The 143565-nt window shown below is 47.9% G+C and overlaps 4 protein-coding genes across 4 annotated transcripts in view; all 4 read right to left on the bottom strand.

The window, feature by feature from the left end:
* Ralgps1 (Ral GEF with PH domain and SH3 binding motif 1) overlaps positions 1 to 9768 on the bottom strand; it is a gene marked incomplete in the record, with an annotated part of 230742 nt that extends 220974 nt beyond the window's left edge. Inside the window, 1 exon segment of the mRNA XM_040735630.1 lies at positions 9547 to 9768.
* A 19120-nt stretch (positions 9769 to 28888) lies between these two features.
* LOC121136049 (60S ribosomal protein L21-like) lies at positions 28889 to 29218 on the bottom strand. The gene has a single exon (XM_040735589.1). It carries the CDS (start codon positions 29216 to 29218, stop codon positions 28889 to 28891), a length of 330 nt encoding a protein of 109 aa, XP_040591523.1.
* Positions 29219 to 39733: 10515 nt separating this feature from the next.
* On the bottom strand, positions 39734 to 61094 carry Zbtb34 (zinc finger and BTB domain containing 34). Its single transcript, XM_005082061.4, has 2 exons — positions 61050 to 61094; positions 39734 to 43131 (listed from the first exon to the last, which is right to left on the bottom strand). Exon 2 carries the CDS (start codon positions 43119 to 43121, stop codon positions 41607 to 41609), a length of 1515 nt encoding a protein of 504 aa, XP_005082118.1. The 5' UTR covers positions 43122 to 43131; positions 61050 to 61094; the 3' UTR covers positions 39734 to 41606.
* Positions 61095 to 79503: 18409 nt separating this feature from the next.
* On the bottom strand, positions 79504 to 97836 carry Zbtb43 (zinc finger and BTB domain containing 43). Its single transcript, XM_040735606.1, has 3 exons — positions 97712 to 97836; positions 94706 to 94826; positions 79504 to 84403 (listed from the first exon to the last, which is right to left on the bottom strand). The coding sequence occupies exon 3, from the start codon at positions 84378 to 84380 to the stop codon at positions 82974 to 82976; it is 1407 nt and encodes a 468-aa protein (XP_040591540.1). The 5' UTR covers positions 84381 to 84403; positions 94706 to 94826; positions 97712 to 97836; the 3' UTR covers positions 79504 to 82973.
* Between the last annotated feature and the right edge of the window lie 45729 nt (positions 97837 to 143565).

The raw sequence follows: 143565 nt of genomic DNA, 5'->3' as shown, positions 1-143565 counted from the left end.
CAGCTCCATTGCCTCGCCTCACCTGTGACCCCACAAGGTGAACCAGATCAGACTTTAAGGTTTCTGGGATGTGAAAAGAGGCAAAAGAGCCCAACTCTCTCTTAGCCACACCTTGGACAATCAACCCACTGAGCTTCCATTGTCTTAGGTGCGCCACACCTACCCTGCCTACCCTGTAGGTGGACTGTCACTGAGATATTCTGAGCACTGTGAAATGTTCCGATATTACAGGATGGAAGGGTCCTCTGAGCTAACAATCTTCTTGTTATATGGATTTAAATCAGTCCATTTTCTTCATCAGTTCCTTCCTCACACATTTAACTAACCACCAGATACCATTGGTGAGCCAAACAGCTATAGTTCTTGGCACTGCAGATCTTGCACCAGGGACCCAGATACCTACAACAGACACTTATCTAGAGAGCTCGTCGGCAGGCCTGGCTAGTGACTTGGTCTCCTTTCTTTAAGGAATTAAACACACAGAAGGGTTTAGGCAATGGGAATGGCATACTCAGATCCTTCTGGCTCCCCCGGCCTAGCGCCCTACCTACTGGAGTGCAGATTCACAAGTTGTCAGTGGTCACACAGAGGCATTCCATGACACCATGGCACTATGGAAGCCTAGGAGGAGAGCAATCTACAAATGCCACTGGATCTAAAGAGTCAGAGATATGGTGCCTGGAAAGAAAGGCATAAGCCAGGAGTGACTACACCTGTATCCCAACACTTGGGAGGTGGGAGTGGGAGTACCAGAGGTTCAAAGGCACCCTTGGCTACATAATAAGTTCAAAGCCAGCCTGGGACACAGGAGAGAGAGGGAGGGAAGGAAGTAGGGAGGGAGGGAAAGAGAGAGTGTGTGTGTGTGTGTGTGTTAGGGAAGGAGGGAGGGAGGGAAGAAGTTACAGAGAAGACAGAATGAAGGAAATGTCTTAAAACACTGGAAGTCACTAATTTTATTACCACAAAGAAGCAAAACAAGTTCTTCTGAATTTATTGTTTTCCATAAATATTTAATTCAAAGCTGTACTAACACATCTCCCTTGCCCTACTTACCAGTCTCCACCAGAGTGGGTGAGAATGATTGGACTCAATAATCGTGGGCTTAAAGATGCTTGTTATTGTTTCTTCTTTCCCAAATGAGGTAATTTTCAAGAAACGTGTGACTGTCAAGGCCAACCATTTATATTTCCTTCTGATTGCCAAACTCAAACCCTAGAATAAAAATATCTAAATCTGGGACTGGGAGAGATGGTTAAGAGCACTCTTCCAGAAGACCCAAGTTTAGTTCCCAGTACCCACATGGTGGCTCACAATTGCTTCTAACTACATTTCCATGGAAGATATACAAACACACAACACAAGAAGGTACGTTACATAAAAGACACATTATAGAACCATACAACAATGAAGCAGGAAGGACCAGGTCCAGGAGTTCCTGGACAGGTCCAACCCACAGGAAACTGCATGTCTCTCTAGTACCCTCCACCCTTCCAAGACCAAGACCTGCCTGCATCTGCTGCACCAGTGCAGAAAAAGGTCTGCCCACCTTTCTGGCTGCTCCCACCAGCCCCTCTGCCAGCTCATCTGAGAGTCAACACACTCTTTAAACAATGAGTCACACAGCTTCCACATGTGATCCCCCAAAGGCACTCCAGAAACCAGTAACGATGATGAAAAGAGAGTACCCACGTACAGGTGCTCTTGAGCAAGCCCTCTGCCAAGTGCTGTTTGGTACCATCTCTTGAAACTCCTTGAGGGCCATGTGGAGGGAGGCACTATCACGTCTCTGTACAAATGAGAAAACAGGTGGAGGTATTTCCTGGCGGTCAGGCGTTCATGAGCATTGCGGATTCTGTGCCTCAAGCATGGGTGTGTCAGCCTCTGATGCTCAGGAGATAAACTTCCCCCAAAGAGCAGATGAACACAGAAGTTCTGCAGACACAAAACCAAAGGATGCAAGCCCTGGGTCTGTACAACCTCTACTCTCCTCAGTGAGTGCACATGGGACATTCATCCCCACCCAGTGCCCCACTGAGAAAGCTCAGTGAATCATCAGTACTCAGGCAAGCAGGGTGCTCACCAAGACTCAGGCCTTACCACTTTAGGAGTAGCATCCTCAGGATGGCTTAGGGCTCTGTGACTTCTGGTTGGCTTCCTTTGGTCATCTGACTGGCACCATTAACACTGTGCTAAGTACCACACTGGACCCTCACTTCAAAGCCCCAATGTAGAGAATACGCATCTTACAAGGCAGGAAAGACATTTGCTGAGGTGTTGTCTGTGACAAAGTTAAAATGTCAGTCCAGGTCAGGCCACTCCAGAGCCTGAATCTGCTTGGCACTTCATTCCATGGCCTCTGAGATGGTGAATCTCCTTCGGTCATCCTCCATTTGCACTAAAGGGTAGGACAGTGTGTCCTGTAAAACACGTAGCCTGGGAGCCAACAGAGGGAAAAGTGAATGCTCACCTGCAGAAAATGATACATACTTTCCAAGATCAAGGATGCCCACAATGACAGTTAAGGAAATACATTCTGATACAACCAACTCTCTCTTGCCTATGTCAAAGTCTACGTGGGGTTGCAGAAATGGCTCAGCAACTAAGAGAACTTACTGCTCTTGCAGAGTACAGGAATTCAGCTTCTAGCACCCCCATAAAGATATACAACCACCTAGAACTCCAGATCCAGGGTACCTGACACTCTCTTCTGTACTCCATGGGCTCCTGCACATACATAGTACACAAATATTCATGTGGGCGTGGGCGCACACACGTAAAACAAACAAATAAATAAAAAGTAAATCTTTTTAAAATCTGTAAGCTACCTAGTCATCTCCCTCAGCCTCCATCCTCCAGCCCAACCACTGGCAGGCTGAGGACAGAGGGACGTGCCAGCAATATGACCAGACTATCTTTGACCTACTCTTCCCCAGCTCTGTCCACTCTAAAGATTCCATAGGACAAGTGTTGCAGCCAAACCCAAAGCCCATAGCTCACTGGGGGCACAGCACATACCTGCCTTTGGATAAACACTCAGGGATTTGGAGATTTAGGAAGAGTCCAGAGACAAGGCTGACTTACAGAAAAACTATAGGTGACCACAACTGGGACATATGACTCATCTGGACAGAGGTCTATCATGCCATCACCCAAGAAGCCTACTCTAGGCAAAGTCCTGGGAACTCAATAGCAAGCAGACTTTCTCTGAGCAGGAAAAAACACATGCATAATGCCACACATACAATAACTCAATTCATGGGTGGATCAATGTATTCACATTATAACAGTGAAAGAAGCAGAACTGGAAGGGAGTCTACAAGAACTGAACAGCTTTTTCACAAAGGAGGAAAAATGAAGCAGGGTGGTGGTGGCACACACCCTTAATCCCAGCACTCAGGAGGCAGAGGCAGGTGGATCTCTGAGTTTCAGGCCAGCCTGGTCTACAGAGCAAATTCCAGGACAGCCAGGACTACACAGAGGGACCCCGTCTGGAAAAAGAAAAGGAAAAATGAGGCCCTACGGCTGAGCCCGTCACTCTGCTCTATAACCAGCGACTGGAGTGTCTCTCAACACAGCCTGCGAACATCTCAAAAGTCCTGTCTGTATGTCTACTGTCTTAGTTAGGGCTTCTATTGCTGTGAAGAGACACATGACTACAGCAACTCTGAAGGAAAACATTTAATTGGGGTGGCTCACAGTTTTAGAGATTTAGTTCATTATCATCACAGCAGGGAGCAATGACAGCGTGCAGGCAGATGCGGTGCTGGCTACTTCTTGATCAGATGACAACAGGAAGTGTACTGAATGTTATTCTGAGTGAAGCTTGAACAAAAGACACCTCAGAGCCTGCCCCCACAGTGACACACTTCCTCCAACAAGGCCACACCTACTTCTGCAAAGTCACACCTCCTAAAAGTGCCAATCCCTTTGGGGGCCATTGTCTTTTCAACCACCACACCCACACTATGTCTCCACACTTGCCCTTAACTGCCCAGTGAGCATCTACTGGCAAGGAACAGAGTCCGCTTCAGGCTATGAGTCACAGCAGCTCACCTGCTCCAGGCATCTACATGGCCTGCATCTACACTTGCATGCTCTGCAAGCAGATTGTCCTCTCCTCTGCACAAACCCCCAAGACAGATCTGCCTATCATCATCCACCTTACAGACAAGGAAACCAAGATGCAAGACCAGTAAGTAAGCTGTCCCCTATTACACAGGCAGTAAGTGCCAGGGCTAGACTTCAAATCACAGACTCAATGGAAAATCAGTTCTTAATTGCCAGTGAACAAATCACCTTTCCTCTCTTTCAGCTCCCTGTCCCACACCCAGACACATGGACTGCCCTTTAACCTACTGTTCACTGGGACCAAAGCCATTTCATTCCTAGAGAAGAAAAAAGGGGCATCTCTTTTTCTAAATACTGCCTGCTAGCCAGGGCTGAGTAACATCATGGGGTGGGGGATAAAGACCAGTGCTTACAGTATTAGAGTACCAGCTGGAACATTCCCCACTGTTGGAACAATTTCCAAATGAGAAAGTGATACCAAGATGGAGGTGGGGAGGAGGGGTCTGCATAGACTGCTAAAGAGAAAAAACATAGAACAAAAAAAAGAAAAGAAAAGAAAAACTGGTCATAGCATCTGCCTCCAGGGAGAGGACTAGGAACTGGCAGCATGAAGCAAGACAGACACCTCACAGCTGAGCTCCTACTTACTTAAAATTATCCCTGTAAATTTTGTTTAAACTTAAGAGCTAAAAATTTTACAACACTATTTAAAAGAAATGACTATGAACAAGAAAGACTACTGAACAAACACTGCATGAGCTCAGTGTGCAGTAAGGCAGAACTGTAGGATAGCTTTGTTTTCTTTCTTTTTTTACTAGTTCTTGGAGAATTTTGTATAATGTGTTTTGATCATAGCCCCCCAACTCCTCCCAGACCCACCCTTCCCTACCTATCCAACTCTGTGCCCTCTTCGTTTTTTTTTTTTGCTTTAAACCCATCAAGTCAAATTTGTTCTGCCCATATATTCTTGAATGTGTGGCTTTCTACTGGAGCATAGAAAACGACTGCACTTAAAGAAAACTGACTCTCACCCTCCCAGCAGCTGTCAGTTGCCAATAGCTTCTTAGCCACGGGTGGCCCCTCATGCCCACTTGCCCTTTCCATGCTGGGATTTGCTCTAGCTTGGGCTTGCACAGGTCTCGAGCCCTGCCCTCATAGTCATCCACCACCTATGGGTCTTTCCATCCCCCCTTCTTCTTTAATACCCTTGAGCCTTAGGAGGATGTGATACAGATGTCCCCTCTAGTGCTGGGTACTCCACCATCTCTTATTTTCTGCACCTTGACCAGTTGTGAGTCTCCGTGTTAACTGCCATCTATCGTAACAAGCTTCCCTGAAGAGGGCCGAGGGATGTTCTACTCTGCAGGTATAACAATAAGTATTAGGAGTTGGCTTAATACTGTCTATAATAATTTTAGTAGGTTCTTACCTGGGGCATATGGCCTGTCAAGCCACAGGTTCTTGGCCCCATAACAGTCCCAGGTATTGGTTTCATCTTGTGAAGTACGCCTAAATCCAATCAGAAAATGATTGGTTACTACCATGGCATTCATGCCACTAGTACACCAGTGGCCACGTCTTGCCAGGCCAACCACTATGATTCCTAGGGTTCTTAGTTGGGTAAGGCTGAAGATTACTGTTCTCCCATGGTGGCTTGCATGGCTGGAAGGGTATACAGCACTATGGAAGCTAACCAGTAGGAATGAAGCTTCTGGGTGAGTATCAGATTTGGTTCTCAATGTTCTATGATTCAAGTATATGGCATCTTCAGCAACAGGGTCTTTTTTTGAGGGGGGGTTCAAGACAGGGTTTCTCTGTGACTTTGGAGGCTGTCCTGAAACTAGTTCTTGTAGAGCAGGCTGGTCTCGAACTTTTGGAGATTCGCCTGCCTCTGCCTCCGAGTGTTGGGATTAAAGACATGCGCCACCACCGTCCGGCTTAGCATCAAGTTCTGAAGAGTAACCAATAGTATTGGCAATAGCCTATGGCCAACAACTCCAGAAGAGGCTAACTAATGGCTGAGACTGAACTTTGCTAGTCTGCAGTGCCCACTAGCAGTGGGGCATTGGCACTCTGTTATAGGGTAACCCTATTTTAACTTTTTATACAAAAGTGTCTACAGTAGGTTTCCATAAGACTTTACCCCTCCCTGTATCCCCTCATCCTTCCTCCCATCCTCACCCCAATTTAACTCTTCCTGTTTCATAGCTTTTTGTCTTTCACATTGAAGCTCATAAATTCCACTATAACACTGCAGTTTTATTTTGCTTGAGACCAGATTTCACTATGTAGTCCTGAGGGGGCTAGAACTCACTATGTAAACCAGACTGGCCTTGAAAGCACAGAGACTTGTCTGCCTCTGCCTCATGAACGCTGCGATTAAAGATGTGCACCGCTACACCTGTCTGTGGCACTCTTCTTTAACAGACAAAACACGCTGAAGGCACAACAGACCTACAAGCAGTGGCAACAGTCAGCCAGACCACCTTCCTAGAGAACATCCTTCCTCTGCTCCTTCAGTGAAGATTTCCTAACTCCCTACCAGCTGCCAGACAGGAGCTAAATGCTCTGTTTTATTTTCTGGAACAGGCTGCTGTGAGCTGCTTGATGTGGGTGCTAGGAACTGAACTCAGGTCCTCTGGAAGATTACCAAGTGTCCTAAATACTGAGGCCACCTCTTCAGTCCCTAGACAGATATTTTTGAAAGAACTAAACCATAGGTCACAGGCTTCTGCTTTCCTGCTTTTCAGAAGCCATAGTTAACATTCCCAAGAATCCCACAGTCCAGCATTCTCCCACTCAGCTAGGAGACGTAGATCTGGAAAGGGAAGGAGACTCGTTCAAGATTACATAAGAAGCAGAGGCCTCAGAATCCCTGGTCCTCAACTCCTGCATGCCACATGCTGTTCTGAGCAATCGGTGTTGGGAGCCAGGCAGGCAGGGGACAGGGCAGGGAGAGAAAGGTCCCAAGACTGCTGTGCCAAGTAATTGAAGCACCTTCAATAGACTATTGGTTCTTCACAACAAATTTACAAGATATTCAGGCTTGTTCTTCATCTGTTAAAGAAAGCAAATCAAAGCTCTGAGAAGGTAAAAGGCTGTTGCTAGCTCACACAGCAGAAAGAATAGTGGGAGGCTTCAAGCCAATCTGCCTGCTTACCAAGTCAGAGCTGCTAAGGAGTAGGCTGAGGACAGACCACAATGGGTTTCAGAGGTAACCGTTTTCAGATTTCTTTTTTTTTCTTTCTTTCTTTTTTTTTTTTTTTTTTTTTTGGTTTTTTTGAGACAGGGTTTCTCTGTGTAGTTTTGGAGGCTGTCCTGGAACTAGCTCTGTAGACCAGGCTGGCCTAGAACTCACAGAGATCTGCCTGCCTCTGCCTCCCGAGTGCTGGGATTAAAGGTGTGCACAACCAATGCCCGGCGAGGTAACAGTTTTCTATTATGCAGTTTTTTCTCAGCTCTAAATGCTATCACCCCAATAACAAAATGAAAAGCCAATCATGGGGCCTGTGAAGTGGGGCAGAGGTTAAGGTGCCTCGACACCCAAGTGTGATACCTGGAACCCACCTGGCAGAAGCAGAGGACAGACCCCCACAAGTTATCCCCTAACCGCCACACGCACGGTTACATACACAAACACAAAACAAAAGGAGTAAAGATATGTTCAAGGAGAAAAAAGAATCATCTCATTTTCTGGTATGTGCTCTTAACGTCAGTCACCAGGCTTAGGATTTCATTTCAACACACAGGACATGAGCAGTCCTAAGTGACACTTTCACAGCTTCTGCCAAGACAGGGTGGAACAACTCAGACATACTGCTTCTAGTCCTAGTACCTGCCAACAAGAGTTCCCCCAACAAGAGCCTATCCCTGATGATGACAATGGATCACCATACCAGCTGTAGGCCAGCACCGTGGTGTTTGGTTTCCAAAAGTCCCAACCTTCTAAAATGAGGACAAATGTAAGCCACCAACAAGTCCACACAGGGAGAAAGCATTGCAAGTCAGACTGGCCAACTGCTTTGAGGGACACCGAAAGGTCACATGCAGATAAAGGATTCTTCTGGGGCACAGAGGCCCTGTCATCTCTCTCTCCTCTCTGTCTCTGTAAACACCTAATGAAGGTCTGAAGTGCTCCTCATCCTGAAGTCTTCCTTCTGGAATATGGCAGAATCAAGTTGCATGGGAGTGGGTAATCCCATAGGGCTCCATTATAAACCTAACCCATTAGCTTAGAGTCCTCACGGGGGCGGGGTCTAAAGGTCTGCCAACATTTTCTATTGACCATGGCTCTCCAGGCTGCAGTAGCCTGTTCCAAGGCCTCACAGGAAATACCATGATCTAAAACGCCACTAGTTTGGGGGGGCCGGGAGGGGGTCTCCTCACCACAAATCTTATTCCAAACTCTCAAGAAAGAGGCCTCTTGCCACCTCTTGACCAGCAATCCCCCTCTGGCTCCTGGAAAGTCACAATTAGGCACCGGGATGCTCATGTCGCAAACAACAAAACACTCAAAAACAGCAAAATAACCCCCAGGTGTCACACAACCAAAAAGCTGAATTCTTCCCCAGGTCCCTCCTCTTCACCCTCACCACGCTACGGTTTCGATCTTTTTGAGACCAGCACTGAGAAAATATGTATGAGCATCTGCTGCCAGGAGTCAACAATCCAGAACCCTTTCGAGCATCGCACCAACGACTACTCTTGAGGAGCACATTTTCCAACAGCCGATCAGCCAATGAAAGTTAACCACCCCGCAATCCACCCATGCCCCTTCAACAGCAACAGGGGAGTTAAAAAAACAGTGCGCCCCACTTTGGGGTTGGAGTGGCACAGGGAAGCGGCCGGCCTATTAACCAGGGCAGCTGCAATCCTAGTGCGACTCAGCAAAGACACAGGCAGGCCTGACCCCGCCCCTCCATGAGGCCACCGCGAACGCCTCCAGAGCCCTCAGAGCAGCCAAAGCCCGGGACGCCAGAATAGGCAGCTTTCCCTTCTTCCCAGTGGGGCCCACTCACCCTCCCGCGGCTCCTCACCTGCAGCCCCGCTTCCGGACCAGCAGAGGATCCTCAGCCCCGCCCACTGCACCTGTGCTTTTCCCCAGGCTCCCCTCACAGCCCCGTCCCACTGCTGCTCCAGGCCGCCACACCTGAGCCCTTTCCCCGCCGCTACCCCGCACACGGGTTCTAGCTCCCTCCCCTGGGCCCTGAGGCCGCCCGAGCCCCACGCACAGAGCCAAGGCCCCCGATCCCGGCCCCCTCCGGCCGCGGGCCCCGCCTCCCGCACCTGCGCCCTTTTCCCCATCGCCACCCCCCACACGCTGTCATTCGCGCCCCTGGGACCCGAGCCGGCCATGGTCCCGCCCCTCGAGCCGAGGCCCCGCCCCGGTCCCTCAGGCCTGGGGTCCCGCCCCCCGCACCTGCAGCTGCCCGAGCCCTGGGCCCCGCCCCACCCCGCCCCGCCAGCCGCTCCTCTCACCGCCTCTCTCTCCGCCGCAGTCCCGGCTGGTCACCTTGACGAGGGCCACAGTGGCTGCCGCCGCTTCCTCATGGTCCTGCGAGAGGCCCAGCAGCAGCGGCGCCTTCGTTCAGAGGCCGGGGCCGCGCCAAGCCGGGTTGAGGCTAGGCCGGGCGCAAGCTTGAAACGCGGGGCCGACGCGGGAGCCCAGCCGGTGCCCAGCCGCAGTAGGAACCGTCCGCTCCCGGGCCTGAACGGCGGGTGTCTCAGCCAATCAGAGTGCAGCACCATGCCGGGCTCCTCCAACCAGCTTGTCTCAGAGGCGGAGACACGCAAATGAACCGACTGCTAAAGCCAGTGCGCAGCCGCTGCAGCTGCGGTCCCCCACCGGCCTCGGCCTGGGCTTCAGCCTGCAAAGCTCAGGTTTGTAGGGATGCTCAGCTGCCCTATTCGGGCTAAGCCCGCCACGCCCACCCCCTGCCTAGAAATAGTGGTGTGCTTATTCTGCACATATCCTTCCAGGCCTCACACATTGTCCCACTTAAATTCCTACCTAAGAGTTTCTCGTTTTCAACAAAAAATGGCTTTGTGAGCAAGACATCATCACCTTAGTGCCCATTCTTTACAACTCATAGATAATCACAGCCCAGTCGTACACTTAGAGGTTCTTGGGATTGATCCACCTATTTCACAGCTGGTAAAAGTTAGACCTGAGGAGGATCTTGCCCAAGACCAGGCCAAATTCAAAGCTGGGGGGTGGGCCTGGAAACTGTCTCCCTACACTTTTTACGATGGGCCAGAAATATGCAGTTAACACAGGTTGAGTCATTGGTTTAAAGGCACAGATGGTAAGTTACAAAGACTGTGGAAGCCAGAGGGAGATTGTGAAGGCCTGAAGGTCGGGAGCCACAGCAAAACTCTGCCTACGGAGGTTAGATGCTTCTTGAACAGTAGACAAGATCATCGTTTTTGAATACTTTGGATTTTGTGGTGCTGTGGCATATGGAAAGATTTAGATACTGTACTATCCAAGGGGGGAGCAAAACAAGAGTCAGCAGAAATTAAACCACTTCTAAGTGTGGGGTGGTGGAATAGGGGGTGTGTAAAGCAAGCGTCTACTATGTTGCATTAAGAACACAGTAACCATCAAAGAAGAGTCTGAACTGTCTCCCTTAAATAAAACAAGAGATGCATGGTGTGCTGGTTCCTTTGGGAGACTGAGGGCAGCATTCATCTCGACCTCCTTGACTGTGGATGCAATGTGACGAGCTGCCCCTTGCCCATGCCACCACGCCTTCCCCCCATGACGGACTGAACCTTTAAACTGTGGACCAAAATAAGCCCTTCCTTTCCTGAACTGTTCTATCAGGTGTTTTGTCGCAGCAAACTCAGTAGCCAATACAGCATCCTTCATTTTGATAATGGAACTGGAGGTGTCTCTGGGCTGTGGGGTGCTACAGGAGCCCCTCCACAAAGCATCTCCCTCAGTGCTGCCCCCAGTGCCAACTCCTGCTTTCTTTGATAGTAACTAGAGTTAAATTTCACACTAACAGGCTGATGATATTACACTTAGCCAAAGAGGTGGAGGAGGTATATGCCAAGAATAATGGAAGTAGCCAGTCTGTGCTGGCAGGTGCCAGAGGGTTACCCCGAGAACTAGATTTTCAGGATGCTTCTTCAAAAATGCACGTAGGACTGGGTGAGTGGATTGGAGGATATTTCTCAGGGCAAGGAATTTTACACTCTAATAAGGATCCCAGGAACTCTGGTGGTTCTCAGAGGAATGGGGAACATGACAGTCAACTCTCAGTGAAGATGCGACTTCTACCATCTTTCCTATGCCCTGGCAGAGGGTAGACATAGGCATGCTGCAATGAAATTACAGGCAGTGCTACCGTAGATTCCAACTCTGCATCTGTCAACTAGCCTACTCAAGTTATCTCTTAACCCAAACATGGACACTTGGAGACATGTGCAGAATAACGAAGTGTAAATTCCCAGCTGAGTTCAAAATGATGGTATGCAAGGCTGGAGAGACAGCTTGGCGAGTAAGAGCACTGGGCTCCCAGCCCCTACAAAGTGGCTCATGACCATGACCATCTGTAACTCCAGTTCCAGGGATTTGACCCTCTCTTCTGGACTCCTGAACACCAAGCACACACATGATGCACATGTATACATGCAGACAAGACATACATACCATTTAAAACCTTTTCAATGGTGGTCTGCCTTCATGTCTCAGTTCTCAGCACTAAGTGCCTTTCTTCATTTGTTGCTATCTTTTGACTCTTTGTGCTTTTCTGGTGACTTCATTGTGTCAAGTGGTCCCTAAGCATAATGCTTAAATGCCATTTAGAGGGGTTTTTTGGGTTTTTTTTTTGAGACAGGGTTTCTCTGTATTGTTTTGGAGGTTGTCCTGGGACTCGCTTTGTAGACCAGGCTGGCCTCGAACTCACAGAGATCTGCCTGCCTCTGCCTCCCGAGTGCTGGGATTAAAGGTGTGTGCCACCAACACCCGGCTGCCATTTAGAGTTTCTAAGCTTTGCAGTCTGTTAGTTACCTTACTGAGAAAGTAACTGTGTTATAGAAAACATACATAGTTCTGTTGGTTGAAATAGATAGATTAATAAATATGATTGATTAGATGACTCATATATTGTGAATGATAGATAGTAGATGTGATTGATAGATGATTAATAGATGGAAATGATAGGTAGATAAATAATAGATGATAGAATGTATGGTAGATACGATTGATAGATGATAGATACAATAGACAGATAGCTAGGCATTGAAATATCAATGAAAGGGTCTTTCCCCCTCCAAAAAAAGAACACAAAAAATAAAATTATCCAAGACGCTGTTTGGCTGACAAGAGTGTATGACCAAAGATTTAAAAGAAATCCAATCATATTCTCTCTCTTGGAACAAGAGTTCAGTACTATTTTTTTTAGCATTCACAACAATAGGACATAACTACTATAAATAATGAGAAAGAACTACATTTCTCATAGGCAGATTATTAACTAGTAACCTTTCCAATAAGGAATGCTGGGAAATCTAGTTCTCAGACTAACCTTAGTTTAGTTTAGTTTAGTTTTGTTTTCTGAGATGGTTTCTCTGTGTAGCCCTGGTTGTCTTGGAATTTGCTCTGTAGACCAGGCCAGCCTTGAACTCACAGAGATCCACCTGCCTCTCTTTGCCTCCTGCATCACGACTGCCCAGCTCTCCGACTGACTTTTAAATCCTGTGTTACAGAGGAGGGTAAAAAGAAGGAACATGTTCCTGATCTGTCAGATAATTCACCAAGATAGGTGGGGCCATTTGATGCTTTAGAAAAAAACTTACTGTCCTAAAGTCCAGTCCTGTAAATGTGCTGTGCATACCCATGTGTGTAGAGGCCAGAGGTCAACATCAAACGTCTTCCTCAATCACTCTCTGCCTTTCCCTTACCTTCTGGGGCAGGCTCTCTCATCCAACCAGGAACTCACCAATTTAGCTAGACTGATTGACCAACAACCCCAGAGTGACAGGGCAAGAGAGTGCAGAGGTTCCTCCATCTCATATTCTTGCTGAAGCCATTTTTGGTTTAACAAGAATTTGATCTCCTTGATGGGAAACCCTGTGGAAAATTACCCAGCTCTATTGTAGGAACCCATGGTCAAGATACTCAGCTAACTTAGCTTCTGTTAAACTGCTTACTTACACAAAACTTGCCCCTATTGCTGCTGAGCAGAATAACAGGATGTGGGGTTTGCCTTTAAAAGCCCCTTGCTCTAAATATTTGGTGCTAAGCTTGGGTCTCAAATACCTGAGTGTAGTCTCAGGCATCTGGAATAAAGACTTTCAATTGGCTGCAAACTGTCCAAGTGGTCTTCTCTGGAGGGCTCCCTGTAACATACAGGACCCAGCTATCTCTGCTTTCACAATGTTGGGATTACAAGTGTACCATCATGCCTGGCATTTTATGTCAGGGGATAGGCCAAGCACTCATAACAAATAAGATGTCTCTGTGTCATATTTTGGGAGCTTGTTGGTGGCCCAAAAGAAAAAACCTGGCACACCTTATTGCCAGAAGAAATATGTAATAACTGAAGAGGCAACTCTGGATTTTAGGACTGACAACCCAAAGAGTCTAAACCATGAGAACCTAGAAGCTCAGAACAGAAGCCCCAGACCTTTGAGAAGAACACACTGTCCAGCTAGTGTTGGCACTAGTGTGAGGGGAGGGGCTGAATCTGGCCCTGGAAGTAGAAGAAAAGGGAGAACCAGAAACAATTGGTGTTGTCTGTGTATCAGGGATGCTGGGAGAAGCAGCAGAGTGCCCTGTTGTAGCCAGTGGCAGAGGATTTGTCTTCGAATGCTCAAGGCCCTGAATCCAGTCCTCAAATATGTCACTGTTTCTAGAGTTTTTTTTTCTTTCAGATTAACATTGTTTTTTTTTTTCAGATTAACATTGTCTTTTGTTTGGGTTTTGGTTTTTGGAGACAGGGTTTCTCTGTGTAGCCCTGACTGTCTGGGAACTCACTCTGTAGACTAGGCTGGCCTCAAACTCAGAGATCTGCCTGCCTCTGCCTCCCAAGTGCTGGGATTAAAGCCACCACACCTGGCTTTTAACATTGTATTGTAACCCTTTAGCTAGTCACATTAAGAATAACAGATGGGCCTGGAGAGATGGCTCAGCGGTTAAGAGCACTGACTGCTCCTCCAGAGGGCCAAGGTTCAATTCCCAGCACCCACGTGACAGCTCACAACCGTCTGTAACTCCACTTCCAGGGGATCTGACACTCTCACACCAGTGCACATAAAGTAAAACAAATCCTCAAAAAGGAAAACCAGTATCAGGAAAGACCAGCAAGATAGCTAGCTCACAGGGTAAAGGCATTTGCCACCACACCTGCTGATCTGAGTTCAGTCCTACAAAGAGAACTGACTACTGAAAGCTGTTCTCTGTTCCCGAAATTCCTCACCTGGGGAAGATGACAACAACATAAACCCTTTCTTCCTAAGGTCTCAATGACAAATCTTGAGGTGTGACACCACCAAAGTTCACTCTGGGAAACCAATGAGTTTACTACGCTAGCTTACAGAGCAATGAGTCTTGGGCAGAAGCAAGGGTGACCTCAAAAGCAGCCCTGCTGAAAGGCCTGTACCCAACATGAGTGATGACCTCCCTCTTGGCTGTTTAGATAGACAGCCCTCTCTGTAGGGAGTGGAGGAAGCCCAGGGTAAGTGAGGTAAGTGCATGCGCATTGCTGGCATGGGCATGAGCATGTCAAGGACACCAAGGCCTCGGACCCATGGGACTGGCAAAGCCATTTCCCATGTGGACCAGGCTCAAGAGGGATGGCAAAGCTTTCTTCAGGGGTCTGAGTGCAAATGAGTGACCAGTGTTTGCAAAGTCTAGCAACTGCAACTTCCTCCTCCCAGAGACTTCCGCCTAGGGATCTCCTAGGGAAACTAGTTTACACACACACACACACACACACACACACACACACACACACACCGCCTCCAGTACTGTACCTAATAATCACACTAAAGTTCCAGATTTCCAAGGGTAATATATGCCACTTCATCACAGTGAACACACCCACCTGACCCCACCTTCTATGTAGATGTCTGTGGGTCTGTCTTTTCTTCGTTCCCTTGCTGCCCCTAGTCAGGGATCCAGAACTCAAGCCCCAGGACACTGTTCTTCCCCTGGTTCTTCCCCACCAATACGCTCTGGCCATTCCCTGAGAAACTAAGGCAGAATTGCATACCACCCACCAGTTGGAAGGAGTGACTGGATACTCAGGTGAGGGTCCCATGACTTTCTCTTCCCCCTGCTTCTAGGAGGGGACCTCAACAGTCAACAAGCCCAGGTATGATGACTTTCTTGTAAGCAGCAATATGGTTCAGAAGACAGTCCTGTACAGTAACCTCTGACCTCCACCCATGCACAGCTGCATGTGCACACCCATACATATACACAGACACACAATAAATAAATAAACACACCTTTAAAACATTTAAAGACAGGAAGGGAAGCTGGACAGTGCTGCAGGCAGACACCTTTAATCCCAGGACTTGGGAGGCAGAGGCAGGTGGATCTCTGTGTGTGAGCCAGTCTGGTCTACAGAGTGAGTTCCAGGACAGCCAGAGCTACACAGAGAAACCCTGTCTGGAAAATACCAAAATAATAATAGTAGTAATAATGACAGAAAAGGAAATTATTTGTTTCTGAAGGTACTACTTTAACTATAATCCAACCCTTACACAGGCTTAAGGAAACATCACTGTTAGTCTAGGCTAGCAGCAAGATACCAGCATCATCTAGCACTCCACTGACGGAGCAAGACAATTAAACATAAGATCTTTAGTTGCTAAAAGCATGGGGGTACGTTTCATTTATAAGGGAAATGCTTTTATGGAAATAATACTCAAAGAACAAGAATTACTTCAGCTGTGCTTTATGGAATACGCCTTTATCTGACCTACATTATTCGGCAAAAAAAAAACTATAGAGACAAAAATTTCCCTTTACGTACAGTGAGCAAGTAAATGAGTGTGGTGCGTTGAGAGAATGAAGAAAGGACAAATAAATGAACACAGAACAGCTGGGATCAGATGGGCTGGGCTCTCTGGAGGAGAAGCAACCTGGAAGCTTGGTATGTTTTACATACAACTGAACAGGACTCGGGGTTTATGCTATACAGCTGAAGAAGGAATTGGGTTTAGCTAATCATGATAGGAGCAGTCTCCTAGGAGAGTGGTATTCAGGCTGCAAGCATGGTGTGGGGGGTGTTCCATATATGCTGTCAACATTTGCACTTGGCTTTGGCATCCCTCTGAGCCTCTGAGCCAGGGGAAAGAAAGCTTTCCCACTCTCACAGGGCCGTGGCGTGTTCGACAACACATTTTCACGCAGAACTTGCCTCGATCCTTACACACACACACACACACATTATGAAAGAGACACAAAGCAATACTGAATATTACAGGTGTCTTTGTGTAACAAAATAAGAGTATGCAAAGGCTGTTGATTATTTGTAGATACACAAGGAGACAGACTGAGCTACGGGCAGCCAATGGTTGTAATATGCTTCTGTTGCAGATGAGAAACACGCCCTCTTCAAATACGAGGGGTCCCCACCAATCACCAGCCACCATTCTTTAAATGTCACCAGTGAGGCTGCTTCCCTTTCGTGCCCCCTCCCTCCTGACACTGTTGGATTTTACTCCAGGCCTTCTCAGCTGTGCCTATGGCCCTTGTCCCGGAGACACCAGAGTCGTCACCTCAATCACCTTAGCTCTCCTTGCCATAGCCAGAAAAAATCAGGTTTCTGTTGACCTCATTTACATATCATTAGACCTAGTTTGTGCATGTCATTTTGAACAAGAAACAAAAGGCTTTTTTTAATTTTTAAAGTTGTTATTTTATTATTAAATTTAACTCAGTCATTAAAACTAAAATCAGGTGGTTTATCTGATTAACCATCATGAAGAGCAACTTTACCAGGAGATATAATGATTTGACCTAGATATTCTTTCCCCAGAAAAATAATGTTGAACACTAAGCAATGGTCCTTCCCATAGTAACTGAACTGAATTTTTAGTAACCATGGGAAAAATAACAAAATCTGTTACATTTCTTTTTTTTCTTTTTTTTTTTTTTTTTTTTTTTTTTTTGGAGGCAGGGTTTCTCCGAGGCTTTTGGAGGCTGTCCTGGAACTAGCTCTTGTAGACCAGGCTGGCCTCGAACTCACAGAGATCTGCCTGCCTCTGCCTCCCGAGTGCTGAGATTAAAGGCGTGCGCCACCAATGCCCGGCCTGTTGCATTTCTTAATTTTTGTCTTTTTTGTTTTGTTTTGTTTTGTTTTTCCAGATAGGGTTTCTCTGTATTGTTTTGGAGGTTGTCCTGGAACTCGCTCTGTAGACCAGGCTGGCCTCGAACTCACAGAGATCCGCCTGCCTCTGCCTCCAGAGTGCTGGGATTAAAGACTGAAACTCCCATCACCTCCCCCCCCATCTCCCTGGCTCCACACCCATTTACACTTTTCTATACCAAATATCCCCCTTTTGCTTCATATAATATCTTTTCTTAAAATTTGTTTTTTATGTGCACTGGCATTTTGCCTGTGTGAGGGTGTTCGATCCCCTGGAACTGGAGTTACAGGCAGTTGTGAGCTGCCATGTGGGTGCTGGAAATTGAATCTGGGTCCTCTGGCAAACAATGTTCTTAACTGCTCAACTATCTCTTTCCCCATATTAGTTATATTTTATTAGCCTACTTTTTTCCCCTCTCTCATGAGCCCTTTTCTAGTTTCCTGGCATCTACACTCACTCACTCCCACATAGATACACATATAAATTAGAAGCTAAGATCTGCATGTGAGAGAAAACATGCCATGTTTGTCGCTCCAAGCCTGGGTTAGCTCAGTTAATGTATTTTCTAGTTCCGCCCATTTTTAGATGTCACTGTTTCAGATATCCTCTTATTCTGTCTGCAAAATGTGAAAGAAAACTTGGCCTGGTGGTGCACACCTTAACTCCCAGCAGAAGCAGTCAGATGTCTGAGAGTTCTAGACCAGGCTGGTCTACATAGTGTGTTCTAGGATAGCCAGAGCTACACAGTAAGACCTTGTCTCAAAAGAAAGAAAAATGACAGATGCTCCTGAGCTGTAATAATCACTTTGATATAGAGTCACAGTCTGGGGAGAACACTCTCTCATCCATAACGTAATAGAGTACTAGCTTAGCATGTGTGATGGGGTTCATCTCCAGCACCATCTAACCACACACACACACACACACACACACACACACGATGCAATGTAAAGATGCATCTATCCGTATTGTTAAAAATAATTGAGTCAAGCGGTGGTGGACCTTTAATCCCAGCACTCGGGAGGCAGAGGCAGGTGGATCTCTGTGAGTTTGAGGCCAGCCTGGTCTACAGATCGAGTTTCAGGACAGGCTCCAAAGCAATACAGAGAAACCCTGTCTCAGAAAAAATAATAATTGAGTCTTCAGTTGGCCATTCCATCAGGACAGTTACTTCTGGCAACAGGATAGTCAGTAAAAATGTTAAATACCATCTGCATGTGTCTAATGGCCAGTTGAGTTTTTCACTGAGGACTTTTTAGTGGTGTTGTCTATGAAATTAATCCCTAGGGCAGAAGCAATATTGAATGTTCAAAATGCTTGAGAATAGGTAGCTCTAAGCACGTGGACAGTGTTGCTGAAGTAAGCGCTACAGGGAAAGGAAGTTATCCCTCCTTCTCTTCATCCCCTTCCTCTTCTTCTTTTGAAACAAGGTCTCATTCATTTAGCCCAGGCTAGCCTCAACCACCATATGTGGCACGAGTATGACTTTGAGCTTCTGACCCCCTCCAGAGTGCTGGGATTGCAAGTGTATGTCACCTCTTCCAGTTTCATGCAGTGCTGGGAACTGAACCCAGGGCTTCATGTGTGCTGGGCCAGAGCTCTACCAACTGAGTCACATCCCCACCCCTAGCTGCTCTTTCTTGTCAATCTCCCTAGCCAGTTTAGCTTTTGTGAAGTTAAGTCCGCACGGTGGAACTCATGCACAGCCTCCATCCCTGCCCCTGTGGCACTGTGGCCACCTGAGTGTGGTTCTATCAGAGAAGATATTTAGGACAGAAGACTGGTTGGCTAACATGTCCTTTGTCAACCAGTCCCTCATCTGCAGTGATGCCTTGAATAGGACATTAACATTGCTAATTATTTTCTTTTTTGTTGTTGTTGTTTTGTTTCTCTGGGAAGCCCTGGCTGTCCTGGAATTCCTTCTGTAGACCAGGCTAGCCTCAAACTCACAGAGATCTACCTGCCTCGGCATTCCAAGTGCTGGGACTGAAGGTGTGCGCTACCACCACCCGGCGCCAATTATTTTCAGAATGCTCACAATCATTCTTCCATCTTGTATGAGCAACGCTTTGCAGCCTGACTCTGATGATCCTTGAGTAGAACAGAAATAAAACAATGTGAGAAGTCCCGATCCAGACCTCATGAGACCTTGCAGCCTCCATGCTTGCCCTATCTGAAGTCTTCTCCTGCTGGGGTCAGTAGCCAGCTCTTCCTGCCAGACATAGGAGACCATCATACATCAGCCAGCCCTTCTTCAGTAGCTGCATGAGTGACGCCAACAGAAGAACTGGCCAGCTGAGTTCAACCCAAACTTCTGATCCACTGAGTAGCCAGTGCTATTAACCACTGCTGCATCTCTCCAACCCCTGAAAGAAACTTAATTAAAAAAAAAAAGATGTAAAAACGTTTTTGCATGTGTAAGCGTTTTACCTGTGCGCCATGTGCATGGCTGAGCAGCTCTGAAGAGGGCATGGGGAGTGGAGTCACAGACGGCTGTGAGCTGCGTGTGGGGGCTTAGACACCGAGCCCAGGTCCTCTGCAAGAGCAGCAAGTGCCTTTAACCACTAACCACCTTTGCAGTTCCTCTCAGAAGAAACTGAGAGTACTTGCTTTTGCAGTGCTATCTACACTTGTGTCTCCTGTTGGATTTGGGGTCTGCACAGAGCACCCCATTAGCCATTCCTAAAGTCTGCTGGATCAAAAGACCCACATGGCAAAGCGCCTTGCACAGCAGCCTAGAACCTTCTAGACCTCTTTTTGGCCCTGGGTCTCTCTCAAAAGGAGCAGCCTGACAGGAAACCCGGTAAGTACTTTAGAGCAACTCACTCAGAACATATTTTGTCTCCAGAACCCCAAAAATGGGGCAGGAGAAATAGCTTAGTGGTTGACAGCACTGGCTGCTCTTCCAAAGGACCTGAGTTTGAGCCGAGCACCCATGTGGTGGTTTGCAGCCGTCCGTCACTCTAGTTCCCCAAAGGCTTGCTGAGCATGGTGTTCTTTTTACTGAGGAGGAGTGTAAGGTAACATGCTTATTTCATATCCCAAGATTGTTCTAGATTCCTGGATTCTGGGTCACTCCATGCATGTGGAGGAATCCTGACTCTCCATGGGGTCTATACGTCACTCTCTAGTCATGTGTCTTCCTTAAGTATCTTAGGAGGACAAAGAATGTGTCCACTGAGCACAGCAGCCCTCACCACTTAGTCAGAGCAACGTGACTACCCTCAAGAGTGAGCCTGCTGATGCTCCCTCACCGCAGGGCTGACTTGAAGAGAGTCATTAGATACCCACCTGAGGTTCCAGCAGGCTTTCCTACACTCCCTCCCAGCTGAATGTTATTCAGCCCAGCTGCATGTGGTCTTGAGGTATCCCGTGTATAGCACTTGGTGGTAACTAAAGGGGAGACTCTATGCAGTTATGGGGAAGCCATCATCTATGTTGGGGTGAAAGTCTTTGGAGGTGTATCTGTTCTGGGGTTACCCATAGTCCTGTAAGTGCTCAGGCTCTGGAAATAGGTCCTGGAAACCAGCAAGCTAGACCTCTGCAGACTTGTATTCTTGCCTGTCTGTGATTGCCTACCTAGGGTTGAGAGGCATTTGCATCTCCCCAGAGAAAGTCCGTGCAGCAGCACCTACGCATCTGCCATTTCCTCTTGAACACTGTGGTTGTTGGAGAATGGCTCTTCCATGGTGCCCGGCAGCTTGCACATATTCACACAGACTGTGCCATACACTTTTGAGTGACAGCATATCTGAGACTTGGAAGAACACCCTATAATCCTTCTGGAGTGCAGGAAGATGGGAGTTTGTGGCCCTGCCTTGAGAGAAACCATCTGCCACCCTCCTCTTTCCTGGGTGCTCCATGAGGCAGTTTCTTTATCACCTCCCAGGTTCTGAGACAGTACCAATCTTCCTATCTCAGAACTAAACTACAGAATTTGCTCCACAAACAGCACAGCCATGGTCTAGACTCAGCTCCTTAGTAACAGGGGAGGAGGAGCCCCAACAGTGGTCAATGACCTCTTCCACTTGGGTGTGGCTCTTTTTGATATCTGAGATGACAGCCATGGGGAGCCAGTATCTTTGGCTACTCTTCTTTTTGCTAAAGTAATAAACTCAATCTAAACTGGTACTAACACAATTGCCAACATGATAGGCCAGTATGAGGTTTCAAGACAAGCAGGATCTCAGTGAATGATGGGTTGGAGATGGCGTTTGGTTGACAGAATGCCTAAAGCACTGCACAAATCGAACAAACTGGGTGTGGTGCAGCATGTAATCCTAGCCCCCAGGAGGCAGAGGCAGGATGGGCAGCAGTCAGCAATTCAAGGTCATCCTCAGCTACAGAGCAAGGTCAAGGACAGCTTTGGCAGAAAAAGATATCTGTGGATGAGACTATGTGAGAGAAGAGAAGTGAGAAAGTTCCAGGACAAGACCGGAAAAAAAATGTGTATGACTGACCACATGTGCGACCCCCGGGAAGGGACCCCCCGACCCGCGGGGGTGAGGTGATGAGGGTCGCTACTAATTTGGTGGGCCTTCACGAGCAGATCCGATCTGGAAAGTGAACTTCAAGAGGTTAATGGAAACAGGCTCAAGACAACGTTCGCTGATCAAGAGCCTTTATTTTTTGGGGCGCGCTGGAATTTATAGAGGAAGGACCTCAGGGGGTGGTACAAGCATGTCAATCAAGTCTCAATTCAAATATACACCAAATACGGTAAAGACAAAGCTGTAATTTTCCATCAGTCATCAGTTGCATTCCACAAATGCTTGTCAGCGTAAGTCAGGTGCAGGAATTAGGGAGGGGTAGGGAGTATACAACAGAACACTATAATCTTGTTAACAAAGACAATTACTCCGTAAGGGTATTTCCCCCTGGCTAGGCGGGTGGGCTGCCCTGTGTAAATTTAACTTTAATGGTTAGCCTTTTCCTTTGTCTCAAGGGCATGTGTGCTCGCAGTCACGTAGTCAGAAGGCCAAGAAACGGTTGACAGACTCCATTTTGTTCAAGGTTCTAGCAGTCCCCAACATCTCCCCCTTTTCTATATAGTAAAAGAAGAGAGCAATTGGGTGGAGTGCCTGTCTTAGGTTACCTGGTGGGCTTCCAGTTCTGGACATGGCGAGAGAGGATACGAATTAAGTTTTTGCCGGCAATGTTTAGAGAGCCATGTTTGCTCCCAGATTCTGGCACCAAGCTATCCCCGTCTTGAGCATCTCCACAGCCTGGAGCAGAGTGAATGTGGGCGGTTGGCCAGGTACTCAAACTCCTGAAAGCTCAAAGGCTGGAATGTAGGTTTGTCTACAGCCTCAGGTTCTTCGGGGTCTTGTTGAGAGAGCTGCTGATAGTGAACCTGAACTGAATTTTTGGTAGCCTCATCAACCTGATTTTTAACAAAACCAGTAAGGCGACGAAATGCCCAAGGGCCAAAGGAAATAAGTAACATGAAACCAATAAAAGGTCCTAACAAACTAGGCAGCAAAGTCGATAGCCAGGGGGAGGTAGAGAACCAATTTTTGTACCAAGATTCACTTTGATCCAAATTTTTTTGTTTCTTCCAGACTCTGTTCAACTCTTCTGATACTATCTCTAACTAATCCTGATTTGTCTTTGAAAAAGCAACATTCCTCTTTAAGGGCGGCACAAACTCCTCCCTCCCGCAAAAAGGCGAGGTCGAGACCTCGGCGGTTTTGTTGTACCACTTCAGCTAAGGAACCAACAGTCTGTTCTAAGTAATCTAAACCTCTTTTTAGCTCATCTACGTCTCTAATAACAGTGCGGGTTAGAGCATTAATAGAGTCCTTTGTGTGGATTAGGGAGTAAATTCCTGTGCCAGCACCTGTCGCACCCAGACCAACCAATATGGCTAGTGTGAGGGCGGTGACCGGCTCTCTTTTTTGGCGAGAGAGAGTTACAGTTGGATCACTTTGGGGCAATAAATCAGATTCAGGGCGAACAGTCAATTTGGGCACAAGTACAACAAGGACGCAGTAGTCCTTGTGCGCAAGAAAAACATCTACAATAATATGCGGGGATAACCCTGTGGAGCAAGCAAAAAGGTGAGGTTGGGGGCAATAAGGAAGGAAGCATGAGTAGCAACTTGCATGGTTTGAGTACATGCTTCTAACAGCGGGGTGGGGGGAAGCATACGTGGTCCCAAAAGGCAGAGTCCAGATCCCACGACCTATCCTAAGGTCATGCCGCGTGGTTGTGGCTGCGTGCCCCAGCGAAGCAGATTGGTGTCGTTGGTGTAGATGGGTGAGCCGAAGGCTGCAATTCCTTCGTAGAATGGAGGGATGGGCGAATAGCAAATCCAGCAGCGCTCATAGGTGGTGTTGGAGAGTGCCAGGGCTGAGGCATTGACCATCTGAAGGATGAGGTCCGCGGTGGAGACTGGACCGGCGGGCATGGTGGGTTGATAAACAGTGGTGGCGGCAGCTGGAGCTGGAGAATGGAGATTAGGAAGAGGGCGAGGGGCGGCACCCTTGGGTAGGAATGAGCCACCACCAGAGGGGTATAAAAAAGGATTGGGGCCAACAGCAATAGGGCGAAAGGAAGGGATTTCTTTCAAAAGTCTAATGGAAAAGGTGAGGCCTGGGTCCGTGCCAGAAACATATAGGCGTAGACCCCAGTAAGCGCCTCGGGAACCTTCCCAGAGGAACCTTCTTCCTGCAGCTGTAAACTGGATATGGAAGAGGTTGTACCAACTGCGTGAACAAAGGGGATTAAATGGTGGTGGGCCAGAATTAAGCTGTCTGGCCGGGGGATGTAAGGAGGGAAACTAAAATTCAAAAGGAGAAATGGAAGAAGTAGCAGGCGATGCGGCGTCATCTTCACTGGGAGTTTTGTTATCAACAGCATCTGAAAGAGAAAACAGGAGATTCCTCAGGGGCTCTTTCCCTGGGAGGGTTATAAAGCTTGACCAGTTTGTCTGGAAGCCAGCGTTTCTCCATTGCTGGTGTTATAAAAGCAAGCATGTCTTTTTCCCCAGATAAGGACTGGGTGAGGACCGAGCCATTGGCCCGTGTGCACATCCTTCCAGAGAACCTGTCGAAAGTTTTCACAGGTGGAAGGGTGCCAGAGCCGATCAGCGGCTGATCGGCCATTGTTGTCCAGAGAGAGGAAATTGAGCACAAAAAGTGCATGATTTAAAAGTAGGCGATGCTTGCCTTTGCGAGCGTACAGGGTTTCGCTTTCGGAAGAAAGCTTAAAGAGCATATTTTTTAAGGTCTGATTAGCTCGCTCTACAACTCCCTGTCCTTGAGGGTTAAAGGGAATTCCTGTTTTGTGGGTAATGCCAAATTTTTTACAAAAATCCTTAAATTTAGAACTAATGTACCCTGGGCCATTGTCAGTTTTAATGGCGATAGGGACAGGAATAATAGTAAAACAATGTAAAACATGGGCAATAACGTCTTTGGTGGCCTCTCCTGTTTGGAGAGAGGCACAAACAAAGCCACTAAAGGTATCCACCGTAACATGAATATATTTAAGATTGCCAAGAGCAGAATAATGAGTAACATCCATTTGCCAAAGCTCACCAGGCACAAGACCACGGGGATTGACTCCTGTATGAGGCTCAGGCAAAAGGGAAAGGCAAGCTTTGCATGATTTAACTATCTCTCGAGCCTGTTCTCGAGTGATGGAATATTGTAGCCTAAGTGTTTGTGTATTAAGGTGATGTAATCTATGATCTTGTTGTGCTAACTGTAAAGAGTTAGACTGATCAAACACAAACCAAAGAGAAGTCAGAGGTAGCTTTTATGCATCTATGTGAAAGGTTTTTAGAAACCACCTTCTGTAGTGATTTGGCTAAGCTGATACATTCAACTTGAGACAATAAAATGGCAGAACAAATAAAATGGCACTGACCACACACATACACACACATATACATACACACATACATACACACACATACAGCGGTTTGAGTGTAAAAGCTCCTTTAGTTTCAGACACTGGATACCCTGACCACAGACAGTTTGTATGGGGCTGAATAGAGCATGGACTTAGAACCCAGCAGGGTCACAAGGCTTCAGGTGCCCCTGCCACCCATGGATGTATCATAAACGACAGTGTGACACAGCAGTGACCTCACAGCTTTAAGTTTAGGACTGGCTAAAGAAATGCAGCAATGGCCTGGTAACACTAGCTGGGCCATTTAGATGCTGTCCAAGCTGACAAAGGCCACATGGAACTAGAATGACATACTTTTGGGGGCCTGGCCGATCACAAGAAAACTAAACAGACCAAAAGTGCCACAAAGACTCCTAACTAATGCGTTTACATTCAAGCCTTCTCTTTAGGTCTTAAAGAGCATGCTGTTTAGAGGTGGAAAACTTTTTGTTGGAAAGCCAGACGAGGCCATTCCACAGTGCCCGAGAGAGCAGAGTCTAGTCCGCACACTCTAGCATATAATACTGAAATGTGTTGGGATCGTAGAAGCAAGGCAATGTCCCAGCACAAGAGCAGTGCAATTTACAGGATCAACATGCCTGCCACAGGATGCCCATGACAGAGCTACACGTGTACTGTCTATGGTGAGCCAGCCAGCACAGTCATTTTGGGGAAGGGTTTAAAACATAAACAAAATGTTTGCATTTGCAAATGAGGCATATGAACACCAAGGGAGAGTAACATCTACTCAGGGCACACTCCTTTTTTCATAGGTGTGAAAAATGAGTTAGGGAGAGATCACAGAAAGGTTGCTTATGGCATGCCTGGGACTACTGGGATTGTCCACTGCCTGTATAGCAAAATGCCCATGAAAAATACTTGTAACAATCCAAGAGTTCAGGGCCATGCTGAGGGCCCTGAAGGTTCGTTCCTGTGACCAGCCAGCGCTACCACCACAGGGACTACCAAGAGAGGCCACCTAGCCTCTAAGGACTCCTAGACACTCAGGGGTCCCAGCTGTTAGCTGTGTGACTCTAGGCTGATCTACCTTTAACACATTGTATCAAATATAGAATTTGATTGAAAAACTGCTTGTAAAAATAAATTTTAAATCACCCTGTAGATCAACGCAAAAGCATACCACACCGATACATCATCTATAAGAAAAACAATTCATCCAGAAAAACTACATCTGTGGCTTCCAAAAGTAAAGCATCCACAAACCTGATTTCTTTTTGATAACGAAAATAGGGGTATTCCAAGGAGATGTGGAGAGTTCTATATGGCCAGCATTGAATTGCTCCTGCACAAGCTGCTGGGCTGCTTCTAATTTTTCTTTGACTAGAGGCTATTGCCCTACCCAGACAGGATCATCATTTATCCAGGTGATTTTATCTGCCGGGGCGGGGGGGGGGGGGAGGGTACAGGGAGGTAGTAACCACTACTGAAAATTTTGAGCAGGTGGGCTATAGCCAAGGCACGCTCTATCATCGGGATCAGGCGAGCCGCTTCTTCGGCTCAAGCTGCCTGTCTAGTGCGTGGTTGCCCCTGTGCCACAGGAAGAGGTCTAGCAGGGAGAGGCGGTTCAGCTCCCTACCCTTCAGGGTCAAAAAAGAGGGAACTGGAGTTTACGTGATGCTGAGGAGAGGAGCTGTGAAAACTTGTCGCTGAGAGCTTGAACGAGAGAGAGGAAGCAAGAGAATCAACAGTGGAGGAGTATTTGGGAGCAAAAGGTTGAGGAAGATCAGGGAGCTAGGAAGGATCGTAGGCAGGAGGTCTCGTGGCCAGAGAGACCTTGCGCCCGAACCCGAAGGTATGCGGCAGCCTCTTCCTCTAGCTCCTGGGCGTCCCCAGGATCGAGAGGTTCCTCAGGAGGAGCAGAGGCGAGAGCCCGTAGGGAGGGGTAGATACCGGTGGCTAGAGAGCGAACTTTAGGGGCAAATGAGGTAGGTTGATCAGAAGGAGAAGGAAGAAGCTTATCAAAGTCAGAGTTAGCAGAGGAAGAGGAACAATCTTTAGAAAGATCAGCGACAGAACTTGCCCTGGAGCTGCACTAGAACACCCTCAGGAAGCGACCTCTAGATGTTGTTGGGCATCTTTAAGAATTTGTTCATTTCAGAGGCTTTCCTCCGCGTTAACAATGATACTTTTTAAGAGATCCCAATACTGCTGCATAATCTTTTTATCGCTTTCAGAGCCTTTGGTTTCAAAATAATTAGTTAATTCGGCCCCGACCCGTTCCCAAGTACTGCAAACTATTTTTGGGCAGGTAATGACAAACCAGGGACAAACTTCATGTACAAAAAGCAAAAACTTAAGTAAATCTTTTTTTCTTAACCTCAATGTTTCTATCTCTTAATTCTTCTTGAATTCCTTTAATAAATCTAGCTTCTTTGCTGATACTAGTCCCCATTTTCGCGGGACGGATGGGACGGCGGTGTTAACCTAGGTCATTAGACTAACCCTACTCTGCGCCACCCGGATGGGGCTTACCTGACGCCTTATGAGTGGGCTCCGGACTCGTCGCGCCTCTGCCGTCCGATCGGTGGTCTGTAACTCGTGTCCCACGTGGGCGCCAGTTGCGACCCCCGGGAAGGGACCCCCGACCCGCGGGGGTGAGGTGATGAGGGTCGCTACTAATTTGGTGGGCCTTCACGAGCAGATCCGATCTGGAAAGTGAACTTCAAGAGGTTAATGGAAACAGGCTCAAGACAACGTTCGCTGATCAAGAGCCTTTATTTTTTGGGGCGCGCTGGAATTTATAGAGGAAGGACCTCAGGGGGTGGTACAAGCATGTCAATCAAGTCTCAATTCAAATATACACCAAATACGGTAAAGACAAAGCTGTAATTTTCCATCAGTCATCAGTTGCATTCCACAAATGCTTGTCAGCGTAAGTCAGGTGCAGGAATTAGGGAGGGGTAGGGAGTATACAACAGAACACTATAATCTTGTTAACAAAGACAATTACTCCGTAAGGGTATTTCCCCCTGGCTAGGCGGGTGGGCTGCCCTGTGTAAATTTAACTTTAATGGTTAGCCTTTTCCTTTGTCTCAAGGGCATGTGTGCTCGCAGTCACGTAGTCAGAAGGCCAAGAAACGGTTGACAGACTCCATTTTGTTCAAGGTTCTAGCAGTCCCCAACACACATGAGGTTGGAGCAAATTGCTTTTGGTAGCTGTCTTAGCTAGGGTTACTATTGCTATGATGAAACACCATGATCAAAAGCGAGTTGGAGAGGAAAGGGTTTATTTGGCTTACAGTTCAGCATTGCTGTTCATCATTGAAGAAAGTCAGGACAGGAACTCACACAGGGCAGGAACCTAGAGGCTGGAGCTGATGCAGAGGCCATGGACGGGTGCTGCTTACTGGCTCGAAACTCATGGCTTGCTCAGCCTGCCTGCTTAAAGAACCCAGGACAACCAGCCCACCAATCTCTAATTAAGAAAAGTCTCTACTGTCTGCATGTATACATGGTAGGCGAGGCTCACCCCTGCATCTGGAGACCAGAAGTCAACGTCAAGTGTCTTCCTCATTCACTCTCCAGCTGATTTTTTTCCTTTTTACAGTCCAGGTCTTTTATTTCTGTTTGCACATTAGACCATGAATTCATATGGGATGGGCTCCAGCAGCTCAGGCTCCTTCCGGTTAGTCTTCACAAAGTGTGCTTCTCTGAGTGGTGCAGGCTGGTGCTTCAGCTGAACCCAGGTGCCCTTCTCCTTGGCTTCCTTCTTCTTCTGGTCATTTTCCTTCACCCAATTCAGGAAGCTGTCTCTGTCCTTAGAGGGCCTGATGTGCTCAGTCTGCACATTAATTCTCTGGGCAAGAATCTTGTCCTTAACTTGCTTGTTTACAGCGATGGCCACGGCATGCTGGGTGACATTGCAGTCTCTTCCTGTTTTGTCATGGTAACACTTATGGGGCATTCCTTTTTGAACAGTGCCCATTCCCTTGATGTCTACAGTGTCACCCTGCTTGTAGATTCACATATACGTGACCAAAGGAACAACTCCACGCTTCCCAAAAGGCCTAGAGAACATAGCCAGTGGCCCTCCTCTCTCCTTTTTTTTTTTTTTTTTTTTTTTTTTTGTTTTTCGAGACAGGGTTTCTTTGTGGCTTTGGAGGCTGTCCTGGAACTAGCTCTTATAGACCAGGCTGGTCTCGAACTCACAAAGATCCGCCTGCCTCTGCCTCCCGAGTGCTGGGATTAAAGGCTGGTGCCACCAACGCCCGGCTCTCCTCTCTCCTTTTGAGTTTGTCATTTTGGCAAGTTACTGGGAGATGGCTGCCGTGGCCAAAAGGCTTCTTCAGCTTAATTTTTGAGACAGTTTCTCACTGAACCCTGAACTGTCTGACTCTGCAAGACTGACTGGCCAGGGATCCTCCTGTGTCTACTTCCCTAGCACTGGGATCAGGGTTTGAACTCAGGTCTCCATGCTTGCACAGCAAACTTTTTGTGGATGGAGCCATCTCCCCACCCCTCCTCACACATTTTCATTCTGTAAGTGCCTCCTGCATCTAGTCCTTGAAGGGGCCACAGTCACCCACGTGGTCTCCTGGACAGTGCTGTAGTAGGCATTCATCAAAACCATTGGTGGATGAGCACATACCTACTCATGATGCTGAGGCACACAATCCTAATTCTTCGCATCAGAGGTTGGTCAGCAGTGTATTCAAACTAGAACACAATCAACATCCTTCCACAACCCGCACTTTCAGAGACCAGGCAGGGTCCAGTGAGAACACAGAAATCACACTAGTTCACACTAGTTATGTCAGCAGTGAGAACTGAATATAGGCAGCAGGTTAAGCATGCATCAGAGGTCTGAGAAATAAAACATGAGCAACTAACCAGGGAAGGCAACAACGTGAAAAGAAGCTACTAGACGAAGAGGAGGAGGAGGAGGAAGAAGAAAAGAAGAGGAGGAGGAAGAAGAGGAAGAAGAAGAAGAAGAAGAGGAAGAGGAAGAAGAAGAAGAAGAAGAAGAAGAAGAAGAAGAAGAAGAAGAAGAAGAAGAAGAAGAAGAAGAAGAAGAAGAAGAAGAAGAAGAAAGAAAGAAAGAAACAACTAGCCTTGGGCTGGGAAGGGAACAGCTTGGATGCACCCAGATCTAGAAGTTTTAGAAGAGGGATTCCCCCTTAGTATTGGGAAGAATGGGTTATATTTCTATCAATATTACTGACTCATCTTTCTTTTAAAATCAGCTCTAGGGTACTCCTCCCTTGAAGTCATTTCCATCTCAGAAGTTCTTTCTCACTTTCTTTTAATAAGTCTACACTTGCTCTGGTAAAACATTAATTAATCAACTAATCAACTGTATTAGAAAGTTGTCTATAAGAAAATAACACATGCACCCATTTTAGATACACAGTTTGCTAAGTTCAGACAAAGATACAGATCCAGGAACCACCCCATCTGGTGTTATAGCCGATTCTACTAGATTCCACACAAGCCTGTGATTGAGGAAGGGGCCATGAAGACTTTAGCTCTGTGACTCAGTGCCCAGCACAGCACTGAGCTGTGTGACCAGTGAAGCTGCAGTGAGCATCTTCCAGAAACACAGCTCCAAAGGACATCTCAGACGCTGAAAATCAGCTTGAGACCCAGGTGATGGGAAAACAGAGCCAAGATTTGCAAAGCCACCTTCCCTAAACAGGCTGACTCTTCTAGGCCCAAGAAAACTTGGCTGCCCCTTGGACAAAGCTAACCAGCATGAGGAGGAGGTAGAAGCATCAGGAGGTGGCTCCATCTGGTCACTGTGGCCTTTCATCTTGATTGTCAACTTGACTGGACTGAAACAGCCTACTGGAGGGGTAAAGTGAACCTCTGGGTGTGTCTGTGGGAATGTTTGCAGAAACAGATGAGCAAAGCTGTGGTCTGCCCATCCCTCCTGCAGCATGAGTGTGAACAGCTCCACTCTCCCACAGTGCCTCTGTAAGTGAGCCATAATAAATCCCTCACCTAAGTTATTTCTGGTACAGCGGTGAGGAGGTCAAAACCAGGGTTCTCGTGGGGATGCAGGGTCCAACCCAGGACCATGCCTCCTTGCATCTCACTGATGAACCAGCTTCATTCCATGGGGTTTTTGTTGTTGTTTTGTTTGTTTGTTTCTCTGTGGAGCTGTGGCTGTCCTGGAACTCACTCTTTAGATCAGGCTGACCTCAAACTCACAGAGATCTGCCTGCCTCTGCCTCCTGAGTGCTGCCTGGCTTGACTCCACCTTAAAATCAGTAGCCATCTTGTTACAAGGTCTCTAAGTTTGTTTCTGTTTACTACTGCAAAACTTGAGTTTGACTGTGCCTTGACCCATTTCTGGTTTTTGACATGCCCCACACCCTATACAATGACCACCACACTCATAAAATAAGATATTCTGCCAAGTTCCTACCTAACCAAAATTCCCTTGGAAACCCCCTAACTTAGCAGTCTGAGGCTGTAAAACCCCACTATGTTCCAGGCTTTCTGCTCAAATCCCTGCGTTCTGGAAGAGGCAGTGGCTGGACCGGTTATATCGTGCACATAAATCAAAACCTGCTTAATTCAACTAAAACAATATTTGGGTAAGCAGTCTTTGTTCTTCTTCGATGGGATCAACGCTCTCCTCAGGCCACCTCCCCCCGTGCTTCAGCAGCCTTGGAGTTTTTCCGTCCCTTGTCTGTGCCAGGAGCTGCGCCCCCACCACCAAGTGAGTGAGTGAGTTAACTTTACAGAGAGAAAAGGTTTAAACCAGATTTGGTGGTGCACACCTTTGGTCTCAGCACTTGGGGGATGAAGGAGGAGGATCTGTAGTCCAAGGTCAGCCCAGGTTACTGGGTTTCAAGAGAGCCCGTTTCAGAGTAGGAGGTGAGGATGAATATGAGTGAGTTTGTTCATCTAAGTTTGGGAGGTCCCAAGTACAAAACCAGGAAGCCCAGTGGCTTGTCCTCTGGTGATGGGGGCACATCTTGACAGGAACATCTCAAAGCATAGCAAAGGGGAAAGGGGAGAGGTAGGGAGGGTCTCATAATCCCTGTGAGACCAAGCACCTAGTAAGTAACTTCAGAATGCCCCATTAAATCCCACCCCTTGGTCCCCCACCATCCTGGGCACCAAGCTTTGAACTTAATGTCTGAACACACTCCACCCAGCAGTTCCTCTGAGGACACAAAAAATAAAGCATGGGTGTGACCTGGAACATTGGCACCTGTTAACTGCTGCATAAGTGGCAGCTATCATTGTCAGTAACCACTTCAACCTATGTGCTGAACATGAAGGTCTTCAAATTCCAGTCATATTCTGATGCTATCAGTCTATCTTTAAATTCAGGGCCCTTACCTGGGGGAGGGGCAGGTTCCAAGTAACTTCCCCTGTACACCACTGGCAGGTTCCAAGGCTTACGGCTGAGGGCTGGCAAGCTTCCAAGGCAATCGACCCAGGGAGCCAGTGGGCTGACCTTACCTTTTGTCAACTCTTTGAAAGAGCCTTCTCAACATGGCATTCTGTAGCAGAAGCTGCCTCCATGTTGGGTGAACTGAGTTCTACTGCCTCCCCGTGGCCACAGGGTAGAACCCACATTTCTTAGCTTGAAACCAAATAAAATAAACCTAACACATGAGGTGTAGCTATTGTGAGCTGTTTTCTCATTTAATTGTTGTTCTCTGGGTTGAGCTACAGGTGTTAGAAATGCAAGAGAAGCCGGGCAGTGGTAACTCACACCTTTAATCCCAGCACTCAGGAGGTGGAGACAGGAGGATCTCTGAGAGTTTGAGACCAGCTTGGTCTACAGAGAGAGTTCCAGGACAGTTGGGCTACACATAGAGAAACAAAGATAAGGAAATATAAACAAACCTAGCATATGGCCCAAATCCCATCCTTGTTTTCTAACTAGTTATATTTACAGCTTATTGTTATCTCTTTAAATATTAAGTATTCAATAGCTGGGCAGTGGTGGCCCAAGCTTTAATCCCAGCACTCAGGAGGCAGAGGGCAGGCAGATCTCTAAATCTGAGGCCAGCCTGGTCTACAGAATGAGTTCCAGGACAGACACCAAAGCTTCAGAGAAACCCTGTCTCAAAAAAACAAAATCAAAAACAAAAAAAGGTATCTATAGGTGCTAAATATACACATGTATTACTATGTAATACATATTGCATTTATTTGTTCTGAGTTCTTGGAGATAATCTCACTATATAGTCCTGACTATCCTAGAACTCACTCTGTAGAACAGGCAGAGATCCACCTCTGCCTCCGGAGTGCTGGGGATTAAAGGTGGCACCACCACTGCCCAGCAAGGAAAACAATGTTATGGTTGGGGTCACCACAAATGAGGAACTCTATTAAAGGGTTACATCACTAAGAAGGTTGAGAACCACTGCCCTGGAGGAACCAAACTCTGCTTCTCTGGAACAGCAAGCACTCCTAACTGCTGACAGTTTTTTCCAGCCCTTTGTGTTTTGTTGTTGTTGATTTTTAGGCACAAGATTTCATGTAGCCTAGGCTCACTTCCAACTTGCTATATAGACTAGGATGACCCTGGTCCTTCTGCCTCCGCCTCCCAAGTGCTAGGACCACAGACATAAGACCCTGTACTGGATCAGAAACCCTTTCTCCTCCTCCCCCAGTGTCTCACTGTGCAGATCGCACTGCTCTGTCTCCACCACTTGCTTCCTCCCCTCTTCCTCGGTGGCCCCTCTTCCCCTGGCCTCCTGAGTAGGCCTCTGGCCACCAGGCTCTGTTGAAAGGCTTCACTTCCTGTTGTGGCATTTTGCTCATAAACATGCACACACACAGTTTGTTTCACACACACACACACACACACACACACACACACAAGACACCCATGTTCATTTGATTGTGTAGTCCTGGCTGTCCTAGAACTCTCTCTATAGACCAGGCTGACCTGGAACTCACAGATTCGAATGCCTCTACCTCCCGAGTGCTGGGACTGAAGGCGATGGCCACCACCCAGACTTTTTACAACTTTGTATTTAACGTATGAAAGTGTGTGGTGTAAGAGTGGACACAAACAAACGCCAAAGCACATGTGTAAAAGTCAGAAGACAGCAGGGTGGTGGCGCACACCTTCACCCCCAGCACTGGGGAGGCAGAGGCAGGGGGATCTCTGTGAGTTCCAGGACAGCCTCCAATGCAACACAGAAATCTTGTCTGGAAAAGCCAAAAGTCAGAAGCCAGCTTTCCGTCTGTTCTCTGCTGGGATTAAAGGCACGTGCAGCCACCACCCAGCTGCCTCTTACACTCTCAAGACGTCTCAGTCCCAGTCCATTTTTTTTAAAAATTGGGGCTACTTTTGAAGACCCTTGAGAACCTAGATCTTGCCAGAGGGAACAGGAACTAAATAACACCCAGTCTGAAAGAGGAGACTCATCATGGTGAAAAAGGGAGACCATGAAACAAGTCAGGTCAGCTAGGTGTAGTAGCCAACACCTTTGATACCAGCACTCTGGAGGCAGAGGCAGGTAGATCTCTGTGAGTTCCAGGCTAGCCTGGTCTACAGAGTGAGTTCCAGGACAGCCAGGGCTACACAGAGAAAATCTGTCTCAGGAAAAAAAAAGTATAAAATACTTGTTGCACAAGCCTGATGACAATTTGCTGGAACCCCTATGACAGTACAGAGAACAGACCAAAAGGTTGTCTTCTCACTTTTACATGTGCTGTGCCACCCATACATCACACGCTTTTATGCATTAGTTTCTAAAGCATTGATATGTCGTGTGTGTGTGTGTAGCAGCGTCTTGTGCACTGCTGTGCATGCTGCGCATGTTTATGAGCAAAATGCTACAATGGGAAGTGGAGCCTTTCAACAGAGCCTGGTGGCAAGATGCCCACTCAGGAGGCCAGGGGAAGAGGGGGCAACGAGGAAGAGAGAAGACATGGTGGTTGGTACTGCAACCTGGTAGCAGTCCCCCATCTCAGTCTAGACACGTCAGAGTAGGCAGGAAGGGCTGAGTGGGCGAGCTTCGTGCTTGTCAACATGTGCGGAAGACATGAGGGAAGACCACGGCATCAAGAAGTTGTGATTAAAGGGTAAAGAGGAAGCAGAAGAGACCTGCAAACAGCTCGGCATGTCTCCCATGTGCACAGGGAAGACAGCAATTCCTTTCCCATTTGCACAGTGCCAGAGGCACGGCTCTGTGGGGAAGGAAGCCAGGCACCCTGAGAACAGGAATTGTCCATCACAGCAACGATGCTGAGATGTGGTGAGGCCTGGAGGAGCTTCAGTGATGAAGTCTAGCCTGAGTCCAGACGTGCCAAAGTCAAAGCAATGGTGACCCTTTGATGCTCACATTAGTACTTAGAAAACTGAGGGCAGTGCACACCTTTAACCCCAGCACCCAGGAGGCAGAGGCAGGGGGATATCTGTGAGTTGTCCAGCCCTCTCTATAAAGCCAGTTCCAGGACAGCCAGGGCTATACACAGAAACTCTGTCTTGAAAATCAAAGAAAGAAAGAGAGAGAGAGAGAGAGAGAGAGAGAGAGAGAGAGAGAGAGAGAGAGAGAGAGAGAGAGAGAGAGAGAGAGAGAGAGAGATGGAAAGACCTAACAAAAAAAAAAAAAAAAAAGAAAGAGCCAGCGGTGGTGGCGCACGCCTTTAATCCCAGCACTCGGGAGACAGAGGCAGGCGGATCTCTGTGAGTTCGAGGCCAGGCTGGACCGATAGCCTCCAAAACAATACAGAGAAACCCTGTCTCGTAAAAACCAAAAAAAAAAAAAAAAAAGAAGAAAACTGAGGGAAGAAAGTGAAGGGGGGTTGAGGAAAGAAAAAAAAACATTTAGAAAATTCTCTGGAGCCAGGGACGCAGATGTGCGATGAAAGGTGACTACTTAAAAAGACAGTCACACAGAAGTAACTTGATTGCCAAAGCAGCAATCGTTCAGGTTCTGGGTTACCACCTTAATTCTACCAAGACTTTTCAAAAGTAGGTCCCGAGCTGGGAGATGGTGGTGCATACCTTTAGGGTGCTCCTATAGTTGGGTGGGGAAGCATTCATCATTAGTGTTGAGGACACCTAGTTTTGGCCACACAAGAAAGGATCAGAATACCACAGCTACTTCAGCCTTCTTTTTAGCCCTTCAGGAACCCAGTGGCTAGAAAAACAAGATGCTCATCAGAAACAGCGGTGCCCCCAGAGGCCATGGGGGGGGGGATAGAGAGACCACAGCAAGGTTGCTCTAGCAGCATCTTTATTTACAAACAGCAATTTCCATTGACTTTAGACCATAAAAAAGCCATTTACAAGCAAGAAACAATAATTCAGAACAAAATTAAGCAGCACTGAAATATTCATGTCACAAACCTAAAGCAAAATGAATACAAGAGTAAAATATCATTTGAATAAATAGTCTTCAATTCATGCTATAAAATAACCCTTAATGGCAAGTTACTAGTTGATACAGCATCCGCTTAGCTAGCTTCATTTACTTCATGTGGTGATGAAGTGTGGCATTGTGAGGTTACCAGTTTATATTGCAAGATAATGACACCATGTGAAGTCATTCAAATTGCTCAGTCATTTGTAACGGAAGACTGTGTTAGCCCTACTGCTAAAGTGGTAAGAGATGTTTCACATTGGGAAAACGGTCGTTCTCAGGGGAGGCAGGCGAGTTTACCTCAGGGCAGCAGCCTGGGACTTGATCTTCAAGTCCCGAGGCCGAGTTCACAGCATGCTTGTCACTGAAGGGCGGTGAGAGATCTGCGTGCTCAATCTGCCACTAAGCAGTGAACGAGGCTAACTCCAGTAGCTAATGAGGAGCAGCCATAGCCCTGTATGTGCCAGACCCAGGGATTGAGCACCTGGATTTGGCAAGTCCTGGCAGAACAGTGAGAACTCTGGCACTTACTGAAGACCACACATGTGACGACCATTACAAATCTGAACAGAGTGAATGACTTCGCTGAACTTCAGTTCAGCTGCACTGAGAATATGAAATCTATGATGTAAGAACTAGATAGTCTCATATAAAGAGTTTACATAATTCCCCAATACTTTCATATATAAAATTTAATAAATAACCCTGACCAGGCTAGAAGCACCATTCAAGGGGCATGAGCCCTTGGAAAATAGTTTAGATGTTGCATATTTGAGTCCCTTTCAGTGGAGGCTTCACAGGAAACCATTATAGAATTTAACAACAGTGATAACAAAAACATCACAGTAACAAGTGGAAAGCTTAAAATAAAACACATCAACCTAAAGTAGAGCTCATTCACATTGACCATTTCCCCTAGCCCTTGCTTTGTGTTCCTGCAAATTCTCCCCAGAATCTAGGCTGTTAAAAATTAAAATCACACACAAAAAATATGCAGGCTTATGGTCTGGGCTAAGGGTAAAACAAAAGAGGTGGTTATACTTGCTGTCATTAGAAGAGATGTGCACTTAAGCTCTGGAAAGATTTTTAAATTACCAATTTAGAGCTGGGTGGTGGTGGCGCACACCTTTAATCCCAGCACTTGGGAGGGAGAGGCAGGCAGATCTCAATGAATTCAAGGCCAGACTGGGTCTACAGAGTGAGTTCCAGGATAGCCAAGACTGTTACACAGAGAAACCCTGTCTCAAAAACAAAACAAAAATTACCAATTTAGTCGTACAGTATATTCTGCTTAACAGTGAACCGACAGTATCCTTTCTGCTGTTCAAAAAATAAAGAGAGGGAGAAAGAGAGGGAGGGAGGGAGGGAGGGAGGGAGGGAGGAAACCCACCAACAACAAAAAGTTGCCAAGGCGGAGCCAATTGATTGGAAGGCTTTTCCACTGAACAGGAAAATGAATTCATCTTTTTAATTGTATTTACAAATGGTTTCTAAATGTATTTACAGCTTTAGTAGAAACAAGAGGGCAGAGGACTGATGAGAAGAAACATAAGGATTGAAAACCACAAGTGTTAGCAAAAGTATAAAACGTTTTCACAGTTTGTGCAATGGGGTCAATGTCTTGGGAAGGAAGGGTGCTGTGGCTGTCTTCACATTGTCTAACACGGAAAGGTAGCTGAGAAGAGACTCAATTACGCACAGGCCTGTACGAAAGCAGGACATGTTTCACTGTAAAGGATGTCTTCACATATCGTTTATCTTAGTGGACTTCTGCATCTGCTATAGTGAGAGACCTAACCTACAACTGTACAGGGGACAGGTTTGCTGTCCACAAGGAGTCGCTCTAAGGAGTTACACAGTGAGCTTCAGGGAGAGAGGCCTGCTTGTGTGGCCAAGCTGGGTCTCCTGGTACATTCTCATGCAGTTAAGACACAACTGACCACTGCTGCCCTGTCTGCACGGAGAGCCCTGGGCAGCCATGCCCACCAGCAGGCACCTAGTGCGAGTGCGCAGACAGGCTATGCAGTGCGATGCTGGCCTGGACGCTGCCTCCCTCAAAGCCCTGTGAACTTTACAGTACTGTGTTATGGCTTGAGAATTCATTCTTAACACTGCTAGCAGTGGAGAAGGTAAAGTGTTAGCAACACGAATGGGAGCAAGCGCAACTTGCAAAATGCGGAATCATGATCATTAAAAACTCAAATTGGTTTTCTGCCCCTAACAGTCCCATTACAATGTTTGAACCTGAACTGTACAATCAAAGCAATGTATATTTTTGTCAAAGACAATTTTGGATAAGTCACTCTTTGGTAAACTCAAACCAGCTAACAAGTTGACAAACACAAGAACTACATGTACGTAAGTCAGACAGACAGTAACAAGAGCCAGGACATGGGCGTGCTGCCCGAGTGCGCCCCGCTAACCACAGAAAGCTCTGGAAGCATCTCAGAAGGCCCCAGGCCTAAGTGAAAAGGAGGCTCCTTCCCTGAGCTTGACGTCTCATGTCCTTACACTTGGGGCCTTTCTTGTCACAAACTTAATTGGCATCACGACACAAAAAAAAAGTTTTTACATTTAATTCTCAAAAAGAAAAAGCAAAACAAAATGCATTTGTGTAAGGAAAATGAAAAAAAATCACAAACATTTACCTGAAACCTCAGAACACACTTAAGTAGGTAAACACTTGGGGTCCATCTTTCCCTTGAGGCACTCAGCTTTCTCGGCTGAACAAATGCTTCAGGGACAGAAAAAACCCCGACTTAGGCAGTTTGACGAGGAAAAGGCATTCCGTATACCCGATTAGCAAGAGCTACTCCCGGGAGCAGCAGGATTAGTCATCTACAGGAGTTAACACTGAGGTGAGGCGAGCAGTTCACATATGAGCAGATCCTGTGTGCTAAGAAGGTGCCACCATGCGCACCGGGGCTGCTACACATGAGGAAAGGGAAGGGAAGGGCTGGAATCAACTTTTTCTCAAATAAAAAACAACAGAAAAAGACTCTGGTAGTGGTGTGGTGGCACATGCCTTTATCCCAGCACTAAGGAGGCAGAGGCAGGAGAATCTTTGAGTTCGAGGCCAGCCTGGTCACAGAGAGAGTTCTAGGACAGCCAGAGCTACACAGAGAAACCCTGTATCAACCACTCCAGCCAAAAACAAAACAAAACAAAACAAAAAAAAACCCCACCAACTAAACAAAACAAAAATACCTCCCCCCAAACCCATCATTCTTGGTATTTTAAGAGCCAAAAAAGCATGGCAAACCAGCAAACATCTATTTCTGTATTTCTTAGCTCCTAGCCTCTGAGGTGGTCCTCAGTTTCTGGGTTGGTTGTTTGTCTGAGTTTCAGAGCCCAGTACTCAGGCAGACTAGAGTACTGCTGTCTCTGCCGTCAGCTGCAAACCTGGCCTGTAAACTGCCTACGAAATCGCCCTCTCTGCCTGAGTCCACAGCACCAGAGCCATCTGTGAAGCCTGTTGGCGTATATGAACCTAACAGCAAACAGACATTTTCCAAAGCACTGACCAGACACCACTCAGACAGTAACCCGTTTGCCAGCACACGCTTTTGAGGTTTCTTTTCAAGCTGTGAACTTGAGAGGAAAGGAACTAAGTCATTACTACTGGTAGGTTTCACATTTTCTAGATGATACTGACCTAAAAGATACTTAACATAAAAAATAGCACCACGTGACCAAAAATGGTGAGACATACACACAAATTTGGTGACACACTGAGGATCTTTGAGGGTTTGACTTTTTTTCTTTAAGCAGGAAACACTGAGTATAGGAGCCACTGAGGCTCTCATTAGCACATACAATACTAAGATAGATATATTGCTTGCAATTCCCGTAGAGGATAGCTTTACAAAAAGTACAAATTCCAAGTTCTGCAGTTTCCCTGGGAACTGCATAGAAAAAGTTGTTGTGCACCTGAACTGGCTGTTTGAGGAGAGAGAGAAAAACCCAAAAGGAAACAAAACAACAAACCACAACACGACCTGGAGAATTCTGGAGGCAAGTGCTACACAAATTCCTGTCCTTTAGTAAGAGTACTAACTCACGGAGGAGCAATTTGATTTAGTTACCTGGTATGTATGCTTCTACAGTACGGAATGAAGGTAGATTTGTAGTAACCCTTGAAAACCACTGCTCCTTTGGGGTTGGCTAGTATAACACTACTCTGTGTAGAAAGGTCAGCACCACAGGTTGTCCAGCACACCTGGACAACGGACAAAAGTTCCAAATGGTTCCCACTACAGTTGAAGGAGTTTTATGGCATTTGGCTTATGTGTTTGTTATGAAGCAGAGCTACGAACACTGTGATTTGCTTTGCTTGCATTTGGACACAATGATTACTATACGTGAAAGTCTACTGACGTTCTTCTGTAAGGGAAACGCGGGTGGAAACTAACATAGTAGGCAGGGCTGAAACAGTCAGAGCTCTGCTCACATTGTATTAAATTATATATTCCTTACATTCACCTCAACCAGAATAAACCCAAATTTGAGAATTATATATACTATATATAATAACCACTTTATTATATATATATATAAATTGTCTAACTACCCCCTAAAAGAAGTTTTAAATATGAAAAGGTTACCCATTTCTATCAGCTGACGGCATCCAGCCTCTCTCCATGAAAACGCGCTGGGGCTAACACCCACAGTGAAAGAGTGTTTGCCTCTGGGCAGAGAACATGGGGTCAACCGGTTGGCATGGCTGAATCACTGGCAGAGTTGGGAGAGGCGTTCAGCCCAAGAGGAATACTGTCAGCCTGTGTTTCCCTGGATATGCTGCCCTTCATGCTTTGAGCTCCCTGGGGGAGGGGAGAGGGGAGGAGAGGAGAGGGGAGTAACCACAGGAGGTGCCACACCTGGAACCCTCAGAGAGACTACAAGAATCCAAGAGATTTCCAGATGGTGGGGGATCCAAAGATTACAACAAAGCAAATCTCAACTATGCATCGCCCGTGTGCTTTGCGCGGGCGCCCCTTCTCCGGCACCTCAGTCAGGCGCATCAGCTACTGTGTGGATTTCCATTCGGGAATCCAGAGCCATCTCTGAGGCTGACACGTCGCTTTCGAGTTTCTGTTCCATGTACACATCTGTTCTTTCGGGCGACTCCATGCGACTCCTGACCTCGGTGACCCCTGGGTGGTTTTTGCGCAGGTGCTGGTTGAGGGTGCCCTGGAACGGAAAGCATTTCCCGCAGACCTCACAGCGGAATGGTTTGTCGTCGGTGTGGCCCCGGATGTGGTACTCCAGCTGGTCCTTGCGTGTGTACTTCTTCCCACAGAACTTGCACACAAAGGGGGTGATCCCCATGTGCAGTCGCATGTGCCTGTCGAGGCTTCCCTTCTGGTTAAAGGACTTCCCGCAGTAAATACAGATCAGCCTCTCGTTGTATGGGTACCAGTAGCCCCTGGCACCCCTCTCCCGGGGACTGCTCTCATAACTGGGATTGTTCGTCATGGCTTCACTGTCAGACCCCTGCACCACACCCTGCGGGTCACTGTGCAGGTGAACAGACATAGCCCGCTTCTGGCGGGCACCCCGGCCTCGGAAGCAGCTCAGCATGGACCTGGATGGACTGGAATTACTCTGACCTCCAAAAGCTTCTGGCCCGCTGGAAGGCTGTGAGGCTGCCTGGAAGTAGGGATACGTGTGCTGGAGCACAGAGCCATAGGCACCCACGTTCACAGCCATAACTTGTTCCCCATCAACCATCTCTGTGTGGTAGCCGTCATCACCCAAGGAAGAGCTGTCGGAACAACTGGGTCGGTCAGACTTTTCCATCTTCACTTTCACCTCAGTGATCTGGCTCTCCCTGACCAACAAGTCCCCTTGCTCGTGGTCCCCTTCAATCTGAATCTCATACTCAGACACGCTGCCACTGCTCCCCCGATCTGAGTGCCCCTCTTCCTGTAAGCGGCTTCTAAGGGCTTTGTTGGGGGTTGTCTCCATCCGGAGATCGCTGCTTACTGGAGGCTGCCGTACCTGAGAGCAATATGGAGGGGAGATCTCAACAGGACTGGCAAAGAAGCTGCCATCTTTCACCCCATTCTGGCTTTCGGGATTCTCTTCAGCACCAATGGTGACAGAGTCAACATCTCCCACGCTGATCTTTGAGTGGATGCTCTCCAGGATCTGCGTGCACTTGTCAATGACACACTGCATCTGAAGAAAGCTGGCTGCGGTCAGAAAACTGACAACATCCTTCAGCTGCAAGGACATTCTTCCAGTGTAACAGAAGGAGAGCAACTGCTCAAACACACTGGGGTTCTTAATCACAGATATCGACAAGCCACTCATAGTGCTCAATGCTGAATGGTCCCGAAAGTATGGGGAGCTGGCAGCGAGGACGGCTTTGTGGGCTCGGAATGGCTGACCCTGAATGTGGACGATGATGTCACATAGCTTCCCTTGCAGGCGGAGCTCATTTAGTTGGCTCAGAACGGTGCTGCTGTGCTCGGGCACATCGAACTGAATGAAACTGCTGCTGTCCATTTCTACTGACATGGGGCGTAATCTGCAGAGACAAAGAGCATCCGTAATTCGCCAGAGCTCCTCAGCAAAAGCAAGCAGCGTTACATACGAGCTCACATCAACTCCACAGCTAGCACTCCTAAGGTCTGCCTTAACATTCTTCCTCTTGCTTAGCTTTTATCTTCCATTTTTCCATTAATTCACCTAAAGCCAAATAAGTGAATGATCAATCAGTCCAGTGTCATTCTTCTTGCCCAACACTCAACTTGATCACAGAAAAGCATTGCATGCACAGGAGTGCTGGCTCAGCTGACGGAAAGTGGCACCCTTCAAGAATAATTATCCCCAGATGGTCCTGGTGCACTCCAGAGGAGAGACAGGAGCATCTCTGTGAGTTCAAGGCCAGCCTGGTCTGTTGAGCAAGTTCCAAGACCAAGACAGCCTCCAAAGCTACAGAGAAACCTTGTCTCGAAAAATTTTTTAAAAAAATTAGCATTCACCTGCTGCTGAGGGTCTCTGAAGGACTCTATGAAAAATGTTCCAATTCATATACAAGACATCCTGCCTTGTATATGGTTTCTGTACACAGCGTGTGAGCAGGAACATGTGTGTGAGCACGTTCATGGAAGTCAAAGGTCAACACTGGCATCTTCCTTCTCTCTCTTATATTTTGAGAGTAGTCAATCTCTCACTGAGCTGGAAGCTCACCAAGTGGCAAGTCTTGCTGGTCAACATCTCAAAATTCATCTGTCTCCAGCCCAGAGTACTGGGATAACAGACACACGTCTCCAAGGCCAGTCTTTAAATCTTTATTGTTTGTGTGTACAGGTGTTTTGCCTGACTGTATGTCTGTGTACTATGGACATGCAGTGTAACTGAGTGTCGAATCCACTGGAACTTCAGTTATAGATGGTTGTGAGCCACCCTGTGGGTACTGGGGATCAAATCCCAGTTCTGAACTCTCTTACAGTCCCAGGGTTTTTTTTCTTCTTCCCATTTTATTTATTTATGTCTGAGGTGCCAAAGGCCATGCGGAGGCCAAAGAACAACTTTTGGGAGTTGATTCTTTCCCTCACAAGGTCTGGGAGATCAAACCCAGTTGCTGAGTTATGTCACTGCCCTCCTTGCTTTTGTTATATGAGTACTAGGGATTGGAACTCAGATCCTCAGGCTTGTACACACACACTTTACTGAATAAGCCATGTCTCCAGTGACCACTCACATACTTTAATTGGTATTTTTCAAAGTCCAACAACCCCAACACAATGAATGGAATAAACTCCTTTCCAGTGCAATCATGATTCGGGCTTTCCTCACATGCTCAGTCCTTTGCAGGGAAGAGTTATTTCAGGCAAAAGCAAGAAGAGTGGTGGGCACACTACAAGTCAGGACCTCCAATGATAGATACTCAGCACTAGCACACTTGGGACAGCTCTGCTCCCACCACTCCTGACCTGGGATCTGCAGCAAAGAACCACTCCAAACCACTGACGGGCCGGGCGGTGGTGGCGCACGCCTTTAATCCCAGCACTAGGGAGGCAGAGGCAGGTGGATCTCTGTGAGTTCGAGGCTGAGCTGGTCTACAGAGCGAGTTCCAGGATGGCCTCCAAAACAATACAGAGAAACCCTGTCTCGAAAAACCAAAAAAAAACCCAAACCACTGACGGAGCTGGTGAGATTGCTCAATGGGCAAAGGCCCTTGCCACCAAGCAAGACAGCCTGAGTTCAATTTCTCAGGACCCACACCATAGAAGGAGAGAGATCAATTCCCCAAAGCTGTCCTCTAACCTCAAGTGCACTGTGGTATACGTGTACACACATGTACACACACACACACTAGCTAAGGTAAACAAGAGACTAGAACTAGCAATTGTAATTTTGTTTTAAAATCCACCCAACAGATTTTGCTTTTTTGAGATGTCTGGCCTCCCCCTCCAGCTCTTCCCGAGTGCTTAGCCTGTAGCAGTGTACCATCACCCCCGACCAACCGACTAAGAACTGACTGGAGAACAAGTCTGTGGGTCTCCAACTTACTTGGACAGACAAATGACAAAGCAAACACAGCAAACTTAACAGTGGCACACAGTGGTCACAGGGTTACTGTGGAACCCTGTCAAGTTTTCTGCAGCTTTTCACAATAAAACATTGAGGTTCAGAAAGCATCACCTACAACAGAAAAGTACAAGGGAAGTCGGGGACTTAACAATTTTATCTTAAACAATAAATAGTGAAAATAAGTGACTCAACTAAGGAGGCTAGAAAAACAAAGACAAAAGCAAGCAAAGTAATTCAATAGCATATAACCACCAAGGGAAAAAAATAGGACTGTAAGTCTTAACTCTAAGATGCTTGCAGGAAAAGATCAGTTAATTTGACTGGATCACATCATAATTTTCAATCTTGTCAGAATGAGTTCAAACATTTTAGTCAAAGAGGAATGTTACGCTTCTATTTATCCTAGACTTCTGACTGGAGTCAATTTAAAATCTGCATGAGATGGACATATTTTTAGGATAACATAAATTGGCAGAACTAAATGAGAACGACACAGAAGTGCCAAGGCACAAACGCTCTCCAGGCCGTCCCCACTGTGTAGCCGCAGGAGGAGACATGGATGGAGGCGTCTCAGTGCACCTGGTACAAAGCTGACAGGATGGTGAGCAGCGGGAAGAAGTCTGTCTCATCTAAGGCACTGAAGGGCCTCTGCAAACGCCAACAATGAGGAACGACCAGCTAAGGTTTGAGCATTGCTAAGATTACCCATGGCATCAGAAAGTCAAAGGAGAAACACGCTCAGCTACATCAACATTACGCCAAATTCATCTCAGAAGTAAACACCCATTCAGAGTAAGAGAACAGCAGCCCAGTAAGGAAGAAATAGAACACTACTCTTAAAAACATAACAAACAGTATCTACTGCAAAGCAATGACATCATCCTTAGAAAGATTCATTCTTTTCCCAAAATATATTCAACAAAACATGTGCTAGCCCCAACATCCTTACCTCCTAAGGATTAAAAATACATTAGCATAATAACCCATCTGAAAGGGTTTTGCAGACAGCATTCTGTTTAACTCAGCAGTTTGCAAACTCATTTAACTGTGGAACTCTCCTCTCAAGGTATGACATTAGCATCCAAAGGAGCAGTGCTCCCTAGAGCACATTCTGGTAAACACTCCAGCTAAGGCATCCCATTAGGGCTTCTAGGACAGGCAAGGCTTTCTACCATCACTATCCTTTCTTTTCTCCTTCCTTTCTTTGTATTTTGAGACAGGGTCTCTCTATACAGCCCTGCTGTCCTGGAACCCACTATGCAGACCAGGCTGGCCTCAAACCCATAGAGATCCATCTTTCTCTGCCTCTTGAATACTGGAATTAAAGGTGTGCACACCTGGGTTAGTCATAACCATTCTTAACATTGTTGTGTTTGGAACCCTGAGCTAAAGCAGCAAGGGAAACTGAAGGCACACAACCATTTAAGAAAAGATGGAAGACCCAGGCGTTGGTGGCGCACACCTTTAATCCCAGCACTCGGGAGGCAGAGGCAGGCGGATCTCTGTGAGTTCGAGGACAACCTGGTCTACAGAGCGAGTTCCAGGACAGACTCCAAAGCGACACAGAGAAACCCTGTCTCAAAACAACAACAAAAACAAACAACAACCCAAATCCAAAAAAAAAAACAAAAACAAAAACAAAAAACAGAATTACTGGTTACATGCAAATATTGACTATTTAAACAAAATCCATAAGCGATCACTTGCTGTTTTGTCAGAATGAGGTACAACCAGCAATACAGCAGCAAGGAGTTATAAGAAATCTGGGGCCATAAATAAAATGGGCAAAATGAAAAAGAAGGCTTTATCTTTTTTTACAGTGTACACGAGTGAGTGTGTGTGTGTGTGTCTGGGTGTATATGTGTGTGAGTGTGTCTGGGTGTATATGTGTGTGTATGTGTGTGTGTCTGGGTGTATATGTGTGTGAGTGTGTCTGGGTGTATATGTGTGTGAGTGTGTCTGGGTGTATATGTGTGTGAGTGTGTCTGGGTGTATATGTGTCTGGGTGTATATGTGTGTGTGTGTCTGGGTGTATATGTGTGTGAGTGTGTCTGGGTGTATATGTGTGTGTGTCTGGGTGTATATGTGTGTGAGTGTGTCTGGGTGTATATGTGTGTGAGTGTATGTGTGTGTCTAGGTGTATATGTGTGTGAGTGTGTGTGTCTGGGTGTGAGTGTGTGTCTGGGGGTGTGTGTGTGTGTGTGTGTGAGTGAGTGAGTGTGGGGGTGGGGGAGAAAGAGAGAGAATGAGAGAACACGAATGTGGTAGTAAAGGACAACTTGTGGCAGACTTTTCTCTCCTTTCACCATTGGATTCCAGGTACTGAACTTAGGTCACCAGGCCTGGAACAAGCGCCCCTACTCACTGAGCCATCTCACTGGCTTACTATCTTAATAAGGATTTTTTAATAAGGGTGAATGAAGAAACACATCCTGGCTGTAAGATAATGCTACAGAGATGAATACTGTCTTCTAAAATGAATTCATAAATATAATGTAGGCCAGTGGAATTTTTTGTTAAGTTTCTTTAAAAACCAATTTAAAGCCAGGAGGCAGTAGCACACCTTTAATCCCAGTACTCCGGAAGCGGAGGCAGGTGGATCTCTGAGAGTTTGTAGCCAGCCTGGTCTGCAGAGCATTCCAGTCAGGGCTATACAGAGAAACACGGTCTTGAAAAATAAAACAAAACATAACAAAAGAAAAAAAGCTTAAAAATGCATCTATTCTAGAACATTGGTGTCCAATATAGAAACCACATGTGTTTTCTAGTGGTTACCAATCCTCCAAACAAGCCTCCCCCAACCCCCCCCCAGAGCTAGACACAGCACCCAGAGCCTTGAGCACTACTAAGTGAGTCTCCACTGCTGTACAGCTCCCTAACCCATCTAGCAGTTATGCTTGTGAGGTAAATAACAAACAACAACAAAAAACATTTGAGTTAGTCCAATAGAGCAGACGTTACCACAAGGTGGTTTTTTTCTTTTTATTATTATTTTAATTTTAAATAGCTTGTTTTACATGTCAATCCCAATTCCCTCTCCCTCCCCTCCTCCAGTACCACAAGGTGTTTTAAAGTCCTCACGATTCCACACCAAATCTTGGCTACATAGGGAGATGCTGTCGGAGGAAAAGAAAAGGAAAAATCTAACCAGACTTAATATACAACTGGGCTCTAACTCATTGGTAAGTATGAAGTGGGAGTCGGCTGAGTGCTCAGCACCAGCGGCAAGGAGAGTTATAGTCCTTTCACCGTAAGTGCTGGTAAGGCTAGGCCATCTTTACAGTGAGGGTGTGGTCAGAAAAGACCAGGGAAGCAAATGTACTTTAAAGAAGACCAAAAGGATGCATAAAGGCTATCAGGATGTGTGAGGGTGAGTCCTGCAGGAACGCTGTCTCCACGGAAGGAGGCGGGAGGAAGGACACACCGGAAGCTCTACTTCAGCAGGGAGGGCGCGGAGAAGCAGAGGAGGTCAGTGGAGAGCAGTCACTGCAGGGGCCATTTCAGGGAAGGGGAGGAGGACAGCTATTAGACAGACAGAGGTGGCGTGGGGAACGCGACAGACTTTACTGCTGAATCCTTCCTGGAAAGAAGGCATGATGATGTTCAAATGTGGAGGGCTAACTACAGAAGTAAAACCTGTTTCTTTGTCTTAAATCCATCTATTACGTATACAACATTCTGCCTCCATGTATGCCTGCAGGCCAGAAGAGGGCACCAGATCCCACTATAGATAGTTGTGAGCCACCATGGGGTTGCTGGGAATTGAACTCTGGAAGAGCAGCCAGTGCTCTTAACCTGAGCCATCTCTCCAACCCAAAGTTTTATATCTTAAGCATGCTTACAAAAGCCAGGCAGTGGTGCTGCTCACTTTTAATCCCAGCACTCAGACGGCAGAGGCAGGAGATTCTCTGTGAGTTCCAGGACAGCCAGAACTGTTACACAAAGAAACCCTGTTTCAAAAAAAAACTTAGAAAAAAGGACCAAGCCAGGTGGTGGTATGACATTCACAAATCAATAAAAGCCAAATATCACAAATGAAAACTCCACAAATATGAACAGATGCTTTTTTAAAACAAGGACTAAAAATAGCCTTTTAGACAGAGAAAAATAGTCGTTTCTTCGGTAAATAAACAAAATTTAGCAAGAGATGCACTCTTTCTCCACTTAACAAAGCTTTCAAAAGTACAGCCCTCACCTAAGAAAAGGCGATGTCGCCTGCCTCACAGCACGGCTTCAGCACGATGTGTCTAAACAGCTAACAAAGGGGGGAGGAAGGTGCGGGGAAAGCTGGGGTGGCAAAGCGTTTTAAGACGGAAGGGCTTCTAGAGGCTGCTCTCCAGGTGGCCGTGTCAGCAGGGTACAGGAAAGCAGCACACCAGGGCTGGCTGATACCTGAGGATCCCGTCTTTCTGCAAAAGGAGAAAGGGAGGCACTGTCCCGGGCCACACAGTGACACTTCCTTCTGCAGCACCAGTGAGACTTGAAGACTCCTCCCCGGAACTGCTAACAAGCCACACTCGGTAAGAAGCTGCTGGGAGGTGGCCAGGTGAGTTCACAGGTAATCTGAGTTCTAGGCACATTACCAGACTAAGGAGAACGAAAGGACTAATTTCAAGTTCCATACCCTATGGCCAGATTTATACGAGTGGTCCCAGGACAGAACTCAGAGACTGTGTCTGGATGTCAACTTCACCTATGATCCTTTGTTCCATTAGGAACAGCAGCTTGCTAATTCTTCCATGCATGGAATTTCAACAGGCCTACTTTATATTAGGTTTCTAAATAAGTTTGTCTTTAAAGTAAAAAATATATGCATATCATAGTACTTCAGAGCATGATATAGAAATATAAAAATAACAAAACTCTCCCACTCCAGTGCCCTCCTCTAAAGGAAAAGTACTGCTGGAGTTCCTCAGGGAATGCTGAACATGTACATCATATGCCCGGGTCCTAAGAAATGTAACTAGGTTTGGAGAGATGGCTCAGAAGTTAAGGGAGCTGGCTTCTGTAGCAGAGGATCCAAGTTTGGCTCCCAGCACCCACACAGCACTTCACGGTATCTGTAACTCTAGTTCCTGGGTATCTGATGCCCCCTTCTGGTCTCCTTGGGTGCCTGTATGCATATGATGCACATACAACAGTCACACATACATAAATTCTTTAAAAGAATAAATATATTTAATATACCTTAAAATATTCCTATAGAGGCACTTAACTCATCAACCTCATTTTTTCCAACTTTCACAGCTGTGACACATGTGTTTAACCAATGTCAACTGATGCCAAAACCAGGCAGCAAACTAATCACACACAGTGACACATTACAGACATCTCAGTTCTTTTGTAACTCTTTGCAGAAGAACTATGAGGCTGTCATTTCAACCTATAAAGTCAAAGCACCTTCCAAGAGGTGGTAAGTGCCTAGTGGTCCCAGATCACAGGGAAGAGCTACCCAGAACTACCAGCATCCTTCCCTTCTGATGTGCATGTGTTTTTCTGTTTCTCACACTTAATGGCAATCTGCCAAGGGCAGGGTGAAGGCAGCCAGTCTCTTAACGGCCTTTTTTATCCTCTGCCTGCAGTTGCCTTTTTACTGGATTGTCAGAACTCTTTGTAAATTAAGGAAATTAGCCTCTGTCATTTGTGCTGCACTAAGATTTAATTGCAATCAGTAAATGGCATAGTAACCAGGGACTTAAATTATTTCTCTACACTTACAGGAAATACTCAATATCCACTCCTACACACAGCAAACCACAGGGAACGCAAAGACTCACAAAAGTCCCAATCTTGCAGTTTGACATGGGCTTAATGCAGCTTTCTCCCAGCCCAAGGAGAGATGGGAATGGAATTCATTTTTGATAATGCAGAGATGTAATTTATATTCGTTTTTCATTTAGATTAAGTTTGCAGCTGCTTCAGAAAACAATAATGAATTTGATTATTCCACTCACTAAAAACATTAGGATCAGTGTTCTTTAATTTAGCAGATTAATCATGTCTTCCTTTCACTTGCACATTATAATAGGGAAAAAAAAACAAAGCCCTCATCATTTATTTACCCTGTAATATTTTAACTTTAAAAACAAGCACATATAAGCTGGATTTTTTCCTATGGTGCCATTAATAGCTATTTTGTTTTTGTCTGTGAAAGCTATGCTGAGGATAAGAGCATGAATTAACTTGCGCTGGCTGCTGCCTGGGAAGATAACCCTCCTGCTCTTTCAGCGTCGCCGGCAGGCACTCCCCTCCCTTCGCCTTCCTGGGCACCAGGAAGCTCCCGTTACTGAATGCTGGGTGCATGCTAGGCAGAATGCCAAGGCTTGCATGCCTTACTTCAAGGAGCCCCTGAGCATCCCAACGTTTTAGAGACAAGGAAAGCAAGACTTCAAGAGGCTGACTTTGCCAGCACCATTTCCATGGGCCCAGGAGAGGAAGTGAAGCCGCAGAGGCGAAGAGGAAGGAAGGTGACAGAGACAAGTGGCAAGCATCTTCCTATCGATAAGATAGTGAAGGCATTTTAGTAACAGATGCTCAAAGTACCAATGTTCAAAGTGTCCTCTTTCCAGACCAAAACCATCTCCTCCCAGCAGAGTAGCAGGAAGACAGGAGGCCAGCCTAGGCTACACATAAGTCCTTTCTGAAAGCAGCAAAACCAGACCTGTATAGGTAAGAGCTATGAGGAGGAAAAGATTGGGGGTACCCCTAGAAAAGTACATAGTCTCTCTGAAGATCAGTTTTGATGCCCTTGTATTCCTCAGGCCCCCTTTCCAGCTCCGTATACCTGCTTTAAGCAAAAGCACTCACTCTCTCTACACAAAAGCCTTAATTAGAAACCACAAAGCTGGGGCCTGGAGAGATGGCTCAGAGGATAAGAGCACTGCCTGCTCTTCCAGAGGTCCAGAGTTCAATTCCCAGCAACCACATGGTGGCTCACACCCATCTGTAATGAGATCTAGTGTACTCTCTGGCCTGCAGGTATACATGTAGGCGAACACAGTATTCATAATAATAAAATCTTAAAAAAAAAAAGAAACCACAAAGCTAGGGCTCAAGTGACTGCCCTTTGGTGACTCAAGGTGGACATCTCAGCGACCAAATGCCCAAGTTCAACAGAACGCAAAGCAGCACTGAGATTGGAGTTCAAAGAACAAGAGTAAACTCTAAGCGATGTGCAGAACTGAGTGAGCCATGAGGACACCGAGGGCGGTAGGGACTCTAAGCAGCAAGGAGGTCCAATTGACAGGGTGAGTTCAGGGCAGCAGCTCCATTAGGGAGGAGTTGGGGCACACTGAGGGAGGCCACTCAGGCAGCCTAGCACTGTGGGCATGGTCACAGTGAGAGGGGTTAGTCCATCGACTACCATTCCTCCCACAGACCAAAGGAGAATGGAGCAGAAGGCCGAAGACCAGATGGCAAGGGGTTAGTAAGTAAAGCTACTTGAAAGCTCTGCATGGTCCCATCAGGAAAAGCCCAGACACACCGCTGCCCTGCGGATGCCACACAATGCGCTGCTGGGAAATGCAAGAGAAGCTCAGTTCTAAGGCTTCCCAGCACAGTGACTTTGCTTGTTGGTTTGGTTTGTTACCTGAGGGAACTCTAGAAGAAGAGGGAAGGGAGACAGGGACACAGTCAAGCAGAAACTATACACATGCTGAGCTAAGAAGGGACACGAGTGACTAGCCCGTTCCTTCACATGGGTGTGAACAAAGGAGGCAGAAAGGCAGTGACTCTTACAGGAGATGTCACTGTAGCGCAGGATGAAACGAAAGGCCTGGCCAATACAGAGCACAACTCCTGGAGCCTTCAAAGCAGCTGCCTGCTTGCCAGTGTCCTAAAAATGAGTGAGCAATGCTCAGCTGGCTTTCCCCTGAATACCATCAATATTCTTACAATAGTGTTTTGAAGACTTGTAGTACCAAAAATAACTAAAAGAGCTGGGTAAATTCATACACAGTGGCTTAACAGCTCTCCCAGGCATGATATCAGTTCTAGAAACCATAAAGGCACAGACAGACAAATGTACAGGACGACATACTACTACCACTCTCTCTAAAGGCCACAGGTAAATGGCAGATTGAAGGGAAATTGCAACACGAATAATAAAAACCCAGAGACTGATATTGGGTTTCAAGCTTCAAGCTGAAGATCAGCAAAGCAGCCAGACATTAGTTCTTACGTCTACCTGAGGCTGAAGGTTGATCCTGTCTCCATGAGCTCTCCTCAATGTGTCTGGAAACTAACTCTCAGGATGCAGCCTGAGACACTGGGCTCCTGTCTTTTATATACCTCTCTAGGGCTGGGATTAAAGACATGAGCTCTAATTCTCTTTTACACTGATTCACTCGAATGTAGTGCTGGGTGGCGTTGAACTCACAGAGATCCATCTGCCTTTATCTCCTGAGATTAAGGATGTGTGCCACCACTGGCCAGCTTCTATGGTTAACTAGTGTGGCTGGCTTTGCATTTTGATCCTCAGTGGCTTTACTAGATCATAAACAATATGTCACCACAGGAAATGCATACAGATTTGATATTGGGCTAACACAAAATTTTTTCCTGAAGAATCAGCAAAGGCTACTGACAGCTAAAAAGAAAAAGATCTACAAAAGACAAAAACGCACAAAAACATGTTTTAACTTTATTCATGATTAAAGACATTTGAATTACAAAAAGAAAAAAAGTGACACTTTTTTAGTAGGGGCAGTACTGGGGGACTGAACCCAGGACCTTGCACATGACAGGCAAACACTCTACCACTGAGGCACACTATGATTTAAGATGCCACTTTTAAGCCATTAGATGTAAGCAAGCTTTTAAGTGCTGGCAAATATAATCCCCACGGATAATTTGGTGGTATTTATCAACATATTAAAGGCTTTTGTTATAAAGTAACTGCTAAAAACTGGGTCTAGAAGCTAGAGAGATAGCTCAGCAGGTAAAGGCACCTGCCACCAAACCTGATGACCCAAGTTGGACCTGCACTCTTGTGACACACTTGGTAGAAGAGTTGACTCTTGCAAGTTGTCCTACATGTGCACAGTGACATGCATGTGCACCCACACATAAATGAATGCAATAAAAATTATCTTTAAAAAGAATTTAAAATACAGATACAGTGCTTGAAGTGTGTATACATGCATGTTGCAGAAGTGTATATTCATGTATGTTGCAGAAATGCGTATATACACATGCTGCAGAAGTATGAATTTATATATGCATGCAACAAGATATCCACTGTGCTTTTCTTTCTTTTCCCTTTTTTCCTGCTGCAGCCACAAAAGAGGAACAACCACAAAAGAAGACTGGTTAGGAAAAAGCAGGGTACAACCGCATACACATGAAGCCCAGGCTATTTGAGAGGTTGAGGCAGGACAGCCCCTTGGGCCCTGGAGTTTGAAAGAAGCCACTGTCAAAAAAAAAAAAAAAAACCCTGTCAAAAAAAAAATCCAACTCTATAATGAAATACAAAGCAGGTGTTAAAAGGAACAGACAGATATACTGTGTATGCTTCAATACAGAAGGAGGTCTATGCTGCACTTAAAAGTAGCCAGGTCTAGAGCAACTTATACGCATGATATTTTTCTCATGTTCATTTCTATAGTTGACTCATTCTGTTCTTTGTATGTTCTGAGACAGGGTCGTACTCTATAGCCCGGGCTGGCCTCAAACTCGAGGCAATCCTCCTGCCTCTGCTCCCAAATATTCACTTAAGGTGTACACCATCATGTCCAGCTTTACAGTGTTCTCCTCAACAACATAGGGGTTAAAGGTGCTAGTTATTACACCCATGAGTAACTTGTGAAAGTCTCATCAGTAACAGTATGCTGACACACAGTCCCATGTTACAGGTAGTACACATGAGAACCACACAACAACCCCAAGAGTGCACTTTTTTTTTCCAAGACAGGGTTTCTCTGTATTGTTTTGGAGGCTGTCCTGGAATTCACTCTGTAGAGCAGAATGACCTCACTCAAACTCACAGTGGTCTGCCTGCCTCTGCCTCCCGAGTGCTGGGATTAGAGGTGTGTGACACCACCACCCAGCTCCAAGAGTGCACTTTTAGTGGGCACATCCATGTCACTGGAGCTGGGGAGTACGACAGAGGCAGCTATGGAGTTACAGCAGCAATTTATGCAGCTATGATCTAAGACTGCCTCATTTTTTTTTCCTAGACTGCTCACCTGGAATTTACCATTTGTAGCAATCCTCCTGTCTCTGACTCTAGACAACAATGCACACAAAGCTTCTTATAGCTTTGTGATAACAAATGACAAGATAGTGTACGCATGCCTATGCATTTGAGACACATCTTTTCCTTATTCTTACTGTTTCCCATCTTTTTAGGCTATGTGGTTTCTGGGATTTTTTTTTTCAAATTGTGGCCAATATTTCAAAAAAATACACATATTAAGTGGACCCATTAAGTGTTTAGGGATGTAACTCAGCAGCAGGATACTCACCTAGCAAATGTGAAGCATAGTGGCCTGGTACAAGAAGCACAGCAGGAATATCATGTGAAGAGGCTCAAACATGGGGTAGAGGTGGAAATTAACTCTGGGGCAGCCAGAGTGAACACGAGTCCAGAGGAGTCACAAGGACTCGTGGTGTGGGCTGACATCCACTCAGGGGCACAACAGAGTCCAGAAAGGACAAGCCGAGCTTAGGCTATCCAGTAGGCAGTAAGAAGTATGATGTGGGAGTGGGAGAGAGGAGGGACTGACCAACACTTCGATAACTAGAGAGGATGTGGCATTACAGCATGGGGGGGGACAATGCACTTGTTCCTCAAGAAAGAGGTCCTCTAACATAGCAGTAGCAAGTCAGAGTCAACAAACCTGATCCTCTCCTAAGCACCACTTCCACTGACTAGGCTGGAAAGTAAAATCCACCACCATAGCCGGGCGTTGGTGGCGCACACCTTTAATCCCAGCACTCGAGAGGCAGAGGCAGGAGGATCTCTGTGAGTTCGAGGCCAGCCTGGGCTACAGCAAGTTCCAGGACAGCCTCCAAAACAATACAGAGAAACCCTGTCTCGGAAAAACAAACAAACAAAAAATCCATCACCATGCCTAACATTACATGTTGAGGAAAACAAACACAAAAAGTTGCTAACACCCTTGTACACTACAACCTGTGTCACAGAAAGCCTACTAACAAGGGACTCCTAAATGTCATCTGGACAAAACAACACACGTGGGCCTAACGTCCCCTCCACAATGACCATGGGTGGAGCCTCAGAACGATCTCCCCATGACAACCAGAACAAAGCAGAGACCAAGCAATGGGAGTTGTCTCACAAGCAGATGCGCTTAGGCAGGGACCTCACAGGAGGCTTTCAGTGTGGGTCAGCTGATGTATCCTAAAGCAAGCAGGTAACTCAAGACCTCTGGACTGCCAGCACAGCTGTAGCCTCAGCACTCAGACTGTCCTGCTGAAGACCCTGGAGGTGCAGAACAGACAAGACAGGAGGCAAAATCTCCAAGGTGGCTGACTCCATTCACCTGGAACACTGTAGCCTCAGGAGACGCTATGCCTCCTTTAAAAGTGCCCAGTTACACTTCCAAGAAAAGAAAGGAAGGTGACAAATTTGGAAGCACTTGAGGTACTAGAAAGAATCATTATTCCCAGTCAAGACACTTGTGATTTCAAACCCAGGCTTGCAGCAAGCCCGATGAGCAGCAGGGCTGCAGGAAGCATTGTGATGCTGGTGAAACTCAATGCAAGGAAAAAAAACCAGGGAGGAAATGGCATTCTGTGATGGATATTCATGAAGGGCGCTTCCTAATTTAAAGGAAAACAAGTTTAGAGTTCTTACTGCATTAATTCATGTGAGAGAACATTTTTATCCGAACTGTTACATTTCTGAGCGAGGCGCTAACACTCTCCAGGTCTGCCCAGATACACTAATTTGGGGAGGGTGTGATTTGTCTTAGTCAATGCACAACACTGGAAGCCGCTTCTGAGCTTTCCAAGCAGGAGAGGAATGGTGGCTTCAACCTCACCAGCCACAGTGAGGACCGGCTGCTCTTAGCCCCTGCTGTGCACACTGAGCAGAGGGAGCTCTTCCTGGCAGCAGACACAGATGTTGCAACCATCCCCACTGTACAGATGAGGAGACACACTCCAAGAGACAAGGACCTTAAACCGCATTTGTCAGTCTCCAGAGCTAAAGTACACACCTCTCAGAAGGAAGAGGACTTTCACTTGGGCATCCTGCTGCGGCGTGTAGCTTTTCTTGGTGCTAATCTTCATGACCAACTTCAAGTGGCAAAACAAATTCCATCAAGATGTCCTCCTATACAAAGCCAGCTGGTCTGACACAGTGGCAAGGGGCCATGATGTCAAACTGGTCAAACACTTCAAATGGTTTTCAAACTCTGTGAAATGCCCATTGTTTTTATTCTGTCCGTAAAGTAAGCCCCAAAAAGTGTTTCGAAATCTTTGCTTTTTTCTAAAGATAGGGTTTTGGTCTGTTACCCAGGTTTGGATTCAAACTCGTGAGTTCAGCGACCTCCTGTCCCAGCCTCCCCAATAAGGCACCAGAGCTTTTTGCAGCACTGTCCCTGGTCAAATCTCACATTTGAGTCATGAGCTGAAAGGATGTTGCAGGCAGGAGTAAGCTTCCTTAAGGCAAGACCTCCGTCTAAACCAAGGCGCAGCAGCTTACTTACTCACGGCTGGCTTTTCCGGAGAGCTAGAAAACACACGCGTCCCACCTCTTAGAACAAACGGGTTAGAAAGGCTCACCTTGAACTGCATTCTTCCAGGGTGCTTTCCATGCCAGCAACATCAACAGAAAATAACCATTAGAAGCCTAACTGCGCTCAGTTGGTGACCTTCACTAAGCTAAATTCAGCAGTTTGTCAGCTACAAAACATTAAATGGACACAATTAATAAGTCCGAAAGCATGAAACAGAATTTCAACTAAAGTGACATGAAAATTAGTGGAACTATAAATGACGGGACTCTGGGTCTCAACACCTGACATTCTTGCTTCACCTGGACGGCAGGACAGAAACATGTCCCAGGCTAGCCCATCTCCCCTCCACTCTGACACACCACACCTGATAGCTTCAGCAGTCCCTAAGTTTTGCTGCCTCCTTTGTGTGCCATCGTCATGAAAACTCCAGAGGCTGTGGAGAGGCCTTGGCTTGTAAAGTGCTTACCATGCGAGCATGAGGGCTTGGATTCTCAGCACCATGTAAAATGCCACGCACAGAGGCTCATGCTGTGCAATCCCAGCACTGGCGAGGCAGAGACAGAAGAATCTCTGGCGCTTGCTGGCTAACCAGTTTGGCTGAAGAGTGAGAGAACCCAGCTCAAGAGATGAAAGCGGAGGTGGTGGAGAGCAGTGGAGAAGGGTCCCTGGCGCTAGTGCACGCGCACCTGTAACAACCCTACAATGCAGACTTTATTTCACATTACAAGAAGAAGAGGCAGGCTCAAGCTGGGGGTGTAACTCAGTAGTAGAGCATTTGCCTCGTATGTGTGAGGCCCTGGGCTAAGTCTTCAGCACCAGAAGAAAAGAAAAGGAGGAGAAGGAAAGAAAAGGCAGGCTCAGAGAACGTGGTAAATCATTCAGCTTTGCATGGCTACTGAGTGGCTGTGCTGAGATTCAAGTCCAGACCTGATCCCAGACCCCACTCTCTTTTCCCACAGCCTTAGACTTAAGAATTAATATTTTAGAGCTGGGCAGTGGTGGCACACACCTTTAATCTTAGCACTGGGAAGGCAGAGGCAGGAGGATCTCTGTGAGTTCGAGGCCAGCCTGGTCTACAGAGTGAGTTCCAGGACAACCAGGGTTGTTACACAGAGAAACCCTGTCTCAACACACTTTTTTTTCTTTCCCTGAGATCAGAAATAAACACTAACATTTCACAGAATTTTTTCTGTTCTTTCTGCATCTGAGAATAAAATTGAAAAATTCCACCTGGGATTTCAGTATTAAATACCAGTAGTTACAGAGGACAGAGAAAGCTTCTCCTTTAAGGAAAAAAAAAGTTGTTTACCAACAAAAATCAGGAACTATTTGAGGACCTAGTATCAAAATCCCGGTTCCAGCATCAGGTAGCAGAAGACTCTGAAAGAAGCATTCACATTCTGTGTCTTCAAACAAAACTCCTGCTTCAGCTGGGCCAAGACAAGCTCAGCAACAACCAAGGAAGCTTGCTGCAGAGTCCCAGTGCCACAAAGGCATGGGGGTAGGGCGTCGAGGGAACACCCTTTGGAGGAAGTATATCTTCAGCAGGGGCTTGAAGGAAGTGAAATGGAGAGTGTTCTCAGAGGGCTGGAACAACGGCCCAGAGGTAGCCAGAACCTGGGCAAACTCGCAGAAGCAGAGGCCAGGGAAAGTCAGGTTCGGGTAAAAGACCCTTGAACGGGGGCGGGGGGGGCAATCGAAAGACACCACAAAGCAAACTGGACACGTCAGCTGTGAACGGTGGTCTAACTGGCACAGCCCCCCCCCCCAGCCTCTTCCTTCCACCTCCTGCTCGGCACACCCTCCCCCCGTTGCTGGAATACACCTGCCTCTAGAATACTTTTAACTTTGGCCTAGTGTTCAAGACCTTTCAGGAACCAAGCCTAATCAATCTTTCCTCTTACTCCTCTCCCATCACAGCCCTCAGCCAGGCGGCAGGTCGGGTCACTAACTCCATAGTTCCTTTCTTCCCCCCGCTAATCTGAATCCTACTTGTCATCTCCCGCCCCTCGCTAAGCCCCACCGCCGCCCCTAGTCACCTCTACCTCTCTAAGGCACACAACCTTGTCTCAGGGACATTACCTCGTCACAGGCAATGTCTGGACACCCAGTGGAAAGCCTTGGTTGGGGATTAGGGTGCTTTTGACTCCTTTCGGCCACCACTCACAGCATTCTGACATTTAAGCAAGCACTCAACTATTTTTTTTTTTTTACTTCCTATACTAAGTTTGGCGTTAGCATAAAGGAAGGATGGGGGAGGGGGAAACCTCTGGAGTCAAAGACCAGCTAAGAAGCTGTTGCAATAATCCAGATGTGAAGCAAAAACAGCCTAGACTAAGGAACAAAGAGAAAATGGGCAAATACAAACGGCAAAATGCTTGCATGCAAAATGCTTCACAGGAAAACTATGGACGGCAGCAAGGAACGGCGAAAGCTATGGCCAAGAAAACGCTTCTGGGAATCATTTTAAACCTCCCTGGGACAAAGTGCACGGAGAGGTTAAAAAGTCTACATCTGGAAGTTGGGGGGGTGGGGTGTCTTCAGTCTTCAGTAAAACTGCCCCGCATGTCGAACCAGGCACAGACGTTACAATGTCAGATATTCCAGCATGAGGGGTCTGCAGCGAGTTCATCTAAACTCTATTCTCACGTGGAGAAACTGAGGCCCAGCATGGAAGAGACGTGCTGAAAACCTCAAGATGGAGCGTCCCAGATGTGAGTAACCCCAAAGCAGTCACTTGGCCTAGGCAAGCAGTGTTTTACACGCCCCCTCCCCAGCCCATCCTCAGCTGTGCCCGAGTGACCACGGAGACCTCCCCGGCCAAGCCTAACACGCGCCGCCTGTTTACCTGGCACCAGGCGGTGGCCGGGGACAGCAGTTCCAGGGCAGCCTCCGCCGACGCCCCCAGGCCGGGACTGGCTCTCGGGGGCCACGGTCACTCAGAGCCCTCCGTACAGGAGGGAGAGCGAAGCGCCCGGGAGAGGAGGCTGGAGAGGTGCAGGGCAGCTGCCCTGGCTCACCCCTCGGGGCCAAGCGCCTGGCCTCCGGTAAGTGCCCGGGCTTCAGGACCGCGCCCGGCCGGCCCCCGCACTGGCCAGGCAGCGTCTCGCCCGCCCGCCCCGCCTCACCCACGAGGAACCGGACAGCCGCCCCACGGGTCATCCAGACCCTGACACCTCCGCCCGCGACCCGCCAACCTCACCTGGGCCACGCGCCGCGCTCACATCGCCCGCCCGCGGCGCCCCCTCCGCCGCCGCCGCCCGAGCCAGGCCCTTCCCCGCCGCTCCCGCTGCCACCCCTGCCCGCGCCCCCCGCCCCCGGAAGCGCTTCCAGGCCCCGCCCCCTCGGCGCCCGCGCTTCCGGGCAGGCGCGGACCCGGGTGGTTGTGGCTGCAGCCGAGTCTCTCGTGGAGGGCTGGAGTCTGGTCCGAACCCTGGTTCCCGGCCGGAGCTGCGGGCGCACCAGTGGACGGGCAGGCGGCTGAGCGGTAACCCGGCTCTGGAGCCCGCCCGGAGTCCCGGCTCTACGGCCAGTGACCTTCCGCCCGCCTTCTCACGGGCGCCCCCTGCTGGACGGAGCCGGACTCGGGAGTGCGCTCCCCGACCCATAACTAACTCTTCTTAGTTCTTTACCTCTGTTTTTATTACTTTTGGGTTTTCTTTTGAGACAAGGTCTCAAAAACAGAATCTCCCTATGTAGATGAGGCTGACCTTGAACTCACAGAGATTCCCTAGGGTTAGGATTACAGGAATGAGCCTCCATGTCCAACTTTCCTGGGCAGGTTTTTCTCGTCATAAAACAAAAAAACTACCTGGTTTTAAAACAAGAGTTCACCGGGATGGAGAAATGGCTCAGCAGTTGGGAGCCTGACTGCTCGGGTTCAATTCCCAGCACCCACACGGCAGCTCACACCTGTCTGTGATCCAACGCCCCTTTTCAGGCATGCATGTGGTGCGAACTACACATGGCATTGAAACAACCATGCGCATACAGTAAAAAAGTGAGTAGCTTAGTCGGGTGGTGGTGGCGCACGCCTTTGATCCCAGCACTCCACTCCGGAGGCAAAGGAAGCCTGGTCTACAAAGTGAGTTCCAGGCCTGTTACACGAAGAAGCCCTGTCTCGAAAAACTAATAATAATAACTTTTCAGTTTTTTTCAAAAGTTGTTTTTACAAAGGAAGTTCCCAAGAGTAAGCTCAGCAGACCCAGAGTGTTAGGAATACTTCTTGTCAGGCCAGATTACCTCGGGACGGCCGTGCTGGTTCACAGTTGTCAACAGTGAGATTCTGTTTCCCTGTAAGCCTTGGGCCTCATCATCTTAACTGATCGTTACTAAACTTAAAGGTAACCGCCTGGATTTCCTTGACTGTGTTGCATATTGTTGAGGGCAATGGAGACTTAAACTGTTAAGTATTTGATCTTCCTGCCCATTTACTCTTTCTTACTCCCCGACCCCAGCCCACCTTGCAGTCTCATTCTGTGTGGGCAACTGTTGGAGTCCTTAGAGGGAGCACATGCCTCAGAGTCCTCTCACTTGGTCAACTCATGGACACCTGATGGGTTCCACTTGCCTCCTACCTAAAGTACTGGGCCAGCAGGGGGAGCCTGTCTCTCTTAACAGAGCCAAGATGTCCATTTCCAGAATGTCCCAGGTATGTGAGAGTTCCCTCACTAAACTTGTCTCTGCAGAAGACTTGACAGGATGGGGACGGAAACACACACACACACAGACACACACACACACACACCCCTCTGGCACCAACTGTCTGCGTGATAGTAATGAGGCTGAGGAGTGTGACCTGTAGGGTTCCCCCCTAACTCCCAGAAAAGATTGGCAGTAAAGAATGCTATAGTTAAAGAAACGGGCAGGTCCAGGACCAAAGCACCACTCAGCTACACTGGCGCTTCTGATTTCAAGGTGAGGGCCCTGGATCCTGGCCTGCTCATCTGTGTAGAGGCAGCAATAATACCAGGAAATTGAAGAACTCCACCTTATTTAAATATTCTCCCTCCCCCACCCCTACCCTGGGAGAACAGCTCACTATTGCAGCCCTGGCTAGTCTGGAACTCACCATATAAACCAGGCTGGCCTCAAACCCATATACCCACCTGAGTGCTGGGATTAAATGCATGCGTCACCACACTTGGCACTGTAAATATTCTTGTGTTTGTTTTTTCAGACAGGGTTTCTATGTAGCTTTGGAGCCTGTCCTGGATCTAGCTCTGTAGACCAGGCTGGCCTCGAACTCACAGAGATCCACCTGTCTCTACCTCCCAAGTGCTGGGATTAAAGGTGTGCGCCACCACCACCTGGCGATACTGTAAATATTCTTGATCAGCAGGAAGCAAGTTGGTAAGGATGGCTTCAGGGCCTCCAACTATTTCTACATAGCCATTTCTCACTTTCCAGAGAGATGGCTAATTCTCTCCTTTGCTCACCCTGCCCAGCTTCCAGGGAGGTACACCTTCTAAGTGGGTCTTGCCTCTCCTGGACCTGAGCCCTGTGACATACAGAGCTGCCTCTGACATTTTTCCCCACTGAATTGTCTTCTGAGTCTGCTCTCTCGTTTTCCCATTGATTCGCCAACCCTGCTCCTGGTAATTGACTCTCCAACACTGTCCTTTGTAATTGACTCTCTTGGTCCTCATAGTTCTTTGTAGTAATCACAGTGTGATTAATTAATGCCCCGTACAATTATGTGCTAATTATCTGCATTATCCACTACTTTCTTATAGTCTACATAAGGATGAAAACTCGTTTCTCTCCTATTTCTTCAGCACTTAGTACTTAATAAATATGTGTTGAAATAATAGGAATGTCTAAGTGTATGTTCCAGAGGGCAGGGACTGTTTCTGTGTGGGGGTGGGGAGATGATTGTGCAGACATGTGTGTGTGTGTGTGTGTGTGTGTGTGTGTGTGTGTGTGTACTCGTGCATGTGAGTATGAATAGTCACATGTCACAGTGCATGTGCGGTGGGCATCAGTGCTCACCTTCTACTTCATTTGTGCCAGGGTGTCTTCTTGTTCACAGCTGTGTAGCCGGGTTAGCTGGGCCGAGAGCCGCCAGTGCGTTTTCTGTCTCCACCGGCTGTCTCACCGTAGGAGTGCCGAGACTGCAGAAGCATACTCCCATCTCTGGGGAGTATTGTGTAGGTTCTGGGGATTTGAATTCAGATCCTCAAGTTTGCACAGCAGGTGTTTACTCTGAGTCATTTACCTAGCCCAAATTTCTTTTATTAAAATTTTACTAAAATTTAAAGATTCCTAGACTCCAAAGATATCCTGTGTTTTATCTGTTTTGTTGTTTGTTGTTTTGGTTTTGCTTTTGGGTTTTGATTTGTTTTTTTTTTTTTTTTTTTTTTTGGCTGAATGCAGTAATGAATGCAGGGATCAATGACAACATTCCTGAACCAGGCTTCTTAAAGTGGACTATTGTAGCTCACATACTGTATCACAAGCAGGCAGGCAGGAAAGAGAAGACATCTGCAAAGAGCTAGCCTGGTGTAAGAAGATGATGGTGGTCCCGGTGTTATGAGCAGGCAGAAACCGGCCGGCACAACCTGGATTAGAAGGCAGTAAGAAGCTGCACACAAACATTCCTGTAGTCACATGTGGTTAATGTAAGGCCAACCTCCTGTCCATCAAACATCAGACCAGGGGTGCGGCTGGCCTTCACTCAGAAGTCAGAGGGCTTTGCCAGACAGCTTTGATGACCAATGCCTTTTAAACACTCTGGAAGACAGGAACTTCTCTTTGCTCCAGGGAGATCTCCCCAAAGCAAATAGTTAACCTTAGACTGATGTGTGCACTCTCTTCAGAGTTGAAAGCTGCTTAAGAATAAAAGTCATGACACGTGATTGCTTGAGAGCCTCACTAAAAGTTTCAGACAGGCGAATGGGAGGGGGATTGTAAAATCCTCCCTCCTTATACCAGAGTCAGAATGGAGTCCCCAGGCCCTGTGGGACCATCATAGGCATTGTAGGAGAGAAAGAAGTGCCCCTCTTTGCCTTTTGATTGTGTTTTCTTCTTACCGGCTTTAATAAAGGAAGAGGGTCGACCAATGTCCACATCCGTTCATTGTTAGGACTTCTGTTTTTTCACATGTAAGCAGAGCACTTGGCTTCTGACGTCGAGCCTGCCTCCCGGGGTCCTCACACATACTTACCTGGCTTGTTTAAGCTGCAGGACAAGTACCTGAGGAGTTGTAGTAGGGAAGGCAAGGCTGCCATGCGGCAAGCAGAATCAGCTGGTGGTGGTGCCCCACAGAGCCTAGAGACCCTGTGCTAAATAAAGATCATGCCACATGCTCATTCATTCAACAGATGTTTATCGAACATCACGAAGTACCATGAATGGATGAAGATGCTGGGATCCAGAAGTTTGGACAGGGTAGGAGAAATCCAAGCCACAAAGATGCTCACACACTGCCATGCTTCCATGGGAAAGGGACATAAATATGGACACATGTCACGTGAGCGGGTGAGAAGAGCCATGGGAAAGATAAACCGGAAGGGGAGAAGTGTGTCCCAAGTGACTAAACACGAGCCAGAGTCCTTCTCTTCCTTTTAATCTTGTCCGTCCGTGCAAACAGGAAGCTCACAGATGCCGGGGGCGGCAGACACTGTATCCCTTAGCCAAAAGGCTGAGAAACAAGGAGCTGTCCACCTGATGGGCTTCCTCCCAGGACCCTACGCTGAGGCCTCCCGGAGCCCTGGGGACCAGCTGCGCTCTGATCTGCTTGCTTCTCCTGACTTCTGGCGGCATCAGTCCTCACCAGCCGCTGTACCCCATGTGTCCTGGTCTCAGTCGCGTAGCCCTGTCACTCATTGCCGGCCCTGCCACTCAGTGCTGGCCCAGAACCTTTTCTAGTTCAATGCTTCCACCATTACTGGACACTTGGACGTCTTCCTTCACGGTATCTCTGAGGCTGGGCACCTGTAATGGGAACTACTCCACCCTGTGAAAGTAAATCAGACGCCTCAATCCCTCGTTTTCTCATCTATAAAAGGGGTCCGACAACGAGCCTGCCTCACATGGCTACGAAACCGAAGGAGTGGTTCGCAGAGCCTTGTGAGTGCAGAGTCAGCAGGCACAGTTGGCCTGTGAGGGCCTGAGAGGTGGCGATGAGGGCCTGGGGGCCATGAGGGCAGTACCCCTCCCCAGGCAGGGGCGAGGGGAGTGGGGGGATGTTACACCCTGGTTGTCTCCTCCCTGCCCTTTGTCAGCCCCTACCCCCAACCCTGACAGGCTGTCCCTCTCTGCTCCCCTTTCATCACAGAGCTTAACTCCTTGGAATCTTTGCCTCTGGCCACTCAATGAGAAAATTCTTTGACTGATCTGCTCGCTCACTCTCTCTCCTACTCCAGTTCTCGTCAGCCTCACCCCCTAAAAAGCAGCCTGTTCAAAGAGACAGATGCCTCACTTGTCAGTCAGGACTAGAGAAGGCTAAGTTCGGTGATGCCTGTTCTGTGCTCTGGGAGAGCGAGTAGCCTTCTGGAAATCCCAGAAGGGTTAGCACTTGGGGTCAGAGACGTTGGGAGGTCAGTTCATCCCAGGGACTCCTCTGAACAGAACGTCAGCCGCTCTGTGACCAGTCCCGCTTCTATTGGAACCAGAGCCCACATTTTTGTCCCATCATGGAAGCCTGGGAAATGATGGAATGGTCTGTGACATGGAAAGTCTTTCTCTAATACCTACCTCCTGTACTTCCTGGACACTCAGACCTTGGGTCATCTATACTCTATCTTCCCCACAGAACTCCCAGATCTGAAGTCTTACTGGGCCTGATCAACTCCTGATGAAGCAGCAAGTTATAGCTGGGCAGTGGTGGCGCACGCCTTTGATCCCAGCAGAGGCAGGCCAGGCAGATCTCTGTGAGTTCGAGGCTAGTCTGGTCTACAGAGAGTTCCAGGGCAGCCAAGGCTGTTACACAGAAAAAACCCTGTCTGGAAAAACAAAACAAAACTCACTGCTTTTATTTTTCACAAATCCAAGGAAACTTTTTTTAAATTCCAGAATGTCTCCAGGAGTAGTATAATGGCTTGGTGACAATCAGGTGCTTCGCAAGGTGCCAGGCGCTTGATCAATGTGCAGTGGGCAGTGATTCTTGCTTCTGCTTTGGGCTGTGTTAGATCAAGCTCATTATGTCCAGCTTATATCCAGGCTACCTGGGATCCATCCCACTGAATCATCAGGGTGTCTGCTTGTTCATCTTTCAGTTGCAAGCAGTTTTTCTCCCACAGTTCGTTCGTTCGTTTGTTCTTTCTAGGAGTTATTTATTTATTATGTACATAGTGTTCTGCCTGCATGTCTCCCTGAAGGGCAGAAGAGGGCACCAGGTCTCATTACGGATGGTTGTGAGCCACCATGTGGTTGCTGGGAATTGAACCCTGGTCCTCTGGAGGAGCAACCAGTGTTCTTAACCTCTGAGCCATCTCCCCAGCCCCTCTCCCACAGTTCTTAGGGCACGTGTCTCACCACGTCCCCTGTATCGCATCCAGTGCCGAGATGGAAACGAGGCAAGTTATGATTAAGTCTTCACACGAGGACCATGGGAAAGTCGGAAGCTGGGGGACACAGGTGAGAAGGCTCAGAAATGAGGACCGGGGTTTATTCACAGGTCCCCCCTAAGAGAGCAGCCTTCCAATAGGCTAACACCCCCATGCCTGCTCTGCACCATTTTCATCCTGTTGTCCACTCAGAGCTTCTGGCTGCCCTGCCTTTCCACAGAGCTGAAAACCGGTGGCTTAATTCTTTTCCAATTTATTACTTTATGTGTAAGGGTGTTTTGTCTGCATGTATGTCGGTGCGCTAGGCACCTTCCTGGTGCCTAAGGCCAGAAGAGGCATCTGATGGAGCAAGAAATACCATGATGGGGACCATCCGATTTAAAGAGCAAATGCATTAAAAACGAAGAAGAAACGATAATCCTATGCAGCGCAGCTGAAGCTGAGGAACACGGCATGCCGTGAAAGCAGCCAGAGGCACCGGGTCTGGTCTGTGATCTGGCCTCTATGAATCAGCAAGACTGGATGGAACAGGGTCCCCCAGACTGAAACCACAGAGATCAAACTTCCCCTCATCCCTCTTTCCAGGGGGACCCTTAGGAAGACCTGTGGGCTCTTTTGTGGCTGGCAGGGAACTCTGAGGTCCTGTAGCCACTGGCAAAGACAAAGGCAGCTTCGGTGGGTATGTGTTGCTCATGTTTAAAGGGCTATAAGCACTCCCCGGAGACAGTGTTCCTCTCCTGTGAGGGGGAGAGACTTGTCCCCCAGGGCCTATTCCTTGTATTACTGTCTGAACAAGTCCTGTGTTACCAGCCTCCAGGGAGGTCAAGAGGTCAATCCCTGCAACAGTGCAGCAGCTGCTGGTGTCTTCAAAAGCTTACCTGTAAGCCTCTTGCCTGCAGCAGTTCAGGCTCACATTTAGGGAAGGGGGCTCCCAGCCTCATACTTGGAGGTTGCCCTTGCAACCCTCCGGGGACCGCGCAAGTGCCACTCTGATCACAGGACACCCTGACTTCCAGACTTTTTGTGGAGTAGCAAGTTGACTTTCATCCTAACCTAGGCTGGGGGTGGGGCCAGGGGACTCTTTGGGGTCCAAACTTCTGAAAGCAGTCTGTGGCTCAGTGAGGTCAGGGGGACAGTGAAAGAGGACTCAAAGAACAGGGCTGTGTGTCCTTTAAAACACAGCCTAGCAGCCATTTTTAAAACACAGCCTGGCAGTCATTTTTCTAAATCCAAAAGCGAAACAGGAGCTTGAGGGTGATGGAGCAAAAACAGTTCAGTTGCTCCTCGGTGGTGGCCTTTAAGCCCAGCACTCGGGAGGCAGAGGCAGGCGGATCTCTGTGAGTTCAATGCCAGTCTGGTCTGCAGAGGGAGTTCCAGGACAGGCTGCAAAGCTACAGAGAAACCCTGTCTCGGAAACAAACAAAGCCAAACGGTTCAGTCATGGGCCTGAGGGCTCTAAGCCCAGTCGCTGGGACTCTGATAGCTGGTCTCATGAGGTGGGAGAGAGCCAGGGACCCTCAGTAAATTAGGACATTTCAGAGAAGAAGCTGCATTATGGCAAAACCAAGCCTCATCACTTTGTCACTCAGTCTTTGCTGAAGCTTAGAGGTGGCTGGCCAGGAAAACTCCAAATCCACTGGTTGCCTGGACTCACAAGAGGGCACGCAAGCCCTAATGGTACAGTTTGCACGTTTTTAGCTCTCTCCAGAAGAATCTGATGTCTATCTTTGGGGAGTATTTTAGTCTCCTGTCTCTCACATTGTGGGAGCCACACCCATGCTTGCCTGAAGACTAGAGGAGACAGATACCCTACTTCAGGTGAACAAGCATTCGCTGGGTGCTCTGCCTGAACTGCAAAGTTGCAACTTCACGTATGCAAATGATGCCTGGGGGATGACCCGGCCCAAGCTTCCCAGGGATTTCTGGAGGTACAGGGATGGAAGGAAAGGGAAGGTGTCTCTCAGAGGAGGTGGTGTTAGCCGAGACTCCCAGTGGCAGGAGGGAAGGACAAAGTGCATGCATTGCCAACAGAGGGGATATTAGCAGCTCACCGGCCCGGGGAAGTTGAGGTGGAGACCCATGAAAAGAGTCCTCGGCTAGAGGAGGTTGACTGGGGAGGTAGGGGAGAAACCAACTAGAAAGTCTAAGACCCAGACTGGAGAGTCTGGAGTATGGCGTACAGAAACTGGGGCCCCATGAAGGTTTCTGAGCTGAGTGGGCTGGCGGTGGGAGGGGACAGGGAGGCCTGGGAGAGAGGGTAGGGTGAAACAGAGTGAGGAGACCAGGCCGGTGCAACAAGCTAGGTGAGGGGGCCCGGCTGGCAGCAGCTGCCTTCCAAGATGAAGAGTCAGACTTAATGGAGTTCGTGGGAGGGTGGGGTTCAAGACATTCTCTGTTAGCTGCCCTTCCTCTGGAGAGCATCGTGAAAACTGGGTATGATGGCTCACGCCGGTAATCCTGACTCTTGGGAGGCCCAGGCAAGTTTGCCACAAGATCCAAGGAAGCCTGGGCTAAGAGTGAAATCCAGTCTCGAAAACAAACAACAACCCCCCCCCCCAAACCAGCCAAACAAGAGTAAACCAATCTCCTCAAGGAAAGGCAAGTTTAGCGAGTGCTTCCGCGGCCCCTGCTCTCCAAAGCTGTAGGTTAAGGACAGCCTCCTCCGCAGCAGGCTACTTGACTGGTTGAGTTTATCACAGCTTCACCCACCTGGGCTCCTGGAGGCTCTCAGGAGACTACATCAACAAACCTGGGATTAGTCACTTGACCCATGTCAGGAATGTGGCATAAACACCATGTCCAAGGTCACAGCACTCCACCAGGTTCATCTTCCTGGTTGCTCAAGTCATCACTTACAAAATCCACTCCTCCATCTTCAACCTGCCATCTGTTTGAGGGCAAGGCCTTGCACAACTTCAGGGTGTGAGTCTCTTGAATTTGCGTTACTTTAGGATTCTGGCTCACCATGTACTTTAGGTCTCCAAGCCTCAGTTTCCCCTTGCTTTCAAACTGAGTTGTAGTAAAGGTCTACTGAGATATTATAGGTTAAGAACAGAAGGCCAGCCTTAGCTTCACAAGGGCTCAAAGACATCCTGGGCTACCTGAGCCTTTGTCTCATTTAAAAAAAGAGAGAATGGGGCTGGAGAGAAGGCTCAGGGGTTAAGAGCACTGGCTGCTCTTTCAGAGGACCCAGGTTCAATTCCCAGCACCCACATGACAGTTCACAACTGTCTGCAACTCCAGTTCCAGGTGATCCAGCATTCTCACACAGACATACATGTAGACAAAACACCAATGTAGGGGGCTGGAGAGATGGCTCAGAGGTTAAGAGCACTGACTGCTTTTCCACCCATGAGTTCAATTCCCAGCAACCACATGGTGGCTCACAACCATCTGTAATGAGATCTGGCGCCCTCTGCTGGTGTGTAGACGTACATGGGGGCAAGATGTTGTGTTCGTAATAAATAAATAAATCTTTAAAAAAAACCCACCAATGTAAATAAAAAAGTACAATTAAAAACAAACAAAACGGTGGTGTGGCAGGGGCTGCAGCGATGGCTCAGCAGTTAAGAGCACTTGATGCTCTTGCAGGGGACCTGGGTTTGGTTCCTAGCACCCATGTCGGGTCACTCATAACTGCCTGTAAATCCAGCTCCAGGGTTTGGCCTGATGGCCACTGAGGACATCTGCATGTACTTGGTGTATATTCATACATCCAGGCAGACACACATACACATACAATAAATAAATTGAGGGGGTGGGTGGGAAAATCCCAAGAGGCAGAAACTGGAATCACCATGTGAAAGTTTCATCCTTCCTATCCTGCCTGAACTGACGGCAAATGATGGGCTAACTAAAAATAAAATAATGTTTTTTAAGCAGACAAGCTGGAGGGTACCTAGATTTTTTAAAATTTATGTTATGTGCATTAATTATTTATGTGCCAGGTTTTGGAATAATTTTTATAACCCCTGAAGATACCACCCATCCCTGGGCCGAAGCAGGTGGTCAATAAATATTTGATAAACTAAGTATGTCTATAATCCCATCTACTTGGGAGGCTGAGAATGGAGGGTCCCTTTAAGACAGAAATTTAGCTGAGCATGGTAGTTTACACCTTTAATCCTAGCACTTAGGAGGCAGAGGCAGTGGATCTCAATGAGTTTTTTGTTTGTTTGTTTGTTTGTTTGTTTTCTAATGACATCCTGAATTGAAGCTAGGAAGAACACATGAATTCACTATGTGGAGTACTATTTGCTAGTTTTTTGTTGTTTTTAAAGATTTATTTATTATGTATACAGTGTTCTGGCATGTAAACATGCCATAAGAGGACAGTAAATCTCATTATAGATGGCTGTGAGGGACCATGTGGTTGTTGGGAATTGAACTCAGGTCCTCTGGAAGAGCAGCCAGTGCTCTTAACCTCAGACCCATCTCTCCAGGCCAGGATCTCTGTGAGTTTGAGGCCAGTCTGGTCTACAGAGCTAGTTCCAGGACTGGCTCCATAGCTACTGAGAAACCCTGTCTTGAAAAAAACAAAAACAAAAAAGAAATTAAAGGTTGGCCTAGGCAACATAGTGAGAACTTGTCTCAAAATGGGGTGCGGCTCAATTGGTAGAGCGCTTCCCGGGCATTGACACAGGCTCTGGGTTTGATTCCCAGTAGCAAATAAATCAGGCATAAGAGAGCACTCTTGTAATCGAAAGAGCGATGGAGGTAAAGGCAGAAGGATCGGGGGCTCCCAGTCACCCTGCTACATAGTGGAGACTGGGCTGCATGAGACCCTATCTTAAAGAAAAGAATCAGTAGTACGTAAAATGATGAATGAGTGAATGATTAAACCTCAGAATGAACCCTGGATATGGTGATACATATCACAGAGGCTTTGAAGTTTCTTCTGTGATGATATCATCAACAGTATACTTTTAAAATGGATTTTATCATTGCTGAACTCATAGCAGTGTTTTGACATTTTAAATTGTGTGTGTGTGTGTGTGTGTGTGTGTGTTTGTGCAGGTGCACATATATATGTGGGTGGAGGTCAGAGGTCAATCTTGGGTGTCATTCCTTAGGTACCATTGACCTAGATTTTTTTTTCTTTTTTCTTTTTGGTGTTTCGAGACAGGGTTTCTCTGTGAAACAGTCCTGGCTGCCCTTGAACTCACTGAGATCCACCTGCCACTGTCTCCCAGTGCTGGGATCAGAGGCATGCACCACCACTGCCTGGCTAAGATTTTTTAAAAATTTATTTCATGTATATTAGTGTTTTGCCTGCATGTATGTCTGTGTGCAGCTGTTAGATTCTCTGGAACTGGAGTTACAGACAGTTGTGAGCTGCCAAGTGGGTGCTGGGAATTGAGTCCTCTGGAAGTGCAGCCAAGTGCCCTTAACCCCTGAGCCATCTCTCCAGCCCAGAAAGGAGACCTTTTGTTTGTTTGTTTTAGCGACAGGGTTTCTCTGTGTAGCTCTCACTGTCCTGGGACTCACTCTGTAGACCAGGCTGGCCTCAAACTCAGAGATCCACCTGCCTCTGCCTCCTGAGTGCCGGGATTAAAGGTGTGCGCCACCACCACTCAGCCACCTAGTTTTTTTGTTTGTTGACACGGGGCTTGCCAATTAGATGAGGCTGGAGTGGGCCCTAGGGATGTGCCTGTCTCTACTTCCCCAGTGCTGGCTTCTGCTTTTTCCTTTTCCATGTTTTCTTTTCTTCCGTGGGCTCTGGGGATCAAACTTGTATGGCAAGCATTTTACTGACTAGGCTATCCAGCCTTCCAGACCTGCAGTGGGAGATGAGGCTTTGTAAAGTATTCTAACATCTGGAGTGGTACCTCTGCCTGGGGAGATTGGGAACGGCTGCCCTGACACTTCTCCAGCCACGCCCAGAGGAGCTGCAGAAGGCTTCCTTGGCAGGGCTCCAGAGTGAGCAAACTCTCCACAGTTGCCCTTTCTAATTTCAGGCAGTCAGAAAAAGCCCGAGCTGTGCCCCCTCCAGAGCCAATTCACAAGTACTGCAGTTTTTATTACATATACCACCCCTCCCTCACCCCCACCCCCCATCCCCCACTCCCCACCCCTGTCTTCTGGCCCAGATTCTGTACTTTCCAGTGTAAACATTCTTTCATTGCTCAAAGCACAGATTGCTAGAAAAAAAAATCACAAATTGAAAGGCATCCAAAACCAACTCTTGGTCATGATCAGTCGCCACAAGTTTTAGGGCTAAGTGAAGAACCAAATAATAGTAATACACCTGCTTCAGAGGGCACCAGTTTCCCTGGACGTATGCTTTTCTGGTCAAACTCCCAGCAGAATTTAATAGTCAGTGACTTTGTTTTTAAAACCATAGGGTTGGTGTAAGAGCAAGGGGAGCTCAGGGGATGTGGGGAGCACTACCAGCAAAGCTAGTGCTTTTCCCACTAGAAACACCTCCCCCCCCCTTTCCCTCCCTCCCTCCCTCCCTCCCTTCTCTCAGACAGTGTAGCCCTGGCTGTCCTGGAACTCACCGAGATCCTGCCCTTGCTTCCTGAGTGCCGGGATTAAAGGTGTGCACCACCAGTGCCCTGTTGGAAACCCTTTCCTTAATAGCCCCCTCTGCTTTCTTCTGCCTGATCGCACTTAAACCAGTGTCCTCGGGAACCACCAGCCTTGCTTTCAACCTCTCTCATTGACCTAGAACTTGCCAACTCGGCTAGGCTGGCTGGCCAGTGAGCCCTGGGGAGCACCTGTGTCTACCCCCTCCCCCACCCCATGTCCTGGGACTCAAACTCAGGTCCTCAAGCTTGCACTGTCAGCCTTTACTGACTGAGCATCTCCCCCGGGGCCAGTAGCAGAGTCACCTGTTCTGATACGAGATCTTTCATTTGGGTTTGTTTAGAAGGAAACTTACTGTACCTCAGAATTCTCAGCCAGCAGGAATCCCGAAGACTTCCCAAGTTTATTGGCTGCCAAATTTTCTTTTCTTTTTTGACAGGGTTTCTCTGTATTGTTTTGGAGGCTGTCGGTCCAGCCCGGCCTCGAACTCACAGAGATCCACCTGCCTCTGCCTCCCGAGTGCTGGGATTAAAGGCATGCGCCACCACCACCCAGCAGGTGCCGAATTTTCTAAGAAAGGTGTTTTGCTGTAGTGCTGGGAACTCAGATGTTCTGTCAGGAAATCACATCCTCAACCCTTCCTCATGCAAGCTTTTTTGAAACAGAGTCAACGGCAGGGGGAGGCAGGAGTGGGGGTTGGCGGGGGATGGTGGGGTGGTTCAGTGGGTAAAGCTGTGGGCACTGTGGGTTCCACTTTGATCCCCAGAGCTCACATGGTGAAAGAGGACTCTTGCAGGCTGTCCTGTGGCTTCCTTGTGCATGCACCACGGGCATGTGTGCTCTCCCAGCAGTATGCCCGAATTCCCTTAATTAAACAGAAAGTTTACGGTAGCCAGGGGTGATGGTGCTTGCTCTTTAGTCCCAGCAGAGGCAGGAGGGTCTCTGAGTTTGAGGCCAGCCTTGTGTACAGGAGAGCCAGGGCTACCCAGAGAAATCCTATTTCAAAAAACAAAAGGAACAAAACAGCTTATGGGGTAGCAACTGGTGCGTAAATAACAGATAGTTCATCTGCATTTAGAAAACGATAAATAAAAGGATATCAAGTAGCATGTATTGGCTGTGAATCAGGACTGTGCCGGCTTGGCCGCTCAAGAGATGACCACAGTGCGGCTGGCTCCTCAGGCGTGGTGGCACACTCTCTTAATCCCAGCTACTTGGGACACTGAGGCAGGATTGAAGAAAGTTCAAGGCCAGTCTGGGCAACCTGGTGAGATCCTGTTTCAAAATGTAAAGTGCTGGGGATGCTCTCTCTCAGTAGGTGCTTACCTAGAAGGCGTAAGGCCATTCCCTGCTTCTGAGGGCTGTGGGTGCAGAAGGGTGAAGGGTGGGTGGCACCTACAACAGTGACACGGGGTCACTCAAAGTGGTGTGCATTTTGGAGGCCCTTGCAGGGTAGAGTGTCATAGTCATTTTTACAGAGCCTCACTCAGAATGCAGGAAAGAAACTTCTGGAAGGACAGAGTCTAGGAAGGGTGACGGAAAAGAGAAGGGGCAGAACAAGCCACCCAAGCGCAGTCCAAGGGAAGCTGACAGGAAGCGAGGAAGGTCAAGTGCCCTGACTTGGACCCCGCGGGAGGAACTAGAGAGTCAGCTAGGGGAGGCTTGGGAAGTGACAGGGTCAGCACTGCTTAGAAGACACTCTACAGCAGTCAACACTTAAGTGTGGCTGGAGGCTCTTGGGAACACAGGGACCTTCCAGGGGCCCACCAATGCAGACATAACCAGGTTTGGTTAGTACCCACCTGGTGATAACCACACTGCTAATAACCCTGTGACTTTTTTTTTTTTTTTTTTTTTAATACAAGACAGGGTTTCTCTGTTTTGGAGGCTGTCGGTCCAGCCTGGCCTCGAACACACAGAGATCCGCCTGCCTCTGCTTCCCGAGTGCTGGGATTAAAGGCGTGCGCCACCAACGCCCGGTAACCCTGTAACTTTTGAACTCCTCTTTATACCAGCAGGCAGTGGGGTTACTAGGGACACTCTGAGCCCTTGGCTGGAAGTCACTGGATGATAGGTGACTCAGAGAGTGGGACATTGGGGCACAAGCCACAGGTTGCCTGCCTGGGTAGCAGTCGGGCTTCTTTGTGCACATATGCTAGAATGCACAGGCTTGCAGAAGCCAGAGGTCAACCTCAGATGTTCCTTAGGAGCTGTCCACCTTTCTTTACGTGTGTGTATGTGTGTGTGTGTGTGTGTGTGTGTGTGGTGTCACTACACACAGGTCAGAGGACCCCTGACAACTTGCGGTTATTGGTTGGGTCTATCCTTCCTCTACAAGGATTGAATGCAAGTCCTCAGACTTGGTGGCAAGTGCCTTTACCAACTGAGCCATCTTTCTCTGGCTCCTCCATGTTCCTCGAGGAAAGAGAGCCCCTCCCCCAATTCCTGCAATTTGTCAGTTGTCCTCCGACACTGGAGCTTGGGACTCACTGCATAGACTTGAGGCTGGCTGGTCAGCAAGCCCAGAGTTCCTGCCTCTGCGTTCCCAGTGCTAGATTACAGACACACCACCATGCCCAGCCTTTTCGCTTAGGTTCTGGGGTCAAACTCAGGTCCTCAAGCCTGCACAGCAAGCAAGCACTTTCCTGACTGGGACACCTTCCCAGTCCAGGGTCAGACTACTAAATTAGCTGGTTTTTATTCTCTTCAAGTTAGTGTCCTGCCTTGCAAGGCTGGCACAAGGGTAGAAACCCAGCCCATACAGGGTCTTTGGAACAGAATGGGGCATTGTTGGTCCTAGAAAAAAGAATGAGCTAGCGGTGATTGAGCCCTGGAAATTAAACTGAAAGGGAATGCGCTGCTGAAGTCTTAATGCTTTCCACCCACTACATCAGCACCAGGAGGCTAATTCGGCTTAGGCCACACGGCCTAGTGTTGGAGCCTGGCTTCAGTACTCTGCTAAGTGTAGATCACCTTTACAAATTTGACCTTTCATTTGGTGCTGGCTAGGCAAGTGATCTACCGCTGAATCATGTCCCTGTGTGCAGGAGAGAGAGAGGCTTAAAGGAAACCTTCTTACTTGGGGGAGACAATCCCTCCCCAACTGCATCTCAGTTATCTAATTTTGCTGCTGCCTATGGTGGCCTGGAAAGCCACTCTACCTCACCTCCCAAATGCTTTGCACATGTTAAGTATGGGGAAGGCTTGGAGCCAAGGTGGCGATGGTGTTCAGCGGGTTGATTAGCCACAAAGGAAAAAAAAATTCAAGAGCCAGGCATGGTGGCGCATATCTGTAAAGTCAGCATTCGGGAGCAAGTGGTTTTGAGAATTCAAGGCTTAGTTAGTCTCAATCCTGAGGGACCACCAGCCTGTTTACAGATCCAACATCCATCCATCATGACCGGAGTGCCCAGTGGTTGAGGGCCTTTTTTTGTGAACCCTAATAAGTGAAATTTTATCACAGCATTGCTGACCCCAAATTAACAAGATGGGCAGTTCTGGAGGGAGCTTTTAGCTTCCATACATCAAGGTTAGCTGCAGTATCTGGCAAGTCAGAATCCTCTGGGGAGAAACTACTATCTTATTAGGTTATAAATACATTTAATAGCTTTGCTACTGGCTTCTTATTTTGGAGTATTGAGGCAGAAAAAAAAATAGGACTCATAATCACTTGAGCCTAAGTGAAGAGTCACTATTTTAAAGTGTACATTTACCTATGGTATTGCTTCTGAATGCTTCCACACACAGGACAACGACACCTTTGCGCCTAGTGCAAGGCTCAGCTGGCCCATCATCTGCTTGGAAGAAATTAAGGGTGGTTCAAGATTTAAAACTCAAATTGTTCCCTTTTGACTCAAAGTAGACCAACCAGCCCAGAGCAAGCCCGAGGCGTCTCCCACGCTGTACTCCGTACTGACCTCTGTGGTTTCTCAGTAGAGGGTCAGCATGCCCACTGACCTCTGGGGTTTCTCAGTAGAGGGTCAGCATGCCCACTTTCACTCAACTTCAGACGACTTCTGTTGTTTGGTTTTACAGTGCTGACCATGGCGCCCAGACCTGTCATACTCAGCAAGCGCCCCACCACTGACGACACACACGCCTAGCAGTTTGAGAACACGTGAGTGTATTTTTCCTTCGTTTATCTACACTGAAGAAAGAACATATTCAGAGCTGGTCGCCACACCATCGCTGAGCACAGCAGGTTTGAGCTTTCCTCACTTCCAGCTGCTGACTGACCCCTGGGTCCACTGGACTATCTCGAGGAACGCTTCTGTGGCTTGGTGGGAAGCTGTCCCGGAGCCCACTGGGAAGGAAGCTAAGTAAACCCTGGCAGGTGTTGTAAACTCCATCTGGGTAACACTTCACATCCCCCTCCTGTTCCCATCTGTGCCACCCTGCCTCCTCGTGCTCACGTGTGGCTGTCATCAGCCCTGTGGCCTCCGCCCCAGGGTGAGGGTCGGGGGATGCGTGCCATGTGGTGGGCAGCTATGGCTCCAGCTGCACCGTCCGCCAGGATCTCGAGGTTGAGGGGGGTTCATCATGATGCACAGTGCTGTTTGCCTGTGCTCAGAATGGACAGGCTTCGCCTCAAAAGAAAGAAAGAAAAAAGGCTAGATGGGGTCTTCTGGGGGTTCTCCCCACCTAGGGAACATAAAACGAGTCTAGGCAATCTGGAGCTGGCTTCAAAATCGGCAACGGGGTGGGGATTCATGTCACAACAAACAGTGGTGACAGAAGGCTTGTGTGGGAAGACGGTTAAGTTTGGTCTAAAACAAGCAGTGTCTCTGGTAATGAGCTGTGTTAGGAAGTGTGTGGGGCCTCTGAAGACGGCTGCTGCCTTTCCAGGGCCGGGCTTTGGGGGGGGGGGGGGGGTGGAGGATGCAGGAGGGCAAAGCAAGGTGATACAAGGTGCTGGCCGAGGCACACGGGGCCATCCCAGGGCAGAAAAGCCTGCCAGGGCACGTGGCAGCCACACCGGCCTGCTCTGGAATCCTGGCACCTCTGGACTGTGCTGCGCAACAGCGGTTTGTGAAATGAGGCCACCTGAGGTGGTAGCAGAGGTCCTGGTGAGAAATAGACATAAGGTGGTGAAGGACCTGAGGGCTGGGAAAGGCAGGGACCAATCCTGAGCTTGAAGCAACAAGGAGAGGGTGTGGTGGTGCCCAGCCCGTTGTCTTAGAGGAGCCTGGCCATGCGGGTCTTCACCTAGAGGCACCCAGGTGTGGTGGGTGAGTCCCTCAGCCTCTCCATCAGTTCTCCCAGCTTAGCTTCTTCAATGGCTCCTGACCAGAGGCCAGTCAGACTCTTCCCAGGGGCAGGTACCCATTACTGCAACTGGTCTATTGATCTTGATATCAGACTATGTGGTCTTCTTACTTATCAAAAGGAGATGACACAACTTTTTTTTCCGAGACAGGGTTTCTCTGTGGCTTTGGAGGCTGTCCTAGAACTCCCTCTTGTAGACCAGGCTGGTCTCGAACTCACAGAGATCCGCCTGCCTCTGCCTCCCGAGTGCTGGGATTAAAGGTGTGCGCCACCACTGCCCAGTGAGATGACACAACTTTAATCTTAGGCTAAAAAGCCAGAACCAAAACACGAGAAAAACAAAACACAACTTTGTACAAAATGGACAGGTAACATTTATTAAAACGTGTCATACAAAAGGGCATGGTCTCTTCTATAAGAAGAAAATATTAAACAGTAACATTCAATTAAAACCACGCTGTACACCGAAGACAGCAATTCTAGAAAGAACTAACTTCTGCAACACAGGCAGTTCACAAGTATCCATGATATGCACCTAATGACAATCTGTTTATCATCCCATGGTTCTGAGGCCTAAGAGTCACCTGACTTGCATAAATAAAGTCATTTTCTGGAAGAAACATTGGGAACCACATAAAAGGAGGCTGCAGTCACTGACATGACATAGGCTTCAAGCAACACTTAAAAAGAAAAACAAAAATCACATTTGCAAAGGTGTTCCAGCATGTTCCCACAGGGCATGATCAGTAGAGATCTGCAATTACAAACTAGTACCTTTAAATACGTAAATACCAGAGACAAAAAAAAAAAGAAAGAAACCCAAAGCAAACCTGGACTCACTGGATAGTTAGTCACCACTCAGAGCAACCTAAATCACAGGAGGCCAAGGGCAACCCTGCCCCCATCCCAAAGTATCAAGAGTTTAGGAAGCACTACCTCATCTGTGGGACAGGCAAAGCTTTTCCACGACCTCGGGGACCCAGCTGCAGCAGCCTTTGCTCCTCACCCTCCCTTCCATAGCCGTTCAGGACGTGCCACCTGTGGCATGCGGGCATCCCCAGCAGCTACAGGCCTGCCCAGGGTCAGAGTAGTTCAGTGAAGGCCCCCCGAAATGGAGGGAATCCTTTAGGGCAGGCTCCAAGGGACCTGGCCAGGGAAGGTGAGCTCAGAACAAGGGCCAAGCGGAGCCGGACCATGCAGCTCACTGACTTGTGCAAAGACCCAAGGCATGGTGCATGCAGATTGTGAACTGCAGCCAGTGGGGCCTGGAAGCCATTTCCTCTAAGGACCAGTCAAGGCTCAAAGTAGAGAAGGAACACCTGCTGGTTGATTAAGTCCCTGGACACTGGACAATGCTGGCCATAAGTATTCAAGCTCGTCTGGAAGGGTGGGGACTTCCTCAGGCAGTGAGGAAACCAGTACTATAGCAAAGCAGGGTGCCAGGAAGGCCCTCTGTTGGGAAAGGCAGGTCAGAAGTCTTGATTCAATGCCTAGAATCTGCTTACTCCTCTGCCTCCAAGGCCTAGGACACCCACCTGTTCCTGGGGTCTGCCACATTCCAGTTCAACAAAAGTTGTCACCATGCATGACAAGGGTACGGATTCAACACAACCCAAGGACCCGGATGTTGCCAGGGTGTTTTCTTTTTCCCTCAGAGTCTTCTCCATAAGGGTCTTAGTTCTCAGATGAATAGAGACTTCAATGGGAGACCGCTCAATACGCAGAAGGCAGTCGGTGAATAGGAGGTGGACAGGATGGGAGCAGCTTCTAACTACAGAATGGTTCAACTGCCTCAAGGTAGAAATAACTAGCTTCATCCTCACACATTTTAAGGTCATCCCTAAATCCACTGACCTCTCCCGAGAGAAGACTAGGAGGCTCGTGTGACTATACAATCCTCTCCATGTGCTTCTGAGGTCCATACAGGACTGCTGCAAACTGGCAGACTTCCACACTGGGAGAGCATTTGAATGTGCCAAACCACTAGAAGGCATTATCTAGTTTCTAGGTGAAAACAAAACACTCTACATCTATACTTATAATAAAGTTTTAAATACAAAGTGCTCTTATATACCAAGATTGATACAGTGTTCATAAATAGATCCCTGTTTTGCAATCTTGATCCCAAGCATTTACTGGTGAGTCCCTATTTTCTTTCCCCTTCCCAAACAAAGGTCAAAGGTGAACTCTTGGTGTCAGAAGTCTTATGATCAGAAGCCCTTGCCAGAAATGTCAGAGAAAACAAACTTTACAAACAAAATTTCACCCCAAATCCAAGAAAAAGAATTTTTATTTTAAGGGAAAAAAGTTTCTACTTAGCAGTAACAGACTGTAAGTATATGGAAAGGCGACATAGGAGCAACACCCTGTCCTACTGTCTAGCTAGAGCTGACAATTTGACACAGCCTACAGTCATCTGAGAAGGAGCCTAAATCGAGGGACAGCTCAAATCAGACTGGCCCCTGGCCATGTCTGCGGCTGATATTCAAGTTCCTGCTGTGAGTCCCCCAGGATGAACTGTGACAGGGTAGTCTAAGCTGAATAAACCCTAGCCCCTGAGGTCAGAATGTTATCCCAGGGAAGAAAAGGAGACATACACCCACCCCAGGAAGAGCCTCAGGCCTGTCACGTGCTTATGCTTAAAAGCTTTCTGAATACAAGCCTTCTTTCCAACACTGCAGGCCTTGAAGGGCGGGTGGCTTCCTTCCCTTAGTGGGTGTGAACTACTGGGCCTTGTGAATGTGCTCTGTGCAGCTTTCTCTGCGACTGAGGAACAGGAATTGGTAGATTTCACACTTTGAACTCACACTCCGGGTCTCAAAGAGCTGACAGCACTGCTCAATGTCTCTCTAAAACAGCATTCCCCACACTGGTGTATTTGAGACCTTTCGCAAGTATAGCCTTTTGTTTTTATAAGTTACTTACTGCCTCAGCTGAGTATGGGAGTATCCCACTCACAGGCAACGCTTAGCCATGCATTCTGGCTAGGTCCCATGAGCTGTGGTCCCTGGCTGACCCTTGTTGGGAAGCACCATGATCTAAGGCAGTAGGGCCACAAGACACTACCAGTACTGTGAGGAGGCACTGCAGGTTCAATGTCTAGTCTAGATGTTACCATTAAATGAGGGAAGCTTAGGCTAACAGATCAACTAGAAACACCTACCTTTGGCACCCACACACTTTAAAGGAGACAATGGTTCAAACCCAATTAAAACTAAACACAAGCCCGCGCTTTGTCAAGAGTCTGGAGCACTCTAACAGGAGCCTAGTCATCTGTTTTGGACTCAGGTCTATGGAACATTGTCACAGTTTCAGCTAGAACTTTAGAAAGCATGAAACCAGACATGGAAGAGCTCCGTTCACATTTCAGCCCAGGAGTCTGGGCTGCTGTAGCCTTGAGGGGAGTAGCATCCAGTGACGGCTACCAAAGCAATACCCCAGAAGCCCTGCCACCAGGGGAAAAGAAAATGCGACATGACCTCAGGGCACTGAGTGACAGACAACCGCCACCACCTGAGCGAACTGGTGGGTTAGTCGGCCACCAACTCCACTGCACAGTCACTGCTGGCTGTAAGGGCTATCTTGCCAGTTGGGCACTGGGTGAACTTATCCTCATCATCCATTCTAGGCCAGAACTAGAACATACAAATTTGAGGAATTAAATTTTTTAATTGGCCTACTTAGAGCTGGTCTTTCAGAAATATCTTCCTTTTTTTTCTTAAGCTTCTCTCATAATAGCAAGTGGCACGCATCATCTGTGCCCAGATTTGCATTAATTACCATAGTTTATTTTTGTGCATGCCACTCAAGGCCAGACCCTATTTTTAGTTAGCCTCAGTTGTATTCTGCTCAGCCTTTGCAGCTTCATAAGACTTGGTACAAGAAGTCACATGCCTGTGGAAACTGTCCCTCCACATAAATCTCTTTGCACAGATATTGCACTCATAGGGCTTGATGCCTGTATGAATTTTCATGTGGCCCACGAGATGGTGCTTCATTTTGAACTTCTTACCGCAGACACCACAGCCATAAGGGCGAAGACCGAGGTGCATGCTCATGTGTCGATCTCGCTGACTCTTGTGTGTGAAACTTTTCCCACACTGACAGGGATACAGCTTGTCAGTGGCGGAGAATCCTAAGTGGGACGCCTCTTCTTTTATCCCCGTCACCATTTCAATGTTCTCACTGTAGCCTGCTGTGAGGGCAGCCTCCTGTCTGTGCCCAATTAGATTCCCATCCAACCTTTCTCCAGAAAACTCTTCCATGGAGGAGCCATAGAAGTCCACCTGCTCGTCATAGCTGCTCTCCTCTGCCTGCTCATCGAACCCTGCCTCCACTTTCTTCTCCACAATCTGGAAGTCCTCATCCACTCCTGAAGGCTGGACCAAGTGCTCCGCCTGCATGCTGTTGACGGACTCAGTGACCTGGTGCTCGTCATAGGTCGCATGGACATCCATGCCCTCACACGTCTGTTCCAGGCGCTCAGGCTTCACATGGATCCAGCGCTTGTGTGCCATTATGCTGGGTTTGCTGTACAGAGGCCGGGTGTAGTGGAACTCAGCGCTGTCACTGGCCCCCTCCTCCCCGTCCTGGCTGGCCATCTCTGTGCTCAGCCGGTCGTGCTCTGTGGACGAGTTACTGGGCAAGTACTCGTGCTCAGCGAGCTGAGACGACAGCTCGTCTTTGGTGCTCTCCTCTTCATTCTCGCCATCCCTCAGGTCCTGTGCTTTGGGGAAGTCAGTGTGCTGATTTCCGGAACCCAGTTCAAAGCTCTCCACAAGGCCGTTGTAGTTACTGCTACTGGGAGACTGGTGGTCACTGCCGTGATTCAGCTTCTGACATAGAACCGTGGGGTTCCCCTCTAGAACCTCAGTGCATTTGTCCACCACATGCCACATCTGGAGGAAACTGGCTGCTGTTAAGTAACTAACAATTTCTGGAGCAGGCATCACAAGGCGTCCTGTGTAGCTAGACAGGAGAATGTTCTCAAATACTCTTGGGTTCATCACATCAGGCAAAACAATTCTCCTACTGTTTTTCAGGAGTACTTGGTCACAAAAGTAGGGTGAACTGGCAGCAAGAACAGCTTTGTGTGCCCGGAAAATGTGGCCTTGGACAACAATGGAGACATCACATAACTGTCCTTGTTGGCGCTGCTGGTTTAGTTTCTGCAGAATGGTGCTGGAAAAATCTGGAAACTCTACTCGAAAAGAGTTTGTTCCAGGCTCCATTTCATCACCAATCTTGTTTAGTGCTGCAAGAGAAAGAAAAGTTAACGCTAACTCCATCCTCAAAGCAGCCCAGCACACCAAGACAGGTCCCGAGTTCCATCAAGCTCTCTAGCCGCTGGGCACTCATCCACTGAAGCCCGTCCCCCCGAGACAGGCTGAACACTGTGAGGATTCTTCCAGCATATAAACCCCTAAGCAAAACAATGTAACTATTTCTAACAAAAACAAACATGATTCTTATCAAAATAAGGGGGGGAGACAACAGGAACATGGGAAGGACCAGGGGAGAAACAAAAAGACCATGGGGGGGAGTGTTGGAGTATAGCTGGGGGTGGGGGTGGGGAAGATACATGTCTGTAGTGAGCTATGGGCTAAGTGAGAGACTTCGGCTCAACACACAGGTGAGTGACCAAAGAAGACAGTCCACGTCAGCTGCTGACTTCCATGTGCACACCACACACAAATGAACAGACATGCATGTACATATGCATACCCTTCCTCCACAGACACACAGAAAACACAGCAGTTTTCACTGCCTTGTGTCTCTTTGCTCTAATACTTCACTCTTTGTTAAAATTTAATTTATATGATTACTCTATAATGTGTGTGGGGAGGGGTCTTATGTGTATGTGTGCATGAAGACCAGGTCAACATTAGCCTATTTCTTTCTTTCTTTTTTTTTTTTTTTTTTTGGTTTTATGAGACAGGGTTTCTCTGTATTGTTTTGGAGGCTGTCGGTCCAGCCCATCCTCGAACTCACAGAGATCCACCTGCCTCTGCCTCCGGAGTGCTGGGATTAAAGGCGTGTGCCACCACTGCCCGGCCAACATTAGTCTATTTCTGAAGGGACTCCATTTTGTGAATTTAGGACAAACGCAGGCTGGCTGGCCACCCCAACTGCAAAGATCACCTGTCTTCTTCCCCAGTGCTGGGATTACAAGCAAGTACCACCAATCCCTGCTTTTTATTTAGGTGCTGGGTTTGAACTTGGGTCCTCATGTTTGCTGGGCAGTTTACCAACTGAGCCATTTATTAAAATAGTTCTTAAAAATCTTCCTAATAACCCTTGGGTCAGCCTTCTATTCCTCAGAAATCATTCTTGAGATGGCAAGTGAAGAAACTGAGGTGTTCTTAATAATCACTCTGCATATCAGATGGGTGGTGGTGCATGTCTTTAATCCCAACACTTGGGAGGCACAGGCAGATGGATTTCTGTGAGTTCAAGGCCAGCCTGGTCTATAGTCAGGACTGTTACAAAGAAACCCTGTCTCAAAAACAAGCAAAATAATTACTCTGTGTCATGTGGTAGTTTTTGCTTTATTGTTTTGAGACAAGGTGGCCTGGAACTCACAGAGATCAGCCTGCCCCTCTAGTGCTAAAATTAAAGGCTTGTGCCACCATTGTCCAGCTCCTGCCTCTACCTCTTGAGTGATGGTACTAAAGGTGTATACCACCACATCCGGCTCTTCCCCCAGAGCTGGCTTTGTGCTAGGTGAGTGGGCTGTCACTGAGCTCCAGGTCAGTCCCCCACTCCTAAGTATTTGGCAAATGCAGGGCTCAATGTTCTTAAGTTCAGCTATTTTAAGCAACTTTCCTAAAGTTAAAAGCTTGTTCTAACTAAGTAGAAAGCTGAATCGAGGTCAGTGTTTTTTCCCATAGGCTTTTCATGGCACCCTGACTCCTCCAAGGAAACCAGAATGCTGGACGAGTCATTAATAGTTTTTAGATAAGACAGTGTTTTTTTTGAACAAGGCATTAATTTATGGTTTTATACATCCTAAAACACTTTATAATAACAAAATGAAAACAGAGCATAAAATAAACTGTTTAGGTATGATATTCTAAGGTTTTTTTTTCTTTTTCAAGACAGGGTTTCTCTGTGTAACCCTGACTATCCTCTGTAGACCAGGCCAGTCTCTGCTACCACTGCCCAGCAGGTGTCCTAGTTTGTGAAGGAAATGCAGACTTTGCATTTGCATGGCCGATGAGGGTGTCTATGTAAATCCCAAGTGGGAGAGTCTGGTCTGAGGGCATCTGGGTGGAGAGCCTCTAGGTATTTTTCCCCAAAGTAGAATTTTGGTTTGAAAAGGAGGTGGACAGTGCTAGACTAGAAATCAGGAGTGGACTATTACAATTGCTGTGTCGTGAATGAGGAATTGCTGTTTGCAGACAGACTCCCCTCAAGATCAGTTCTGGACTCCCACCTCCCCGACAACACACGGGACTTTTTGTGACAGGGCAGTCACTGCTGCCCTCTTCTTAAGGATTAAAATGCCACAAATAAGGTAGAGGTATCAGGGCTTAGTTGAGGCTCATTAAGGAAAAGTTACTATTTCTTTTTTTCCCCCCAAAAAAGTTTCTTTCTCTGTAGCTTTGGAACCTGTCTTAGAACTGGCTCTGAAGACTAGGTTGGCCTCGAACTCAGAGATCCACCTGCCTCTGTCTCCCGAGTGCTGGGATTAAAGGCGTGCGCCACCACCGGCTGGCAACATTACCATTCTTTTTTTTTTTTTTTTTTTTTTTTTTTTTTTTTGGTTTTTTGAGACAGGGTTTCTCTGTGGCTTTGGAGGGTGTCCTGGAACTCGCTCTGTAGACCAGGCTGGCCTCGAACTCACAGAGATCCGCCTGCCTCTGCCTCCCGAGTGCTGGGATTAAAGGCATGCGCCACCAACGCCCGGCCAACATTACCATTCTTACACAGGGTTTATAATCTGTTATAGAGAACAAATATGTCCTGGCCACCAGTGGAGACAAGACATCCTAAACATTACACACTACTGTCCGCTCCTTTAACAGTCAATCCAACTGGGCTTGCCAGACCACCCCTCGGGAAAGCTGACCCACTTTAAGGAGACAGGGAGGAGTAATTATCCCCATACTGACATAATATAAAGGCTACAAACTCCTCTCAATGCGCCACAGCTTGCAGAATTTCAAACAGCCTGCCTATTCCCTATCGTCCGGTCTCTTACCACCAGGGTCTCCCACATCCAGGGAGCATAGCGTGCTGCCCTGCTCCTGAGCTTTCCTGTCTTTCCTCAAGGCCCCTCACTTCACACAGCCCCTGCTGACCTCCACTGCAGAGCCTGTCAGCCATCTTCACCTTTCCCTCATTCACCCTATCCTCCCAGTAGGCGCCAAGACCCAGTCTGCCTGCCCTGCTCTTCCTCTCTAATAAAACGTTCCTCACGCTTCCTGGATTGTCTTAAATTAAATCTACAAACGACAGCAGTGTTGGTTGCACAACACTGCCTGTATTCACGTCTCTGAACTCACAGTCAATTAAAAGCTGGAAATAGGAGAACACCTATAAACTCAGCATGGAAACCAAGGTAGGACCACTTGAGTTTGAGGCCCACTTAGGTTACATAGTGAGACTGCCTCAGATAAACAGTTAATTGAAGATGACACTTCACCAAAGGGGAAAAAAATAACTAGAAAACATGCCATGCTTCTTTAGCTGTGTCAAGGTGGTAATTGTCTAGTCTTGGTCAGAGTGGATGTGGTCTTGCTCCATAATCTCTGAATTTCTAAACACACTCAGAAGTGGCTGTCTCTACTGGCTAAAACCCCAGCACTTGGAAGGCAGAGTGTAAGTAAGGATGCAGGTATTATGCTGGCCTGCCCTGTCACCTGACAGAATGCACTCAGGCAGTACCCTGGCCAGCCTATGGCTACTATGTGACTACAGTCTGCAAGCAGGTGCAAAAGTTTCCTTAAGACGCAAACCCTGCCCACCTCCCCTCTCTTTCTGCATCTCTGAGGAAGCAGACAGATCTCTATCTGTTCTGTCTCCCCCACCTCTCTCTCCCTTCCCCACTCCTTTCCCAATAAAATGTCCTTTCCATTAAGTTCTGCCTGAGGGCTAGTTTCTCCCCTACCATGGGCTCCGCCAACATCCCACCCTGGTGCAGTATTGTATCACAGAGGCAGGAAGACCAGACCTCTGAGTTCAAGGCCAGCATTGTACATAGTGAGTTCCAGGACAGCCAGGGTTACACAGAAAAATCCAGTTCCAAAAACCAATAAAAAAATAAAATAAAATAAAAAAGTTCCAAGATTACATAAAGGATCCTGCATGCAAAGTATAGGGAACATCAAAGACCATCAAGAAACATTACCATTCTTTTTTTGTTTGTTTTCAGAGACAAGAGTTTCTCTGTGTAGTCCTGGTTGTTCTCAAACTCACAGAGATCTGCCTGCTTTAAAGGTGTGCACCACCATCACAACCATGGCCTCGAGACGGGGTTTCTCTGTAGCTTTTAGAGCCTGTCCTGGCACTATAGACCAGGCTGGCCTCAAACTCACAGAGATCTGCCTGTCTCTGCCTCCTGAGTGCTGGGATTAAAGGCGGAGTGTGCCACCACCATCTGGCACCATTGCCATTCTTACATGAGGTTTATAATCTGTCAGAGGGAACAAACATGTTCAGCATGTCATTCAAGCAAAGGCTGAAAACACCGTAAGAGGAACCCAGGGTAGGGTAGCATATAGCCACAAGGTCCTATCACTTTTTAATTTGGAATCACCAGACATGGAGACAGATTCTCATTCTTCTCACATATCATGTTGGAAATAATCCAAGTGATATGAAAAACGTGCTGAATTCCAAGATCCTAGAGAATGGTGTAAGCTGTGAGCCGCAGGCTTTAAAATCAGAGCCAAATCAGATGTGGAGGAGCTCGCCTTGAATCCCAGCACTTGGGTGGCAAAGGCAGGCAGATTTCTGTGAGTTAGAGGTTAGCCTGATCTACAGAGAGCCAGGACAGGCTTCAAAAGCTACACAGAGAAACCCTGTCTTGAGGAGAGGGAGGGAGATATGCTGCCCTGACCAGCAACCCCACTTCCTGCTCTAAGCAGCCTTGGCAGTAGCACCAGTCTCCAGAAAACACTGCCTCATCCTCCTGTCTAGGCTGGGTGTCCTAGTCAGTCTTTTTTTTTTTTTTTTTAGTTTTATTTGCAACAGTGGGACATATGAACTGTGGCCCCACATTTGTAGTCACTAGGCTAATCCAAGCTCCCATTATTTTTCAGACAATGGGGTTACATGAGTTATAACCACACATTTGTAGTCACTAGGTTAAGTCAAGACCCCATCATTACTTTTTAAAAAGATTTTATTTATTTATTACGAATACAACATCCTGCCTCCATGTAAGTCTGCACACCAGGAGAGGGCACCAGATCTCATTACAGATGGCGGATGGCTGTGAGCCACCATGTGGTTGCTGGGAATTGAACTCAGGACCTCTAGAAGAACAGTCAGTGCTCTTAACCGCTGAGCCATCTCTCCAGCCCCCCTAGTCAGTCTTAACTGTCCATACAACCTAGAGTCACCTGAGAAGAAAGTCTTGACAGGAAATACCTGAATCATATTGGCCTGTGGCCATGTGTGTGGAGAAGTGCCTCAATTATTGTTGGAAGGCCCAGCCTACTATAGGTGGCCCCATCCCTAGGCGGGAAGCCTTGGGCTGTATATGCAACTAGCAGAACATAAGTCTGATTGAGTGAACCAGTAAGCAGTTTTCCATGCTTCCTGCCCGGATTTCCCTTCACAATTAAGAGTATGACCTAGTAGTGTAAGCTGAATAAACCCCTTCCTCCTAAGTTGCATTTAGACAGAGTTTTATTTATCACAGCAACAGAATGAAATCACAACACTGGGTTTCAGCATTAAACATGAGGATTGAGTGTCAGAGTAAGGCGTTTCAAGGTTAATGTGTCCACAGACTAATGCAGGAGGGAAGTCTAGAGTTGGGAAACAGTGAATGGGATTTACAGAGTCGGTGGGCAGGAATTACAATATACAATACTGTGGGTCTTAGGTGGGAATGAAAGGTTCAGGCATTACACTGACCTGCCCTGTTACCTGGCAGAATGCACTCAGGCAACACTCTGGCCAGCCCAGAGTTCAGACAAGCAGGTGCAAAGGACCCCTCTTTAATGGACAGACCCCTGCCCACTTACGCTCTCATCATCTCTTCTCTATCATGTCTGTCCCCTCCTTTCAGTCTCGCTATAATAAACTATGATTAATATGCTCTCCATGGCTTGTGCTCTGCCTATCGTGCTGGTCCTGGTTCCCAAATTAACAAGAGGTACCATCAAGAAAATAGCGCACACATAATAGGAGACTGTATTTGCATACAACTATGAATAACCTATACTGAGTGTATACAAAGCCTACATTCAGTAGTAAACAACCCAAAAGAAAAGAATGGACAAAAGATTCCAGAAGGCATTTCTCCAAAGACAAATGCCCTCATGAATAAAGCTCAGCACAGCAGAGCAGCACCATGGGGGCTAGGATGCAGCTCAGGCGAGAATGCCTGTCTGCCACGTTCATCTTCCCCAGCCCCTAAAACAACCAAAGCTACAAGGAACCCGCTTCTCAACCACTAAGACAGCACGGAAAATAAGACGTTAACCATTGTCAGTACGTCCCACGGAGACTAGAACATACTTGCTGGTAGGCATGGAAATGGTTTAAAAGCTGCAGAAAGGAGGTTGGGAGTTTCTCAAACAGTTCTACTTTTGAGCATAAGCTCAACAGATAGAACACATGATGCCCCTATCAAAGCTCATGCATGGGCTATAGCAGCATTATTAAGTAATAAAAGTGTGTATCAAGCAATGACTGCATAAAACACAGCACATCCATCTAAAAGATATCTGGCAGTAAGAAAGAACAAGGTGTCAAGATGGGAGGGCTCAGAGACAGCCGGGAATGGGAAGTGGCTGACCCAGTAGGCCAGGAAGCACTGGGGTTGATACTCAGCATCATAAAGAACAAGAGAAAGGGGGAGGAAGGGGTTAGGGGAGGAGAGGCAGGATATGGAAAGAGAAAGGAAGGAGACAGCAGGAAGAGAGTGAGAATTTAGGAGGGAGGGAAGAGCTAGACACAAAGGAACATATTTTCATCATTTCATTATAAAAAGACACATTCAAAACAAAGTTAGAAAGTGGATTAGTGACTGTCAGAAGCTAGAGACAGAGAAAGGCCAAGTTGGACTTTGGTGGAATCGTACTTTACTCTGTCATGTCCTTGGTGACCTATCTGGGATGAATAAACATTTGTTTGCATCTCCCTAGGAAAAGTTAATGCAACACTGGGTAAGTAGGAAAATGTCATCTTTAATAGAACAGGAGCTCTTTATTAATGTGTACAAACAAGTACATGTATAAAGATGAACACAAACAATTGTCTCACAGTATCTGTGGGGGTTGGTTCTAGTACTACCCCTCAAATATGAAAACTGTGGATGCGCAATCATCTGAAGAAAATGGTTGAATATTTACAATGCCACCTACTCATGTCTTCAAGAATATTTTACGATTTAAGATCACTCAGATGAGTGGCAGTGGTGATGGCACACACGTTTAATCCCAGAACTCAGGAGGCAGAGGCAGGTGGATCTCTGTCAGTTCTTCGGGGCCAGTCTGGTCTACAGAGTGAGTTCCAGGACAGCTAGGGTTGTTATTACAGAGAAACCCTGTGTCAAAAAACAAACAAACAAAAAAAACCAGACCACCCATATCCCTGACATGCCATGTGGACAGTGTCAGACTACACCGCTTAGGGGAGGGCAAGAACATCTACACACAAGCAATACAATTGAAACCTTTAATAAGTTTTCTTCCGAGCCGGGTGTTGGTGGCGTGCACCTTTAATCCCAGCACTCGGGAGGCAGAGGCAGGCGGATCTCTGTGAGTTCGAGGCCAGCCTGGTCTACAGAGCGAGTTCCAGGACAGCCTCCAAAGCCACAGAGAAACCCTGTCTCGAACCCTCCCCCCCAAAAAAGTTTTCTTCCTTCCATTTTTTTGAGATAGGGTTTCTCTGTGTATCCCTGGTCATCCTGGAACTCCCTCTGTAGACCAGCCCGGCCTCAAACTCAGAAATCTACCTGCCTCTGCCTCCTGAGTGCTGGGATTAAAGGGATGAGCCACCACCGACCAACAATTTAATTGTATTTTTTAAAAAGGATTTATGTATTTATTACGTATACAGTGTTCTGCCTACATACCAGAAGAGGGCACCAGATTGATTTGTAGATGGTTGTGAGCCACCACGTGGTTGCTAGGAACTGAACTGAGTCAGTGCTCTTACCCTCTGAGCCATCTCTCCAGCCCCTTAATTGTATTTTAACTATGTGCAGGTTTATGCATGTGAGTACAGGTGCTTTTAGAGGCCAGAAATTAGTATTTGATCCCAGGAACTGGAGTAACAAACAGGAAGCTGGGAGCTACCTAATGTGGGAACTGAATTCTTCTCTACAAGAGAAGTATGTGTTCTTAATCACCGAACCACCTTTCCAGCCCTTCCTAAATATTTCCCATCTATGAAGGGTTGACTCCACAGACATGGAGGCTCTGCGCACAGCACCTCACATTCTCCCCCTCATTTGATAGTCACTGTGACAAGCCCAAGAGAACAACCTATTTGCCCAAGCTTGTTTATTGGGGAGTGGTGAGATTTAAACCCAAAAGCACTTATTCAGGCCAATCAGAGTCTGAGAGTCTGGTGCAGTAGATCATGAAAGAAGGTGAACATAAGCATATTTCACATACAAAGAACCTAAATAATCCTTGTTTTGAAACAAGCCTTCATTAAATTGCTCAGACTAGCTTCAGACTTGGGGCAATCCTGCCTATAGCCCCCTTGAGTGATGGGTTTATAAGCATGTGCCACCACACCAGCTCTAAGTAATCCATAATTTAGATTATGAGGAATTCATTAATAAACTCAAGCATTTGTCAACCTCAGAATTAAACTAGCAATTTTGTATGTCAAACTTGTACATAATTTAAAAACTCTAATAGCAATGGTTCTTCTAAAACAATTTATACCAATCCCAGCTTATTCCTTTCATCATTCATGGAAGCTCTATGGCTTTGTTTGTTTTTTTTTTTTTTTTGAGACAGGGTGTCTCTGTATAGCCTTGGAACTCACTCTGTAGACTAGGCTGGCCTGAACTCAAAAGCTCTACCTGTCTTTGGGGTACTGGTTTTAAGGGTATTTTTAAGGGTATGTGCCACTACTGCTTGCCTGTTTAATGGCTTTGTAAAGCAGATTAGGGCTGGTGATAGGGCTCAGTGGGTAATAGGGCCAGCTGCCAAGCCTAAGATCTGAGTTCAATCTCCAGGATCCTCATGGTGGGAGAACAGGCTTTTCCAAGTTATCCTCTGACCTCCACATGTTGCAGGCATAGGTCCACACACATACAAAGTAAATAAAAAAAGTAATAAAAGCCGGGCGTTGGTGGCGCACGCCTTTAATCCCAGCACTTGGGAGGCAGAGGCAGGCGGATCTCTGAGTTCGAGGCCAGGCTGGACCGAGAGCCTCCAAAACAATACAGAGAAACCCTGTTTCGTAAAATCAAAAAAACAAAACCAAAAAAAGCAGAAGGTAAAGGGCCTTCTATTGAAGACTCCCTGAAGTAGACTGCCGCTATCATCCCTCCCATGCTGATGAGCTGAGCAGTAGCCACTATTTATTCTCCAGCTGAGAAAACTGTGTATCAAATCCTAAACACTATTTTAACAGAGATTCAACACCCTGAAAGCACAGAAACAGCACAAACAGGGAGGCAGGCCTACCAGCGCCTATACCGAAGCCCTCCAGGGATGTCTTTAATCAGAGCATATGGTAATTTGCATGCTCACTGTAGAAGGCACATTTAAGCACAGTAAATGTTGCTTTAGGAAACTTAAAGTCTGGCACAAGTGTAGAAAAATACCAACACCCAATCCTTACCCAAAATCTTCCTGTTAGTGAAATGCTTTGCATCTACAAATTGTAGCCTGTAAACCTGGGCTCTGCAGTGAGCCCTTCACAGCATACTATGTTCAGAGAATAAAGGGAAGCTCATAAAGTCACATGACAAGACCTCCTCAGGCCACACTGCTCAGCAGGTGGCAGGCCTCACAAGTTTTTCTAAGTAAAAAATGATCATTTGGTAGTAATTTCTCTTGAAACTAAGGGCCTTATTAATGGGAAGTACTCTAGTGACTAGTCTTAAAATGTGTAGTGTTTCGTCTTCAGAGAAACCATCTGACAAGGAGTTGAGAGACAGCACTGCTACTTTTCAAAGGGCTCAGGTTTGGTTCCCAGCACACACATGCCAACCCTTTAAGCATCTCCAGTCCAAGGGGACCTGATGCCCTCTTCTGGCCTCTGTGAGCACTAGGCACACATGAAGGCAAAACATCCACACATACATAAATAATAATTTTAAAAAATTGACAAACTACATTGTTTTTGCTGATAGAAAATTATTACAATAAGTAGTCTTAAAAATTATGTTACTAGTACATTTATAGCTTACCCAGTGCAAAGCTGTATTTCTGGTGATAATGTTCCTTATGCCATGGCCATCAAAGAACAGTCTGAATTGTTCAGAGGAAATGCATTTCTCAATTTTGCTTTAAGTTGAATCAAACTGATTTCTGAAAGCAAAAAATCACACAGAAAATTGAAGATGCTCAGTTTGAGTTTGTTCAGTGGTTAAGAATTCCTGATGCTCTAGCCTGTCCTGGAACTCGCTCTTGTAGACCAGGCTGGCCTTGAACTCACAGAGAACCGCCTGCCTCTGCCTCCTGAGTGTTGGGATTAAAGGCGTGCGCCACCACTGTCTGGCTCCTATCTCTTAAATTAAAACACACAGGGACCCTCATTCTGCCACATGGGCTGGCCCACGCTCTCATCAGCCCCTGCCATACCGATGCCTGCGTTTATCTATGGCGTTAATCTGTCTTCTAGAGCACTTATTAATCTGCCCAGGAAACCCGAGGAGGCTCCACTGAAAAGGGTTTCTCTCTGGGGTCCCTCCCCCTTGTTATTGCTTTCTCTCTATCTTACTGCATTTTACACTGAGGGATTTTTCTGGTTTTCTAGGCGCTCCATCCATTTGTTGCCCTTCCCAGAAAACTCAATCATGGGTCAGAGTGGTCTTCCAGGCTTGGGTCAGGCTCTACTGCCTTTAAAGAGCCTAACTTTTCTTGGTTTACTGCTAGTGACACGTGGTGTCACACCTCTGGAAAGAAGTTCTTCTGCTAGAAAACTCAAGTCTGTAAGATCACAAGACCCATGCTGAGGGTTTGGGTGACCTAACTGGTCAGATAAACAGCCCGATAGAAGCGCCTATTTCTTTTTCTTTCTTTCTTTCTTTCTTTCTTTTTTTTTTTTTGGTTTTTAAAGGCAGAGTTTCTCTGTGGCTTTGGAGACTGCCCCGGAACTAGCTCTTGTAGACCAGGCTGGTCTCCAACTCAAAGATCCGCCTGCCTCTGCCTCCCGAGTGTTCGACACCACCTCCTGGCGCACCCATTTCTTTATCATTTAGAACTTTAGCTCATGTGTGGCAGTCCTCGCAGGAATCAAACTCTTGGGCACTGGAAGCAGGAGGATCAGGAGTTCAAGGTTATCACACTGGGAGCTTCAGGCTACTCTGGGATACAGACACTATATATTTGCAAGTTTGTTTTGAGACAGGGTTTCTCTATGCAGCTCTGGTTATTCTAGAACTCCTGTAGACACACTGGCCTAGGAACTGTTGAGTTCCAGTACTCAGGAGGCAGAGTCCAGCCTTCCAGGACAGCCAGGGCCAGAGAAACCCTGTCTTGGAAAACTAAAACCCAACAAAATAAAACAACACAAAAACCCCAAAAACAAAAACTTGAAAAATGAATTTAAAGGCAGGCAACATTTACAAAACAGGAAACAAATAGACAAGCAAAAAACCAAAGGCCTGTGAAGAAATAACAGATCATTTTCTACTCTAATAAAGGGGAACTTTTCCAGCTTTGCAAATTCTCTGCGTGCCAAAGGCAGAGTGTTTCTCAAGTTGCCACTAGGGCAAATGTCTGCATTGATTCCAAAGGGGCAAGGAGTGGGAAACTGCTGTCATTCCATTTAAAGCCTTCAGGGCCGACTCCTTTTGTAAGCTTTCAGCTGAACCTGCTGCTATTAAGAGCTTGCATCAATACAAGGGATTCAACTAAAATGTTCCAAACCAAGTTTCTAAATTGCACTCTGGACATGCTTAAAAGAGCTTCAGAAGTCTCCAGAGTACCGGCTGCTGTGTGGATACAGTATAAACAGCACAAAACTTAGCACTGCTACTTTGTGTAATGTTATGCTCACATTACATCACTCACAGTTGTGCCCAATCCATTTCTAGAATGTTCTTACGATCTCCTAAACCCCTGTGTACACCGAAAGCGGTATCTGACTCTAGCACTTGATAAATTGTTTTATGTCCTGTCTATTCCTGACACTCGAGTCCAAAAGTTTTAAACGGTATTTGTCCCTATGCCTCACTTCGTTCCGACAGTACTTTGGAAGCATGCAGGGAGTGAATTCCTATGAGGTTTCTAAATTCTTCCCTACAATGCCCCTAAAAATTCTGCTTCAGTGTTAAGGATCTCAAGGGCAGATGTCAACCTGGTCGTTCCTGAGCCTGTAGACATGCTGGCCTGGGGCAGTGTCTGACAGCCCCGGAGGCCATCTGGGGTTCCTGGAAAGAGCAAGTAACTGTGGAGAGCTGTGTAGACCACAGGGAAGAGAAGTTCAGGATTCACTAGCTGCCTAAACCCTGAGATGGGCCTTCAGTGTTGAGGGCCAGGAGCTCCCGACACTTTGTGCGGTCGGGCGACTGAGAATGTCGCCCAGGCGGGCGAGTTTCACGGGGTCATGAGTCACCTTCCATGGCTCAGAGGTCCAGGCAGGGCCCGCCCTGCCTAAACAAACCCGGTTGGGAGGGAGAGAAACAAGAACACAACACTGGCAGAGAGAGAAAAACACACAAATGGCCTAGAAGCCAGCGTGACATCCGGGCCTTAACCAGAGGAGGGGTACAAGCGGAGTCAAGAAACCCTGAAGCAAGGTGAACGGAGGCGAAGACAAGGTCCCTGGACCGCGAGCTCCAGAGACACGGAGCGGAGAGAAACTCCAGCTGACCAGAGGCCAGGTTGGGGACAGAAGCAAGTGACAAGGGAGTGACAAAGAGACGCAAACTCAGAGCGGCGAGGTCCTGCCTCACGGCGTCGGCTCGCGCGTGGGTGGCTCGACCCTGAGGTCGCCGCGCGGGCGGATCCTCCGAGTGCTCCGGCCCGCCGTGCACCTGCCGCGGGGTGACCTTGGGGACAGAAAGTCTCCCGGTGGCGCTGGAGGCTTCAGGACTCCGAGCCGGGGCGCCGGGGGCCGCGGAGTCGCCCGCGCCGTCCCCGCATCGCGGCCACCGGGGAGAGCTCTCGGTGAGCACCCGCGTCCCGGACGCCCGTGACCCCGACCATGACCTCCCGCGCCGCCGCCGGCCTCCCCAAGCCCGCCGTACCTGCCGGCGGCTCCGCGCTCGCAGCTCCAGCCTACCGGAGCTTCCAGTCGCCCGCACTCAGGCCTGATTCTCCGCCGCCACCGCGGGGACAGCTTCCGCCGGAGTCTCCCGGCCCCCGGAAATGCCTCCCGACCCCGCCCCCCGAAACTGCCAGTGCTTCCGGAGGCGCGTCCGCGACGCTGTGGTGTGCGCATGCTCCAGGAGCCCTTTCGGGGGTGGGCCTTCAGGAGAGCACGCTCAAGGCGGCCAGAGCCTGCGCAATAGGATCCCGCGCTGGTCACGTGTAGGGAGGCGGTACCAGGTCTACAAGAGTGAGCTGATTTCGAGTTCGAAGCTTGTAGGTAGGAACTGCGAGCTAGTTGAGCGGGTAAAGGCGCTCGCCGCCAGGCCAGGTGGCCTGGGTTCTATCCTTGGAACACAGGTTGTCCGCCGACCTCCACAGGCACACTGTGTGACAGCTCACCCCACTCACGCCTACCAAAAAAAAAATAAGATTTCAGGTTGGCTTTGAAGTCATGTAGGTCGCGTTTGGCCTCAGATTCACTCCTGCCTGCACCTCCTGAGTACAGGGATTGCAAGGATGTGTCCCCCCAGCTGGTGTAGGGTACATACTCCTGCTGGACTAGACATTACTGTCTGTGTCTTGGCTCCGAACTTCCGATTTCCCAGCTCTGCGTCTGTTTCGGCAGAAAGAAGGCTGGGACTTTGCAAGAGAATTGTACAGAGAAATGCTGGGGAGGGCTGGAGAGATGGCTCAGTGGTTAGGAGCACTGGCTTCTCTTCTTGAGGACCTGGGCTCAATTTCCAGCACCCACGCGGTGGCTCACAGCCTCAGTAACTCCAGTTCCAGGGGATCTTTCGCCCCCTTCCGGCCTCCACTGGCACCAGGCAGATAAACAGTGTACAGACATGTATGCAGGCAAAACACTCATACAAACAAAACAATTTGGAAAAGAAATTCTGAGAAACACAAACACCCAAATACTGAAGCACCGAACTGGGGACAGGTGCAGAACATCTTGCTAGGGGAACAGAAGTGTGGGGGTTGAGGGAATGGCTCAGTAGCTAAAATCTTTGCAAAGCATTGCAAACATACATGAGGATCAGAGTTCAGTCTCTAGACACGTGAAAACCGCAGGTGTGGTGGCAGGGTTACAATCCTGGTGCTGTGGAGGAAGGGATCGGCGACTTTGGGAACAGTGAGAGAGCCTACCGAAAAGGAGTGCATTGGTGCACACATTTTCAATCCCAGCACTCGGGAGGCAGAGGCTGGCGGATCTCTGTGAGTTCAAGACCAGCCTGGTCTACAGAGTGAGTTCCAGGACAGCCAGGCTACAAGAGAAACCCTGTCTTGAAAAATCAAAAGGAAAAACAAAAAAAGGGAGTGGATGGCATTCCGGAGAGTGACACTCGGGTTGTCCTTTGACCTTTGGCCTCCACAACCACCCATATACCCACACATAGATGAACACACAGACAAATATGCTTGCATACAAACAAAACAAAACAAAACTGGGACTGAGGAGATGCCTCAGGATAAGCTTGAATACAAAGCCAACTTGGGCTACATAGGTAGTTCCAGGTCAGCCTGAACTACACAGTGAGACCTTGTCTCAAAAAGCTTTGACAGGAAAGCAGGCAAGAGCTGGGACAGTCACTCGGTGTCATGTGAAAGCCAGACCTCTCAGGCTCCTTGTTTTGCCTGCCCGTAGTCCCTGTCATTTTATACGTGTTCACTGATGCCTGAACTTCCCCTAGTGAGGTGTGCCCCCAGACAAGAAGAAAGTTAGAGGGGTGAATCACTTAAGGAACATATTTAACTCCACACGAAAGAATGCTTTCCCTGACTCCTCCTGCAGGGACCTCTGTGAGTTTTTCACTTCTATTTACTTCTGTTTATTTGTGGCAAGAAGTTGGTCACATGTCTGTGCCTGATGCAGTACCACCAGCTAATCATGAGATGGTCAAGGCGGTTTGGGCTAAGTCCGAGTCATCTCTTCCAGCAGAGGACAGTCCGCTTTCCCCAAGTTCAAGGAACCACAGCTGGCACCTAAGCAAAGTGTTTGTTTGGCCTAATATTCTCTGTGGGAATTCTTGGAGGTGCTGGGACCTCACTAAAAAGGTGTTTTTTGTGGTAACATCACATGGCTTAGTGCATGCGTGTGCGTGCAGGGGCCGTGAGCTGTGGGGGTGGAGGTCAGACCACTACTCACTGAGAGCTGATTTTCTCCTGCCATGCAGGTCTCAGGGACAGTCGTCAAGTTTGGTGACTTTATCTGATGAGTCATCTCACTGACCCCAGAGTAGCTTACTATAGATATTTAAAAGACAGATTTTAAAGACAGAGAGGCACTCGGGAAGGAAGTAAGACACACCAAAAGCATGCTCGGGGCTGGAATCTCCTATTGTCTTTTAGATGTTGGCTTGTTACATCCGAATGGCCTGGCCACCAGGGAAAACGCCTTCTAGTTTGTGTAACAATGGACCTAGGCCCCTCACCCATCATGGGACTAGCGGGGTGTGCCTGAAGACTGGTGAGACGTGCCTCTGCCGAATGTCTGAGGACTTGCGTGCTTGCCATATCTAGGATTAAAGGAAGTGTTTCCTAGTCAGCCCTGTAAACATGATGATAGTTGTATTCTTCCAGTAACCCCCCCACACACACTTTGGAAAAAATTTAAGAGGATGCTTAAATAAACTGTGGTCCCCAGTATGGACTGAGAGCCCTCTTGAGATGACCAGGTGTGTCTAGGATTTCCCTGATCCACACTCTCCCACACAGGGTTGGACCCGAGGCTCTTTGGCTGGTTCTGAACACAGCCACAAAGACATCAGTCCGGAATAGATGGCCCCTGCAGCGTAGGACTAATACAGGCCAGGTCACAGCACTTCTCAAAGGAGACCCTCACTTTATTGTCTTATAACAACCACCTACGGGGTTTTGGTGAATATTGAAGTTGTCATCATCAAAGAATTGATTCCTAAAATATACCTGACAGTATTAAAAGTGTTTGTAGATGCCTGTGGGAAGCCAGAAGAGAGCACTGGATCACCCTAGAGCTGGAGTTCCAGGCAGTTTTGAGCCCCTTAAATTAGTTTTTGTTTGTTTGAGACAGGGTTTCTCTGTGTTCCACTGGTGTATTCTGTTTACCTAAGAGCCTCATTGTGTCTTTGGTCAGCAAGCATCAACTTGGAGTAGTTTCAGCATAAAGGGACCTCAGAGGTAAAAAGGAGGGAGCTATTGTTAAGTAACACCAATGTGCTAGATATCTATAATAAGGTGTTCATTCATTCATTCATTCATTCATTTGTGGACAGGTGCTGAGGATTGAACCCTCATGCACGTTAGGCAAGCACACTACTAGCTGAGTTACAAATACACATGTGTGTGTACATATATAAATAATATAATAAACTAACATAAATGTATATAATTATGGGGGCTGGAGAGATGGCTCAGCGGTTAAGAGCACTGACTGTTCTTCCAGAGGTCCTGAGTTCAATTCCCGGCAACCACATGGTGGCTCACAACCACCTTGAATGAGATCTGGTGGCCTCTGCTGGCATGCAGGCAGAAGACTGTATACACAATAAATAAATAAATAAAAATTTTAAAATGTATATAGCCATTATGGCTATAACTCAACTAGTTTTATATATGTCTCTGCAGGTGAGATAGGTCTGCTCCAAATGAATTCAATCAGGCAGACTAGGCTAAAGGGACAGGGACTGCTCAGGAACTGGTCTCCTCATGACCAGTCAAAGGGTCTGGTAGCACTTTAAGCTTTCACGTGTTTTCTTTGCTAATATTTTAGTGTCTAACTCGAGCCAAGATAAGTCTAAAGTCAAAGGGTGGGAGAAATCTATTCTCTTCTCCTGGAATTCACTCTGGCCTTCAACTCACAGAGATCCGCCTGCCTCTGCCTCCCGAGTGCTGGGATTAAAGGCATGTGCCACCACCGCCCTGGCTTATATTCCACTTTTACAGGGTTTAGGGTATAGTCCTGTCACAACAGGCATGGACACAAAGATGTACTGACATATTGAGACCAATACATCAAGTGGACCCCACTCTTCCATATTACGTCTATGTGAGTTTCTACTCTGTGTATGAAGTAAATAATTATAGCCTATCTTCGGTATGAGGTGCTTTTACAGTGCATCAGAACATCACAGGCAAGGAGAAGGCACCAAGCCCTGTCTTCCATAGTCGTCCTCTTATGTCTGCCTGTCTAGGTGCTTTCCATTTATCCTAGGGTTTAAGAGTCACAGGGTAGTCTACTATGTGACTGAACCTACACATCAGAAAAGGAGGGAATTTTTTTTTTTTTTTTTTTTTTTTTGGTTTTTCGAGACAGGGTTTCTCTGTGGCTTTGGAGGCTGTCCTGGAACTCACTCTTGTAGACCAGGCTGATCTCGAACTCACAGACATCTGCCTGCCTCTGCCTCCTGAGTGCTAGGATTAAAGGTATGCGCCACCACTGCCAGGCATTAAGGAGGGAATCTTGAGCCCCAGCAGATACATAAAGCTTTGCATCCCGAATCAATAGGAAGGGGACTCTGGCGTGGTGTCAGTACTGGACATGGTACCTTCCCTAAGAACTCAGCCAATGAAGAATTCAGCAGGCAGAGAAATGCTATTAGAAATGTAAAAACCTGCTTATTCTGCACCAAATCGGCACCATGGCCACCTTTGCCTATTGTCTAGACTGATGCTTTGTGGAGGTTGTGAAATACACAGCCTCACACTGGATCTCTGAGTCCTAGCGCTCTTATCCTGAAGTAGGGATCATTGTTTCTCACATCCCAGGACTCTTGAATGTATCAGACTCAAAAGCCTTGGGAAGCTCAAGGTCCGGTCTCTCTTGAACCACACAATGTCTAGATGTGCTTCAACTGGGTTCCAAGATCTGTGAACAGAAGAGAGGCAAGTGTCAGCCTCCGGTCTGGTGTCCCCACATCCCTCCACTCCCCATATGGTCCCCACGCAGTGTGATGAAGAGGAATGAGGCAATCACAACAGATGTGTGGTTGGAAGAGGGAAAAGGCGTGAGAGAGCAGAGTAGCCACTGGTCCACGGCAATCCTGAAATTCCAATGGGCAAAGGCTGCCACATGGTCTAGTTTCACTTCTGTCACCCCGATAAAATGCCCAGACAAAAGTCAGTTTAGGAGTTGGAAGGGTTCACTGTGGCCTACATTTACATGTTACAGTCCATCATTGAAAACAGCACACCCAGTCAAGAGAGAGAGAAATGGTTACGCGCACGTCACCCGCTTGCTTGTGCTCAGCTCCATTCCACTACTCTTAAACAGTTTGGGGCCCTTTCCCTAGGGAATGGTGCCGCCTACAGTGGGCTGGACCTCCTTTGGTCAACTAATCTGCTCAAGGTGACTCCTCGTAGATATGCTCTTAAGTCAGTATGCTCTAGGCAATCCCTCATTGACATTGTCTTTTTTGGTGATTCTGGATTGTGTTAAATTGACAACAGACTAATTTTCACAATTGGTAAAGGGCTTGTTATGGAAACATGAGGACCCACCTCCATGAAGAGGCAGAAATGGGCATATCCCAGGGCTTTGCTGGCTAGCCAACCTAGCCTACCTGATGAGCTCTAGGCCAAATGAAGAGACTATTTAAAGTCAACAAACAAGGTAAATGGCGCCTGAGGGTGACACAAGATTGACTTTTGCACAAAGTGCATGCACGCACCCCCTCCTACAAGAATACACACATGTGCACAGGCACGCAGACATAAAAGGTTCAATATTGGAGTATAAGGACTGTTTGCTTGGGGTGTCCGTGACCCAAACTCTCTCTCTCTCTCTCTTTCTTTCTGAGACAGGGTTTCTCTGTGTATCCTTGGCTATCCTAGAACTCACTCTATAGACCAGGCTGGTCTCGAACTCATAAAGATCCGCCTGCCTCTGCCTCCCGAGTGCTGGGATTAGAGGCATGAGCTACCGCACCCACACCTCTCTTTTTTTTAACCACCAAGCCATCTCTCCAGCCCCAACCTCTTTTTAAAACTTCTAAAAATCATGTTTAACTATGTATCTCTATGTGTATATCTGTGTGTGGGTATATGCATGTGAGCACAGATGTTCTCAGAGGTCAGAGGCACCGAATTCCCCGGAAGTGATACTACGGTGCTTGTGACACTGGTGCTGGAAACTGAATTTAGGACCTTCATGGGCTTAGTCACTCAGCCAGCTCTCCAGTCAGTCACACTGAAAGGCTCACAGACACACAGAATTTCAGGTCCAAGCAACCTGGGATCCTCTTCTGGCATACGTATGTACACACAGAGATACCTGCATATACATACACAAAAAGTCAGTAATTTTGTAAGTTATACTCTTGAGCATGGATTATTAGCTTCCCACTGACTTTGTAGTAGATGACACTTTTGCAGCGTGGATTAGGATTAGCAGTTGCCTAGGTTACTTTGTTGGCCTGCATGCTCCAGTTGGACCCCCACTTCCCAGTTTCTATTCTTTCTCAATGTTTCCATCAAATTGTAACTTGGCCAATGGCTGGGTCAGTGCTCTTGAGATTCAACCCTCCTCTTGAGCCTCACCTCTGAGCATTGAATTAGTGACCATGCCTTCATTGTATGAGCCATTGAGGATAATTCATGTCCACTCTGAAATAGTGACCAAGGTAGCCTGAACAGCAGACACTCATTCTCTTTGTTCCCAGGTTCTGGGGTTGGAGTTTGTGTACATACATATGGTAGGAGTTCTGAGTTGCATGGACCAAGATGGGTGGCACTGGGGGAAAGATTGAACTAGAGAGGTGTTAAGTAGGTCACATAGTCTTTGGGAAAACTGGGATTCAAGCTTTGTCATGATGTAGCCAAAGCTCATGACAACCAGGATATAGGACTAAAGGCATCACTATTGCTGCTGCTAACTGGACACTTATCTGTAGTCTTACTGCTTCTGCAGCTTTGGAGATACATCCTCTACAGCTGCCTCTCTGAGCTACCAGTGACTAAGTCAGAGGAGTGATGGAGTAATATGCAGGAGAGACAGGGAGCAGACATTTGTTGTTGTTGTTTGTTTTTCAAGACAGGGTTTCTCTGTGTAGCCCTGACTGTCCTGAAACTCACTCTATAGACCAGGCTGGCTTCGAACTCAGAACTCAGAGATCTGCCTGCTTCTGCCCTCTGCGTTTGAGTGTTGGGATTAAAGGCTTGTGCCACCACTGCCCAGTGGAGTAGGCATCTTTTTGTTGTTTGTTTTTCAAGACAGGGTTTCTCTGTGTAACAGTCCTGGCTGTCCTGGAACTCACTTTGTAGACCAGGCTGGCCTCGAACTCCCTGAGATCTGCCTCTGCCTCTGCCTCCCAAGTGTTGGGATTAAAGGTGTGTGCCACCATCTCCAGGCCTGGGAGCAGGCATTCTTGTATTAAGTGTTGAGGGTGCAGGGCATTAACTTGCACACGTAGCTACGCCTTCTCAAGCCTTTGTTCCTCTGTGTGCCTTTTGTCTTGTTCCCTTTGAAGGACTTGGGACATGCAGGCTGTCTTTGATCATCCTCTTCCTTCAGATCTTCTCCATCTCCCCTCTGCTAGCTATGCATGCTGGGAGGACTATGTGGGTGGACTTCTTTGTCTCCTGGCTTTGGTGTGACCGGTGGGGAGAGACTCAGAGGGAGTCTGTAGGGAGGGAGGGTTGTGCCCTAAAGGATTCTTTGGGGGGGGGCTACCTGCCTGTGCTGTGACATGAACTGGTGACAGTCTTTGACTTAGCTCAACTTAGACCTTAGTCCTCTAACTCCAGGACCCCTGCCTGTAGCCCTTTAGACTTTGGGCGGAGTCTCCAGAGATAGTAGCTTTGGGCAACCGTACAATTTACTCCCTTTTGCTTTCCCTAAGCCCTTCCTAAATATTTGTGAATAAGCCTATTCCTGATTACTCCTGAATTACCAAGCTTGAGAGGACCAGTTAATTTCCTGATGAAGCCTTGAACAAAGCAGGTAGAAGTTCCCAGCCCTGTGAATACCCTCAGTTCACAGGCACCAATACAGCAGATTTGAGTTTCAAACTCCTGAACAGGAGGGAGCAGTAGGGAATGCTGGGGGATTCCAACAAATGCAAAGGCCAGCCTTTTGTTGCCATGACAACAGTCCAGTTTGCCAGCTTTCTCTGTTTTTCAAGAGTGGAAAGACATCAGACTCTTTTCTCTAATTTTATTTCCTTACATTTATTTTATTTATTGAATTTTTGGTGGAGGGGCACATATACCATGGCACTTGGGGATTAGAGGGCAGCTTGTAGAGTCCGGTTCTCTCCTTCTGAGGTGTGGGTCCAGGTCCCAGGGATTGACCTTAGGTCTCAGGTCATCAGGCTTGGGGGTAAGTACCATTTTCTACCCAGCCATCTCACAGGAGCCCTGATATGAGATTTTTTTTTTTTTTTTTTGGTTTTTCGAGACAAGGTTTCTCTGTGGCTTTGGAGGCTGTCCTGGAACTCGCTTGGTAGTCCAGGCTGGTCTCGAACTCACAGAGATCCGCCTGCCTCTGCCTCCCGAGTGCTGGGATTAAAGGTGTGTGCCACCAACGCCCGGCTCTGATATGAGATTCTTAAATGATGTCTTCGGTTGTTAAGCGTTTGCTTAATTTTATAACTCTCAGTTTAAGCTAGACAAACAATTAGATGGTTAAAACTGACCCAGGGGTCACCGGTCTTCATTCTCTACTTTGGGTACAGAGCATTCAGTTGGGTCTCAGGTTCCGTAGGAAAGAACCTGGGCCAGCTGCTGGCAGGGGTGTCCTTTCAGGGGAACACAGAAGTCTGGTGATGCTCTCTTCTGTACAAGACCCCAGTGGTGGGACCCACAGCTGGTGTCCCCATGGTAGTGTTATGGAGCCTGGAGCCTACTGCTTGGCGATGCCTGCTTGGTCCATCGTGTCTAATATGGGTGTCAGCAGAAAGTAAATTAAATCAGAGAGGCTCTAATTTGCAAAGGAAACATGTTGCGGCAGGAACTAGATGGATCATTATGTTTGAATCGGGGCTTTAAGATGTTTTAAGAATCATCTTAGTGTGCAGATGCCGGGGGGCCTTAGCGTTATCACTTCTTAAGTAACGGTGTACTACTGCAATGCCCTTTACTCTGGATGTTTTTAATGACCAGGGCATTTGTCTGGATGCTCTTTAAAAAAAATCTATGTATGTTTTCAGAGTAAGAAAGTGACCCCCCCTTCCAGCTGCTCAAGGTGGTAACCTCTGCTGCACCTTCCTCAGGGAAGGTGTCTCTCATCTCATCCTTGAGAGAGGTACAAAATAATTAGTGCAGCCCTTATCTTGTCTGTGTTTATATGTGGGCACGCACGTGTGTGTTTATTTATTTAACAAGTGTTCACCTGTTTCTATTTAAGCAGTCTACAAACAGTTCAATGAATTTTCTTACAACCCCTCGAGGGAAATAGTATTCTCTCTCTCTCTTTTTTAATAAATATGTAAATTTAAACACACAGAGTGAAGGGACTTCATGGAGGTCACAGAGCTAGTAACTGGTTGAGAGTGTACCCTGAGTCACTTGGCTGTGTGGCCTCTGCTTCTCCTGGAGCCCACGGCTCATCTGTATCTTTGGACGTCCCTCTGTCTGTCTCTGTCATCTCCAGATATTCACATGCTCTATGACCTCTAAGCATCTACGATGCAGCAGAGAGGCCCCATTGAGCAGCTCAGTGTGTTCCCTCAGGTGGGCTCACGGTCCAGGAAAGAAAGCACCTCAGTCTACCCCTGGTGAACATCATAAGGTGAGCCTTGAGAGGTCACAGGAGGTACCACCCAAGTCTAGAAGGAGCTGTCGATGTCTAGCCAGACCTTTTTTCTTTTTCTTTTTTAAATATAGCCTCTCTGTGTGCTCAGCTATACCTGCAGGGAAGCCATCCACACACATAAAATAAGAATAAATTCTTTTTTAAAATGTAATTTATTTAAATTTTTGCTTTGAGAAATGAAAAGCCAAGTGTCTCTTTAGCTTGCATTTCCAAGGTGTGGTGTGAATGATAATATCCCCAGAGGCTCCTATGTTTGAATGCCTGGTCCCCAGTGTGGAACTCTTTGGGGAGGACTAGGAGGCGTGGCCTTGTTGTTGGAGGAGGTGTATCACTTGGTGTGGGCTTTGAGGTCTCTCTCTCTCTCTCTCTCTCTCTCTCTCTCTCTCTCTCTCTCTCTCTCTCTCTCTCTCTCTCTCTGCCTGCTGACTGCGGATCAGGCTGTAAGCTCTCAGCTACTGCCCCAGCGCCATGCCTGCCTGCTGCTACGCTCCCTGACATGACGATAATGGGTCAGTCCTCTGAAACTGAAAGCAAATTCACAACAAATTAAATGCCTTACTTTGTAAATTGCCTTGGTCATGGTGTCTCCTCTGAACACTAGGGCAGTAACTAAGATACAGGGGGAGCATCAGTAATGGCCAGGAAAGCATGATTGCAGGCAGCCTGGGCTGGGGACTGAAGATCCGATCTTCAGCTGCAATCATGAAGCAGAGAGAGCCAACTGGAAGTGGGATGAGCCTGTGAAATCCCAGAGCCCTCACCAGGTGATGGACCTCCTCTAGCAAGGCCACACCTCCCCATAACATCTCCTAACAGAGCCACCAACTAGGGACCAAGCGTCCAACTATGTGATCCCATAAGGGACATTTCTAATTTGAACCACCTCATAGGATTTGGAATCGTTGCTCAGCCCACATAAGCGTAAAAACAGTGGTTCAATATGATATGAACTTTTTATGTCAGCCGGGCAGTGGTGGCGCACGCCTTTAATCCCAGCACTCGGGAGGCAGAGGCAGGCAGATCTCTGTGAGTTCCAGGACAACCAGAGTTACACAGAGAAACCATGTCTTGAAAAAAAAAGGTACGGAGCCGGGCGTTGGTGGCGCACGCCTTTAGTCCCAGCACTCGGGAGGCAGAGGCAGGTGGATCTCTGTGAGTTCGAGGCCAGCCTGGTCTACAAAGTGAGTTCCAGGACAGCCTCCAAAGCCACAGAGAAACCCTGTCTCGAAAAACCAAAAAAAAAAAAAAAAAAGAAAGAAAAAGAAAAAAAAAGGTACATCAAATCTCTTAGTCTAGTCCCTTCCTGCGGCTTATAAAAAGGGTCCAGCCTTAGAGTAGTGCTCAGGAACTGTGGGAACCCAGGCAATGTTCTTTCTGCTTGGTCAGCTGCCGCACCCGTTGCACAGCCTGTATCTGAGAATGTGGGGAGGGTGTCGGGATTGGGGACACAGACTCGTCGGAGGCTTCCAGAAGGCTCCTCAAGAAGGCTCTCTTTTATTCCTGGTTATTATATATCCTGACACCAGAGGCTGCGGTGGGTGGGTCAGAAAGAGGCGGTTAGTCTTTGGAAAAGGTTGAGGTCAGGGTGTTCCTGTGGGCAAGCCCTTTTCAGGAACTTATTGCCTTGGACACTGTATTGTTTTTAGTAAACATGTTTTTAGTAAACATTGTCTTACAGCTGCCTGGTCCCAGGCTGATGGGGAAGTGGGTCTCTGGCCAAGGTCTGTTGTTCCCACAGTCAGCTCTTCTCTCTCACCAAGCTCCTCTCACTCTCTTGTCCTTTAAAACAATTATTCTTACTTTGTGTGAGTGTGAGTGTGTGAGTGTGTGTGTGTGCGTGAGAGAGAGAGTGTGTGTGTGTGTGAGAGAGAGAGAGAAAGAAAGAGAGAGAGAGAGAGAGAGAGAGAGGGAGAGAGGGAGAGAGAGAGAGCACGGCACAGTATCTGTGCGGAGGTCAGAGGACTGCTTGCTTGCAGGAGTTGCTTCCACTTGGTCAGATCCTCTTCTTTTTTTTTTTTTTTCCAGATTGGTTTTCTCTGCACGACAGCCCTGGCTGTCCAGGAACTCACTCTGTAGACTAAGCTGGACCTGAACTCAGAGATCCACCTGCCTCTGCCTCCGAAGTACTGGGATTAAAGGCGTGCGCCACCACCACTGCCCAACGGTCTCTATTCTTATGATGACCATAAGAGCTCCTCTGTCAATTACCCAACATCCCCTCAGGAAAAGAGCAGTTAGGAGCCTGAGGAGGGATAGCAGCCACTCACATGCTAACTCCTTCATTTCTGGACTTTGCCCATTATGAAGAATAACTCACATTGGTTGCTGTGGGCTGGGTTCTCCCTGGCGTCTGTTCTGTCTGCCCTGTGACTCTGGGTCACTCCTTTGTACTGCTCCCTCAGCCAGTGAGGGGTGGGGATGGGGGCTCCCAATCTTCCCCCACTCTCGCACTCCCAAGGTGGATGGCAGACACGACGGAACATCTGCGGAGCACATTCCTTGGGTGTTGGGGTGTTTGTTAAGGAGCAAACAGACAGAGGCCGCGATGGAAAAATCTGTGATGGGTGTGGAAGATGTCACCATGGGGCCTGCTGGCTCAGTCCTGTCATAGGGTGTGCACTGCCGAGTGGCTGCGAGACTCACGGGGCCACAAGTGAATTCAGTGCACAGGGCTCTGCAGTGCCTCAGTCCCCAAACAGCCATTCTCACAAAATTGTTTTCTCCTACCAGCAGTCAGATGGACAAATTGCGCTGTGATCGCAGGTGGGTGGGACCATGTGAGCAGCATCAATTCAATTACAAAACAAGGTCGTAGCCACGGAAAAGATGCCAGGGCATTGACAGATGACAATGGCTGTGTGACTGGGATGCCAATCAAACTAACCGGTGTGGACAGCACGGCTGCCCTTGGGTGTCTACAGGCTGCTTAAGTTCAGTGCCATCAAGAGGCACTGGATACAATGGCTGCCTTCCAGCATCCCTGTCTTCCTCCCCCTCCCTTCCTTCCTTTCATTCTTTCCTTTCCTCCTTTCTTTCTTTTTGGGACAACGTTTCATGTAGCACACCAGGTAGCCTTAAAATCACTGCATAGCTGAAATTGACCTAGATTTCCTGTTTCTCCTGCCTCTACCCTGAGTGCTGGAATTACAGATACATGCTACCAAGCCTGACTCCTGCAGTGTCGGAGAGGGAGCCCAGGGTTTTGAGTGTGGGAGGCGAGACAGGCCTCCATCTCCAGCCCAGCCTCTCTTTTTAAGGGTGGGATGAAATGGCTCTAAGCTCAGTCTGGGGAACTCAGCAGATTTCCACGGTCTGTGGTTCTCCTGGGAGAACTCCAGCTGCCCTGGGTCTCAGCCTCAGCCTCTTCTGTGTAACTGGGGAAGAGGAGCCAGATCCAGCCACTCCAGGCCAAGGTGACTCGTTCAGGCAGGCCACACTTACTGGTACAGAAATGGGCACAAGGCCTACTTTAGTGCCGCGAGATGTGGAATGTGTGCTGGGGCATAGGAGAAAGACTACCCTCTTTATTTGAAGGGCTCCCTTCTGGCTCTTTATCTTGGGGGCTGGTGTCCTAGTTTTATTTCTATTGCTGTGATAAGATATCCCAACAAAAAGAATCTTAGGGGAAAAAGGGTTTATTCAGCTTCCAATTCCAGGTCACAATCTATTATTTTGGAAAAGTGAAGGCAGGATCTTGAAACAGTCGTATTGAGTCAAGAGGAGAGAGAAAAGGAATCCATGCGTGCTTGTTAGTGTTCAGCTCACTCTCTGTCCTCCTACAGTTCAAGGTCCCCTGTTTAGGGAATGGTGTTGCCCACAGTGGCTGGGTCTTCCCGTATCATTTAGCGGAATCAAGACACTCCTCCACAATCTGACGGGACAATTCCTCAGGGAAGGGAGACCCTTTCCCAGACACTCCCAGGTTGTGTTTGGGAAGCCTGGAGCTGTTGAGCCGTTTTGTTGCTCTGAAAGGAGCAGCCTTTGGAAACTGCTGACAAGAAGAAGAGCAGAACTCAAAGAACAACACCGGCTCCCTATCTGGGGTGAGTAGACAGGTGCTGTAGCTCCCTAGGAAAAGTCTCTCACACAACGGGAAGGCACGGTGATGGAGTCCGAGGTGGCAGGTCACATTGCAGCTGCAGTCAGGAAGCAGAGAGGCGGGTGGGGAACACTGGCGCACATTCTCATCTTTGTTCTCCATGGGACCCCAGCCACTTTGTCCAAGGTGGGTTTTCTGACCTCAATTATAATCTAATCTAGAAAATCTCTCACAGAAGTGCCAGCGGGGTGTCTCCTACATGATTCTAAACCCTATCAGGTTGGTGTTAGTATCTGCCACCACAGGGGAAGTCTATGTTCTGAGGGCCTCCTGCTAAGGTTGACCCTCCTTCTCATGCCTGAATCCTATGCCGGTTTCCCCCCTAGTTTTAGTTTCTGGAAGTTGCCAAGCACCCTCCCACCTGGGCCCCTTTTACCTGTGAGCCCTTTGGTTAGGGTGACCTTCCCTCTGCACCAGGGTTGCAGGATACCTGGAGAGTTTGCTGAGAAACATTTGCAGAGGTTTGGGGAGACATAAGAGAGGCTAGGTTTCAAACCTGGGACAAATGGCTAACTGAGGAGTCTATTTAACACATCTAAGTGGACCTGGCCACCAGCTTCTCCCAGCATCCCTCAGTTCCTACCTGGCATACTCCACCCCCTACCCTAAACTTCTCCAGTTCAGGGGCTGGGCTGCCCCCTCTTCCCAGATAAGCCAGTCATTTTGGTTATCCGACCCTTTTGCCCAACCTTTACTCTCCTGGCTCGCCCCTCCCCTCTCCGGTCTCCTCACATGGACCGGCTCAGGGTCATACCCACTCTGGATTCTGCTCTCATTTTATCTACAATAAACCTCCTCCACCTTACCTAGGAGTAGTCTGTCCCTCCCTCCCTCCCTCCCTCCCTCCCTCCCTCCCTCCCTCCCTCCCTCCCTCCCTCCCTCCCTCCCTCCCTTCCTTCCTTCCCTTTTCCATCATTCAGGAGTAACAGTGAAGGGACTAGGGCAGAGATCAGGTACACCCAAGGTGGAAAAGAAAGACCTTACATAGGTTGGGTGTCACTGTAGTTCTGTTTTGGGGTTTTCTCTCATTTGTACACGTGGGGTCGCCCTCAGTGAGATCGTGGACATGCATCATGTAGGCCAAAGCTCCTCACAGGGTTCTCAAGGGTCAGCCGCCTGCCATGATGGGTAGACAACCTTGATACCTGACCTCGGAGTTACTGCTTTGGGTTGGGTCTCCAGATTCCAGCATGATATTTCTCTCTCAACGCTGGGGAATAACCAAGTGAGCACTTGAACATCTAATTTGTGTTTTTAAATATTTTCTGGTAGCATCAGGTCACGTTTTCCTTACTATCCTTCCCTTAGCTTAGAACTCAAATTTGGCTACTAGTTGGCCTCTGGCAGCATTGCAGTTCAAAACCTAGCCAGCAGATGGCACTGGAGGCTAAGGGAAGACGCCCCTCCCTCCGGCTGGTCTCTGAGCTGGCTTTCCGTCTCTCTTAAACTTGCAGAGATCTTAGCTCCCAGGTTGCCCTTGCCGGGGCGGGGGGGATCCTGCAATCTATCCTTCCTCTTGGAGACACAGACACTTCAAGGAGAAGTAGACGGAATCTGCTGGGGTCCCTGAATGCCAGCCCCCATCCCTGGAGACCCTCTGACCTCCATTCCGTGCCCTCTCTCCCTGGAAATGACTAAGTAGGGCAAGAGGGTCTCAAGTGAGAGGGAGATTTTCCTCTGAAGAGCCACTTCATTTGTTAAGGAGCAACTACAAAACCTCTAACAGCAGGCTGCGACCCCCCCCCCCGTCCATCCTGTGTAAAATATGAAATAAGAGTTTTAATTACCAAGCTTGGAAGGCAGCCGACATATTTAATATTTAATGTCTCCAATGCCTGTGCCCCAGGCATACCGGCACTGACACAATTGGGGTTTCCCTTGGGTTGGTTCTGAATGTACTTGGAGGACGGCCAGGCAACCGCCTTCCCCAACACCTGGGAGCCTACTGTAGCCCAGCCTGGGCCCAGGCCTGCCCTGAGCCTCCCACCCCCTGAGGGACGCCTGACAGGAAGGCCCAGTGAGGCCTGCTCTCCCACCCTGGGGTGGACCTCGGGTCCGGGAGCCCCTGTGAAGGATCTAGTTAGTACTGGAACCAGCCCAGTGTCCTGGCAGAGAAACCTGAGTCAGATGAGGACTCAGGAAACCACAGGAAGGGACAAGGCAGATGAGGACTCAGGAAACCACAGGAAGGGACAAGGCAGATGAGCCCCGTTTGATTGAGTTCTGCTTTTCTCTCAGTCACTTGGCCTCTTCTCTGGGTGTCACTTTTATTATTCATAAAAATGGAGAGTGTATTTCCTGTGTTACGGGTTGTTAACGTGTCGCCATTTTTGAGGTTTAGCATGTGTCAGAGCCCTGCTAAGCACTTCACATGTCCCGTGTCTTCGTCAAAACAACAGCCCTTTGAAGTGGTTAAGCTGGAGCTTGGACGTGAGGCCTCCGGATTCCAGCGCTTACGACTCTGAGGGTTTGTGTGCAGAACGGCTTTGCGGGTTTGGAGACATGTCTACCCAGTTCCAGACCTTAGTCTGCTCTGTATGCAGTGGCACCTTCTGCAGACAGTGGGGGTTCGGGACAGCACCCCAAACCAAGCCTTACATTTTTATTCCTACACAGTGGTGGTCCGCACCCAAGCTGTATTTGGTTAGTTGACTGGCATTGTCATTCCCTGGGCATGGTGGCACACACCTTTAATCTCAACACTTGAGAGGCAGAGACAAATGGATCTCTGTGAGTTCCAGGCCAGTCTGGTCTTTTCTTTTTTTTAAGTAGAGTTTTGGAGTTATCTTGGTTCTGACCATGCCCATTGGTTTGGCTTTAGACACAAACGTCATCTCTTGTCTTGTTAGCTGTGACCGAGTTACAGTCTTGGGCCACCCCCTTCCTTAACCAAGCGCAGCACACAGGTGACAGCAAGGGCGTGCGAGGCGTGTCCCAGCACCGATGCGAACGGTAGCATGGCATATAAGAGGCTTCCTAACTCCACCGCATCCGGGAGGGGCAGCTGGGGAAGAGAGGAGAGCAGTGAGTAGCCTCGTGTTCCAACCGTCAGGTTGCGGCAGAACCCAGGGACCCCGGGTGGAGCAGGAAAGTGAGGAGCAGCCATTGACGAGAGTACACAGGCAGTGTGCCACCTGTTTGGGATCTGTACCCAGGATCAGGCCTCACGGAGATGTATAAGAACATTTGTCCAAGGGTTTTCCTCAAAGCATTTACCAGTACTAGCTGAGGGGTGGGATTATCAAAGACACTGTGGTTTCTTCCTCTCCCTATCATATAAACCATTTTCCCTTTAAAAATACCATGTGGAGCTGGGCGTTGGTGGCGCACGCCTTTAATCCCAGCACTGGGGAGGCAGAGGCAGGGGGATCTCTGTGAATTCGAGGCCAGCCTGGTCTACAGAGCAAGTTCCAGGACAGCCTCCAAGACAATACAGAGAAACCCTGTCTTGAAACGACAAAAACAAGAAAAATGAATAAATAAAAATGCCGTGTGGGCCAGTAACATGGTTCGGCGAGTAAAGTTACTTGCTGCAGACGAAGCCGGATGACCTGAGTTACAGCTGTGGAACCCACATGATGGAAAGAAGCCCCCCCCCCTTCCTCAGGGTGTTCTTAGACTCCACATGCACACCGTGGCACACATGTGGGCGCACACGCAAACACATGTGTGTAACGAAAGCAGTACCTCTAAAGGAGTGGATACGTCACGTGATGGAACACTATGTAGCCTAGGCTGCCTTAGTTCGGTCCCGTTCCGCAACAAAAGGAAATGAAAAAAAAAAAAAAGGAGAAAAACCCAAAAGGAAAAAAGGAAGATCAAAACGCAAGGAAGAGGTTAGTCGCCCGGTGCCTTCACTTTGCAGCTTCAGCTTAGACGCTGCTGTCCAGACCCCTTCGCCAGCCCCCCCTCCTGCAAGCTCGTGGGTATGGGAAATGCATTTCTTCAGCGTAGCCTGGAGGTGGCGCCATTACAGCTGGTACTCGACTGAAGCCTCGGCCTGTGAGGTGGGGGTGGGGGTGGGGTGGGAGGAGGACATTTTGAGGGTGTTGGAGGGTCCTCTGTGGTTTGGCAACAGTTGTGTGTGGGGAGAGTGTTGTCGGAAGCCGGCCTTCCATTCTTCATCTGTCCCATTTCCCTGCAGACTCTGCATAGATCATCCCGAGATGGGACTTTAGGTTGAGGTAGATCAACCCATCGTCAACCCAGCAAAGGGGTTCCCGCCTCCATCCTCACTTCCTGCTTATTTGTATTATTATTATTTGAACATGCATGTGGGTGCGTGTGCATGCAGAGGCCAGCGGACGACGGTGGGTGTCATCTTCAGGAATGTCACCCGCTGCCTTTGAGGAAGAGAGTGTACGGCACCTCACCGTTCTGGGGCTCACCAGCTGAGCTAAACAGAGTGGCCAGCGAGCTGCAGAGGCCTTCCTGTCTGTCTTCAGCACTGGGACTATGAGCCCGTGCTACCACACACGGGGTTCTCATATGGGGTCTGGGCGTGGGCTTCTCACTTGGAAGGCAGGCACTTTACTGACTGAGCTGCCCCCACCCCTGTCTCCTTTCATTTCTGGGGACTTGGGCTTGATGCAACCTGCTCACAAGAGTTCAGGGGGAGGGCCCTCGGCCTCGGGGTCATGGAGCAGAGGCACTTCAGGTAGGATCATCTCCAGGATTAGGGGCAAGGATGGGGTAGGTGATCCACTGCCCACTGAACCTCTGTTGCTTTCTGATCGCTGATGCCTTGGTCTTCAGCCATCCGTGGTGGTGGTGGTGGTAGGAGAGATGAGGTAAGAGAGAGGAGGAATGGACCCAGGTGCTGCTTGCCTCCGAAGGACATTGGTACAAATCTGCTCACGGGAGTGGGGGCATTGCTAGGGTACAGGCGTGTTCATGGAATCAGAGGACAGGATGTGGGGTTAGGGATGTGGAGAGATCTGGAGCCAGCACAGAAACACAGGCTTTCCTCCCGTTCAGCTTGGCTTTCCCTGTTGTGTTCTACGTACGGAGGCAGATGGCCCCTGGACTTGGAGTGATGCAGCCCCACTCCAAATTACTGTCAACCGTTCCCATCCGGTAGCCAGCCAGTGTCCTAGCGTTCCGGTTCCGTGCTCTTCAGAGGGAATCTCATGCGCCTCTGCCGCTGCCTTTGGCTTGCCATGATTAGATACAACTGGGGTATCTCGCTCACATTCCCAGGAATCTTCTACCAGAGGAAGGAATGCCTTCCCTCTTCCAGCTACATGCAAATTCCGCCCCACCCCCACAGGGTGAGAAGCACAGGGGAACCTCAAAGCATCCTTCAGGCCTGACTTGAGACAAGGCTTGGGGTACAGAGAGTCGGCCTGGGGTGTAATTCCAGGGAATGTGGTGGGCGTGGGGATGAAGGAAGAGAAGTCGGCAAAGGATGCCTGGCTGATGCTGCAGCTGTCTGCAGGAGGGTCTGATGTCCTCTGCAGCTCTGAAGGTACAGAACCCTCTTCTTGCAGAGGGCCCACCAACGCCTGCATCCATTGGGTGGAGGGTGTCTCTGGGTTGGTGGGGTAGCTGCGGGTACATTTCCAGGTGACATCAGAGGAGGGAAGAGATGCTGCGTGGAGTTGAGCTCAGAGAAGATGCATTAGCAAAGGGACTCGCTCCTGTCCATCACAGCTGCAGCTGAAGATGGAGGCTGGGGAGATGGCTGGACCCAGGAGTACCCAGAGACATGACCTGAGATTTGCAGTTGTGAGTCACAACACCTGACTATGAATGTTACTATCTAACTTGAGTGTGCTCCAGTTTCATTTCTAAGTGCGTCCTCCAGCAAGACTCTACCTTCCAAAGGTTCCCAAATCTATCTCCTCAAACAGTACCACCAACCGGGGTGGTATATGAGTCTATGGGGGACATTCTCCTCCAAAACACCACAGTGACTATACAAGCGATGATGTAGCCATGTGAGAAACCCTGGCCAGAACTGGCAACCAGGAACAGGTACAGACCTGGTCCAGTGGGGGGGCAACTTCCCTGTGAAGTTTTGTTGGCTGGGCCATGAAGGATGAGCTCAGGCTAGTCTCACAATGGGGCAAAGAGACAAAAATGCCTACTAAGGAGTCCATATGAAATAACACAAACTTTATTTTTCAAATTTGTGCATGAGGGGCATGGAGACCGCAAGACACAGAACATGTGTGGAGGTCAAAGGACAACTTTGTGGGTTCTCTCCTTCTACCTTTACATGGGTTCAGAGGATCAAACTCAGGTGGCCAGGCTTGTGTGTGTGACAAGCGCTTTGCCCACTGAGCCTTCTTGTCAGTTCAGGGTCAGTCACAGAGCCAGAGTGATAGCAGTGACGATGAACACAGTGGACAGGTCCCAGAATCCTCGGGAAATTAATCAAACTGTTGGAGATGTGGATGGGGGAGAGCCAGAGAGCCTGGGAGACTCTCAGGCTGCTTGCTGTCCCTTGTATGGCGGCATTCTGGAATGGAGAACCCTGGAGGAAGACCCTGCCAGAGGTGGGGGGTCCATGCTGAGTGGTCTCCGGTGGCCGTGGAGGCAGTTTTGGGGGTGTCCCCACGAGCGGTCTGGAGGGAGCCAGGCTGAAGGAAGGCAGATGGGGAGACAGGTGCAGGCAGGGGCTGTCCTGATGGGCATGGAAAGGCTGTCCTGATGGAGGTGCATCACTTGGAGGTCAGGTTCCTGTTGTTGGCACCATGGACAACCTCTATCCACCCCTTCTCAGACCTCGTTGTCCAACACTCACTGACTTCTTTAGTTTTCTAATGACCCCTCACCTTGCTGGATTAGAGTACTTTTAGTTGCAATCCCTAAAGCCTCAACAAAGGCACTGGGTGTGTATGCACTGTCTTATGTTTGTGTCTCTGAAAACAAGCTTTTGCTGGGTGTGGTGGTGCACACCTTCAGACTAAGCACTTGGAGTTTGCTAATTCAGCCTACATAACACCAGTTTCAGCAAACCTTAACAAGGAATAAAAGCAAGCAAGAGACTCTCCATAAAAACGTTAGGTCAAGGTGCAGCCTATGAGGTGGGAAGCAATGAGCTGCATTTTCTTACTAAGAACATAAACGCTACCCTTTATGAAATCTAAAGGAGGATCTAGTAGTAAATGAAGGATAGAGAGCTTAATTTAATAGAACAGGGAAGTACGTACACACCGCCCGTCACCCTACTCAAATTAGATAAAGGTTATTCCATACATAATATCAACCAACAAGTCTATGAGAGGAGATAAGTCGTAACAAGGTAAGCATACTGGAAAGTGTGCTTGGATTAATCACACTTAGCTTAGACTGTATGAAGCATCTGGTCTACCCGGAAAACTCCACAACCAATGGACGTTATGAACTAACTCTAGCCCTACACTCTAAAAATTGAACTATTTAAACACATAAATTAAAACATTTAAACCAAAAGAAGTATTGGTGAAAGAAACTTTTCTAAGGAACTATAGAGACAGTACTGCAAGGGAAAGAGGAAAGATGTGCCAAGGTCATCCTGGGCTGCACCGTGAGTTCCAAACCAGCCAGGGATAGGAGATTATCTAGTGAGACCTTTTCTCAAGAATAAAACAGGGTGCTGGAGAGATAGTACAGTAGTTAAAAACACTGGGTGTTCTTGCAAAAGACAAGGTTTACTTCCCAATACCCATGTAATGACTTATAACCGTGTGTGACTCTAGTTCCAGGGAATCCAATGCCCTTTCCTGGCCTCCTCAGACACAGACATGCACATGATACACAGATATACATGTAGCTAAAAATATGTACATATAAAATAAAAATATTTTTAATTAAAAATAGAAATTAATAAATATGCAACTTAAAAAGCCTTTATTTGCCAACTTGTCTATCAGTTGTAAAATACTGATACTACCTTTTGTAAGGCAAGTGACCTGATTATTATCATTTTACTTCCCAAAATCATTGGCCCCTCTGTGCAGTTCCTCATGAGCTCCAGAATCATTTTTTCAAGGTAAAAGGAAAATCCTGTGAAGATTTTCATTGAAATTACACATCAAATTTATAGATTGCTTGAGCAAGGATTGACACCTCCACAACACTGCTGTAGGACCACAGTCTTCCCTCCATTGATTTGAGGCTTAAAACAAATAGTCCTTCACCAAATTTCAGCATATATCATTGCCCATATTTTGCTAACCACATTGTTCTGGTCCCCTGATGCTTTCTAGGTCATCATTACTGGTCTCCAGGACAGGAATTGATCTGGATATATTTATTGCCTCACGTGAGCCTCCTCATTCAATGCTCTAATTAGTTCTTGTGGTTTCCCAGTTTATTCTCTGGGTTTTGTAGGGCGGACGAACACACCATCTGCAAATAGCGATCATTTTTGTCTTTGCCTTGCTGATGTGTGCACACTGCCCTTCTTTTTTATCTGGTCTCCCGTCAGGAAGGCGAGTGAGAGCTGTGATGGCTGCCAGCCTTGAAACCCTGCTGCCTAGTAAGACACGAGTCGTGTGGTGGTTCCCAAACTGGTACAGTCCACAGGATGCTGACTGTTGATGGAGAGTTGGGGTCCAAACAACTTTAGAATGTGCTAGATTGAATGTCAACAAATTTGGTTCTTTGCTTCAGTAGTCATCAGCAAATGTGATTTTAAAATATATGGCAGCACACACTGACTTAGTGGAGCCCATTCTATATGGAGAGATACCTTGCCCAGCCTAGACACAGGGGTGTGGGATGGAGAGGCGCCTTGCTCCTGCCTCAACTGGATGATGGGACGGACTTAGTAGACTTCCAGGGCAGGCCTTACCCTCTCCGAGGAGCAGATGGAAGGGGGAGAGGGAATGGGAAGAGAGGAGGGAGGGGGAACTGGGATTGGATTATAAAAAATAAATTAATAAAAAATACAAATATGCTCAGGAAGCAGAGGCAGGTGGAGCTCTGTGAGTTCGAGGCGGGGCTGGACCGATAGCCTCCAAAACAATACAGAGAAACCCTGTCTTGTAAAAACCAAAAAAACAAAAAAACCCCAAAAAACAAAACAAAACAAAACAAACCAACAAATATGTATGGTGGCAGTCTAAGAGGAAGAGATACTGCCATTAACCAACACTCCGAGCAAAGGCAACTTAGGGGAGGAGGGCATTTGCTTGACTTACATTTTCAGATCTGTCACTGAGGGGAGCCAAGCCAGGAACTTGCAGGCGGGCTTGTTTTCTATTTCATGCAGCTTTGTTTCAGACCAGGGACCTTCCGCACTGCCAAGGAAGTGCTCGCTGTCACTTTCAGGCGGAGGCTCAGCTAGCTTTCTTACACGGTGTAAGACCTCTGCCCGGGGAATGGTGTCACCCAGAGTGCATTCGGCCTTCCTAAGTCAATTAACCACGGAGACAACCCTCACAAATATGCCTGTAGGCAAACCTGATATAGAGTATCCCTCAATGGAGACTCTCCCCTCAAGCAACCCCGCACTGTGTGCAGTGAACAGTCAAAGTTAACTAGGATAAGTAGTTTTCAACATTTTTACCCTTAGTTGGACTCGGCCCTTTTTCCTTCATGCCTATGGTTTAGCAGTTTCTAGAACTGTCCATAAGGAAGTGATGCAAAGACTAAGACTTACCATGAAAGGGTGTTTGCTTTGATTTTTGGGAACAGAATTGGATGGATGCACAGATTTCTTTTTTTTTATTTTTTCAATTCCTGTTTCACTGAGAGTTTACATTTACGTATGTTTTTGACAGACAGAGTCTTGCTATGTCACTCAGGCCGGAGTGTGGTGGGTATTTATAACATGCAGCCCTACTCCTGATGCTAAGTATAGACTGACATCTGATGAGCATGGTGCAGTATAGCCCTGAACGCCAGTCTGAACGCCTGTCTCCTGCCTCAGCTTCCTAAGTAAGGGCTATAGATGCTGCATACCTGGTTAACTTTTTGTTTTTTAAATTTAAATTAGAAACAAGCTTGCTTCACATGTCAATCCCAGCTCCGCTCCCTCCCCTATTCCCTGCCCCCCAACCCTCCCAACCCCCCAATCCAAGCCCCCCACCCAATCCCCACTGCACCCTCCAGGGAGGGATCTCCAAAGTCTGTCATATCATCCGGGACAGGGCCTAGGCCCATCCACATGTGTCCAGGCTGAGAGAGCATCCTTCCATATGGGATGGGCTCCCAAAGTCCATTTGGATGCCAGGGATAAATCTGATCTATTGCCCAAGGCCTCAAAGAATGCTGAAGCCTCCTCACTGACACCCATGTTCAGGGAGTCTGGATCAGTTCCATGCTGGCCTCTCAGCCATCAGTCTGGGGTCCAAGAGCTCCCTCTTGTCAGGTCAGCTGTTTCTGTGGGTTTCTTGCTCATCACTCCTCCCTCCCTGGTTAACTTTTTAAAATTTACAAATTGGAAGTTAATTGGAAAAGTGATTTTTAGATGTCTATGAAGAACATCACCACAGCACGTGAAATGTGGTTAAAATATCACACAAGCTCACAACACTGCCCGACTGTGAGGTGTTAACAGGATGAAATGGCGCAGCTAGCCAGCAAACGCTCCCGGGGTCCTCCTGTGGGTCCAATGGGCTTTTTGTGAAATATCACACAAGCTCACAACATTGCCTGAGTGAGGTGTTAAAGGATGAAATGGAGCAGCTAGCCAGCAAACGCTCCCGGGGTCCTCCTGTGGGTCCAATGGGCTTTAGCTTCTCTGCAGTTTGATGCCTCCTGGTGGCCATTTGCTGCTATGAATTCACACATCCACGCGGACAACGCTGGCCCAGGTTGCTCCAAACTTAGGAGGAAGCAACATTCCCAGGGGCTTTCCCAATTACCCAGAACCAGCTCTGGCAGCCAGTCTAAAGAGATGGAGCTGGAAGGGTTCTGGAAACGCAAGACTCTCTGTCCCCAGTCCTCGAGCCTAGCTAGTGCTCTCCTGCCTTGCTCTGATCCTTGAGTCCAGTGTCCTCCCTCTCCATATTCTCTTTGTTCTCAGATCCGAAAATTAAGTCGTCTACTGAGCCCCTGAGTAAGCTCATGGGCTTGGTGCAGTACACAAACCAACAGCTAGCTCTGCCATCAATTTGTTTTGTTTTCAATTTACTTTTTCATTAATCTTAAAAATGACTTATTTATTTGCTCAGTGTAACCTCTTTATTGATTCTTTGGTAATTTCACTGTATTTCATGCACCCCAATTCTGTTCATTTCCCAGCCTCTCCATATCCCAGCCACTCTTCACTCTTACAGCATCTCCTCCCTAAAGAAAGTAAAAAAAAAAACATTAAAACCAAACTAAACCAACCTACCCACCCACCCACCCACCAACCAACCCACCCACCCACCAACCAACTAACCCACTCACCAACCAACCAACCCACTCACCCACCAACCAACCAACCAATTCACTCACCCACCCACCCACCAACCAACCAACCAACCCACCCACCCACCAACTTACCCACCAACCAACCAACCAACCCACTCACCAACCAACCAACCCACTCACCCACCCACCAACCAACCCACCAACTCACTCACCCACCCACCCACCCACCAGCCAACCAACCAACCCACCCACCAACCAACTCACTCACCCACCCACCCACCAACCAACCAACCCACCCACCCACCCGCCCACCAGCCAACCAACCAGTTTGCTCCTCCGTCTTTCACCTTTTTAACACCTCTCCCTCCGCCCTAGTGGCACTGGGAGCTGCAACGTGTCACACAGCACACCCTTTTGTCCTGTCCGCTTTACTAGGAAATGTTCATCGCAATGCCTCATTGGTCTGGTTCAAGGCCTCTGATTTCTGGCACACCATCATCGCCGGACCCTCACCAGAACTCCTCTCAGATGTCTGAGACCGCTCCAAGTCATGGAGATCCTGCAGGTATCATCCCACAGGACCAGTTCCTTCACAGCCTCCAGCAGGTCATAGATGGGGTAGATACTAGGGTGGACCAACCCAAGGCCTAACTGTGGGCCTGGGTAGTAGTTGAGCTGGGCATACCTGGTTGCTGGTGCCACCTCCTTCAAGTGCGGGGTGGAGCCAGCTTTCCTACGCCCGTGCCGTTGGGGCCAGCTAGTTGCGGGGCCGTCTCTCTGGAGTGCAGGAGACCAGCTCTCTTGTGAGGGTTGCAGTCTTGCTGCGGTGTCCAGCAAGGGGCAAGACTAGTTTTCCCAGGGTCAGCAAAGAGCAAGGCCGTCTCAGCCTGGCCCTAGGATTTCGTCATGCACGGTTTTTATGGCCCCCTGTGGTTACACAGGCCATAGACATCCACACAGACCCTAACTGCAGCAGGAACACAGACACAGATATGGCTTACAGCGGTAGCTTGTCCCTGGATATCACCATGGCCTGGTGGCAGCCCAGATCAGTACGGCTCCGGAGGCAGCATGGCTCTAGGACACCAACATGGTCTCAGGTGGCTGACCAGACCCCAAGAATCTGCATGGCCCTTGGTGGTAACGGGAGCCATGGATGTCAGCTCAGACCCTGGCTGCTGAAGGGACATGGACCCAGACATGATCCTTGGTAGCAGCCTGAGCCTGAATGATACCGTGGCCCTGGGTGACAGCACAGGACATTCATGGCTCTGGTGGCAGCATGATCCTTGGACACTAACGAGGTCACAGTTTGCATCCTGTGCATCCATGTGACCTTTGGTGGCAACACAAGCCACAGACTTCAACACAGCCCCCGGCTGTGGTAGGGCCACAGACCCAGACATGGTCCTCGGCAGCAGTAGGACCTGGATTTTACCAGGCTGCTTAGATTGGCATGACCCCAGTGGCATTGTGGCCCTCGGATACCAACTTGTGCCCAGGTGTCGGCCCAGACCCTGGGCATCTGCATGGCCTTCAACAGTAACAGGTGCCACGGACATCAACACAGACCCTGCCAAAGCAGGGACATGGGCCTCAGCTGCAGCTCAGGTCCAGATGTCACCATGGCCCTGGGTGGCAGCACGGGACACTAAGATCAGCATGATCAAAGTAGCAGCATGACCCTCAGACACCAGCATGGACTCAAGTGACTGACCTGACCCTGGGCATCCACAAGACCCTGGCTGTTGCAGGGCCGTGGACACAGACATGGATCTTGGCAGCAGCTCGGGCCCGGATGTCACCATGGTCCTGGATGGCAAGCAGGCCACCCATACCCAGATCCTCACTGCTTTTGCTCCCTCTGTTCTCTCTCTCTTCACAGCACACGAACCCTTCTGCTTCTCTCTGTCTTCCATTTCTCCAGCACACATTTGCTCATCATGACGGCGCTCTCCGTGCACTGCCATTAGACGCCAGGTGGGCCTGCGCAGTCTTTAGCCAGCCCAGGCTGGACTGTGGGTGCCTTCCGCCCGCCTAAGGCCAGCGGCATCAGTCAGGTCTGTGTGGTTTGTTTCCTTTTATTTCAAGTGCACTGATGTTTTTCTTGCATGTTTGTCTGTGTGAGGGTGTCAGCTTCCCTGGAGCTGGAGTTACAGACAGTTGTGAGCTGCCATGTGGGTGCTGGGAACTGAACCCAGGCCTCTGGCAGAGCAGACAGTGCTCTTAACCTCTGAGCCGAGTCTGCAGCCCCCTAGAATTAATTTTTAAATGTTACATCTTATTCAGTGCTCCCTATGTACCAAATTCTTGGCTATGGTTATCTGAGTCCCTGTTCTGTTGCTGTGACAAAACCCCTGAGCACTCAAGGAAGAGAGACGAGTTTGTTAGTTCAGGGTTCAAGGTAGAGTCCATGATGGGGGGGGGGGGGATGAAGCAGCTGCTCACGTCAGAGGAGAGAACAGTTAACGGATACATGTATGGTGCCACCCATCGTGGGCAGGTGTCCCCCCACCTCATGCATAATCAAACAGCCTTGCACAGATGTGCTCAGGGTTCAACTCCCAAGTGACCCTACAATCTTGTCAAGTTTACCACTCGTACTAACATCACACTAGTCTTCAAGTGAATTCTTTCAAAAGTAATACTTCTATTTCTCTGAATTGGATGTTGCCATTACTAGTTCTGTTTCACAACTGGAAAATAACCATAGAGAGATAAATCACATCACCTTACTCACATCACCTAGCCAGTTCCGGTTATAACAAGTAATAAAGGCAGATTCAAAGCTGTTGTTTCCCTTAAAATGCATGCTCGTGAGTCTCATATACTCGCCCTTTCTTGTCTTCCAGGAATATATTTGGGGATGGTGTAGTGCTCTAACCCTACCTGCTCCAAATCTACCTGCTAATGTAATTTACATTTTTTGCATATAGTGGAGATTTTTTCAACAAAGTTTTTCTTTTTGCGTGTTTCCTTTGCCTTAAGATTATATAAGATTCATAAACTGAACTAGAAATGTTCTGTACACTTAAGTGCTTTGACCATTGGTGAAGAATTTATGCCGTCTCTCTTCCTAAAACGTTTGTCACGCATTCTGGTTCTGGAGCCTTTGACAGCTGTTCTAGTTTGCTTCTGTTGCTGGGATGAAAAACTCACACAAGCCAACTTGAGGAGGAAATGGTTTATTTCAGCTTACAGGTTACCGTCCGTCATGGAGAGGAGCCAGGGCAGGCAGGCACTCGAGGCAGGGGCTAGAAACAAGACCAGGGAGGAGCCCTGCTCTCTGCCTTACTCCAGGGTTGTGCTCATCGGTGTACCGCCCACGGATAACACTACCCACGGCACTCTGGGCCCTCGCACGTCAATCAACAGTTAAGAAAATGCCACACAGACATGCCCACAGGCCAGTCTGATGACTCAGCCGAGGCTCTTTCTTCCCAGGTGTGTCAAGCTGACAACCAAGCTTAGTCATGGCAGTGATTAAGCTTATCTGTTAAATTATTAGTCTTTTCAAGTTTCTCACTTTGAGGCCATTCAGGATTTTCTGAGATAATCTTCACATTATCTTGAGAAGTTCAGACATATAACTTTAATTGTATATTAATGCTAAGTGATACATAGCATTAATATATGACTAAAAATAGGGCAAAACAGTTCACCTGAGTGTTTATGTCTGCTAGAATCCCTGTAATGCTCAACTATTTTCCCATGTGAAGAGACTATGAAGTGTTCTGTCGTGTCTTCCTTCCTAATGTTTCTCAAATAAGTCTTTTAATAAAATACTTTTTAAATTGAGTTTTTCCACAGTTACATTTTTGGGATTGTAGGTGCTAGAGATTTGTTAGTATGTTATCTTATGGATGTACTGACAGAAACGGAACCACAAAATTACCAGGTGACTTTTCCAAGTGATGTAGCCAAGCGGTGAAGCTAGGCTTTAAACCCAGGCAGTTTCTGCTTTTAGGTTGCTGACTTCTCCTACCCCATCTTGTCTTCCCTCTCTGACTCTTTGAGAGGAGTGTTTGTCCCGTTTATTCATGATCTATTCACTAACAAGGGTCCTAAAGTGATCTCGACTAGTGAGGTGGTTGCTCTTGATTGACATTTGGCAGATTTGGAGTCACCAATGAAGACGCACCTCTGGGCATGTCTGTGAGGGCATTTCCAGGAAAGTTTACCTGGGAGGGAGAGACCCATCCCTGGATAGCCCAGACCTAAAGAGACCCTGCCTGCCTGTCTGCCTGTCTTCACTTCTCCCTAAGCAAGTATGTCTATCGCTGCCACCACCATCCTCACCTGACAGGCGGGATAGCCGTGTTGGGACTGGGGCAGCCAGCTTTGTGGACTGAGTAGCCACCGGATTCTTTTCTCCTCCAGCATGTAGACGGCATTGCTGAACTACCTGGCTCTTACTGCGCAAGGCAATCTCATAAAGCCCCTTCCATAGTACACGTATGTTCTATGGATTCTGCTTCTCTAGAGAACCCTGCTTGAAACAACTAACACAAGCCCTGAGCTCTAATATAACTAATCTTTTCACAGAATCAGCTTCCAGTCAATAGCTCCGTTATATGTCTGTGCTCAACTTCATGCCCTTTTAATTATTATTTCCGTATGCTTGTTCTGGGTTCAATTTTTATCCAGTTTCTCAAGATGGAAACTTGTCTCATTTGATATGATTTGCTTTCTTTTCGGCATAAGCCCTCATGCTACGCTTTGCTTCTAGGCAATAGCTGTACCCTACAGTTTTAAAAATGTCTTTTATTTCATGTATTATCTATAATAATAATGGATTTCATTACACTTTTCTATGTGTATGCAATGTATTTTTATCACATGTGCTTCCCGTTACTCTCATTTGTTCCGTTCCCAGTCAGTCTAATTCTACTTTCCCGTGTTTGTGTTTGTTGTGTATGCTTGAAGATCCTGAGTGCTAAGCTATAGGTGTGAGCCACTATACACAACAGGAAGTACTATTCAATTCAATAAGTTTGGGGGTTTTATGATGTGTCTTCCTACTGCTTGTTTTTTTAAATTTATTTATTTTTACTTTTTATTGTGCTTTGCCTGTATGTATGTCTGTGTGAGAGTATTGGATCCTGAGTTACAGACAGTTGTGAGCTGCCATGTGGGTGCTGGGAATTGAACCCAAGTCCCCTGGAAGAGCAGTCTGTGCTCTTAACCACTGAGCCATCTCTCCAGTCCCCCTATTGTTTGTTTTTTGTTTGATTATGTATGGGGAGAGAAAAAACTCTTTTCGTTTTTTGTTTCTGAGACAGGGTTTCTCTGTGTATCCCTGGCTGTCCCAGAACTCACTCTGTAGACCAGGCTGGCCTCTGTCATCTGAATGTTGGGATTAAAGGCCCCAGCCTGTTGAGAGAAGCCTTTTCCTCCCGGCCAGCCGCTTTGGTTTTTCCCCACCAGTCTCCTGGGCTCTGCCGCGTTGTAGTCCCCAAATAACACAAGACACTGTATTAATTATGAAGCTGTTGGCCTTGCTTGTTTTTTACTGGCTAGCTCTGACTTAAGTATTTACCCCATAATTATTACTCTAAGTATTTCTCTTACCGGAGAAAAGGGTCCAGATTTCTTACCCCTATGGCAGCTACATGATGATTCCCTGTGTTTCTCCTTCCCAGAGTCCTCCTGAACTTCTAGTCCCACCTATCTTGCTTCCCTATTGGCCAACAGTGCTTTATTGACATATACATAGGACTTCCCCATCACCAGCCGATGTCTACTCTTTTTAAATTATTGGTGCTCACTTGGCCCAGACCATAGCTTAGCTCAGTGAATGCTCCATGCAAACTTGAAAGAACGAGTATTTCATCCTTAGGCAGAAACTGACAAATCAAGTTCCATTAAGTGTAGAACTGTCCAGGTCTCCCTGTGTTCTTCCAATCACTCAGAAGCATGCTAATGGACTCCTCAGTTGCTTATCTTGGGTGGGTCAGGCCCCTTCAGACATGGTTTCTCTGTGTAGCCTTGGCTCTCCTGGAACTCACTCTGTATACCAGGCTGGCCTTGAACTCACAGAGGTCCACCTGCTTCTGCCTCCCGAGTGCTGTGATTAAAAGGGTGCACCACTATGCCTAACTTGCTTCATGAATCTTAAAGCTCTGGGCTTTTGTGTGTCCTTGGTGAACATGCCTTTATCTTTGTAATTATATTAAACTGGGTTTTGTATAGAAAGTGCACAGTTGGATTGTGTGTGTGTGTGTGTGTATGTGCATGAGGGCACACATATGCCACTGCATGCATTTGCAGGTCAGAGGACAGTTTGTAGAAATACGTTATTGCCTTCTGACACGTAGCACCTGGAGACTTAGCTCTCCCTGTCAGGTCTGGGGGCCGGTGCGCATGCTGCAGAGCCATCTCAAAGGCCTCTTCAACCCACTCTGCTCTTCTTCCTCCTCTTTTAATCCCAGAACTTGTGAGGCAGGGCAGGTGGATCTATGTGAGTTCAAGGACAGCCTGGTCTACAGAGCGAGTTCCAGGAAAGGCTCTAAAGCTACACAGAGAAACCCTGTCTGGAAACCCCCTAAGTCTCCCCCCCCAAAAAAACCAAGCTGATGAAATGGCTCAATGGGTAGCCAGGCCATGGTGGTGCACACTTTTAATTCCAGTCCTTGGGAGGCAGAGGCAGTGGATCTTTGAGTCAAGGCCAACCTGGTCTATGGGTAAAGGGGCTTGCTGCTAAATCTGATGGCCTGAGTTTGATTTCTGGGACCCACATGACAGAGGAAGAAAACCAATGCCTACAAATTCCTCTGATCTTTGTGTTTGTGTTGCATGGGAGCATGCGCGCACACACACACACACACACACACACACACACAGAGGGTTGCACACACAGAGACAGGCAGACACACAGACAGACACACACACACAATGTAATTTAAAGCTAAACAAACCAACAGCAGATCTACAGCTTCCCGTTTGTCTCTAGTCTTGGGCAGAGGCATGGTTTTGTTGAATTCACGTGCCATGTTTGCTGCTAAGAGCTAAGCATCTTGGCTGTTTATGCAGCCTCCTTGGTGACAGTCCCTTCCTATTCTTGCTCATTTTTTTGTCTGGTCATTTGTCTTCTCACTATTGACTTGTTGAAATTGCCTGTGTAGTTTCTGCTGTTTATTGAGGCTCACGTTCAGACTCATTACTTAATCAATTTGTCCATATGTTCTGTGAGCATTTGAGAAACAATGTATTCCCTGCTCTAATTCTGTAGAGATAAAGCACAACCATCTGGTTAATTTTGTTGTTTAAATAGCCTGTATGATCCTTAAAAAAGTATTTGATCTTTCGAATTCTGAGAAAGGACAGGTGTTTTCATATCACCCACTCTGGTTGTAGCTTTCTTTCATTTTTTGTTTTAGTTTATCTCTTTTTATTTTGTGTACATTGGTGTTTTGTCATGGGTGTTGGGTTCCTAGGACTGGAGTTTCAGACAGTTGTGAGCTGCCATGGAGATGCTGGGTATTGAACCAGGGTCCTCTGGAAGATCAGTCAGTGCTGCTAACCACTGAGCCATTTCAGTAGCCCCGGCTGTAGCTTTCTAAAACTGTTCTTGCTTTTTAGTTTTTCTTTTTCATTTTCCCTGTCCCTCCCCTCCCCTCCCCCCCTTTCCTTTCCCTTCCCCTCTCCTCCTCTCCCCCTCCTTTCCCTTCCCCTCCCCTCCCCCCTTTCCCTTCCCCTCCCCTCCCTTCCCCCTCCTTTCCCTTCCCTTCCCCTCCCTCCCTTTCCCTTCCCCTCCCCTCCCTCTCCTTTCCCCTCACCCCCTCCCCTCCTCTTCCCTTCCCTTTTCTGTGGATGCAGCTGAAGACCTGAGCCAGGGGCAGCTCCCACGCAGGCCTGCAGCATGATGAGACACCACACTGTGCCTCTGAGCCATTCAGCTCCCGAGGGCTTTCTCGCTCAGCGGTGGACAACTGGAACATATAAAGGAGGGTTTTTTTTTTTTGTTTTTTGTTTTTTGTTTTTTCGAGACAGGGTTTCTCTGTATTGTTTTGGAGGCTGTCTTGGAACTCGCTCTGTAGACCAGGCTGGCCTCGAACTCACAGAGATCCGCCTGCCTCAGTCTCCCGAGTGCTGGGATTAAAGGCGTGGGCCACCAACGCCCGGCTTTTTGATTTGTTTTAATTCAGATAGATTATCACCATGTAGCCCAGAGTGATCGTCAACTTGGGATTCTCCTGCCTCAGCCTCCCAAAAGTTGGTTTCCTAGGCATGTCCCACCATGCATGGATGACTCTTGCTTGTTTTCGACATGGTCGTCATGTTTTCTGTTTCCTCCCCACTCATCCATGTAGCCCGTTTTTTGGCTCGTTCTTTTTCACTGATCTTTGGACAGCCATGCATTTCTACACCACTAGTTTTTATTTTGTTTTATTTTGGTTTTTTGAGACAGAGTCTTTACATATAGCCCTGGCTGACCTTGAACTCACAGAGCTCCTTTTGCTTGCTGTGTGTGTACCCGTCCATACTTCACTAAATTTCAGTCCCAGGACTGAGATTCTTGAGTCTTATGTCAATCATGTTTTTATTGGGTCAAGACTTTAGCAGCACTGTTGTTCCTCCCCCAGGACACTGTAGGCATGCCCCTCCCCCTCCCCCAGGACACTGTAGGCATGCCCCTCCCCCAGGACACTGTAGGCATGCCCCTCCCCCAGGACACTGTAGGCATGCCCCTCCCCCAGGACACTGTAGGAATGCCCCTCCCCCTCCCCCAGGACACTGTAGGCATGCCCCTCCCCCAGGACACTGTAGGCATGCCCCTCCCCCAGGACACTGTAGGCATGCCCCTCCCTCCTCCCCCAGGACACTGTAGGCATGCCCCTCCCCCAGGACACTGTAGGCATGCCCCTCCTCCAGGACACTGTAGGAATGCTTCCTTCTGGGTCACACTTAGTGTGATGACTTCGGCGCTGTTCTTTGCCCATCAGGAGGCTGTTTCATCTGCGGGACTCTGCAGCAGTTTTCCTGGCTGCTGGTGTACAGTGTGCAGACAGAGTTCCTGGCCTAGCCTGAAGTAATAGACGTGAGACACCGGCAGGAACAGGCAGCTGAGAGCCCTGGACCCTGTGAAGGCTGAGAGGGTGACCGGTCTCCTCTCTCCCCTCTCACTGTGTGAGAAGTCCGCACAGTGGCCACTAACACGCTGTGCAGGGTGACTTCTGGAGGCTGCCTTGGGGCTGCCATGAGTCCCCGTTCCCCAGCAGGGGTTGGCACGGGGCCTTCCCTCACCTTCCGCCCTGTAGGAGAAGCTCCAGTGGGACTGACTGGAGAGCTTCACACATAGCCCTGGAATTGGGGCCCACGGCATGTGTGTTCTCTTCCAAGACCGCAGGCAGCCGGCCCTTGTCAGGAACTCTGTCTGATAGACCCCGCCACGTTTCTAGATACACTGCGGGGAGCAAACGAGGGGCATCTACGTGAGTCATTTGCAGGCGAGCTCCAGCCTGGCTAAGCATTAATTAATTTTGCATCGTTTGACCAAAATGCCTACAAGACACAACTTAAAAGAGGAAGGATTTTATTCTGGTCGCCATGGCGGAGAAGGCGCTGTGGAGTCCACAGCAGCGGAAGTACATGTCTGAGGCTCCCCCCTACCTGGTGGTCTGGACCAGGGGGCAGAGCACAGACTGGGACTCCTACTTCCGCCAGCTAGGCCCTGCCTCCTGGAGACTTTAGATCATCTCCAACTAGTGCCACCTGTTGGGGGACGAACCCTCAAAGCCTGAGCCTAGGGCGCTGCGGAAGCTAAACACCCAGAGTGCAGCAGTGACGCTGCCCAGCTCCTCAGAGCAGTGAAGAGAGGGTGGTGACAGCCGGAATGAGGGGTATTTGCCTGGGTCAGTGGGACCAAGGGGAAGGAACCCTTCATGTGAAGGTGTATGAATACCCGAGAAAGAAACTTGCCTTGCCTTCCAGTCAGCTCAGGCAGCAGGGGCCAGTGATAACACCCTCCCTCCCTGCCTCTTCCCTCACCTCCACTCGGGCAGGCGTGGACATCCTGATGTGAATCACCTGGTGGGGGGTGATTCACGCAGAACCACTAACAAGGTCTGGGGAACATAGTCCATCAAGTTTTCCATTTTAACATTCCTTTACCTCTGACAAGATCAGCGTGACCTTAGGAAGACAAAACGGAAGTAAGGAAATAAATGAATAAAAAGTCTTATTAGTTTTAGAGACACTTCAGTGGAAGCCTAGCTCCATACACAACAGGCAGGTGGGAGATGGTTATAATTAGTTCCTCTCTTTTTAAGCCTAGTGAAACACTCTGGCAAACACATTACACAAACAATTTAGCCTAGATGCTTGGGGACATGGAAGAAAATTTGTCAGCAATAAGTATGTGACTATAATAGTCAATGTTTAGGGGAAGCCGACGGTATGTACAAATCTGTGTGTGTGTGTGTGTGAATGTATGAGTGTGTGTTCCAGCACAGGCAGCTGCGTGTGCAGAGGCCACAAGATGATGCCTGGTGTCCTGCTCTGTCACTTTTGTTCTAGTCTCTTGGGAAGGGGTCTTTCACTGAGCATGAAACTGAAACGAGCACAGCAGCCGGACTATCTAGGGTCCTCCTGTCTCTGCTACCCACCATACTGGGGTTGTAGGCAGGTGTGCTCACACTCATCTTTCTCCATGGGTGCTGGGGATTCAAACTCAGCCTCTCATAGTGTGTGGCAAACACTCTTACCCACTAGCCAGTCATCTCCCTAGCCCCACATGTACAAGGGTTTCAAGTTCTAAAACTTAATTTGTTTGCATGTGTATGTACTCTCTCTCTCTCTCTCTCTCTCTCTCTCTCTCTCTCTCTCTCTCTCTCTCTGTCTCTCTCTCTCTCTCTGTCTCTCTGTCTCTCTGTGGTGTGTGTGTGTGTGTGTGTGTGTGTGTGTGTGTGTGAGTGTACAGGAATACCAAGGCGACATCTTTTGAGAATTAGCTCTCTTTCTACCATGTGCCCTATGTGGGTCTCAGGAATGAAACACAGCTTATCAGGCTTGGTGACAAGGACATTTAGCTGCTGATCTGGTTCTCCAGGGCTATAGTATGGGGATTGTGATTGTCCCCACACTATAGATGACAAAACTAACCCCACTGAGGTTGGGGATTTTGACAGAGGGCTTACGGCTATGCAAGCAGTAGGAGATGACAAAGATGTGACATTCCATCTTGGGCTATGCCCATTGCTTAACCTAGAATCTCCAGAGACTGCCAGACGACAAATCTCACAATGCCAACACCCTCTTTTCTCGCAAGTAATAATTAGTTACCAATGAGCCTTTCCCAAGACTGAAGAACATCAGCCTGAAGAAAACCCACGTCTTGGACCCTTGATCAAGGGGACTTGGTGGTGGATCTACCTTGAATTCACAGGGCTCCGAGAGCATCAGGGAGTCCCTGTGAAGCACAGGGACAGGCGCATGGCAGGACAGGCAGACGGTGCCAGCCCTGGCTGGTCACCTACCCTGAGCCTGCACCTCTGGGAGCAGCGGCTGTGTTCACAGAAGTCTAGTTTCTTCTTTTCTCGTTAAACAAAGCAAAACAAAGCATTTCAGTTACATAAGAAATAGGTGCTTGCTGTAGCAAAATTAAGTAATGGCAAAAGTGTAGGGAAAAGTTCCCTAAGCCCACCCCAAGCCCATGGTTTCAGATGTCTTTTAAGGATTTTGCAGTCTGGGCATGTAGCTCGGTGGGTACACTCACACAGCGTGTGTGCAGAGCTGGGTCCCATGCCCAGCACCACAGAAGACAGACTAGTAGTTTCACACTATCTCATAGGATCACTCCGATGACTTCCGCACTTGGGTGGCAGAGGTGGGAGAATCAGAAATTCAGGGTTATCCTTGGCTAAATGGTGGGTTTTAGGCCAGCCTGGGCTCTATAAACTACCAGGAAGAAAGAAAAAGACCGAGAAAGAAAGCAAGCAAGGAAGACACACGCGCGCGCACACACACACACACACACACACACACAGAGAGAGAACGAAAGAGAGAATTTTACTTACATTAGTATTAATTCTAAAAATTCTCTGATACCATAAAATATATTTGGTGCAAATGTTTTCATAATTTGACAGATTTACTTAACTTTATATACAAACAGCATTCTTCAGTAGCAATATAGCGCAAGCCTCATGTGCAATTTTTATTTTCTGGTAGACACACTTAAAAAGAATAATGAGCTGGTGGGCATGGTGGCACATACCACTGATTTCAGCATGTGGCGTGCACAAGCCAGCCTGGTCTATAGAAGCCAGTGTAATCTGCAGAGGGAGTTCCTGGTCAACCAGTGCTACACAGAAAACCCTGTCTTGAAAAACCAGATAAAAACCAAAAGGATGATGAAACAGTACACACACACACACACACACACACACACACACACACACACACACACACGAAATTTTACTCTACCCTACATGTTCAGTATGCTACAAGGTCATCATGCAAATGATACAAAGCTATTGAGATATTTTGCATTCTATTTAAGTATTGACTCTTTGAGATCTGGTGTGTAATTTGCACAGGACAGGTCTGAGGTCAGCTAGCCTGATGTCAAATGCTCAGAGGCCACGTGTGCATGTGACACAGTCTCACTGCCCACATGCTGATGGGGGAATAGTGTGCTCCAGATTTTGCCCTCAGCATACATTCTTGTGCTTATCTTGTTCTTTCTGGCTCTCTTTTTAAGGCTTTATTTTTAGTTAGTATGTATTTGCCTATATGTGGAGGTGTGCTCTGCATGTTCGCGGGTGCCTGAAGAGGATGCTGGATCCCCTGGAACTAGACTTACAGACTGTTGTGAGCTTCCGTGTGGGTGCTGGCAACTAAACCCAGGACCTCAGCGAGAGCAGCCAGTGCTCTTAACTGCTGAGCCATCTTTCTGGCCCTTCCTTCCAGGTTCTTGGGATTTTTCCTTTGGGATGGACTTAGAAACGTTAGATTTCTAAGTCAGAGAGTTTATGCATTTCTATGAAAATTGATATGGTCAAATGCTGGCAGTGTTCAGTGATAGAATGCTTGATGACATGTGTGAGATCTTGGGTTTGATCTCCATCACAGTGTACGTGTGTGTTTCCAAATTACTCTCTAATGAGATAAAATCTCATTATACCTCTCCTGACATGGGTAAGAGTGATTGTTTACCCACAAGCCTTCCAAATTAGACAGCATTCCTTTCCTCTTCTCCTACTTGTTTACTGTGTTCTGGAGGTCGAGCCCAAGGCCTTGCATATGCTAGGCAAATCTTCTGCCACAGAACTGTATCCCTAGTGTCTTAGTCAGTGTTCTATTGCTGTGAAGAAACACATGAACGTGGCAGCTTTTATAAGAGAAAGCATTTAATTGAGGCTTGCTTATATTCAGAAGTTTGGTCCATTATCGCTATGGTGGGAAGCATGGTGACGGGCAGGCAGACGTGGTGCTGGAGTTCTACATCTGGGTTGGCAGGCAGCAGGGAGAGAGAGATACTGGGTCTGAGCTTGAGTGTTTGAAACCCCAAAGCCCACTTCCTCCAACAAGACTGCACCAACCTCAATAAGGCCGCACCTCCTAATAGTGCCACCCTGGTAACAAAGCATTCAAATCTATGAGCCTGTGGGGGCCATTCCATATTGTATCATAATGCAAAAATACATTCAGTTCAACTTCAGAAGTCTCCATAGTCTATAACTGAAAAGGAAATATAACCATGCACTGGATAAGGGTATTGTTGGCTATTTATTGTGGGAAATTACTTACAAGAGAAACTGGTAACCCAGGTTAGTCCTCCCAGCTCTTTATTCCACACACCTTCTACATACCATACCATTTGGGCGTGGTCAGCACTACAAATACCTAAGATCTCTCCTTATACATAACAGTTTCAACATTATTTAAAAGTCCAAAGTTCAAAGTCTCTTCTGAGATTCATGAAATCTCTTAAGTGTAATCCCCTGTAAAAATCAAAATAAAAAAAGCAGATCACATACTTCCAACATATAATGGCACAGGTTATACATTACTGTTCCAAAAGGGGGCAAAGGGAGCATAGTAAGGAAACACTGGACCAAAGCAAGACCAAAAACTAGCTGGGCAGACTCCAAACTCTGCATCTCATGTCAGATGTCAAAGGTCTCTTCAGATCTCCAACTCCTTTCAGCTTTGCTGACTACAACATACTTCTCTCTCTTGGGCTGGTTCCACTCCCTGTTAGCAGCTCTCCTCAGCAGGCATCCCACAATCATGGCATCTCCAACATTTTGTTGTCTCCCAGGCAATCCAGGCTTCACCTTCACAGCTTCACACAAGGCCTCTCTGGGTCTCCATGTAGGAACACCTCTACCACCCAGCTTGTGTCAGCAGCTTTCTTTAGTCATGGAAGGACATTCCATAACCCTTTCTTCTATCCTTGACTAAAGCCAGAACCACATGGCCAAAGCTGCCAAGTTCTCCTGCTTGATGGGGCTGGAACAAGGTCCCCTTGTTCAATCACATTTTTACCAGCTTTTTGTTTTCAATGGTTTCCTTCCCTGCTTAAGCTTGATTGTCTTGGAATGTACTCTGTAAACCAGGCTAGCCTCAGACTCAGAGATCTGCCCACCTCTGCCTCCTGAGTGCTGGGATTAAAGGTGTGTGTCATCCCACCTGGCCCTGAGCTTTTGTTTAATTCATTTTCACGAATTGGAAGCTGTGTCACCACTCCCTTTGTTCCATTTAGCATCAGGCTTTTCTTTAAACTTAAAAAAAAATTCTCTTTGAGCACTGGATTTAGCTGCATTGCACTTCCTGGTGCCCCTTTCCTCCTTACACTGAACATCTATATTTTTCCTTGCTCAGCTTGCTCCTTTTCATTATAGATTTAAAAAAGACTGGCCACTAATAACCACATGGCATAGTCAATACTAGGCTGTCTTGAAATCTCCTCTGCCAACACCATTAATCCAAAACTCCTCAGGTTAGCCTCCGGTAGACTTTTTAGACAAGGGCAAAAAGCAGCCACATTCTTTGCCAAAGTATCACAGGAAAGATCTCTAGGTCACATACTAATATTCTTCTCCCGTGAAACCTCTTGAGTCTGGCTGTCATAATCTACATTGCTGTTAGCACCACTGTGTTCCCTGTTCCTACTAGCATACCCTATTAAGCGTTTAACTGCTTTCCCTATCCAAAGGCCCAAATCCACATTCCATCAACCATAAACATGGTCAGGCTGTCACAGCAATACCCCAGCTTCTGTCTTAGTATTCTATTGCTGTGAAGAGACACCAGGACCACGGTAACACTTATAAAAGAAGCATTTAATTGGGGCTGAGACCTTGATGGCAGCCTCTGAGAGGCTCCCAAGATGAAGACTTAGTCAAGTCTAAGAGTCCTAAATCTGGGGGAAACGTGAGATACCAGAATCCCTGCATTTTGGGGCAATTGGCTACACAGCAGTGGATCTTCTGGGAGGCTAAGTCTTTGGAAGTAAGCAACTCCTACCTCAGCACCACTTTATGCCCTATAAACATTCACCTCTTCCCACATCTAGAAGGCAAGAGCCCTGTGAGTAAGAAGACAAAGTAAGCAGGGAGTGGTGGCGCACGCCTTTAAACCTAGCACTGGGGCAGCAGAGGCAGGGGAATCTCTGTGAGCCCAAGTCCAGCCTGGTCTACAAAGCAAGTTCCAGGACAGCCAGGACCACACAGAGAAATCCTGTCTTGAAAAACCAAAAAAGAAAAAAAAAGATGAATAATGGCTATCAGTCCTGGGTAGAACTTCCTTCTCTCCCCTTCTGTTTTGGTATTTAGAGTTTTTTTTCTTAATTTTTGACAGTTTCATACACATCTACAGTGTATTGTGATTATACTCACACTGCTTTACTGTCTGAGATCCCTTCCTTCATTCTGAATTGTTTCTTCTTTGAGCCTGGTCTCAAGTGGTTACATCTTTAGAAAAAATGACTCCCTCTCCTATAGCAATTGTTGTCATTGGCTCCCCAGGGAGAGATGGGGCCTTGTGGACACCTCTACTGGTGATAAAAAGTAGGAGAGCCCAATTGTGTGCAGATAGCTGTGGCTGCTGTGTGTTCATGGTTGGGATGCAATTTCACCCATCCTCGGGCTCTTACGTTTTTCCACCCCCTCTTCTGTGGTGTTTTCTGTAGTTCTCGTCACTTATACTTTGAAAAGTGTGTGTGTGTGTGTGTGTGTGTGTGTGTGTGTGTGTGTGTGTGTAGGCTGGAGGTCAACCTTGAGTGCTTTCCTCAATTGCTCTACCCTTTATTCTTGGAGACAGGGTCTCTCACCCACCTTGGAGCTCACTGATTCATTGCTGGCAAGTGAGCTCCAGGGATCTCCCCCTGTCTTCTCAGCACTGGAATTACAAACCAACATCACCACACCCATCTTTTACATGGATTCTGGGGATGGAACTTGGGTCCCCAAGCTGTGTAGCAAGCAAGTTACTGCCTGAGCCATCTCCTGGGTTTCTCTTTTTTACGTTGTCTGATGTGTTTTGGGAGACGTCATCTCAAGGGGAAGGAACAAATAGGCCTTTGTTGCTATGAAGACTGGTACATCTTATGAGAAATGCCTTTCCCTGTGCCCTGGTGCATCCCGAATCTAAAGAACTGAAACTCGCTCAGTGCCTGTAAGAGGAACCATGTTTGCTCTCCATTCCTGATGCTCAAAAGAGTGGTGTCTGGTGGCTGCTCCGGACAGGGCTAGCCTCAGGAGACTCTTCCTTAAGACATCTTAGGAGGAGGGTCTTGGGTCACTCATACCAGCCATGCTCCTATTAAGCTTGGTTGGTCACTCCACTGACTTGCTTCAAACAGGTCTTGCTGTGTAGCCCGGGCTGTCCTGAAACTCTCTCTCTGCGGTATATATGTAATATATAGTTAATATGTGTGTGTGCGCTCATCGGATGCCCCCCCCCGCAACCATTCTTCACTTTATTCTGAGACAGCTGGAGCTCTCTAAGTCAGCTAGCCTGGCTGGTCAGCGAGCCTCCCCTTCCCCCGCAATGAAACGCAGCCTCAAGCTGCCTTGTCCAGCTTCTTCATAGGTACAGGGTCTGAACTCAGGCTCTCAGGCTCGCACAGCCAGCCAGCTCTTTACCTCCCTCCCACCCCCCTTCTCGGTGACAGTCTCTCTGACTTCTTGGTGAGAACTAAGGTTTTGTTTGTTTTCCTCTCCTAAGCATCAACACCCACTTCGAAGGGGCGGGGCTGTGATTTGTGTTTGTGAAGATGTAAAGCTAGTTTTGATAGATGGGAAAGCCTGACAACTACATGTGTGTCCCCGAGAGTGGCTGAGGATTGGGAGGGAGCTATCCTCTTGAGTTTGTACCTCTGTGCCCCTCGGTGTATCTCTTAGAGGCGTGAATGAGTGGGTGGCTCTGCCTTTGGGTGCACCTACGGCCTTCTGTCCCTTTCATGAACCCATGAAGGCCCCCCTTTGGCCTTCTTCCTGTGAGCTGGTGCCTGGGAGTCCGGGGAAGGCTTTAAGAGTCCATCGGGACCGTCCCTTCAGAAGCCCAGAGAAGGCACTTGCTGACAGGGGCCTCACCTGGCTCTGTGCGCATGGGGTGCAGAGCAGCGCCCCCGCCCTGAGCTGCTCCTACCCCTGCTGCTTCCTAGCTTCCCCGATCTCTGTTCAATGCGTGATTTTTTACGATCGATCTTATATCCGGCACAATCCGATTTATGGCTCCTGCATCTTATGAAATTACACAGATGTTGCCGCTCTGCTTCTCTCCAGGACAGTAAAAGGCAATAACGTTCTTGCAGATTTCGACAGCAGGCAATTCAATAAAGGGCCATGTATATTTTATAAGTACAATAAAGACGGAGGCTGTGTGCCCGCATTGAGGCCCGCTAGGGCCCAGCGCTGCACCGGCCGGCAAGTGCCCTCCCCCTTCCTGTCTGCTTGTCGATCAGAACTCTTCTCTGTCACACAGGGGACCTGGGAGATTTATCCCTTTTCTGATCCATTATTTAAGTTCGGCTCCAGGGACCCTACAATGGGGGCTGTTTAAATTTTAAAGGTGTTTGTGGAACTTAATGCTTCCCTCCTCCTGATTCACTCTATAAAATTTTATCTATATTTTTGTTGCCCCATAAAATGTTTCTATCTTATCGGACGGCTTGTCCTTTTATGGGCAAAACCATAAATACCTGATGAGGTGAGGGTTGGTGGAAGGGCTCACGGAAGGACTCAGGGGAGATGGGAGAGGAGAAACCGCCACCGCTTTGCAGCCCCTGGGTGACCATGGGCCAGTCGCCATTCCTCCCCTGACTCGGTTTCTTCCTCTGGAAGACGGAGGGGCCCCTGCTCTGAGAATGTAGCACCTGGCCCAGCATGTGCAAAGGCCCTGGGGTGGGAACAGTAGGGGAGGGCAGAACTGGTGAAAACCCCTGGATCAAAGTCAGCTCCTCTTCAGGGTCAAGATGACCTTCATGGCCATGGCAGGGCAAAGCTCTGCAGAACTCACCCCCGAGTCCTCACAGAATGGAGATGCTGTGGCTCCCATCCTATAAGCGTGTTGGTGTGAATTAGGTGGCTCAGTACTGGCCACAAGGCTGTCTTAGAGTCCTGTACAATATAGTACTGTCATTCTAAATGTCACATGTGGCTGTTACGTCATTATTATTATAAAGCAGGGCTGGGATCAGGGAGAGGAAACGGAAGCACCCAGGAGTGAAATAGAAGGAGGTGCCCCTTACTCTCTGGTCTGCACACCTTCCGACACTGACTATCCTGAACCCTGTAATGCTACACCCTGGGCCTGGCTCAGATCTCTGGGACTTTTCCAAGTTTGCCTGGTTCATCAACATGCTTGGACAGATGGGGGCCCCTGGGTTTGGGCAGGGCAAGTGGCTTCTAAATCCTAAGCTAAGCAGTATAGGATCAAGAGCGGGCAGAACCTTCGATGATCCCAGGGCCAATCCAGGCTCACCCCCTGCAGGCCACGGACACTGATGCCAGCTCTGGGCCTGGCACTCACAGGGCATGGAAATCACACTTGATCTCTGGTGTCAAGAGGCACCCAGTCTAGGTAGGGGGACAGCACACATCTGCATGGAGAGGCGGCATGGAGAGGGCTGCACTGGGGAGCAGGAAGTGCAAAAGTTGTAGGGCAGTGAAAGGTATCCGGAAAGGTCATTTAGGGGAAATCAGGAAGGACAAGTCTGAGACTGTCTTGTGAGAAGTGCTTTACTGGTGACCAGCATGCACCAGGGCACCAGTGGGCTGGCCTGCTTCTGCAAGACTGCGTGCAGGTCAGTGTCCGCATGAAGAGTTAAGACAGAGGTGCAGGTCCTCTGTGATGTGTGCACAGGCTGTCAGTGGCTCCTGGGGCCTGAGCCAGCTGGGTCCTGGACACGGGCGGGAGGGGTGTCCGCTGAAGGGAGATGGTCTCCGTGCAGAGCTCCAAGCCCAAAGCTGTGCAGTCAGGCCGCTCAGCTGTGTGCCACTGGCCCTTCCCATCCTCCCACAAGTCAGATGTCATCACCCCAGCATGCAGTGTGGTGTCTTTGAGATTCATTCAGGATATGGCGCCTGAGGAGGGAGACACATGTCTTTATCTGGTCCTTCCTGCTGTCATGAACAGGAATGGGGAGCGGGGCTGAGTGGGGGTGAAGGTAAGCTATCCTGTAATGCAGCTGAGTTCATCGGAGCTCTGAAGGCTACAGAGGGATGGGCCCCAGTGTAGCTTGGGAGTAGAGGGGAAGACCCCGATCCTGTTGCTTCTGTACCAGCTAGAATTGGAGGTGTGCCATCCCAGGGGAAGCAGAACCAAGGGAAAGAGGCCCCAGGGGAGGGAGGAGTTTTGCTGCAAGAATGCAGTAGGGACCATTCCTGGCAGCTGAGTGGCTGGCTGTATCCTGTATCATGCCAGCCTCTACTGTTGCTACGGCCTCTCCTTGTCTAAGGTGGGGGCACCCATCCCAGGATAATTTTAGATTTGCCTCCTCACTCCAATTAGGATGACCCCTTCCGAATGAACAAACAGGCAAAGGAACCGAACGCACAAGTGTTGATGTGTACTGAAGAAATTGTTGTAAATAAGCACAATACAAGTTTTGTCGTCATAACCATTCATAAGTTTTGGCTCCGTGGTATCAAGTGCACAAGGTTATGGTGGATGGGAGTGGTAAGTGATGCAGTTGCCATGGGAGACTGCACAGCAGCTTCACAAAAGGTTACAAATAGTATTAGAATATGACTTGGCGATCTTACTTCTGAGAACAGACCCCAATGAACTAAAAATAAGGACTCAAAGCAAGCTTTGTATGCCTGTCTTCCCAGCAGCATCAGTACAATAGCCAAGAGTCAGAAGTAACCCACCTGTCCAACGTGTCATGGATGAAACTTGAAGACATCGTGTTACATGAAATAATCCACACACAAAAGGTCAAATAATGTAGGGTCTGACTTGCGGGGTCCTCAGAGAAGCCAAGGTCGTAGAGGAAATGGCAGGGGTTGCCAGCAGAGGGGGCACTGGAGAGTTAGGGTTAGCACGTGGTGCAAGGTCTCCTAGTTAGCTTTGATCGTCAACTTGACAACCTCGTAGACTCCTCTGAGAATGGAGTCTCATTTGAAGGATCATGCAGACCAGACTGGCCTGTGGGCATATCTGTGAGGGGCTGTCTTGTTTGTTAAGTGATATGAGATGGCCCGGCCCAAACTGGG

This window comes from Mesocricetus auratus, unplaced genomic scaffold (assembly GCF_017639785.1).
Source record: "Mesocricetus auratus isolate SY011 unplaced genomic scaffold, BCM_Maur_2.0 Super-Scaffold_100047, whole genome shotgun sequence".
NCBI lineage: Eukaryota > Metazoa > Chordata > Mammalia > Rodentia > Cricetidae > Mesocricetus > Mesocricetus auratus.
The sequence above is the reverse complement of the archived record's forward strand: the minus strand, read 5'-3'. Positions and strand labels throughout refer to the sequence as shown.

Bases quoted from the DNA above. Each gene is read 5' to 3' on its own strand.
- LOC121136049 (XM_040735589.1), bottom strand. From the start codon at position 29,218: ATGCCCCATAAGTGTTACCATGACAAAACAGGAAGAGACTGCAATGTC.
- Zbtb34 (XM_005082061.4), bottom strand. From the start codon at position 43,121: ATGTCAGTAGAAATGGACAGCAGCAGTTTCATTCAGTTCGATGTGCCC.
- Zbtb43 (XM_040735606.1), bottom strand. From the start codon at position 84,380: ATGGAGCCTGGAACAAACTCTTTTCGAGTAGAGTTTCCAGATTTTTCC.